The sequence below is a fragment of the Lissotriton helveticus genome, chromosome 6, assembly GCF_964261635.1.
Source record: "Lissotriton helveticus chromosome 6, aLisHel1.1, whole genome shotgun sequence".
Classification (NCBI taxonomy): domain Eukaryota; kingdom Metazoa; phylum Chordata; class Amphibia; order Caudata; family Salamandridae; genus Lissotriton; species Lissotriton helveticus.
This window is the reverse complement of record NC_136067.1, coordinates 1,553,518,022-1,553,662,200: the sequence shown is the minus strand read 5'-3', so window position 1 is coordinate 1,553,662,200 and position 144,179 is coordinate 1,553,518,022. Positions and strand designations below refer to the sequence as shown.

General features: G+C 45.5%; 1 protein-coding gene across 1 annotated transcript; it reads right to left on the bottom strand.

Moving 5' to 3' along the window:
* Positions 1–42,836: 42,836 nt before the first annotated feature.
* On the bottom strand, positions 42,837–118,709 carry LOC144763600 (uncharacterized). Its single transcript, XM_078649343.1, has 2 exons — positions 118,622–118,709; positions 42,837–45,355 (listed from the first exon to the last, which is right to left on the bottom strand). The coding sequence occupies exon 2, from the start codon at positions 45,030–45,032 to the stop codon at positions 42,837–42,839; it is 2,196 nt and encodes a 731-aa protein (XP_078505469.1). The 5' UTR covers positions 45,033–45,355; positions 118,622–118,709.
* Between the last annotated feature and the right edge of the window lie 25,470 nt (positions 118,710–144,179).

The following is a 144,179-nucleotide window of genomic DNA, read 5'->3' as shown; positions in this document are numbered from 1 at the left end:
TGTTTGAGGCTTAGGTGCCCTACACTATTCAATAATCATGTCAGACAGTATATCACAACGTCATGTTCTGCTGTTGTACATGTGTGGGTATAGTGATTGACATCTCCCATTGGACAGAGCACTTCATAGCTCACACTCCCATTATGAGCCAACCCTTATGTGCCCCAAACACTTTGTGAGTAACATCACAACAGTCAGTGACCACTTCACAGATCACCCTCCTAGATCTGGACACAGTCCCAGGGTGACATTGTATCATCACAGGTCACATACAGCCATAATAAATGCTTCAATGGCCTGTGTGTTTGATTGTGCATTGTCTGCAGTCATTTCTGAGTGAATCCACAATATCTGAGGCTTGGACAATGCACACACTCCATTGTTGATGTTGTTGAAGATATTCACTTGAGACATCAACTTTCATTTGGCATGTGAGTTGCTGTTGTGTCTTTGTGTCACAGACATACCTGTTTGTTCATGTAACAAAATGTGATGCACATCATGTGTGTTTATGTATATACTGATACATGTATGTCAGCCCTTACGTCATGACAGTGTCCAGGTGGCATTACATGATCCCTGTGTGTGTACCTTTCCACCACGTGTCAGTTGTTGCAGACATCTATCTTTGATAGTTGGTTAGGTGTGTGTTTAGTGTGTAATGTCAGATTAAATGGACTGTGACTGATAGCATTGATTATTCACAGCACAGCCTTGAAATTGTGCACTAACCATCATGAATTTGAATGTTGCCTGAGGGTCACATAGCTGGCCTTTGTGTCAATGCTCAACATTACACACCTGACTTTATTGAGTCTTGCTTTGATGTAGCAAGTGATATATTCCATGTTGCTTGCTACATTTGAAAATGGAAAGGCTAAACTTTCATTTTTGACCTATGTACCACAGGAGACCAGCTGTCCACAGACCCTTCCCCGACCTGGAGACCATGGTAGAACGTGACTGCATTAGACGTTACTGCTTCACCAGACCACTCATCAAGGATTTGGCAGGGCAGTTGGCCCCACATTTGCAGCCTGAACACCCATATCCATCTGCGCTGACCCCCAAGGTGAAGGTGATGGCAGCCCTACATTTCTTTGCCACGGGAACATTCCAGTATACTGTGGCTACTGCTGGTGGGATGTCAAAGACAAAGTTTAGCCATATGGCAAGAGATTTTTTGGAGGCAATGTTACATTTCCTGAACACGTACATAAAGTTCCCAACACCAGGACAGTTTGCCGACATCAGGAGTGATTTTTATGCTTTTGGCAGAATGCCACGTCATTGGCTCCATTGATTGTACACATGTGGCTTGGTCTCACCACATGCCAATGAACTAACATACAGGAATCATAAGCATTTCCACTCTATTAATGCCATGGTGGTATGTCTGCCTGACATGACAATCTCACATGTCTGTGCGCGTTTTCCCCAATCAGCACACAACACCTACATTATCAGAAACAGTAGGACACTGTTTTCAGATACATGAAGTCTTTTCTGTTCTAATTTAGGAGACTGTGGATACCCCAACATGCCGTGGTTGCTGACCCCACTCAGGAACCCTGTCACCCCTGCAGATTTCCGGTTTAATGGGGCACATGGGCAGACCAGGTGAATGATTGAGCGGACATTTGAGCTACTGAAAAGACGATTTCGCTGCCTGGACCGTACAGGAGGAGCCCACCAATAAGCACCAGTAAAGGTGTGTAAGATCATCATCGTGTTCTGCATGCTACACAACATGGCAGTAAGGAATGATCTACCTCTCATTCAAGATGACGTGGACCAGCAGCCTCCAGCAGGGGAGGATCCAGGCCTGGGGCATGTTGCCAGTGATGAGGAGGAGGAGGAGGAGGATGTCAGGACACGGCTCATCAATAACTTCTTCTCACGACCGTGAGTATGCAATAGTGATTTGATGAAGGAGTTTGTTAGCATGATATGTGTCTGTTGTACAATATTTTGAATACATGTGGATGTATGATACTTCAGATGATCCTTAGAGTTGTTATGTGTCTAATGTGTTGGTATGGTCACCAGTACAGTGGGGAGATGACTCCTAGCCAGTGTGCACATGTTCCCAATTTGAAGTACGACATGTCTCTTGGAGATATATGCAATTTTGTTGGTATATTAATACTATTGCATGTCTCCATTTAACAGGGTCCTTTGGCTGTTGTATGGGGACATGTGACCTCCCAGACACACAATGCAGTTGCAGATTGAAAGTTTTATTGGTATCCGAAATCTGTGCCACACACTCACTTCTGAATTATTTACAAGTTATAGTATGATTTGCACTTATGGTCACAGTGTGATTTGTTATTTAGTTTTTGTTGATGCAACATGTTGGGCCTGTGTAATAAAGCTGTGCTCCACATTGAGGTGTCTTTTTCCACACATGCCAACAATCATTGAGATTTTGTATATTTTCCCAGATGTGCAGTTCCTCGAACAATGAATATAGATTAGTGGAGGCTATGAGGAGCTATCCCATGTACTATGTGTGTTGTGATGGCAGTTGGATAGACTGATGTACTTGTATTTAAGCTAATGTCATTGTCATTCTATTCCTAGCTTTTTGTATCATCTTTTCAATCAGAGAACAGTTTAGCATTCAAGACAGAAGCAAGTGTTGTGTGAATATAGATTTATTACAGTGCCTGTGTGATTTAAAAAAAATGAAAGGTATAGTGCTGTACAAGGCTTAGAAGTCCAACGTTCACAGAGGATTTGGCAGTGCTAGTAGATGAAATTCTTGGAGTCAAGTCCACATTCATTTGAGTGATTGGTCCAACTTAGACCCTCCATCCCAGTTCGGAAAGTTCAGGGACTGTCAACTGAGTGAACGCTCAGCACACAATGGAGGATATCAGGAGCAGGTTGTCACTCCCTGCGGGGGGGGGGGGCATAGACATCTGTCTCTCATTTGCCCTCTGGAGGGCGACCCCTCTTTTCTTTTGAGGGGGATCCTCAGGTGCAGGCCAGAGTCCTCATCCCTCCCTGTGGCAGTTGCAGATGTAGAAGCAACTGATGTATTGGGCACACAGGGTAGTGGGGTCATGTTGTTTGCAATCTGACGGAGACAGGTGAATATGTCCCTGTACACCACCGTCAGGTCATTAATTTTGTCCATTTTAGTCTCCATCCTGGCCATGTGTTGTTCCATGTTGGAATGATGGGCAGCCTGCTGTTGTTTGATGTCTCTGAGGATCCCAACTACCTGGACAAAGTCTCCGGTGCAATCTCTGTAGGCATGGTGAAGGCTTGCCTAGTGTTGGTCAGCTTCTTCATCAGCACCAGCTGCCTGATGTGACCTCTCCCCATGACCCCTCCCACCACCCCCACATACACAAGCAGGACCGGTTGTTGCAGGCACAGACACCACGGTGTCTCCTTCATCGTTGGCAGTGGTGTTATTATCTGGCAACTCCAGAGTGCACTGTGACGCTGTGCTCTCTGTGTCTTGCTGTCATTGTGTGTCCATGTGGGTAGTGGTCATCTGGGTGTTTACATATGTTGCAGGAGTTGTCACAGGTGGTGCTGGTGGCACAGTTGCTGGTACTGCATGCTGACCCACGCCGGAGGGGCCAGGTAGTCCCTCGTCATCCGTTGAGGGCTGAGAGACGTCCACACCGGAAAGCACAGGGTCATCCAGAGTCTGGGACTGGGATTTGTGTTCTGTTCCTGCTGTGCCCCCTACAGTCCCTGTGGTAAGATGAGAGACACAAAGTTTGTAGTTTTTTTGCAAAGTTCCACGTATCATGCACATTACATTGGCTATTGTACATTATAACGTGTATAGGTACATTTAATAGTCCTGTATCGTCACAGATCCAGGGCTAGGTTTTCAGCAAACATTGTGATGTTGACAAGAAGTGTTTTGCTGAGCATGTCCAGCTCTGTGCATGAATGGGCATACGTTTTTTATTTTTACTGTCCATAGGTATTGACTGGCAATGATACCCTGTGCATGACACCGGTGTGTTGGTATTCCCCACATCAGTGTTTTTCAAATGATATAAGTACTCTTCTTCTTACGATATGTATAAAGATATGTGTATGTGTGCTGGCGTTTGTGCATGTAGTTTGCTGTCAAATTGGTGTGGCTACCTACACAGTCCGGAATGTATGTGGCATTTGGTTTATTGTATTTAGATGAATGTGTTCCTAGTTATTATCTCATTGCACACATGTGAATGGCTGTCAGTAGCAAATAGTTTGACTGCTTAGCTTTGTGGCTGATCACATCATGTATATTGTCCTTGTCCTCCATGGACAGATAAGTTAAACAAGGCTTCTTTGCTGCTTTTTCAGGCTCAGAGCTGTGTGGTACAGATGTTTGTGTTCTTGTGTTATGCTGCTGGAAGTTGTACCCCTCCTCCCACCAAGTCCAGATTACAATTCATGGACAAATTATCAATGACAGTGAGGGGAGTGTAGTGACACTGTTGCACGTTGTAGGAGATGAATGCAAGTCACAACAGTGCTTGGTGTACATGACACCATGCAACAGTGTCAGCCATCTTGTTGTGGCCCTTACATTCACTGTCAGGTATCCCTTGTCACTGATGGACATGTTGCTTGCTTTGTGTGTGGTTAGTGATGAGTGCTATGATCGCAGCTCACACCGTGTCCTGTATTACACACACATTCCCAGCCAGCCCAGGGAGCACACTGGGACAATGCATTCCCAGACAGTGAGTGGAAATGTATAGTGAAGATAGCTGAGAGTGGGGACTGGTGTGAGAGGCCCAGGGCCTAGTTGTGACTTGTAGACAATTCATTCATAAGGCCCATGTGTCAGCCATCTTGCCGGTACATATTCACTCCCTGTGAGATGGGCATGGTTGAAGGTGGGATTGTTGGGCCATGTGGGAGAGGGAACTGTTGGCTGTGACTACAACTCCCATCATGCTTTCAGCTACACCCACCTTCCCAGCAAACCCAACTTCCCTTCATGTCACCCTGCTTTCCTGGAAGTGAATGTGTGCAAACAAGTTGGCTGCTGCATTTGACAAGTGTTTGGGTCACATTGCGTTGGTGTGGGTAAGTGCTAAGTTAGTAAATTTTTGAGAATGGTGAACTTTCCAGTTACATTGCAGGTATGTTGCTGATAAAAATCTATTTTTGGTCACATATCTCATCAGGGACTTGTGCCTCCTACACCAGAGCATAGAGTCATCCATGTTGCCAGTACATTTGTCTTCATTCTCAGGTACAGCACGGTCCCAGGTGTGGTGCTGGTGGTAGGGGTGTGTGGCACAGGGCCTGGTGGTAGATGTAGTCAGAGCTAGCACTCCTCCTCCCCCATATCAGATAGGCCACCATGAACCATGCTTCCATGACAGAGAGTCAAACTTCATGTTCAAGATGTATGGCAGTGGGGCCTGGTGTTTTTTTGAGCACAACTCCCAACAGAGCCTTGTGCTCTCCTTTCCAGAGCCCAGAGTCAGCCATCTTGCTGGTACATTACCACTCCCTGTGAGATGGGCATGGTTCAAAGTGGGTTTATTGGGCCATGTGAGAGGAGGACTGTTAACTGCGACTACAACTCCTATCCTGCTTTCTGCTACACCCACCTTCCCAGCATACACAACCTTCCTTCCTTTGGACTCTGCTTCCCTGTGAGTGAGTGAAGCAGCGTTGGCAAGATGGCTGACAGTGTTGGCCTGGTGTTTGTTTGTGCACAATTCACAAAGGGCCTTGTGCTCCCCACACCAGATCCCAGTGTCAGGTGTCTTGGGAGTATATTTCCCCTCACTCTCACTCTCAAGGAGAGCATAGTGCCAGGTGTGTTGTTTGGTGTTGGTGGGAGGTATGTGTGTGTGACAGGGCCTGATGGTAGATGTAGTCAGAGCTAGCACTCCTCCTCCCCCCCAGACCAGATAGGCCACCATGAACCATGCTTCCATGACAGAGAGTCAAACTTTACTTTCAAGATGTCTGGCAGTGGGGCCTGGTGTTTGTTTGAGCACAACTCCCAACATGGCCTTGTGCTCCCCAATCCAGAGCCCAGAGTCAGCCATCTTGCCTGCATATTTCCACTCCCTCTAAGATGGGCATGGTTCAAGGTGGGATTGTTGGGCCATGTGGGAGGGGAACTGTTGGCTGTGACTACAACTACACCCACCTTCCCAGTAAATCCAACTTTCCTTTCTGTGACTCTGCTTTCCTGGGAGTGATAGTCTGCAAACAAGTTGGCTACCGCATGTGACCGGTGTTTGGGTCACATTGTGTTGGTGTGGGTAAGTGCTAATTTAGTACATTTTTGTGAATGGTGAACTTTCCAGTTACATGGCAGGTATGTTGTTATTACAAATCTATTTTTGATCACATATCCCATCAGGGACGTGTGCTCCCTACACCAGAGCCCAGAGTCAGCCGTCATGCCAGTACATTTGTCTTCACTCTCAGGTACAGCATGGTCCCAGGTGTGCTGTTTGGTGCTGGTGGTATGGGTGTGTGGGACAGGGCCTGGTGGTAGATGTAGTCGGAGCTAGCCCTCCTCCTCCCCCCATATCAGATAGGCCACCATGAACCATGCTTCCATGACAGAGAGGCAAACTTCACGTTCAAGATGTCTGGCAGTGGGGCCTGGTGTTTGTTTGAGCACAACTCCCAACAGGGCTTTGCGCTCCCCACTCCAGAGCCCAGAGTCAGCCATCTTGCCGGTACATTTCCACTCCCTGTGAGATGGGTATGGTTCAAGGTGGGATTGTTGAGCCATGTGGGAGAGGGACTGTTGGCTGCGACTACAATTCTCATCATGCTTTCAGCTACACCCACCTTCCCAGCAAACCCAACCTTCCTTCCTGTGACTATGCTTTCCTGTGAGTGAGGGATACAGTGGTGACAAGATTGCTGCCAGTGGGGGTTGCTGTTTTAAGCCCTAAGCCTTGGTGTGTTTTAGTAAGTTGTTACATATCATGAAATAGTTACATGTCACTCTGAGATTGCAGGAATGTTGTTTGTCTAACTGACATACACGTCACAGGCTCATTTGCTTAATGTTGTTATGGCTTTGCTGATACTGATTTCTATTGCTGTGTCCTTGACAGTGATGTCTGTGGCTGTGTATTTGCTATCAATATTGTCAATTTGAGTCTGTACTCACCAGGCTCTGGCACTCCTGATATTCCATGTATGCCCTCCTGTGGAAGGATGGCCCACACCTTCTCCTCCCAGGTAGTGAGTTGCACAGGTTTTGCAGGAGGGCCATCGCCTGTCCGCTGGTTCAGGGCATGGTCTCTGCCAATCAGGTTTTTGACCCTCCTCCGCACATCATAGTACCTGTTCCTGATATCTTCCACTGTGCGCAGGCTAGGTGCTTAAGCGTTCACCCTGTTGACAATCCTCTCCCACATCTTGGTATTCTGGGACAGGGGGGTCTGTTGGACCAAGGGACTAAATAAATGTGTCTCTACTCTGATAATTTCATCTATCATGACTTCCAACTCACTCTCTGTGAACTTTGGATTCTTCTTTGGGGACATGGTGATGGGTGATGGTGGAGATGGATGTGTGGGTCAGTGTGAAGGTGAGGGTGGGGTGGGTGAGTTTAGGTGAAGGTGTGTGTTTGTGAGTGTGGTATCTGAAAGGTGGTGTACAAGTTGTGTGCTGTGTTGGTTTGGAGTGTATGTATCAGTGTAGTGGTGGTATCTGCTGCCAGGTCAGTTGAATTTTTAAAGGATCATGGTAAGGATTTTGGCACTTTATATGGGCGGAGTTGTGGGTGTGTCTTCCATTTTTATAATTTTTTGCATTTGACAATGTTTGTTTGAAATATTTCTGTCTGTTTCTGTTGTATTTTGTTGAGGACGAAGGAAACATTCTGTTGACCATAACGGATGCATTTTCATGTATTTGCGGGGTAGTCCGAGTCTGTCCCAATCAGGCTATGCTATGTGGCATTGTTCACGTATGAGTCGGTCGCGTCTGGCTCTTTCTGGGAGATTTCGCTCTGACGGAATGATTCCTGTCCGAGTAGGTCGTCCGTATGGTGCGCCGTGTGAGTCGTTTGTATTTGGCACGCGTTGGATCGTACTACATCAGTCGGACAGCGCGCGTACGTGTCTGTCGGAAGCCATTCCAGGTTTGTGTCGTTTGGGAGGCTTTCCGAGCGGAATCAGAATCGGCCCCTTAGCGTCCAGCGCCTTCCCTGACTTTATATAAATTGGAGTGAGAATAGTAAATAATATATGTTTAGTGTCCAGCACCGTCCCTGACTATTTATTAATTGGAGTGAGAATAGTAATTTATATTTGTTTAGTGTCTAGTGCCTTCCTTAACTTTATATAAATTGGAGTGAGAATAGTAAATAATATGTGTTTAGTGTCCAGCACCTTCCCTGACTTTTTAATAATTGGAGTGAGAATAGTAAATTATATTTGTTTAGTGTCCAGCACTTTCCCTGACTTATTATTAATTATGGTGGGAATAGTAAATAATATATGTTTAGTATCCAGCATATTCTCTGAGTTTATATTAATTGTAGTGAGAATAGTAAATTGTTTTTGTTTAGTATCCAACACCTTCCCTGACTAATTATTAATTATGGTGGGAATAGTAATTTATTTATGGTTAGTGTCCAGCACCTTCCCTGCTTAAATGTAGTTTGCAGTGGAAATTGTAAATTATATAAAGTTAGTGTCCAGCATGTTCCCTGACTTACTATAAATTGAAGTGTGAGAAGTAAGTTAATATGTGTTAAAGTTAGGTTTGTCTCTGAATTAATTTAATTTATAGTGGGAGTAGTAAAGGAATATAAATATATTCTGGTCTAAGTATAAAGTTATAATAATAAATGTTTAAATACATTATTTTTTACAGTTAATCGATAGTAAATACATATGTTTGCATACATTTTATACTTTCTTAAATGTAAAAAAAGGAACAATTTTATTTTTCATTTTATTTATTAATAAACACTTATAATAAAAGATGAGAGCAAGTATTTTATTGAATTAAGTATATTACATTTATTTCCATGAAAATAGGAAAAAATATATCATGTTATTTGTTCACATTTTACATCATTTTTACATGTTTGTTAATAAAAAAATAAATTTTGCAAAAAACAGCATTAAGTATTTTTTCGTTATCACAGTATTTTGTTTATTTAAAAAAAGAAAATAAATAGATAATGCACACTTTGTGGTAACAGTAGATGTTTTTTTATTTTTATTATACATATTCATAACATTTATACATATAGTTGAAATTATTTTTTACATACGTTGTTCAATAATAAAAATATAGAGAACATTTTTATACGTTTTTATATTTTTTAACATATGCTTTTTCATTTTTGGTATTATTGTTCATATGTTTTATATAAATATTATAATTTAATACATGCGTTTATCTGTAAACAGGAACTTTTTTTTAACCTCATTACATTTTTGAAAAATAATACAACATTGCAATTTTTACATATACATTGTATATTATATGTGTATTTTTAAATTATTTTAATAAATATTATTATTGTCATACTATTTATTAATATAATTTTACAATGTAAATCATATGTTAAAGTTTTTGATCTGAGTTACAAATATTTGTAATATTTTTTAAAAATTAACAGTAATATATTTGTAAGACAGAACATTTTTAATAATTACAATAGTAAATGTACATTATTTAAGGTAGCCATTTTAATAATAAAGGTCTCTTTTGTAAGCTATTTGTTTTCTTTTGGGTCATTTGTAAGGAGAGAAGCTCGAGGTCGGAAGCTGTGTCGCATTGGTTAAGGTCATATTAATTTTCTTTACTTTAACTTTAATTTAAGTGTAATTTGGAGGTAGTGTAGTACTCTATAGTGTATGTAGTGTTAGGTTTTGTAACTTTAAGTTAGGTGTATATTTAAATTACATGTATTTGAAATATAGTTAGTTTGTTGTACCGTGTGTGTTAGAGTTTGCTGTACATGTGTAATTACATTTAAACTGTAATGTTAGTAGTGTATTGTTTGAGAATATGTTATGGTTTATATGCGTTTTAGCGCAGGGGGATTGTTTTATTTTCGAACAGGTTTTGTTGGAGCGGAAGTTTTGTCGTGGAGAAGATTGTCGATTTTCTCATGTGTGTATTAGTTTTAGTAAACTAATTATTATTTTACATTACCTTCATTTTTCGTGTTTTCCAGGAGCGTTTCTTCTTTTGGTACTCTTTTTCTGGATTTTTATTGTTATCGTTGGTGGACTCATTCCTGCAGGATTATTTTTGGAACGGTTGTATTTTTAAATTTTTGGGGTAAATATTTTGGGACATGCTGGATTTTAATGGAAGCCTGAATTTTTAAATGGATCTTTAACTACTCTTCTTCTGCAACTAAAACTGTAAGTTTATTTTATTTGTATTGGGTGGGAATGATTTACTATGTTATTGTAATCGTTATTTGAATTATATCAAATGTAATTATTATGTTAATTTAGTTTTAGTGTCCTAAATAAAATAATTGACATCATAAATATATTTTCAGTTGTGGAAATTAATTATTTATCCCCTGTTTGAATTTTAAAATTCAAATTACTTTAAGGTAGGCTTTTAGCAATTGTTTCTAGGTATTCTAATCCTTTTGTTGTTGGGTAGAGTATTACTTTAAATTGTAAGTACTCAAACATTTGTTTAGTTTGTTTAGTTAGTTGAGTTATAGATTGTTCCTTTCTTAGTTGTTGGTAGCTTTGTTCTTTTTGGATAGATTGTAATAGTTTTAGTAGAGTTGGTGTAGTTCTGCCTTTTGTGGCTTTGTACCATCCTTCCACAGCATTGTTAGTTTTGGCTTGTGTGGGAGAGGTGTGGCGCCGCGGCCAGGGCGACTGACGCTGGAATCTGGGGACCACGGTTCGATCCCCGGCTCCGGCGGCAGGTTAGCCCAGCACCATGTGACTCTGGGCAATAGCTCGCTTAATCTTCCCGACGGCCCCCCAGCGCCTAGAGACCCTTACGGGTGATTGTGCGCTTTACAAATGTGGACTTTACTTTTACTTTATTTAAGGTGCTGTTATATACAGTCCACCATGGAATGTGATATTTAGTCTGTCTTCTGTGTCCAGATCTGTGTAGCCTTTCCACCCAGTTATCCTCATGTAGTCTAGTAGGGGACTTCTTTTTTGTTCATTTTGTTGGTAGTCGGGACTTTCGATTATTGAATTGTAGTGCTCAGCTACGTCAGTAACAGGTACATATGCTAGTGCTAATAAGTTTTTTTATTTGGTATTCAAAGCTGCTGTTTGTTGCATATTCTACACATTGTAAACCGGGACCGTCCGCAATACATGTGGCGGTCCTGTGCACCAAATCAGGATGCGACTGCCACCATGGCGGTCACATTCTGCATTTTAACATTGCAGCGGGTGCTGCTGACAGCAGCACCTGCCGTGATGTTAAAACAGCATGTAGTGTATTTCACTGCACTACGTGGCAGGCACCACACGGTGCCTGCCACTTGGTGCAGTGAAATGTAGGGGGTACCCTCCCACCCAGTGCATAAACACCACCCCCCAACTCACTGGCGGCCCACATTGGGTCCCTGAAACCATTCTCCACCAGCCTTTCAATGGTGGTTTATCCTCCACTGAAAGGCTAGCAGAAAATATCATCGTAATTTGGAGGACGGTTCCTGTTAGACCCTGCCACCATTTTACTGATGAAGACCGCTCCGCCAGGCAATCCCAAAGATTGCCTGTGGTGGTTCCGTGGCAGACAGTCTTTGCGACCGCCACGTTCGTGGTGAGATTCCCCCGTCATCCTAATTTGGCTGGGGGAAAATTGTGGTCGGAGGATGGAAGAACTGCCACTACTTGGCTGGTGGTGGCAGTCCCTCCGCCATCCTAATAGACCCCTAAGAGGGAATTGCTACTTTTCGTTGGTACTTGCTGCGACATTTAATTTTTACATCCAACTAAATGTGACACTACCCACTCCTTTCTGGGTTTTGTTTCCATCTAATATCTTTATAATAAAAATAAAATGCTCTCCGAGGCCCATCACAAGGTTTGTGTAGACACCATGGGCAAATAACTAAGATGGCCAGTCTATTCTCTAAATTTAATGTATGCTCATATTGAGGGTATTGTCACATTTAGAGCGTATACCTTGGGCACATGGATAAATGGTCTAATAATATTTTGAAATGACTGTGTCTATTGCCATCGCTCTTTCTCGATCCAAGCAGCCTTTAGATAACCGGCTTTTCGCATTTATAACATGACCTGTATGCATATACGTGACTTTTATAAATAAGAAGCAATTTATAATGCTTTGTACACAATACACCTTTAAGAGTAGTTACGTGTCTTCTGGCAAGGTACGTCATGTCACGTGTCTGACAATATAGGCAATGGGGGGGGGGCCTTGAATTGGACATGGAAAAGAGGCGAAGCACCTTAGCAGTAACCGGTGTTTGTCAAGGTAGGAGCACTCACGAAGCGTGCCGGTTTCTCGTTGTAATCACTTTATTTTCATCCTTTTTCTCTGCTGCGCTCACTTTAATATAATAGTGGCGTTTTCTCTTTACGGGCCTATTCCACTGACAATTTTTAATTACAGCGACCTCTTACTTGGCATTTTTTTTATACGTTTCATTCTTCTCCTTTAATGCGCTCACGTTATCGGACAACGCCATCCTTTGCTTACAGTTTGACTTATTGAATGACGGGCACTTGCTGTGCTCGCTTTAATTATTCTCTTTTCTTTTTATGGGTTAATCCCACGAACAATGCTGAGGCCAAGCCCCTCCTGAAGAAACCCTCAGCAAACCCCAACAAACTCAAACTACAAAAATTAACTCCCAATCTCACTTCTCTCCTTCCTGGCCAAAGTGTTGGAGAAAGCCATTAACCTCCACTCACAAACTTCCCTGAAGAAACCAACCTGCTTGACCCTTATCAATCTGGCTTCCGATTCAACCACAGAACTGAGACCGCCCTCATTACAGCAACGGATGATATTGGACGCCTCCTCGACCCAGGTGGAACAGCTTACGTCATTCCCCTCGACATATCCGCTGCCTTAGACACCGCCTCCCATCACGCCCTTGTGACCAGACTCCACCTCTTCAGCATTTAAGATGACACAACTGGATCTCCTCCCTCTCTGGCCGGACGCATAGGATTCACCTCCCACCCTTCTCCTCCACACCCAAAAACATAATATGGGGCTTCCTCCAGGTCTCCTGTCTTAGCCTCACCCTCTTCAACACTTACATGACTCCACAGGCAGATGTCGCCCTCACCCATAGATTCAACATAGTATCCTACGCCGACGACACCCAGCTCGTCCTATCCCTTTCAGAAGATGCCGACGCACAAGAGCCAACTTAAAAATCACCATAGCTAACATCGCCTCCTGGATAAAGACCAACTGACAAGATAGAGGTCATCATCTTCGGGGAAGCCCTCTCTGTGGGACGACACTTGGTGGCCCTCTGCACTCACCTGCACCCACCCCCTCCAACCACGTGTGCAACCTCGGAATCATCCTGGACTCTCAGCTAATGATGAAGCAACAAACCAGCACCGTCTCCTCTTCCTGTTTCCGCACTTCAAACTTTTCACACCTGCCTACAGAGCAGTCCACAAGTCCAGACCTACCTACATAAACGACCGCCTGACATTCCATAAACTGACCAGAGAGACTGCCAAACAGGATTCCGTCTGGCATGAGGCACTGAAACTGCCCTCCTTGCCATCTGGGATGACCTGAAGAATACAGTTGACCGCAACGGGGTTGCTGCGCTACTCCTCTTGGACCTCTCAGCTGCCTTTGACATGGTTGACCATGACACTCTGAAACAAAGACTATGTGAAGCCAGCATAGAGGGAACTGCTCTAGACTGGATCGCGTCCTACCTTCGAAACAGAACTAATGTCATCCATACCCCACCTTTCTCGTCCAAACTGTACTCCACAAAAGCAGGGGTCCTTCAAGGTTCTATCATCTCGCCCATGCTTTTCAACATCTACTTGAAGTCATTACCAGTACTGAGCAATAAATGTCACCTCCCGTGCTATAACTATGCAGATGACACTCAAATACTCCTGCAACTGGAATGCCCCAAAGACATTGGAAAATCACCAATTTTCAGCTGTCTCAGAGAAGTGGATCCATGGATAACTTGGAGCCACCTCAAATTGAATGCTTCAAAAACTAAAATACTCACGTGTGGCGATTGGAAACATTACAACCCGCTTTCCGCATGGCCTAGTGACCTGGGATCACCGCCTAAAGTATCGAAGGAAGTAAGAAACCTCGGAATGACCATGGACTCAAAGCTGTCAATGAATGCCCAAGTGGACAAACTAGCAAGATCAAGCTTTGTCACTATAAAAACACTGCGACAAATTTCCCCTCATTTGGGATTTCCAGACAAGGTCCAAGCTACCAACTCCCTTGTTCTGTCCAAACTTGATTACGCTAATATCCTCTACCACGGATCACTTTTAACAACCATGAAAAGACTACAACGGATTCAGAACTAGGCTGCCAGACTACTCTTGCATATCAAACCGCGAGACCACTTCTCCCCTGCCTTGAAAGCCCTTCATTGGTTACCGGTTGCCAGAAGATCCACGTTCAAGCTGCTTTGTATCACCCACAAAGCAATACATGGAATGGGACTGCTCTTCATCAGGAATAAAATCACCAAACACAATCAACAAAGGAACCTCCGCTCTAAAGGAGCATCTCGCCTCAAAATCCAAAGATACAAGAAAAAAAACCACGGGTGGCACATCATTCTCTGTTCAAGCAGCCAAACTATGGAACTCTTTACCCCCCAACATAAGGTCCACCGACAACCACCTTATTTTCAGAAAACTACTCAAGAATTGGCTCTTCCCCACATAAGCACCATACGCAAACAGAAATTTACAGCATATCCCTCTGTATATAAGCATTTGTTTTCACTATAGATATGTACCTACTTTTTGTATTGCTTTGTATAAACATGTAAAATAATTAGGTTGTTGAGAGGAGAAAAAAGAAAAGAAAAAAAAAATATATATATATATATATATATATTTTTTTTTAAATATTAATAATGAATAAATAAATAAAATTCATCTTTGGTCTACATGTACATACTTCCATTGTGCATCTATGTACCTTCCATGTACTTGGATCTGTGTGTCTGTTACTTTTCTCCTGAAAAAGGATATCCAATGCACTACCCTATTTCTCATCCTGTGCCTCTATCAATATCTTTAATCTACATATAATTACCTCCTTTATGTATCTATATACTTTCAATGTACTTATGGATCTATCTATTTATCACTTTCTTCTAATTTAGCATTTCCAATGCACTGCCCTATTTCTCAGCCTATACGTCTCTCAATATATCTTCTAGCCCAACCTTCTGACTCATCTCAAACTTCTTTTTACTACTCTTTCCAATGCCTACCCTATCTCTCATCCTATACATCTATCAATATATCCTCTACATCCACTCACTCACTTATCCCAAACCCCATGCCACTACTATGATCCCCCAAAAAAACATTTTTAGACTCTTTCCTACTCTACCCCTCCTTGCATCATCTAACATCTTTTACTATACCAATCCCCTAAAACAAACCTTTCTAAACTCTTCCCTCTGACTCCTCCCCTCCAAAACTCCTTTTTACTCCTCCAAAAGCCTCCTCCTACTGCTAAGACCTAAAAAAAAAAAACAACCCTTCACTTTTTTATCCCAACTATCCTTTTCATTCAAAATTAACAGACTAACATGTTCACTTCTCAAATTCCGTATTCAAATATACTAATTCACCACTAATCCTTTATGGGTTCCAGAGTAGCGTGCTACTCGTCAATAAAGAGTCTCAACACCCCATCAGGGTTACAAGCGCTATATAAATGCAAACCTTTTCCCTTTTCTACCCCTCCCCAACCCTTCTCAATCTAAATAACTGACTAACCTATCCACCACTAAAATTACTTTCATGTTTCACCATACTAATTCAACACTAATCCTTATGGGTTCCAGAGTAGCGTGATACCTGCGCTTCAAAACCCCAACAGGGGAAGCAAGTGCTTTATAAATACAAACCTCTTTCCCTCTTCTATCCAGCCACCTACCCTTCTCTACCCAAATAACTGAATAACAGATCCACTACTCAAATTACTTCATATTTTACTATACTAATTTTCAACACTAATCCTTTATAGGTTCCGGAGTGGCATGCTACTCGCCAGAAAAGCGCTTCAACATCCATCAGGAGTAACAAGTGCTATATGAATGCAAACCGTTCTTCCCCTTTTTATCCCTCCGCTATCCTTCTCACTCCAAATAACTGATTAATATCTACCACTGAATTTACTTTCATATTTCGCCATATTAATTCACCACTAATCCTTTATGGGCTTCCTGAATAGCGGACCTCAACACCCCATCAGGGGTAAGAAGCCCTATATAAATACAAACCTTTCTTCCTCCTCTATCCTTCTGCTATCATTCCAAATCCAAATAACTGACTAACCTATTCACCACTTAAAATGTACTTGCATGTTTCACTATACTAATTCAACACTAATCCTCTATGGGTCTCAGAGTAGCGTGCTACTCGCCGAAAATGCGCTTCAACGCCTCGTCAGGGGTAGTAAGTGCTATATAAATGCAATTACAATACAATACAATACAGACTCCACATTGGGATTTTGTTTGACAATAAATGTTATTAGGATTTTACAACCAACGGGGCGTTTCCCCGGCAAATAACGTTCATGCAAATCACGTATTACGGATATAAAAGCTGCTGATGAGGGTAGCATTTAAGGAGCAATACCGCAGTTAAACCAACAACCCTCACCTCTCGCCACCCCCCTCCCTTGCACCGCATTTCCCACTAAGAACATTATACAGGCATACAAACACATAAGCATATCTCCAAGTTGGCCAATCCGCGTCTTGGATTGAGGATTCATTAAATAGTAAGTCTGTCTATAGGGTCGGAATCTGCTGACGGTGATAAGAGGGAAAGGTCAATGCCCCGATAGGTGGCCCATGCTTTCCAGATCTTCCCATGCTTCTGCGGGCGACCTGGGGCTTGAAACACTGACACTTCGGCTGTCATATATTTATCTAAAGCGGATTTCCAGGCCGCCACCTCCGGGGGGGAAGAGGACTTCTAATGTTGAGCTATGTCCCGCTTGGCCAAAGTAAGTCCCAGAAATAACAAATGTCGTTTGTATATGTCCCCCTAATATCATCCGTACTGTGGAGAAGAGTTAATCGAGGGCCTGCAGGGAGGTCCCATCCTAGCACTCGCCCCAGACAGGACAACACTCGCGACCAGAAATTTTGCAGTGCCGTGCAACCCCAGACCGTGTACAAAAAGGAACCGTCGTCAGATTGGCATCTGAGGCAAGTGGGGGACGGGATAGCTCCCATCTTCTAGAGCCGGAGACGGGTGTAGTACGCCCGATGAAGATATTTAAACTGGATTAATCGCTATCTGGAGGACATGCGGAGCATCTGGGACTGGCGAGGGCCTCAGTCCAGTCAACATCTGAGAGGGTCGATATATCTGCCTCCCATGCTGCTCTCATCCGATGTAGGTTTGTCTTAGAATGTGTGTTAGAGTTGGCAAATTTTATGTTCTCCTAGATCCCCCATCAACAGTCTACCGTCTAATGGGTGAAATTCTGGCAGAGTCGTAAGGTTCTTAATCAGGGGAGGCAGGGCGTGGCAAAGCTGAAGGTATTTATGGAACTGGGACTTGTGTAGGTCAAACTCCTCCTACAGCAGTTGGAAGGATTTAAGTGTGGGCCCACGCATTACATCACCCAGCGTTGAGATCCCTATATTGTCCCATCCACGGAACCCGGGCAGAGTCGTGACCAGTAGGAGGCACGTGCCCCGCCAGAGGGGGGTCTTGCACGTCAGCATGCACCACCAACCCAGGGTCCCAGAGACACGCCTCCATATATGTATCACCGTGCGACAGGCCGGGGGAAGGTCCACCAGTGTAGAGTTGCTATATAGGAGACAAGCAGGGGATATACCTCCAGAAAGAGTCTCTCCACCGCGTAAGTCGGATCATTTTGCGTGTTATACCACCAATCATTAATGACTAGCAGCTGGGACGCCCATTAGTAGGATCGCACGTCTGCCGCCGTGATGCCCCCACAGTAAGTAGATTGAACACATTTCGCCAGAGCCACCCGAACCGCCCCGCCTCCCCAAAGGAAGCTATTCAGGAGTGCATTCATTTGACGGAACCACGACGGTGGGATTGGATATGGGTAGTTTTGCAGTCTGTACAGCAAACGCGGCAGGGACACCATTTTAAAAATTGCTGAACTGCCGTATAAGGACAGTGGAAGATGGGACCATATTGTCTTCTCATCTCGGACCACCGGAAGTAGAGGCGCAGTTTTAAGCGACCATGCCACTGTAGGGCTTCTGGTAATGTGAACCCCGAGGTATTTAAACCCTTCATTTGCGATGACCAGTTGCGTGTCCCAATCTTGACAGCCCTGATCTCCGCAGATAGGAACAAGTATCGACTTGGACGGGTTGGCGTGTAGCCCTGTTGTTTCGCCAAACACCCGCAGAATTTGTAACACCCTCGGTTCGGTGACCCATGGGTCAGAGAAAAAGAAAAGTGTGTCGTCTGCATGTAGTGCAATTTTATTTGAATATTGCGGGGACCAAACCAAACCCTTATATGCCGCGTCCAGGCGCACCCACGCTGCTAACGGTTCGATCGCCAAAGCGAAAAGAAGCGGGGAAAGAGGGCATCCCTGCCGTGTTCCCCTCTGAATATGGAAGGGATCTGAGCGGTATCCAGCCACTCGCACAGAGGTCGTAAGGTCTGTGTGTAGTAGCTCTAAAGCGGGGCCCCAGATTACCAGCTTCTAGTAATTTAAAAAGATACGTCCAGCCCAGAGAATCAAAGGCCTTATTGATGTTGGCTAGTAGGACAGCCGCGGGCGTCCCATCCGGTGGGCTTCAGCTACCGCATTATGTGCCCGTCGTATGTTATGTCTGGTAGGAACGTTGCGGCATAAAGCCTGACTGGTCCGGATGGACGAGGTCCAGAATACAGGTGCGGAGACGATCCGCCAACACCTTTCCCAGCAACTTCGGCTCGAAGTTCAATAAAGATATGGGGCGATATGAGCCCAGGTCCTCAGGTGGGCGGCCCGGTTTGAGGAAAACGACGATTTCGGCGTGGCGTCAATCCAGGGGCAAGATCTCCTACTTGAGCACCTGATGTAATGCGCCGAGAAGATGGGGTCCAGCGGTCCCCATATGGGGGTGCAGGAAGTCACCAGGGAACCCGTTGGGGCCAGGTGCGTGGCCTGGGTGGATATTGGTGAGAGCGCCTGCAATTCGTCCAGAAAGATGGGCTGGTCGAGGGGCTCCCATTGCTCATCCGATAGATTTGAATGGAATATCCACTAGGAAGGCATCAATGAGGGAATCAGCGAGTTCCTCCTGGGCGCTGTACAGTGCGGCATAGAAATTGGCAAAGACCTGCACCACTGCCTCCGGGGAGGAGCACAAGGTGCCTGTAGATGACCGAAGTACCGGGACCTGTGTCGGGGAGGACCGCTCTTGGCAGAGCCTGTGGAGCATCTGACTGGATTTATCTCCCCACTGATATATCCGGTATTGGGTCGCCAACCAGGCCTCTTTGGCAGTGTCCGTGAGCAGCTGATGCAGCTGCTGTTGAACCTGGAGCAGATTGCGGTGAGCACCCACGTCAGTCCCTTCTACTACCGAGTCCTGGAGGGCACGTTGTCGCTCCTCCAGTTCAAGAATTTGCGCCAGGCGGCGCCTCTTTTTTCATGTGCGATAGGTAATATCAACCCCACGTATCGTGGGCTTAAAAGCTTCCCACAGTGTATTCCGGGATGGGACTGACCCTACACTCGAGGCAAAATAGCCCACCGTAGCACGGTGGAGTGCCTCTTGATACTCGGGATTGCGAAGCAACTAGGGTGACATGTGCCAGCGATAGGAAGGGCGACTAGTCTGCTGGCGGAGTTTGAGCTGGGTAGGCGAATGGTCAGATAAGCGGCATGGGAGGATGGAGTTGCTGACGACCCTGTGTGTGTAGCTATGTGGAAGAAACATGTAATCCAACCGCAACAGCGTGGGGTGTACTGAAGACACATATGTATACCCTGCCTTGTAGGGGTGAAAGACCCGCCATGTATCAGTCCAACCTAGAGCATGAGCCAGGATGTTAAGTTTAGATCTGGAGGGAGGGATCGTCGGAGGTTGTGCCCGCCATCTGTCCAGAGGGGCCATGACATCGTTCCAGTCTCCCCCGAGAATAGTCAAACCCACTGGAAGTTCTCCCCAGAGCTGCGTTAGTCTGTCCACAAACATCTGGCTATGGGGGGGTGGGGCGTATACGTTTCCCATAGATATCTGCTCCCCCGCCAAAGTACCAGACACGACCGTGAAACGGCCGCAGGGGTCTAACCACCGTTGAGTGACCTGGAAGGGGATTCTGCGATGAACAAGTATGGCCATTCCATGTGCCGCTCTGGAATAGCCAGAGTGGTATACCAGGTTGTAGCCAAATTTGGAGAGACACGGGCCTTATTACCCAATAAGTGAGTCTCTTGTAGAAACAGGACATCGGCGGAATGGGGCTTAGCTTGGGTCAGCACCGCCCCTCGCTTGACCTTATTTAGCAGGCCCGCACATTCCAGGACACAATGTTCAGGTCCCCCGGGGGAGTGTCCCTAGCTGTGTGTGCCATGAGCCCTAAGTGGAACAAAGTGCGGATGACCAGAGGAGCATGTGAGATGATGCAGTGCAACAAACATACAATATAACTGCAAAACAAACTGCCTAACACCCCCCACCCCGCCCGCCACCCCCCACCCCCCATACTTCCTGAAACTCAGAGTACCTGTCACGGCAGAATCTCGTCCTGGCCTTCCAACAGGAGGACCCTGGCAGACCCTCCAATGGATCCCCCACCCAACCCCCCACATGAACTTAAAACAAGAAAGCGAGTCGGGTTTACTACCACCAGAGATAGCGCAAAAGGTGCCCTAGACACAGTGCCCGGAGTCTTGGTGTGTCACCACAGCCGATACGGGAGGAACCCAAGGCACCAAATAATCACACAGCCCAATGTACCTCACTCCGCAGCGTCGGTCTGGTCTGGGAGCGCCAGTTGGAGCGGGAACGGTGTCGCCGGTGAGAGGCGTCCCCCCTGTCGGCCACTCCGATGTGAGCTCTGGAAAGAGTCGGAGTCGAAGGGCGGCGGAGTGTGTGGTTTCAAATGCTGGCGCCTGTCTGTCCATGCAAAAACCTTCTCCGGGGTGTCAAAGAAGTACGATTTGGAATTATAGAGTACTTTCATGCGCGCTGGAAACAGAAGAGCATCAGAGAGGTTTAAGTCACGCAGTCGCCGCTTTGCAGCTACAAAGGACTGACACTGTTGCTGGACAATCCGGGTGTACTCTGGAAAGGCCATGATGGGATGGGACTCGAAGACCATCTTTTCTTTATGCGTCCTGGCGAAGCGTAGTATAGCATCAGGGTTGGCGTAGTTAAGGAAGTGGGCTGTGACCGGGCGCGGGCGCTCACTTAGCGGTGGCTTTTTAACCAGGGCACGATGCGCTCTCTCGACCATGAAGCAAGATGAGATGTCCTCAGCGGGTAGCAGCGCCTGAAGCCAGTTGGAAAGGAAATGGCCCATCGAGGGCCCCTCGCAACCCTCTGGAAAGCCCCCCAGATGAATGTTATTGCGGCGGGCCCTCCCTTCCACGTCCTCAGCCCGAGCCGCAAGCTCCTTGGAGACCATGGCTAGCTTATCAACCTTCTTCTGGAGGGCCGACACAGTATCTTCAACAGTGGAAACCCTCGTCTCGGCCTCCGTGATGCAATCCACCGCCTTCCGGAGGTCTTGACAGAGAAACGCAACTTCAGACCCCACTGCACCGATTTGAGCCTCCAGGGCAGTGCGAGATTGCGTGATGGCCTCCAGAAGCATCGCCGTGTCCGAGGAGACACCCCCAGCAGCCTCCTTCCCGGCTGGGGTGGTCGTGGCATATTGGTCTGTAGTCGGCTGCTTAGGCACTGCAGCGCCGGTGTTATGCTTGCCCATGGCGGTGTGCGGGCCGACTCCCGGGCAGCCCGGGGAGGAGCGGGCCGTGGGGCCAAGGAGCAGGGGGAGGACAGCGAGACTCGACACCCACCGTGCAGCAAGGCAAAGCGCTCTCAGTTGTGTAGTCAGGCAGGTATATCCCCCCTGTGCCCCGGGCTCCCGCAAGCCTGGCCCACAGGCAGTGCAGGCCTCAGTGTGGCCCACAGGCCCCCGCAGCAGAAGTCAGGCCCAACAGTGACCGGCACCCCAGTGATGACGACGTTGATGCCGTCCTCAGGAGTAGATCTCGGACCCCACTCAGGTATCCTCAGCAGGCCCCGCAGCCTCGGGCCCCTTCACCCACCTGGAGCAGGCCCAAGTCCAGCAATCGTCACGAAGGGCTTCTTGATCCGGTGACCCTAGCAGCAGGGGGGCGCTGCGACAACAGACCAGGACCCACCTCTCCCCGATATCCGGAGCAGGCCAGCCGCAGCAGGGGTCGCGTTGACGCGTCGACGCATCGACGCGTTGGCGCCAATCTCAGCCTTCCACAGGCAAGCGTAGCTCAGATCCCCGGCACGAGTGTCCAGGTGAAGCCGGGGGAATGGGGCTCCACAGCCCCGGCATGTTCCTCGTTGGCCTCGGTCGGCCTAGCCCACGCAGTCACAGGACGGACACCTCACCAGGGCCACTCTGCTCAGGGCCAGGCAGGCCGCCACCACATGTACAGAGAGGAGGGGGGAAGGGCACCGCGGCTCCAAGATAGCGACCGCCGTCCCTGGGACCCCGGCCCTGCGGCAAGCGGGCGCCCCACAGCGAGGAATCGGCCCCTCCATCACAACGCACTCATTGCCCAGTCGCCGCCGTCTTCGTGGGAGCCCCGATGTCGGCCAGCCGGTGGCGATAAAGCACGGCCGCCGGAGCGGGCCCCCCAGACCCTTCAAGACACACCGGCAGGCTCCCAGCTCAACCGCCGTCAAAGTGCCACACAGCTTCGCCGTTAGGGACCAGGATCAGCGGCGGATAGTGTCTCTGGCAGGAGCGAACAGCGGAGCTCTACAAAGACGCGTCTGCCATGTTCGGCTCCCAAGCCACACCCCCACATTTGGGATTTTTGACTTACTCTTGCTTGTTTCCTTCAGCGCGCTTGTCTTATCATACAAGTGCTACTTTTGTTCACAAGTTAATTATTTGAACAACGCTTACTTATAGCGATTCTGTATTTGTCATTAGTGATTTTTTTCACCCATTCCGTCTATGTTCTTCCGGATGAAACTAGGCAGGGAATCCTTGGGTAACTTCATATGGCCTTCTAAACAGGTTTTTGATTAGCAATCTTGTCTTGATCTCAAAGCCACATATGAAGTATTTTAACCAATTGGGACTTCGATGTCCATTTCAACACTTAAGAGTTATGTGTTCTTACACATAAAATCGCATCAGTGAGTTAGAACTGTTTTAGGACCCTTGGGTCTGCACCATGCACTATAAAAGGGAGATTCTGCTAATTTTTTAAACGATACTGCGGTCTATGTATTTTTTGTTATATCTTGGAAAGGTATCCATAGTATAGTACATCCTAATTTTAGGATTGTTATTATCTGTAGGTACCAGTGCAACATTACCATACAAAGGGAATTGGAACCCTGGGGTCTCGTAAAGCCGCCATACCGCCGCACCGCAATCCGCGCCTCAGGCCTATTCACAACAAATTCCAACAACAATTTTTTAATTAAACACCCGGCTGCTGTGTCACTGCACCACAAACGGTGGGCAGTGACACAAAATGTCTGGTTATATACCTGACAAGCCCAAAGGCAGCCCAAAGGAAGCCCAACCAGCCCACCCAGCCCAAACCAGCCCAAAACTACGGCAAGCCCGCAGTGCTCTCCTGAGCCCCACCCCCTACTGCCCCAAACTTCCCCGGGGGACAAGCCTCCCGCTGGTCGGCTGCCCCCCCAAATCCCCATTGGCAACAAGGTGATTCAGAATGTACCTGGATCCAAAACAGCGTGACTAACAGCAAACTCTTGATGCACGGGTGACCAGGAGTACGTTCATAGTTAGCCGGTAAACTCGGTGGTGACAGAGACTCGCGTTAGCTGCCAATCCAAAAATATCACGTTTAAGAAGCTACTTCAACGGTGGCTATACAAAGGTAGTGGATGCACCACAAAAAGCGATAAACCCAAAGCTACCTTCGATCAAAGCAAATACAGTTCCCGGTCTGCGTTAGTTTAAATTCAATAATGAAGCTTTGTGTTAAACAAAACCGTCTCCCTGCAACCAAATTGTATCTGAATTAAAACACGGTCACAGTAGCCACATATCGATTTACTGCCCAACCCCCAAAGGGTCGACCCCAACAAGAACCTTAAATCTCTAGTTCTCCGCCACGTACTTCTTCCTCTCGTGTACGAAAACCTCGTTGTTTCACAGAAAAGATGCTGACGAATATGAGCCCACAATGAGTGCAATAGAAAGAGGACTAGACGGCTGCTATACTGGATTCCAGTATTAAACAAGCATTTGCAATGCAATAGGTCTCGCCTTTACGCGAGTTTAAGCTATTGGCATTGGATATGACAATGCATTTTATTTATGTTTTAAAAGCCAAAACTTCAATAAAAGGCATTGTCATTTACAATGCCATTAGCTCAAACTGGCTTAAATGTGAGACTATCGCATTGCAAATGCAAGGCACTGACGCCAGCGGGCTGGGTTTGGCTAAAGGCATGGACAACGGGAGGAGGGGCACCAGGCACCAAAGCACGTTCTGCATGCAGTAAAAGAAAGTGAAGAAAATAGTGCTCACAGTCAAAATAACAAGCACCCTTTAACAAACAAAGTATAGGGGCCAGTCGCAATGGGAGGTGACAAATGCAGAGGCGGCGTTACTAAGGAGACTAACAATCCTATTTTCGAATCAGAAGTCAGCATTTCAGACGGACTGACACAAACCAATGGCAACAAGATGAATGATGCTTTCACCTTCGAGGCTGAGACACAAAAGAGATGCAAGGAAGTGTGTATGAGAGTGGTATTTTTTTTAAAGATCACAACGAAACAGAGAGCGAACAGGGAAAAAGAAGATGAAATGAGGAGGTAGTAAACCTGTGGATTGTAGGAAGAATGACGAAAGAGGCGAACAAAGAGAGAAGGAGTGAGAAAGAGGGGAAGGGTGGGAGTGGAGACAGCAAGAAAGAAATGGAACAAGGAAGGGGTGAAGAGGAACAATGTAGGGAAATATGGCATAAAAGAGAGAAAAGTAACAACAAAGAAAGATAAATACATAAAGAATATTGGAAAGAAAGAACCACAGAAATATATAAAGATAAAGTACATGTAAAAGAAAGGACGAGACATAAAGATTGAAAAGCAAACTAAGGAAAAGGAAAGATAGAAGAAAGAATGGGAAGGCGACAGACAGGAAGAATGAGACGCAGGAAGAGCTGCCTTTTAGCATTTTATTGGTGGCGCTTTGTCTCGGCCCCCGTCAGTTCCTGCTTTCGCCTGGACAATGCGCCAGACTGAGGTGCGAAGTCCCTGGCAGGATGAAAGGAAAGGCCAGGGTGCCAATCAGGAGGAAATTGTCCCCGGAGCCCGACTCAGATACCAGGCATCCTCCCCGTCTCTGGAGGTGGAGGGGGCAGTGCATCGAAACACAAAATGAGGGCACTGAGCGCTACACCAAACCCCCTGTCCTGAAGCACGCAGATGATTGATTGCAACAACTTACGCCCACCTTAGAGGGCAGGGAACTCTGCCGTGCTATAGACCGGGAGGCAATGGACGATATAGCTCAAGCACTCTGTACGCAGAGTATAATGTATTCTATCAGCTCAGATCTAAGCAAAAAAAATTATATAGCACACATGACTAGCTGCTTTGTCTCTTGGCGCTTAAACAGTCAGAAAGTGTTCTTATTATGCAAATGTATTCTTCAGCTTTGGGAAGCTGGCCCAAGTCGGGCATACCCCGTTATGACCCAGAGGCTAGTTATTGACCACTGCAACAAGCATGAACATGAAGGTGTATGAACCAGCTCGGCTATCATGATGCGCTTCACAGAGTTGTGAAGCGCATCAACACAGAGGTTCACTCATGGCCTGGAATCGTTGCGCAATCGCCGACATAAATCATTGATCCACCTTACCTGTGTTCGCAGAGGTTAGGAGCAGCAGCACCGCCGTCGGCTACACCAGCCTTGCCGATGAGTGAACGTGGAGGGGCCGCAGCGCCTGTGCCAGGGAGCAGCCCCCTGAAGGTGTGCTGTGTCCGGTCCACGTGAGGTTTTCACCCCAATTGAGTTTCCGTTGTTCGAATGAAACATATAGGAAAAGGTGGTGGCCTAGAACTGAGGAGAGCATGGCTCATCTGCGTGGGTGTCTGCAGTGAGGTGTCTCTATGGCAGAGTCTGACGAGGCCACCGGGCTCAGAGAGCACATTGAGGGCAGCAGAGGGGTGCACACGGCAGGATACATATCAGCCTGTGCCGGCCACGGAAGCATAGCGCTGGAAGTAGGGGTGAAGTAGCAGTGGCGCTGGAACTAGGGGCGTGCATGTGATTCAGCGGGACTCAGATAACCCGAGAGGAATTCATCGGGCGATGAATGGGCAAGATGCAACCTTTTTTTCTTTTTGCAAACTACTGGTTTCCCTGTTTTTCAAGCATGTGAATATTTATTTCATGTATGTGCCTGCAAACCGAAAGATAACCGCTGGGGGTGGGCTCACGGAGCGCGGCATCAGAGAAGCGGGTGCCGTCCTGGTAACTGAGGGGGCTCATGGAGCACAGCATTGGAGAAGCGGGTGCCGTGCTAATAACCAAGCATGTGGGAGAAGTCAGAACGGGTGACTGTGGAGAGGGGGAGGGGCTCACAGAGCAGAGCGTGGCATATATGAAGTGAGGGGAAATAGGGAGGGGAAGCAAAACAAGTCGGCCTGGAGCGCGCCTTAGAAGAGACGCGGGTTGGCTGGAGCGTGACGCCGTGAGTGTGCACGTTGGCGTTCCCTGCGGCTCGCGCGTTCACCGACCGGTGTATGCTCGTGCACCGGTCTGTACCACTTGGGGAGGCAAGACAACGACAATAACGCTCGCCAGCGGCAGCGCGCTTCGCGCTTCAACGCAGGTGAGCCCTAAAAAGGAGTGCGCAGTACAACCCATTGTTTTATTACACCCCACTGTGTCATGTACAATTCAAACTCACCCGTTGCAAAGGCCCATTATCCGTTACCACTTCCTCAGGATATCATTCCCTTCCCCAGACTCTTCACAAAACTCCCTAACCACACAAGACTTCACTTCACCTACCACACTTATTTCTGGCCACATTGAATTGGTAATCCACCATTGCAATACAAACTTTTTTCCACATCCTTCAAATTTGAACAGTCCACATATGTCCATTGCTACATTTTGCCATGGTTTGTATTGAAACGAAATTGGTACAACTGGTGTCTCTTTTACCTCATGTGTTTTGCCACTACACACACTAGTCATGCAAATCCTCACATATCTTTCTGCTCCCTGCCACCAAAAGTCTTCTGTTACCTTTCTCTTCAATCCCGACATTCCACTATGACCTCATGCAAAGCCCCCAACAACCTCTCTCAACTCCAAAGGTGCAACAAATTTGAAAACTCTACCTACGATATCCTACTTGTATGACAATTCTTTCCAAACATTGTTATAATTCAATAAAATCCTTCATATTTTCTCCCAACTTTGAGAATTCTTTAGATATACTCTTTGTGAACTTTTGAATTTCTGTATCCTTCACCATCAGCATTCACATCTTAAATCCACAATCAGCATTCACATTTTAAATCCCTGGAACGCATGTCACTGTAAACGTGTATTCCTGTAACCTAACCACCCATTTTGCAATCCTTGTAGAAGGTCGGCCCGCACCATTTGTTGTAAACACATCAACCAGTGGTTTGTGATCGGTACCCAACTCAAGCTTTCTTCCCCTCACAAAACTCCTAAAATTCTGAACTCCTCACCACCAAGCACATGCCTCCTTTTCTACCATAGGATAACTCTCTTCTGCCATCTTTAACGTTCTTGATTCAAACGTCACAACTTTCGCTTTCCCATCTTTTACTTGCATCATTACTGCATCCAATCCATGCATACTGGCATCCATTGAAACAATGGTATGGTCATGTAAATCAAATGGTTTTAACTCAACAGCATTTACAATGCTTTACTTAAGCTTTCAAATGCCTGCAGGCATTTATTGCTCCATTCATATCTATGTCAGGTTCTCATTAGAATTCATTGAGTTTGTGCAATTTCCGCAAAATGTTTGCACATTTTGTGCAATATTCTGCCAGGCCTAAACATAACTTCAACTGGTGTTTATCAACTGGACATGGTGCTTTCTCTATGGCTTCCATCAATTTATGCTTTGGGTTTAACTTTATTCCCTCATAAGATATGGTGTGCCCCAAGTACTCTAATTCAGCAGTGAGCCCTGCTTTTTCTAATATTCTACACACCCTTATCAATAATTCATCATGCTCCATTTTGTTCTCAGCCCACACTAAGATATCATCTTGAAAAAATTGCACATTCTTCCACTCGCCTAGTAAATTCTGCATTATTCTTTTAAACACTGCTGCAGCAGAAGTCAGGCCAAATGGCATGCATAGAAATTGGAACACTTCTTCCGGTGTTTTAAATGAGGTGATATGCCTTGAATTGTGGTGCAACAATATCTGGTGGTATGCACTTGATAAATCAAGCATTGAATACACCCTTTCCCCTTTGACACCAGCTAACAACTCATTAATATTGGATATGGGATGGCGATCCACACACATCCTAATATTTCAGTTGGGTTTAAGGGAGATCACCACCGGACTTAACCATTTTGATGCTTCAATGTGTTCAATCGCACTCAACCTCAACCACCATAATCTTGCCAGCTATGCTTTCAATTCATCCTTCAATATCACAAACACCTTCCTCACTTTCCAACCTCTGCAATCGCACCCTCCTTTAACACAATTTTGTCTGCAAATTTCTTTAAACATACCAGTTTATCTCCCAAAAACTTTGAGGAATTCCCTTTTCCATTCTTCAGCTTCTTCATGCATTACTGATAACTCTTGTTCCTTGGTTTTGGGATCTAATACAATACCCAAGGCCGTTTAATCTCACCAATTTAGTAAACACCGCCCCTTTTCAACCACCGAGACCCAGCTTGTGGTTTCTCTTTGCTTTAAGGACAACTTGGTTTGGAAACATCCTATAAAGGCAACTTACTACCTCCGTACCTAAATAACTCCACCTCGGTTGTAGATAACTTCTTTCCCAAACCACCCCACGTTTCTTGATCAATGGGCATATATGGCGAACATGAATCCACCCACATTTGCACTTGAATTCCATTGATTGACACAATACACTTAAGGGGACTGTATTGCTCATGGTCTAATATATACACTCTGTTCCACACACTTTTTCAACCTGGAATTTCCCATCTTGTGACTCTTTGTGTTATCATAAAACATTAGTAGTTCAATATCTTTGTCAGATGCACTTTCTCTATCAACATTGGTATTATTTTGTACAAAATTCACAATACTTTTACTTTGAAATTTCCTTTGATTACACACCCTTGTAAAATATTCAATTCTATTACACTTAAAACATTTGGCCCTCATTGCCGGACAGTCTCCAGATGAGGCCACAAGCTTCAGTCTCCCACACCGGTAACAGGCCCTTTTTCGTCTTCATTGCTCTTAGTAAACCTACCATTCCCTTTTTTTGATCTTATCCTCCTTATTTATTAATTGTACAGTAGCCTCATCCACATCTTTCTTTTCCAACTCCTAAACATAACGAGAAGTATCTTCTGTTATGTTATGTTATGTTAAAATGAACTTATCAAGCGCTCGTTCACGAACATAACGTAAGATCTTGGACGAAATAAAAGTTGGACTCGTACCATAGAGAGCTTTAAAAATCATGCATCTCATCTTGAAAAGGCCACGGAAGGCCACAGGGAGCCAGTGAAGGCTTTTCATCAGGGGCCAGATATGGTGCCATCTAGGTTGCTGGAAGATCAATCTGGCAGCTTGATTCTGGACTAGCTGAAGGCGTCTAAGTTGGTAAGCCGGGATGCCTACATAGAGAGAGTTAGAATAGTCCAGTCGGGAGATGACCAAGGCCAGGATCACTAAGGTCAGAGCTTCCTGGGACAGAAATCTGCTAATCTTTTAGTAAAGATGATTTTAACATTCTGGGGCCCATTAGCATGTCGGGGGTTATGGCGGGTGGACAAAGTCCGCCCGCCATCCTTATGACCCCCTCTGTGTTTGAAAATACCACTTTTGGAAAGTAGGTATTTTCTTGCCTAACCATCCAGCCTGCCTCTGCTAGCTTGTGTATTGTGTCTATTTTTGTGAGTGACAAGGTCTGGGGGATTCCAGGAGAAAGGGTGAGTCAGCATAAGGCTGAATAGACCTATCTGCATGCAGATGGATGGGAGGAGTAGCACCTGAGTCTGAATAGGGCTGTGCCTGCTTTCCACAATGCTGGCTCCACCTCCTGTGGTGCGTCTGATGTCCCTGGCCAACACTGTCAAAGGTATGAAGGAGTCTTGTCAACAAAGTGCTCTAGGACTGCACATAACTGATTTGGACAGGGTACAGGACCCTCTGCCTTCAGAGGACAAAGGATTTGCTAGTATAAATATGGGGACCCAGGCCCCAAGACTTTAGATAACTTCTGGAACAACAAGACAAACCTCTGCCAAGGACAAGAACCAAGGAAGCTGTAGGAGTTGTACTGCCCCCCTGCCAGTGTGCTTTGGTGCTGCGTTGGCCTACAGTGGTGTCTTCAGTGCCAAGGAGAGAAGGAACTTTCAAAGGACTTTCATCATCTTGCAGAATATTACTCCAAGGGCTTGAACTTGTGCTTGCCTCCTGCTGAAGTCTCAGGGACAAAAGACTTCACCACCAGCTCCCCTCTGAATTTCCTTGCTGGGAATTCTGTCTGCAGAAGCCTGTGTGTTGCTGGGAGCTGGAAGCACCACGCATCGAGAAGAAGCATGTCACAGTCGCAGCTGTTGCCGTCGCATTGGCAGAGAAGCTCTTCGCCACCGCAGAGGTCGCTGCTGCATCACCAGAGAAGCAAGCCTTCGTCAAAACTATTACCTGACGCATCACAGGAGAAGCATGCCGCTGCTGCAGAGGTCGCCGTTCCATCACCGGAGAAGCATGTTGCAGGGCCTGTCGTCGCTCCAAAGTTACAGAGTCGCCGTACGGTCACAGGGCATGCATGCATCGTCTTCACGTCGCTGCATCAAGGGCGCCATCTTATCGCATCGCACCGGATTGTCGCATCGCAGTGCCATCTTGCCACATCGTAATCGGGCTGCAGTATGAGAATCTACGCATCACCTCCCCTCCGGTAAGGACCAAGACACATCCCCTACTCTGCACAAGCATTGAGGCGCGACGCATCGTCTCCCCTGAAGCAAGGAACCGACACATCTCCAACTCTGCGAGCCTTTTGTTTGTTTTGCGTTACGCATCCAGGTACTTTTTGGAGAACTGTGTTGCATTTATCATCAACTTGAATTAAGTGACTTCTACCATCTTTAAGTCTATTTGAAGTACAGTATTGTGGATTTTTGTCGTTTGTGGTCTTGTGTTAAGTCTATATAAAGAATACTTATTTTTTATAAAACCTGTGTTGTGTCCATCTGTAGAGTTTTCACTGTATTACTGTATGTTTTCACAAATTCTTAACACACTGCCTCTGAGATAAGCCTGTCTGCTTGTGCTAAGGTACCAAGGGGGTGAGCAGGGGTTAGCCAGTAGTGTAATCACCTTTCCCTGACTTAGAAGCAAAGGTCCCTATTTGGTCAAAGGTGTATACCATTGCCAACTACAGACCCCCAGGTCAAATGAAGTGGGACTCCCAGGTCCCCTGCAGTGGGACTTACTGACTGTTGCTGAGAGTGAGGACACTTCTGGATAACAGCGCAGTGGCATAACTCTCCTCAGCATGGCTTGAACTGGAAATCAATTAATTGTAACATTACATTATTCCATCTCCCACAACACGATTTCCTGCACAGCCCATTCAGCTATTATAGTACAACTGTACTTGACTGCACTCCGCACTGACTCGCACATGCGCTGGTGATATCTATGCTTCACACCAGCATGTGTAATCTATGTGTGCACTGCTTACACACCCGCTGTGACACGAACTCGCCGATGCCTCACCCGCTGCTTCAACTACCTGAACATGTCACCGTAGACATGAACTCAACTCTCACTACTCCGCTCTCGTGCTGCGTTGATCCACGCACTTTCCCTACAGTCGATAAGGTTATAAAACCCTTTCTTCTCTTAAAAACACGGAACCAAGGTGCCGCTGCTCACATGCCACTGCCACAAAACGCCGACATTGACTTCCTGGTTCACACACAGACACAGAACTGATCAGATGCGCTGAACGTTGCTGCTCCTAAAATCAGCTGTTTTCCCACCAAACTTCTCTTTGGGTTGATCCTTGCAGGGGTACATCGAATCTTTGTTGGCATTTGAGGAAGCACACTGCATGGATTTCTTCTTTTCTTATTTTTTAATACATTGTGTAAGTGTGCAACCAACTCTGGAAGATCCTCAGTCAGCAACTGCCAGCGCTGTCTTCAACCACTCACTAGTTCTACATTCCACAATCCATTAATTACATGTTGCTAAGCTACAGCTACATAACCTGCCATAGGCAATCATCTACTAACATATAACACCACCCACATCGAGTCCCAACATCTCAATGAGAATCACTGCATACCCCAAATAATGCTGGAACATGTAACACAGCATACCAAAGTATGCGTAATCTTAGAAGAGCATTACAGTCTAGCCTTCGGGTAGCCAGATTGGCATCAATCACATTGTTGCCCAGACTCATGTGATGCTTTGTAGTAATATATATAACACTAGTGTTAGAGTCCTGTCCTTGCATATTGATGAGAGATGTAACTTGTCTTGCGACTAAGAGTGGTTATTCAGGGATTAGTAGCTGGTGAATTTGGACAGGCCAGGAGACCTTTTCTAACTGTCTGTTTGAGTGCTTCCCTCTGTTACAATATTTAAATAATGAGAGCAAGCCTTGTTCACTGTGAAATTAACAACAGTTGCCCTTCCATAAACAGGTGAAGAGTAGCTTCCTGTTTTTAGGTCTCTCCTAGCGACACAGAGCATTCGCTGCTCGACTTGGCGAGATCTATTGTCGTCGGTTTCTGTTCGGAAGGGGGACAGGAGATGTGCACGCACGGCCGGACAGGCGTTGTGCACGTGTTCGGCTCCTGTTGTCTGAGCATAACACGCACATGGCCCGCTTTCACTTTCCCTCCCTTTTCCCATTGACTCCAGATAGTCTTTGACAGATGTGCACGCGCCTGACAGGACAGGTTGCACACGCCTGGACAGGACATGTGCACGGTATGGTGTGCGGAAACGGCGCGCCACGGCATCTCAGGCATTATATCAGTCCAGTCTTATAGCGTGCTTTCACTTTCCTATTTGGGACTTTGAGACTCAGCGTGGCGCCCGCTTAAGGGACGCTGCGCTTGGTATATTTATTTTTATATTTTGCTCCCGCGCTTTCACTTTCCTATTTGGCACTTTAAGACTCAGTGTGACGCCTGCGTCAGGGACGCCGCACTCTGTATTTTTTTTTGCTCCTGCGCTTTCACGTTCCTATTTTGGACTTTAAGACTCAGCGCGGCGCCTGCTTCAGGGACACCGCGCTTGGTATATTTATTTATATTTTTGCTTCCGCGAGTCCCAGTGCAAGTCCCAACAATGCGAGAGGGCCCCTTAGCCTCAGATAATCCCCAGGGGGTCGCAGCAGCAGCACATGCAGACGGCTCCTACCTTTCGCTAAGGTCCGCTTCACGGGACTCCTCCGTGGCCCCCTCCAGGGATCAAACACAGGTCACTCGCCATCCTCCACCAGGATTCTTCTTAGGAGGCTGAGGGGGGTGCAGCCGCTCACCCGGTCATCCCAGCTGTCCTCCTCATATGCCACAAACAGGCCCCCGCCACTACAGGCCGCACAATGGCATCACCCCAAGCCACAGCCAAGCGCAAGACACAGTCAGAGGTGTGCTGTAGAGCCACAAGCGATCCCGGCCAGCCACCTTGCCCAACAATTCAAGGGCCACGGCCGACCTTCAGCACCAGGTACCCGCCGGTCCTCAGCCTCCACCCCCAGGCCGAGAGGCAGCCGAAACACCACACCCCACCTCCGGAGTAAGGCAAGGCGACCAGGGCGCCAGGCTCCAGTACTCTGCAGCTTGTTTTATTGTTTTATTTACAACCGAGCCCAGGGACACGACGCTCGGTTTGGCAGCCTCCCTGCGTATATGTTAGCAGACCTGTTCAGCAAGAGGCCCACGAACAGTAAGGATGGCGCTCAGCAGGTCAGCACAACCACGGCACAGTGAGAACAGGCGAGAAGGGAGGACCTCGGTAGGGTGAGTGGGGGCCGATGTTACCACCGTGCACTGGGGGCGGGGCTAGTGTCATTGGCGCTCATGAGGCTCACTGTGTACAGGCGAGGGGGGCTAGTTTCACAAGTGCTCAGGACATCGACAGAGCAGGAGTACAATAGGTGAAGATGGGGGTACTCGCGAGGGGGGTGCAGATGTTACCACCGGGCAGAGGGGGCGAAGGAATAGTTTTATTAGGGCCAAGAAATTGCAGCACCCATCAAACTGGAGGAGTGATCTTGGGCAAGAACTCTTCGCAATCTGTTTCTCTTTCCACCCTCCACAGAGATCTGCAGGAGCGTGTTTCACTCTTACACAGGTGTGCATGTGTCATTTATACAGTACACACAGTTTACACATTTCTCTTTAACCCTCGCACAAATGTATGTGCCCTTGTGCTATATTAAAATGTCCCCCTCATATCCCTTTCCTTCACTATAACAGAAGGGTGGAGTGTGTTTTCTCCCTATGGCTGTCTCTTTGTCCCGCAGTTTTACTCCGGATGAGCTTTGCTTGGCATCCCTCTCTGTCTCTGTGAGCCTCTCTCTCTCACATGCCCATGTGTGCACATGGCTCTCTCGCAGAGCGCTAACCACGTCTCTTTCATCATGTCTGTCCTCTAACACAGCTCCCAAACACTAACACTCTCCCAATAAAAGTTCTGCCTCCATGCTAAGAAGTGCCAGGACTCTCCCACTAAAAATATTTCCCCCGTGGCGAGAAGTGCAAGTATTCTCCCTCTCCAATTAAAAAAGTGTGGGTATTCAGTACCTCTGGACACCTGCCCATTTAAATCACTACTTGTATTGCAACCCCTTCTATTGCTGCACCTGCACATTGGCCCTGAACCTTGCCCAGCGCCCTACTTTCGGCTCCTGCACTCTCTCTCGTACCGTTTTGTGTCTCGCCCAGAACATTCCCTGCTCATGACCTCTTTCTGCATCTGCAGTGCTCCATCTGTCCATCCACTCCTGTTTACCCTGCATCCTGATCACTCTGCCTCTCCACCCCCCATATCTTTGCTCCAACGGGTCCATCTATTGGCCCCTGCACACTCATTGCTGCAGTATCTTGTGCCACCGATTTCTTTCTTTGCATCTGCACTCCTAACTGTATGTCTGAGCTCTGCTCCCCCTTCCAACCCTTGTACCCATCTCTCCCTACACATGTCTCTTTCAAGTCTCGGTCTCCCTCCAGCCTTCCTTCCTTCTCTGTTCCTTCGCTCCTCCCTCACGGTTCAAGGCCCCTCCAGCTGCTCTCTACTGCACTCCTCTCGCAATGGATACCGTAGAGCTCCTTATTTATTGTTTGCAGTTTTATATAGTGCGACTTTTTGCCTGTGTGGAGTAGAGCGCATTACATGAGAATTCAGACCAGGACATATTGTATCCAGCGAGAGAGCCATTGTGCAGGGAAACAGTCAGGGCTTTGTGGCTTCTTGTTATTGTAGATGGTTCCTGGTCACCCTGCACACACACTGTGATACTGGGAACTCTGTTGGTCATACTATCCAAGTACCCTGGGAGTGTGACAGGCACGTGCTCCACAGTCTTCATGTACATGGGTGTGTGGCACTGCGAAAGTGAAGACTCTAAATACCACCCCATTGTTTTTATACTTGCTAATGAGCGTGCACACACTAAGTGCCACAAAGTGAGCAAACTATGTAAACCAGTGGATAATGTGATCTCAATCAGGGCAATACCTGTGGCTGGAACAATGCTACAGGTATCTCCTTTCATTCTAAACAAAACATGGAGGTCCTTGAACTACACTTGGACCAATTCCTAGTGACCAGTCCTGTCTCTTAGTCTCACCACCTTCACAGAGAGGCCTTCAGGTTCTGGCTAGAGTTGAGGTCCTACGTTGGTGTCCACTTGGACTCTGGAGTCCAGATGAACCTTTCAGGCACTTCTCTTGTGCTGTTGCCAAAAGATATAATCTCAGAATGACACAAGGGATTTCACCTACATTTTAGCTTATTCTCTACGTTCCGGTTGATGGTATGGTAATGTAAGGTATGCTATTTTGGTGCTATGTTGTCTTCCTGCACCCCACCTAGGCTAAGGGAAACGTCTTGGGTCCCAACTCTCTCCAAGTCAAACAAGCGTTTGCATTGCAATAGGTCTCACATTTGTGAGAGTTTGAGCTATTGGCATTGTAAACGACAATGCCTTTTAATTATGTTTTGAAAACCTGCAAGCGGTGCATAAACACCTTATGAGAAGAAATGCTGGCAGTAAAAGAGGATCGGTTACTGCCAGCCTGGCTTGTGATAAGCAATGACTAGAAGTACAAAGCAGGTGTTTATGCACCGCTTGCAGGTTTTCAAAACACATTAATAAAAGGGATTGTCATTTACAATGCCAATAGGTGATAACAGTCCAAGTATTCATTTCTTCAGGATCGTGAAACAATGATCTATCCATTGCTCCCTTCTGTCCATTCAAGGACTGTTCATATTCTTTCCACTGTGGCTCTTCGGTCACTAAATGAGCCCATTCAGTTCAGTAATGATCATTATTATCATTGGTACTGGGTAGGAGCCTAGTCGGAGACCAGGTCGGACGGGAGTGTGGTACAGTGCTGTTGCATTTGTCATGAAAGTTTATTATAGTAGGCTTTGGAACAGGAAACAGGAAAAGGGCGTTGTCAAGGTGCTTAGAGACCATGAGTTGACTTTGTAAAGAGGACACATCACAGGATGTCCTTTCCCATCACCACAACCAGCAGTTACATTGTAGACCACCTCAATCTAAGTATGCAGGCATAGAGTTGATTACATTGATCCAATGCCTCCCTACTGTTGTGTTGATGATTTAAAAGTAGTCTACCCTTGTATTTGTAACCAGCATCATCTTTCCCTATACACAGTGCTCAGATTCTTTTGGATCATGTTTGTGCTTTATAAAACCCCTCTAAATAAAAATAAACAAATAATTTTAGAAAAGATCGGGATTGAATGAATTATTGCCACCTCCACATCATTACAAAACACTAAGGGAGGGGTACTAGCCCACTTATTCACATTGGAAGAAACTAAGGGAGGTCCATCGACCAAGTGCTCACATTTCTAAGAGAATGAGTGGGGGGTACATATTGCTAACATTTCTAGGCCCTCTCCATGGCCTCTAAAAATAAATCCTCTGTTCGAATCTCCTCATTAATCCCCTCCCTTTTCCCCCAAAGGTTGCCACAGAGTTTATCCTTTTGGAACAAGTCTCATGAAGAGATAAGACCTTTACTTTGTCTTTCCCTATTTAGGCAAAGAGATGTATTAGTTTTTCTATTGCACGGTCATAGCCTAAAAGGACATTAGAGTGTTTTAGAAAAGTAAATAACTATGTAAACTGTACGGTAAAAGAATGTTTACAGTGTTCATACATCTAGCATTGTAATCAGTACTTTGGGTATATGTTAATTTTATTACAGCTCAGCATGTTAAAAAAATACAACATACAAAAGTAGAAAGAATAACATTTTTGCCTACGTGTGAGATAGAAGATTATAATCACTGCTGTAACTAGAGGCCTCTTATTCACAGGTTGTCCAGCAAACTGTCCTGCAATGTATGTTCAATGGTGGCAGCTCCTGTCCCACATCAAGCTATAAACTTGATGCACATATACTTTGGGGGCTACAAACCTCTAAAGCCAGGGGCATCTGACTTCCAACTGGCCCCAAAAACTCTACTTGCCAGCTCCTTGGCTGTACTGTTGATAAAAGAAACAAAATGCAATGATAAAGCAATGATAAACAGCATGAACATCAGATCCTAGATAACAAACTCTGAATTTTATTATTACAAATGTCCCCAAAACTGTGGATACGAGCCCTAGAAAACCTTGCAGAATACATCTCACGTAACTTAGTAAATAGGCAGCGCCAGGTCTTATAACTAGGTTTCCAATATAGTATTTTTACACCATTAGGCTGGGAACAGGGAACGAAATGTATCTGTTGCTTTCAGTAACATTTACAGTCTGGCAAAATTTGAGGCTCTCTGGAGTTTGCATAGTGTCACCTCTGTGGGAAATTGGTAAATTCGTCCTGGGACCTTTTCTTTACTAATCTTTAGGCACCTATGATGACTGCAATTATTTCTGTTCCTTTGTTCCACATTTTGTTCAGGTATTACATCCCCCTATATTTGTGTGAAGGTGTGGGTTTTTTGATGTAGCAACTTATTACTGTTTAAAATGAAAGACTTCACAATCAATGCATATTAAACCTGGATAGCCTTTCAGGGCACCTCATCAGAGAGCGTTTGGTGGGAAATGTTCTTTCACGTCTATAATATTCAAATGGCTTCTCACCAGTGTACAATTTCTGATCAAGCATTAGGTAGTCCTTTGTAATGAATGTCTTGTCACACTGAAGACAGATACAGTTTCTCCCTGGAATGCATGCTGACTCATTAGGTTCTCCCTTTGAAAATACACTTTGCAAGTAAAAGTTGTTCTGGCAATATGGAGTATCTGACCAGCACCTGGTCACATTTATTACTTCAGTTACTTCCCAGTGTGGATTGTTAGAAGTTGCATTAATAATCCCTTTGTAATGATTGCTGTGTCACATTCAGTATATTCCTATGGTGCCGCTCCAGTGTGGAGGACAGTAACAACTTTCTGATGCTGTATTAACTTTTTGCATTCGTAAATGATGCTTGCCACATTGAGTGCAGTGATATCAATTCTCCACTGTAATGACTTTCTCCTCTGTGTTGACTTACTATTATTGTATTAGCTGTGCCTGGCCAATAAATGAATTGTCACATTTAGTACATTTATATAGTTTCTTCCCATTGTAGACTTTTTGATGTTGTATTACATCTTTCGGTTTTGACAAATGCCTGGGCCCATTTGTTGTGATATGTGTTGATTGTGTCATGGCTTTCTTACCTTTGCGGAATGTGATAGCTCATTATATGTTGCTTTCTAATTAATGCTTTGTTGCAATCTGTACATTCATATCCTTTCTCTCCCATGTGAACTTTCTGATGTGTTAGATTGCTTTTTTAACAAATGCCTTGTCACAGTAAGTGTACTAGGATGGCTTCTCTCCTGTGTAGGCATTCTGATGGTACATTGGCTGTGCTGTGACCTTCTAATACGTGCCGTGTCGCTTTCTGTACATTCATATGGTTATTTCAACACTTAGTCACATTCTGTACATCCAGACAGACTTTCTTCAGTGGGACTTTCTGTTGCTGTTTTAACTATCCCTTGCTAATAAATGTCTTGCCACATTCTGTGCCGCCTTCAGTGTGGGCTTTTGATGTTGCATTGACTCTTCATTTATTATGAATACATTGTCATAATCAATACATTTATCTAGGTTCTCTCGTGTGTGAACATTCTGATGTCATATTAAATTTTGTTTTGTAATAAATCCCTGGTCCCATTCTATACATTAATATGGTTTCTCACTAGTGTAGATTTGTTGATGCTGCATTAGCTTATTCTTCCTGTGGAAGGTTTTATTACATTCTGTATGTATATAGGATTTCTCTCCATGTTGTCTTTCTGATGTTGCTTTAGTTCTCCATTTGTTATGAATGCTTTGTAACATTTAGTACATTGGTATTGTTTCTCTCCTGTAAAATTTTATTTTGTAATAAATCCCTTGACAAAGTCTGTACATGTATATGGGTTCTCCCCTATGTGGGCACTATGATGTCGTCTTAGGTGTGCTTTGGTGATAAAGGCTTTGTTACATTCAGTACATTGATACGGTTTCTCCCCAGTGTGGATTTTATGATGTCATTTAGAACTCCATTTGTTCTAAATGCCTTGTCACATTCTGTACATTGATATGGTTTCACCCCGGTGTGGATTATCTGATGAACTGTTAGCGCTTCATTTGTTAAAAATGCTTTGTCACATTCAGTACATTCATACAGTTTCTCACCAATGTGGATTTTGTGATGCCATTTTAAGCTGTCCTTCCTTTGGAACACTTTATTACATGCTGTACATTTATATTGTTTTACCCTATGTGGACACTCTGTTGTTGTGTTATGTGTCCTTGATAATAAATGCCTTTTCACATTCAGTACATTTATACGGTTTCTCCCCAGTGTGGACTTTGTCATGTAGTATTACATTTTACCTTGTAAAAATGCCTTGTTGCATTCTGTACATTAATATGGTTTGTCTCCTGTGTGAACTGTTAAAAGGAGTGTTAAATATCACTTTTTAATAAATCTCTTGTCACAATCAGTACACTCATTTGGTTTCTCCCCTGTGTGGACTCTCTGATGTTGTGTTAGAAGGGACTTTTTTAATAAATACCCTCTCACAATCAGTGCAGTTGAATGGTCCCTCTCCAGTGTGGATATTTTGACGTCCCTTCAGCTCTCCATTTGTTCTAAATGCTTTGTCACATTCAGTACATTCATACCGATTCTCCCCAGTGTGGATTATACAATGTCGTTTTAGATCTCCATTTGTTCTAAATGCTTTGTCACATTCTGTACATTGATATGGTTTCTCCCCAGTGTAGATTTGCTGATGTTGTTCTAGCCCTCCATTTGTTATATATGCTTTGTCACATTCACTACAATTATACGGTTTCTCCCCAGTGTGGACTTTCTGATGTAGTTGTAAACTTTGCCTTGTAATGAATGCCTTGTTGCATTCAGTAAATTCATACGGTTTCTCCCCAGTGTGGACTTTCTGATATAGTATTACACTTTGCCTTGTAATGAATGCCTTGTTGCATTCAGTACATTCATACAGTTTCTCCCCTGTGTGGACTCTCTGATGTTGTATTAGAAGTGACTTTTTAATAAATGCCTTCACACAATCAGTGTAGCGGAGTGGTTTCTTTCCAGTGTGAACATGTTGATGTACCTTCAGCTCTCCATTTGTTCTAAATGCTTTGTCACAGTCAGTACATTCCATACATTCGTACGGTTTCTCCCCAGTGTGGATTTTAAACTGTTGTTTTAGATCTCCAGTTGTTCTAAATGCTTTGTCTCATTCTGTACATTGATATGGTTTCTCCCCAGTGTGGATTTATTTTTGATGTTGTTCTGGCCCTCAGTTTGTTATTTATGCTTTGCCACATTCAGTACATTCATACGGTTTCTCCCCAGTGTGGAATTTCTGATGTAGTATTAAACTTTGCCTTTTAATGAATGCCTTGTTGCATACAATACATTCATACAGTTTCTCCTCAGTAGTATTAAACTTTGCCTTGTATTGAATGCCTTGTTGCATTCAGAACATTCATATGGTTTCTCTGTAGTGTGAACTTTCTGATGTAGTATTACATTTTGCCTTTTAATGAATGCCTTGTTGCATTCATAACATTCATACGGGTTCTCCCCAGTGTGGACTTTCTGATGTAGTATTAAACTTTACCTTGTAATGAATGCCTTGTTGCATTCAGTTCATTCATACGGTTTCTCCCCAGTGTGTATTTTCTGATGTTGTTTTAAGGCTCCATCTGTTGTAAAAGCCTTGTTGCATTCAGTACATTCATACGGTTTCTCCCCAGTGTGGACTCTCTGATGTAGTATTAAACTTTGCCTTCTAATGAATGCCTTAGTGCATTCCGTACATTCATACGGTTCTCCCCAGTGTGGATTTCCTGATGTTGCTTTAACGTAACATTTGTTATAAATGCCTTGTTGCATTCTGTACATTGATACGGTTTCTCCCCTGTGTGAACTTTCTGATGTAGTATTAACCTTGGCCTTGTAATAAATGCCTTGTTGCATTCAGTACATTCATACAGTTTCTCCCCAGTGTGGACATTTTGATGTCCCTTCAGCTCTCCATTTGTTCTAAATGCTTTGTCACAGTCAGTACATTTGTACGGTTTCTCTCCAGTGTGGATTTTAAAATGTTGTTTTAGATCTCCAGTTGTTCTAAATGCTTTGTCTCATTCTGTACATTGGTATGGTTTCTCCCCAGTGTGGATTTTCTGATGCTGTTTTAGCCCTTAGTTTTATACATGCTTTGCCACATTCAGTACATTCATACGCTTTCTGCCCAGTGTGGACTTTCTGATGTAGTATTAAACTTTGCCTTTTAATGAATGCCTTGTTGCATACAGTACATTCATACAGTTTCACCCCAGTGTGGACTTTCTGATGTAGTATTAAACTTTGCCTTGTAATGAATGCCTTGTTGCATTCAGAACATTCATACGGTTTCTCCCCAGTGTGGACTTTCTGATGTAGTATTAAACTTTGCCTTGTAGTGAATGCCTTGTTGCATTCAGTTCATTCATACGGTTTCTCTCCAGTGTGGACTCTCTGATGTAGTATTAAACTTTGCCTTCTAATGAATGCCTTAGTGCATTCTGTACATTCGTACGGTTTCTCCCCAGTGTGAACTTTCTGATGTTGTATTAACCAGTGCCTTGTAATAAATGCCTTGTTGCATTCAGTGCATTCATACGGTTTCTCCCCAGTGTGGACTCTCTGATGTAGTATTAAACTTTGCCTTCTAATGAATGCCTTAGTGCATTCTGTACATTCGTACGGTTTCTCCCCAGTGTGGATTTTCTGATGTTGCTTTAACGCTCCATTTGTTATAAATGCCTTGTTGCATTCTGTACATTGATACGGTTTCTCCCCTGTGTGAACTTTCTGATGTAGTATTAAACTTGGCCTTGTAATAAATGCCTTGTTGCATTCAGTACATTCGTACACTTTCTCCCCAGTGTGGACATTTTGATGTCCCTTCAGCTCTCCATTTGTTCTAAATGCTTTGCCACATTCAGTGCATTTGTGCGGTTTCTCCCCAGTGTGGACATTTTGATGTCCCTTCAGCTCTCCATTTGTTCTAAATGCTTTGTCACATTCAGTGCATTTGTACGATTTCTCCCCAGTGTGAATTTTATAATGTTGTTTTAGATATTCTTTTTGTCTAAATGCTTTGTCACATTCTGTACATTGATATGGTTTCTCCCCAGTGTGGGTTTTCTGATGTAGTTCTAGCCCTTTATTTGTTATATATGCTTTGTCACATTCAGTACATTCATACGGTTTCTCCCCAGTGTGGACTCTCTGATGTATTATTAAAGTTTGCCTTGTAATGAATGCCTTGTTGCATTCAGTACATTTATATGGTTTCTCCCCGGTATGGATTTTCTGATGTTGCTTTAAGGATCCATTTGTTGTAAAAGCCTTTTTGCATTCCGTACATTGATACGGTTTCTCCCCTGTGTGAACTTTCTGATGTAGTATTAAACTTGGCCTTGTAATAAATGCCTTGTTGCATTCAGTACATTTATATGGTTTCTCTCCAGTATGGATTTTCTGATGTTGCTTTAAGGATCCATTTGTTGCAAATGCCTTGTTGCATTCTGTACATTGATACGGTTTCTCCCCTGTGTGAACTTTCTGATGTTGTATTAAACTTTGCCGTGTAAGAAATGCCTTAGTGCATTCCATACATTCGTACGGTTTCTCCCCAGTGTGGATTTTCTGATGTTTCTTTAATGCTCCATTTGTTTTAAATGCCTTGTTGCATTCTGTACATTGATACGGTTTCTCCCCAGTGTGGATTTTCTGATGTTGATTTAAGAATCCATTTGTTATAAAAGCCTTGTTGCATTCTGTACAATGATACGGTTTCTCCCCTGTGTGGACTTTCTTATGTAGTATTAAACTTTTCCTTGAAATGAATGCATTGTTGCATTCAGTACATTGATGTGTTTTGTCTCCTGTGTGGATTTTCTGATGTTGATTTAAGAATCCATTTGTTATAAAAACCTTGTTGAATTCTGTACATTGATACGGTTTCTCCCCTGTGTGGACTTTCTGATGTAGTATTAAACTTTGCCTTGTAATAAATGCCCTGTTGCATTCCATACATTCATATGGTTTCTCCCCAGTGTGGATTTTCTGAGGTTGCTTTAATGCTCCATTTGTTATAAATGCCTTGTTGAATTCAGTACATTGATATGGTTTGTCTCCTGTGTGAAGTGCTAGATGGTGTGTTACATTTTCCTTTGCAATAAATCTCTTGTCACATTCACTACATTCATGGGGTTTCTCCCCTGTGTAGACTTTCTGATGTATTATTAATTTGTGTTTTTCAATAAATGCTTTGTCACATTCAGCACATTGATATTGTTTCTCTCCTGCATGAACTTTCAGATGGCATGTTAAATGTTCTTTTTGAGCAAATCCCTTGTTACATTGAGTACATTCATATGGTTTCTCCCCAGTGTGGACTTCCTGATGTTGCTTTAACTCTCCAATTTTAAAAAATGCTTTGTCATCTTCTATACACTCGTATAACTTCTCACCAGCGTGTAATAGTTGATGCTGGTTTAGATTCTTCTTCCTTCGAAACACTTTGTTACATTTATATGGTTTTTCCCCTATGTGGACACGCTGATGCTGCATTAGGTCTTTCATGGCAAACAACACTTTTCCATTCAGTCCATCAATATGTTTTTTCTCCATTATGACGTTTCTGATGTTGCACTTTCTCCTTTTCTGCCTGTGTGTTCTTTCTGATACCAGGTTAGCTCTTCCTTCGTAATGAGAGCCTCATCAGACTTGCTTCAGTATGTCAGTGTGTTATGTCTTCTATGTAACTCAGCTGGTGCCTAAGAACGTAGTATAGAGCTCATTGGGCAGTTTGGGTTTTCTGCTGTAGAAAGAGACTTTGTCGAGGCATTAGCCTTCAAGGAGAAAGATTTCGAGGTATACTGTTTTACATCGCTTCCAACATAAATGATGTTTAATGCGTTTAGCTTTTTTGTTTATTATTGCATTTATTCCACCTGTTAGATTAAGAAAAAGAAACACTGAATAATTTGAAATGCAGAGTCCATCACTAAAGTCTATTGTTATTCAATGGGAAATGTATTTGTCCATATAGATAAGTGCGCTTAAAAAATTCTACATTACCCTTTCAATGTAAAGATGCAATAGGAAGGGTAAGGCATACGATCCTTCTGTGATCCCCTTCTATATTTAGATGTGTGGATTCAAGAAGTAACCAAGACACCAGAGAAGGTTCCATGTTCAGTGAGTGAAACTCTCTTCCCATGGTGATGTTTAGTCCATATCGACAAGATGCCTCCTTTCTTATGCAGGGAATGTTTCCTATTTTCACATGGCCTAACAAATAATGCAAGATGGAGCCTTTTCAGTGAAAGGTCCACGCAACACAGATCATCACAATAACAGCAGGAAACATAGGCAAGTGCTGCAAAGGAGTCTCTTATGCTATCATAGAGCCTGGGATAGGACTAGGACATGTAATCTGAGCTTCTTACATATTGTGTAATTCGAGTGATCTGAGGCCCTGGCCAGAGCTACAAAAGGAACAGGAGGTTCAGAACCATTTCAAACACACATTGGCAAAGCCAATAAGTCGCACCTTTTACACGTATAGGCTTTCTCAATGCTGCACATCATCAGGGGAAAAAAGATGCAATGTCGTCGCTGCTATTGCCTCATTCTGTAGGCATGCAACATTTTCTCCACAAATGTGCACACCTACAGAATGACACATGCACCATTTTAGATCTGGTGTTCGCCAAGACCTTTTATTTCACAAAAATTACATGTATAATATACATACTTACGTGGGGGGGGGGTTCATCTCCACATCCATTGCTTTGTTGTTGTGACATTCAAAGTTTGCTTTTGCCCACTACAGAATAGAGGATGGGGCAGTGGGTATGCCTACTTCAGCCACAGGCTCACGTCACTCTGAGTGACTGCATTTTACTCTTTCACAAGGAGGTAGCTCCATTCAGTGCCAGTGTTTTTGTTTGTACTTAATAAATACTTTAGGGGTGCCTGTTTATTTGGAGCCTCATGTGATAGCAAAACACTTTCTACCAGCTCTTTAGAGCACAGTACCCATTCCAGCTTTATTAGTCCCTGATACTGCTAATTATGTAGTAAATTCCTTTTGGAGCTGCCTTTGTTTATCTGATTGCTGCTATATCAGAGTATATCAGATGGTGTCCATTTAGTGAAGTAATTCATTTTTTAGAATGCACACAATGAAGTTCATTTATAAATGCACTTCTGTATGTATTTTAATTGAGGACTACAGCAATGCTTGTAAACCATCTATTGTCTGTATGTCCTGGTTGTATGTCTTTCTAGTTTGCTTCCAGTGCTCTTGTTTGTCATAATTATATAGATATTCAACTATTATATTACTGACTGAATCTGTGCTGTGCCGTCTATCTTTGCAATCCTATCTATCTACCTGTGCGTATTGATCTACCTGTCTATCAACCTGTACGTCTATGTATATATCTACCTATCTATCAACCTATCTATTTTTCTACTGTCCCTCTAGCTACCTGCCTGCCCCTCTATCTATCTATGGGACATATATATTTGCATGCCTATCTATCTTTGCAAATCTAGCATTCTATCAATGTATCTATCTTTTCAAGTCTATCTATCTAACTCTACTTGTAAGGTTATCTCGGTCAATCTATCTATCCAATCCTGTCTGCCTGTCCATTTGTCAATCTTTTCTACCTTCTCTATCTATTTGTAATAAAGATTTACAAAACAAAACTTTACAAAAAGCATTACCAAAGACAAGAGGCTGGTAGCCAACTCCAGATCAATTGGCTTTTTTAGGTTGCGTTTATCCTTTTGATTTTACTAAATTTATATGTAAAACATAGTTACTGATGGTGGCTTCACCCATAAGTCCGCTGTGACATTCACATTTTAGTATTTTTGCCTTTACTCGATGTTTTTTTCAGATTGATGAGGGTCTGACAGCTTCCCCACCAATTTTTTTTACAAAAACCATGACAGAAAAATCAAGATTTGCGAAACTCAAAGGGCTAGCGGCGAACTCCAGATATGTTGGCTTGAACTGCAACATTTATAGTGCAATCCACTAAACTTACAACGAAACTCGGCTTTAGGCTGCCTATGTAGCCTGGTTGGGAGGGACAATGGAAAAGAAAAAGACAACAAAAAATAAAACACACAAATGGAGCCCACACGTTGGAACAGAAATCCCAGGGTGTATGGGGTGGGGAGGATGGGGGTCATTTTCTTTTTCAATAACTATATTTGGAGTTTGTTTTTGAAAAACACACAATATTATATGTTTGGTGAATGGCATTCAAAACCAATCACAGCTGGCTATAAAACTCTTTGTATAGTGAAGGAAACTGCTGTGATGGTGGTTCCTTTCAACCTACAGAGCTGACCGCTGGTCAGCTGTCATCTCTATATAGGATGAACTACTGTCTGTCAGGGTGGTGGGCGTTAAGCCCTCCGGTACCATGACGGAAGGTTTTCTATTTCAGTGAATTTCTGGGGTCCCTTAAAATTGTTTGAGGTTTTTGGATTATAGTGAAGCATTTGCAAACTCTTGCAGGGCCCTGGTTCCTTGTCCAACCTTCCATGGGGTTCGCATAACTGCAGGAGGTCCAGCAAAGGACGATCACCTCTTTCTACATGTTTGCATACTGGGGACTTGCGCTGTAGCATGCGATTCCAGCAGTGGGTTCTGCAAATTCCACAACAAAATATACTTTTTTTTAAAGTTTGTTCTTTGAAGGGGAAACCTTCAGGCCCCCAACCTGGCCTGGCCTAGGCAATTTCTTTTTTTTTCTTTTCTCCAGGATGTGGGGAGTGAGTGACTGATTCTTATGATGATTCCTATAATGATAGATGCAATATTTTTTCTCATGTTGCAGACAGTCAATCTGATTCACGCACAATTTCCGGAACCAGTTATGGACAACAAGAAAAATAGCTCCCTCATCCAATAGGATGAAGTTATTCTTTTAAACTGTGTGTCCATCAAAGTCTGCTAACACAGATTTGTGAATCTCAGTGTATTAACAGTTTAAATAATTACATTTGTTGACCATTTCAAACCCAACAAACTTGTTTTTAAACTCTAATTTCTCAAAAACTATTGAATTGATTTAAATCAATCCCGCTAAAGACAGTTACTTGAATAAAGTTCTATGTTTATGCCGCGTTTTCTGACAATCCTTCAGAGCTTTTTTACTGTATAGGTGAACAAAATTGTCTGTGGGAATTAAAATGGAAAAGACCACATGTGACCCCCACTTGGAGGATCTGAACAAAACTTGCAATGCAGAACTCAAACTGCATGAAGTTTAACTTTTATAGGAGTGTTTTGTGCAGATTCTTTGAAGGAATTACCCCTGCACTTGGGGCTCTGCACTGGAATCTAGTAGGAAGATGCCTGGGATTGGGAGCATTTCAAATGGAGCCTTCTGAGGGATGGACCAACCTCCTCACAATCTAAACTCAACCTGTGCACTCAAAGGTGGACCTTCATTTCAAGACCAATTCCACACCTCAATACTGCCCTCTATTCGGTTGTCTTGATTGACTTTTACATGGTTATATACCTGGGAATAACATTGTTAGCATGCGTTGTACATACTTGAATGTTCCTCACCCACTACGGTATCCACTCTACCCTTATGTGAAGCATTCTTTTACATACCCTAATAACATTATTCTGTGGTTAATAGTTGGGCTCGGGGGTCTTAGTCGGGTATGTCAAAGTCTTTGTAAGGTTTCTGCATCATCAATCCACACTGCAGGCCTTAGGGAACACAAGCATTGCATTTTTTTATTTTGGCTTTGGATGGGTATTATATTTTTATTATAAATGTGCTCCTGCAGCCCAGAATGACCTACAAATGTTTAGATTATCATTACAGTTTTACAATAACCTTAAAGAGTATATGGTGCAGAACGAACTACTCCAGTTTCACTGGGACAGTTCATTTGTAATCTTTCTAAAGTCTCACATCTCAGCTGACCCTTGACTGTGGTCGGTGTTTGAACGGTTTATGAATCTGGGCTATATTCACAGTGTGTCTAGGTGCTATGGAGAGCGGAGTGACACCAGGGATAACCTGAGCAGGGCAGAGTGTAGGTGCTATCTTAAGCACAGTAGGTCTGGGCGCTATCTCTCACAAAGCGAAAACAAGAATATCCAGAGCACAGGCAGTTAAAACTCCGAGCTGAGTGGGTGAGGGTCCTATGCAGAGCAAAAGAAATCTAGGTGCTATCTATAGCAGTGAGAGAGAGAACAGGAATGTTAACAGAACAATAGGGTAGGGACCAGAGCAGGTGTAGATGCTATTCAGAGCAGCAATCTAGGTGCTAATCCATGGTACAGCAAGTGTAGGTGATATGCACAGCAAGACAAGTTGGTGATGGCCAGTCAGCAGCACAATAGCGCAGCCTTCTCGGGTGTCATCAACTCGTCCCTGTTTCAGGAAGACCAGCATAACAAGCAGGCATGTACCATCCTATCTCAGGACTGGGTGGATCACTTCAGGACCATTTATGAACTTGATGATGAATTGGAGCCTGAAGAAGGCCCCCAGACAGAGTGTAATTTAACCTTTAACCTTTAGCCTCTCGGACATCAGAGCTGCCATTTCCCAGTTGCCTTCAAATAAGGCACCAGGGCCTGATGGGGTACCTGGTGACCTATACAAAGACTGTATAGACTTGTGGACCCCGATATTGACACTGCATATAAATTTTGCTGCTTCTAGTCATCTTCCTCTACATGGTCCCAGTCTATAATAGTTACTTCCTTTAAAAAGGGCAATAGATCAGACCCGGCCTGTTTCAGGCCCATTTCCCTTATAGACTCGGAGGTGAATCCTATTGGCGGGATTTTATTAAATCGCCTCACGGATTGGGCTGAGGTGCGAGGCTTTTTGTCCGACCTCCAGTATGGGTTTCGCCCTGGTTGGGGTACAATAGAACAGACCATGAACCTCTATCTTTTAACCTGCAAGCATACTAAGGCTAAGAAGGGGGCCATCCATCTGGACTTCATGGATCATAGCTCGGCCTTTGATATAGTTAAACAATCTAAACTCTGATCGATGATGGAACTGATGGATGTGGATATAGTTTTATTAATTTTTTGCGTGACTTGCACAATGGCCTCTCCGCTAGCGTTAGGTTTGGCACAAATAGGGAATGCACAGAGCATTTTAAACTGCAGCGAGGGTTGCAATTCATCTCCTTTTCAATTTATTTTTTACATTAACAGCTTAGACCAGATCTTGACTATTGCGGGTGTTGTTGTCCCCAGAGTTGGTGGCCGTCCCATTCCTTCCTTAGTATATGCGGACAACACATTTTTAATGGCTCATACAGCTAAAAGCCTAAATAAGCCTCTCTCCCTTTTTATAAATTTTATGAATAGCCTTGACCTATCCACTAATTTTTCTCAATCACATGTCATGAATTTTGGCACATGAAAAATTAAAACAATTAAATATGTATTAGATGGCCAGCACATTAGAAGGGTGGATACGTTCAAGTACCTGGGGATTCAACTGGATTCTGAGCTTAACTGGCACTTGCTCATTATTCAAAATGTTTCCTCTTTTAGCAGGGCTATTTTTGGTGTCAGGGATTTTTCCAGCCGATTGGGGCGCACCCACATCCAATCCGATCTGGAGATCTACAGGGCTAAATGTATCCCCTTTGTGTGCTATGGCTGCGGAATCTTGGGATACGGCCAGGTGTTTCCACTTCAAGTAGTAGAAAATACGTTTTTAAGGAGTCTCCTGGGCGTTTGCCAAAGCACGCCTTACGAAATTGTCCGCGAAGAACTAGGTATGGAATAACATAGCGGATCGGCTTCGACTTAGCCCACTAAAACGTTGGAATATGATCTGGACAAAGGAGGAGTTGAGTTTTAGTAGATTAATCCTGCAAGACAGCCTACAGCTAGACAAGCCTCTGCAGATCCCATGGCTGGCATATGTGGAAGGCAGCTCGTGTGCTATAGGGAGGCCAGATATGTTTGTTAACACGACAAACATAACTTTTGCCGATAGAAAATGGGTTGAATCGGCACTTATGGAAAAGCTCAGGTCAGTACGCGAAGATCCATGTGACACGCGCTGTTGGTGAAACCAGTCAGTAACATTGAACCTTATCTGACCTGGAACATACCTCACTATCAAGAGAGCCTGCAGCATTGATTGGTGTCTGTGAATGTTATGCAGTATTCGATCAGCGGGATTCTGCACAACCTGAAGTCTCTTTTCTGTGACCTTGGGTGCTCCCAGATAGGAAGAATTGCTGTAGTTCAGATGAGAAAGTATACCACCCTCTTAGAAGTAGGGGGATAATGGGGAGAATCTTCTGAAGCATCTTCAATATGCCAAAGCAGATGGCAGCAAGCTTCACTATTTAAGAATCAAATTTAAAATCTTCATGAAGACACATTCCCAAGCTCTTTATGGCAGGTTTAGGGACAGGAGGGGGCCTAAACAGTGATGCCAGCCAAAGTCTAAAGAAGGGTTTGGATTATTGCCCAGAACATTCAGCACAAGTTTGCCTCCATTTAATTTGGGACACAAGAAGATCATCCAATTATCAACTTGTTCTAAGCCGGGGCTTAAGGAGGGGAGGGAAAGTCCTCACTTTGATTAAGAGAGAAGACCAATTGCGAGCCGTCTGCTCAGGAAATTATAGTGATCCCAAAGGGACGTACAACATCCGCAAGTGGTCTCATATACACATTTTAAAAAGTAGAGCTCAACGAAGAGACGTGAGCTACTCCACATTTTAAAGGGAAGCTATCAGTCGTACATTGGCTGCCAAAGGCCTGGAAAGTCCTATCTTCCAGAAACGCTTGTGCCAAGCTTTGGCAGTTGCGGTAATTGCAATATTCTGTAATCTATTAACTAAAATGTTATCGCTTACGGTGTCAAAGGCTGCACTAATATTGAGGGGAACAATTGCAACTGACCCACCTCAGTCTAGCAGCCTTTTGGCTTCTTCAACCACCGCCAACAATGAAGTTTCAGTGGCATAATAAGGATAGAATCCAGTCTAAGTTGGATGCAGGCTATTGTGATTCTCAAGGAATTCCGAGAGCACAAAATTAACATGTTCTTTTAAAATGTTACTTATCCCAGGCAAAAGAGATATCGGGCGGTAGTTTCCTAAATCAAGTGGATCGAGATTAGATTTCTTCAAGTGTTTTCATCACGGCATATTTCCATGCCACGGATACACATCCTGTAGTGAGGGAGAGGTTCATCATTAAGTGCAAGGTGAGGAGAATCACCTCAGCTACTTTAGCTAAAATACGAGGAGGGTCGGGTCAGATGGGGTGCACGATTTGATTTTACTCAAGATAACTCGAAGACTATATAATGGCAGATTGGGAAAAGCACTCAGAGTGATTGAATTGGTAGCTACCAAGTCCACACTGTGGCTACCTATAACAGGTTGAAAGGTAGTTTGAAACATTTCATAAATGTTCTGGATTTTCTCTGAAAGAACTTGGCCAGGTCATTGCCCTGTGCAGGTGAGGATTCCATGATAGGACCAGTTACAGAGGGATCGAGAAGTGCTCTCACAAAGCGAAACATTTTGCAAGAGGATTTGGTGGCACCATTGATTTTTCCCTCAAAGTATACCCTTTGTGCTTTCTTAATTTCGGCATAATAGATTCTGATAGTATCACAGTATTTCTCCTTGGAATTCTCCTGGTAGTCACTTCTCCAGTACCTTTCTGCTTTTTGCATGCTTTTTTAAGTTTCTGGAGATAGGGAGTATACTAAGGTGCAGATTTATCTGTAGCTGGTTGTGTATAACATTTCTAGTGGATACCTAGCTCGAGCGTGGATTCAATCCAGTGATAAAGTCTGTCATATGCTAAGGTCTGGCTTTCCTAAGTGTTTGTTCCCAGACTTCAATAGGTAATTTAGACATAGGTGTTCTATTCTACTGAGCAATTTAGAATTTGAGGGCAGCTGAGAGGATTCTAAAGTGATCCCAACCAAATAACTATCAGACTAAATGACTAGAGATAGTGTTGAGACCTTCAGCCGGTTCTCCTTAGAAAAAATGGGTCCAATAATGGCCTTTCTCATTATTAGGTCCTGACACCTTTTCTAAAAGTTGAATAGCCAGCAAATCTTTTATCAGGCCTGAGCTTTCCCTGAATCTTCCAGGTGAAGATTGAAACTAAAAATAGAGGTATGACCCTGAACAAAACAGATGTAGATGCTATCTAGAGCAGCAGGTCTAGGTGCTAACTATAACTGAGAAAGTGCAGGGGCTATGAAGAACTCAGTGTGTCTAGGAGCTACCTACAGCAGAGTGAGTCTGGGAAGAGTTCAGACCAGAGAGAGTGTCAATGATATTAACAAGGCAGTGTGTGGACTGTATGGCTGAAATAGGTGTTGCTGTTATTAGAAGAAGAGCTGTGGCAGTGTTTAGGTTCTATTAATTATATATTGACTGGGTGTGATCATGAACTGAGTGACTTAAAATATCATTAGGAATGACATTAAGCAAGACATTGATTATCAAGGATGCAGAGTCATCTCACCATTATTAGTAATGGATGAGTAAAGTGGGGCTAATCAATAAATTGGTTGGCCTTACATTGATGGGCACCACAATTCTGAGCCACAAAGTAAAATGAGCTACTCTAACTACAAATGATAGGCATTTTTTGTCATTTAAGGAATGATATCAGATTATTGGGTGGTGTTGTGCTTTTATTTAATTAGAATATGGGTGAGGTGCCATGTAATATAATTTGCTATGATGCCACCCATTGTGGTATGTTTCTACTGAGAATGTGTCATAATGAAGTACGGGAACTTGGCTTTTTATAGCCGCGGCTTCACAGCAGAAAACGTTTTCTCAACTGCAGTGTATAATACGTGTGTCTGATATGCTTCTGAAGGTGGAGTGATCCCAGGTCTGATAGTGGTAGTCACAGCAGAGTACAACAAGGGGCCCTCAGAGGTGCCTGTGACGTCTGTCTATAGCCTCTCTCGTGCCTCAATCTCTTACAGCCACACCTCTCTCATGTCCGCATTACTTGCACCCAGGGGAATCTGTTGGCTGCCTGTCACTTACGTTCAGTGTCTACTTCTCTGTGCTCATTACTTACATCCCTGTGTTCATTACTTGAGATAAGTGTCTGTAGGAAAGTGCCCTTTTCGACAGGGTCACCCCCATTTTTTTTGCCTAGTATTTGATGTGATTTCGACTGGAAGTGCACTGGTTACCTAATAACCAGGTCCTCAGTGGCAGTTATGTTTCCTAAAACTGTGCAGTTGTTTAACCCAATTGGAAATACCTTTAGTGCCCTCTGTAAGTCCCTAGTAAATGGTACCCACAGTACCTAGGGCCTGAGGTGCTAAAGAGGGTCCCCAATAGCTGCAGCACAAACTGGGCCCCCTTAAGGGATCTCTCACCAAACTCATGCAAACTGCCTTTGCAGGCTGCGTGTCTTGGTACAGACAAAAGTGAAAACACGACATGGCACACAGACTGTGTGCCCTGCCTGCCGACACTGCATGCAGTATAAGTAAGTCACCCCTACTGCAGGCCTCACCACCCTAAGGCAGGGTGCACTATACTACATGTGAGGGCATAACTGCTTAACCACATTGGTGCTAAGGCAATTCCCGCTGGGTGCTGAAATTTAGATGATCCCATTGTTCATGACAAGGTCAGCTCGTCATAAGCACAGCTCCAGTGTACTGCATGACAAGCTGACCTTGTCATGAGCATGGAAGGGGTTAAACAGATATGCCCCGTACTGGACAGTTCCATTACTGCCAGTACAAGTGATCAGGGAAGCCATCTTAAAAGCATGTGCTGGACACTGGTGAAAATGAGTTCCCCAGCTACAGGATGGCTTCACTGAAAATAAGGGATGTTTGGTATCAAACATTTCATTTTCATGAACTCCAACCAATGACAGATTTAGTAATACATGCACCCAGAGGGAACCTTAGAGGTGTCCCCTGAAGCCCTACCAGCTACTGGTGTGCTGACTGACTGGTTTTCACCAGCCGGCCACCAGAGACGAGTTGCTGACCCCAAAGGGCGTGGACCTTTGCTCTCTGGGGCCCATAAACCATGTCTGCTCAGGCAGGGGGTGCTTTGCGCACACGCCCACAGGATGACCTGCGGATTAGCATTCAAAGGCTGGAGAGCTTCGAAGAGGCCCACTGTCTTTTGTATGCAAATCTGGCTTATCTCACAGGAGAGGACACCAACCCCGTGTCCAGAGCCTCCTTGCACTTGGATGGGTGGGAAAATTAGCTAGGTAAGACAGGCATTTCCACCCTCAGGCGAGTACCACCCCTGAACTGGGCTACCTGAAGTGGAGGCAACTTTTCAGATGTGACCATCTTGGGGATTGTCAAATTTGGGATCTCTGGGACAGGGTTATGCCTACTTCCCTAACAAAGTGGTTATATAGGGAGGTAGTGACTCCAGGGGTAGGTCGCCGTTTGCTACTACCCTACCCTCCCCTAACACCCCTAAATTCAGTATTTAGGAGTGCCCTGGCACTAGGAAATCAGATCCTGCTGACCAAAAGAAGAAGAGAAAAGGAGCCATGAAAGCAAGAACTGCAGAAGAAGCAACTGACTTGTCACCAACCCTGCCGGCTTTTCTGCTGTTCCCTGTCGAAACTGCCCCAAAGAGGTCTCGTCTTGCAGCTGTTGTGCTTCCAAAGATTGGGAGGACTGCCCACCTTCAATAAAGACTCAAGACCTGTTTCCTCGCATCCTACAGGCACCCCAAAGAAGATGGAGTGCTCTGGACTGAAAGAACCCAACACCACAAAACACCACTGTAACTGTGATTCCAATCCAGAGCTGAAGTGGGCAAATGGTGCCAGCATGGTCTCCCCGGCCCACCAGAGACAAATCACATCTTGGACTTGCCCAGTGTGGTCAATCTGATGCTTCCTGCAGCCTCTGTTTGCAAGCCCCCCTACCACTAGTCCTCTCGATGACGGAAATCCAACACCTAAAGACAACTCTGCACCCGTCGCCTCTGGCCCCTGTAGAAGAGTACCAAAGGTGTCCCCATGTCCCAAAGCCTTGAAAGAGTTGAGCTCCCCTGTGGGTTCAGCCCAACTGGTCCCACAGTCCGATCCTGCAATCTCTCTTCCGACGGACTGATCTCCATAGACTTGAAATGGGGTACCTGATGCTTTACGGCACCTCTGCACCTGGTCACCCCTTTGCTGCCCGAAGTGTCTGTCCATCAACTGTTGGTTTTGCATTTGTCACCCCGAGTGGGATGGGTATGCTCAGACGTGAGTCCCATGCTCTCCACACCACTGGAGTCAAGCTATCCTGGCTGAAGACGGCTGATAGCCAGAAACCGGTCCTAGGATGCTTGATTCCGGTCCAGTAAAGACATGGCTTGGCAGTTCAGGCTGGACTGTTCCCATGAGGCACAGGGTCAAGGCTGATTTGCATATGGCCATGTCTGAACTGGGGTGGTGTGGAGTGCAAAAAAACGATGGATTTAGGCCCAGATCTCTGTACTGGGGTGAATGTATGACATTGTTCTGCATTCTGTCCATCAACTGTTGGTTTTGCATTTGTCACCCCGAGTGGGATGGGTATGCTCAGACGTGAGTCCCATGCTCTCCACACCACTGGAGTCAAGCTATCCTGGCTGAAGACGGCTGATAGCCAGAAACCGGTCCTAGGATGCTTGATTCCGGTCCAGTAAAGACATGGCTTGGCAGTTCGGGCTGGACTGTTCCCATGAGGCACAGGGTCAAGGCTGATTTGCATATAGCTATGTCTGAACTGGGGTGGTGTGGAGTGCAAAAACACGATGGATTTAGGCCCAGATCTCTGTACTGGGGTGAATGTATGACATTGTTCTGCATTCTGTCCATCAACTGTTGGTTTTGCATCTGTTAGGGGACACAGCATTTACCACACAATCATTACATCGCAGTTCCTTTACAATGCGGTTGTGACAACGACCACGTTTTTAGAACGTGATGCCTTTACAACGCAAGTCATTAGATCGACTTGCTGTAGGGGGTGCTCTAACATAAGGAATTGTATGATTTATTATTCCAACACCTTCCCTACTGTTGCACAGGCTGGAATTGGAATAGTAAATTATACTATTATTTGGTCCAGCGACACCCTTACAGCAAGTCGATCTAATGACTTGCGCTGGGTGGCCAAGATGGCGAGTTAGGAGGACGCTTTCCTCGTGAGCTCCAGAAGCCCCGGAGCCTTTGCACCGCCAGTCGCCGCTGATCTCCCCCGGATCGAGCGGGAGATAGTGCCCAGCACCGGAGGATGAGCGGCGACGAGACCTGGGGATCCCCGGTGCCCTCCGGAGCGCAGCGGAGCCCGGTTGGAGCGGTCCCCGGAAAGGAGGCCTGTCGCCTAGCCGGAAGACGCCTGTGGGCCATCCTGCGAAGCCCGCCGGTGGAGCGACCGGAAGCCCTAGCGGAACTACGGGGACTGCCGGTGGGGAGGCGCCCCCCGGAGCGTGCCGCAGACGAGGCAGCAGAGACGCCACCCGCGGCGGGCCGTCGAATCACCGGCCGGGACCCTAAGAGGCGGACCCGGGGAGCTCCGACTACGCGACCCCGGGGATCCGGAGGGCCGAGGGGCCTACCCCGGGGAGCGGGCTTCTGGGGCCCTCCGCTGCACCCCAAACTATCTAGAGGGTCGGCGCAGTGACCGGGGGGCGCTCCAGGACACCCTAAGTAGCCCGGGCGAGATACGAGGACCCCGCCCCCACATCACTCTCAAGTGGGCCCCGGTGGGCCTCCAGAGCGGCGGTGACGCTCGGCTCGAGGGCCTTGACTGCAAAGGGGCCCTCCCTCCTTCACCGCGCCTCGCACCGGAGCCGGACTGTGGCGCTGCGACCCCCCGGAGAGGACCTTAAGGGTGACGGGCTACTTGCTTGGGCAGGACATTGTGTAGCACAGGAACTGCGGTGAGGAGCACCGTCCTCGAGGGGGAATAGACCTACGCCATTCCTACTGCGACACGGAGGGAGGCCACCCAGGCCCTCCCAGGCGGACTCCACTGCTACATCTTCTCCGGAGGTACAGAGGAGAGGCCGGGCGATGCGACACCTTGGCGTGGTCGCTCTTCTCCACGTGGCGGGGCAGAGGTGGTACCCCGCGGTCGGTGGCGGACAGCAGCACCCACCTTGGGGTGACGACGCGGAAGTCTGAGAGGCCCCGCAGCTGCGATCAACACGTGGAGTGCCGCAACGGGGAGTGCTGACACGTGCATCTCGGCCCCACGCTGCTCGGGACCTTGTCGGTGCCCGCTCCCGCTGCTACGATGTCTGGCAACCGAGGGGGTAAGAAAGGTGACCGCACCTTGCCTGATATGCTGAGCAGGGCTGCCCCCAGACAAGATAGGACCCAGCCTGCCCCGAGCCCTCCGTCCAGCTCTCGGGGGGCTGAGGGAGGGGAACCTCCAGTGACCCGATCGTTTTTGGAGTCGTTGTTCAGCACCCTCAGGGGACTTCCAAACACTGAAGCAGGAGGTGGCGGGGGAGGTCCGCGAGGTGCGAAGGGAGGTCGATTCCCTTGGTGAGCGTGTAACCACTATAGAAGAGGCTGGCCACACCCGCGACGACGAGATAACGCACCTGCAGCAGGAAGTTCTACGGCTCAGAGACCAGCAAATTGACCTCCAGACCCACGCAGAAGATCTCGAGAACAGGTCCAGGCGCAACAACATTAGAGTCCGAGGCGTCCCATCTGGAGAAGAAGGGGAGGACGTGGCTGCCTACCTGAGAGATATGTTCCGCGATATCCTGGGGGAACCTGGAGACTTCCCGGTGAGGATAGACAGAGGGCACAGAGTGGACCCGCCGCGCCGGGCTTCGGCACCAGCCCCAGACATCTTGGCCTTCCTGCCGGACTTCCCCTTGAAGGAACGGATCCTACGCGAGGCTCGACGTCGGCAGCCGCTAAGTTTCCGGAATCATCAGGTGGCGCTGTTTCAGGACTTATCTACGATTACCCTTCAAAAGCGCAAGTCCTTCAAGATCGCCACGGACTTCTTGAGAGAACACGGCACGCAGTACTCCTGGGGCCACCCTTTCCGGCTCATCTTCCGCTGGAACGGAACCTTGCATCAGCTCCGGTCCCTTCAGGACACTTGCGAGGTGCTGGGGATCACGGCAACGGACACCGACGTTCCTACGCCTTCCCGCCGACGCATCACCAGAGATGGGTGGCAGACTGTCCGACGGCAACGGTCCACTAACTTACCTTCGAGGCCGGACTCACCCACGGTCAGAGCTGAAATGGACGACGCAATATTGGTGGTATCCAGAGACACGTCGTCTGGTGATATCGCCCTGACGGCCTGAGCACACTCCGGGGGGAGATCTTGATGACCTCATCTTCAAAGCAGGTGCGGGGGTTCCGGGAGGGAGGGGGCAGCGGGGGGGTGCAGGAGGTGGCTGGACGTCCACTCGAATAACTTACCACAGACTTGTCCGATAAGGACCGGACTGGGACAATGATCCTCGTTCAAGGGAAGTTGGGGAGGGGAGGACGTTGGGGGAACGGGTGGGGTGCGGGAGGAGGGTGGTTGGGATCAGGGGGGGGATCGGGGGGACTACAGGTCTCGAAGTTCGGGGTGGGGTGGCCGGGTGTTGGGTTGGTTGGGGGATGTTTGGAGGGGACTTTGGGATTTGTGCTGGGCTGTCATGTTTTACTGCTGTTCTTGCTATGGCCTCGCACCGCGCACACTGAGTGGCGGGTATTGTGCTGTTAGGCTCCTGCGTTTGCTCGGCTTTACACCGTTGGTACTCACGGCGATCACTGCCGGCATAGCTTCATTGAACGCTTTTCCTGGGACGACTATTCATGGCCCTTAAGATAGTCACCCTCAACGTGAAAGGACTGAACAACCCGGTCAAGCGTAGGGCGATATTGTCCCTCCTTGAGAACACCCAGGCAGACATCTGTCTTTTACAGGAGACTCACCTCTTAGCCCGAGACAGCCTTAGGATGAGATCACCGAAATTCCCAATACAGCTTTTTTCCTCAGGGCCCACTAAGACAGCAGGGGTCGCTATCTTAATCTCTAGAATGTTTAAAGGAGAGGTCCTGCACAAAGTTGCGGAGCAGAAGGGGAGGCTCCTAGCTTACAGGGTCAAGCTGGGGGGTTTCTTGTTCACTGTGGGTTCCATTTATAGCCCGAATGACCGCCAGGACCTGTTCCTACACTCAGCCCTCGAAAACATAGCGACTACACCGGACAGACACATAATCATTGGGGGGGACTTGAATATGGTCTTTGATTCGCTCCTGGACAGATCTGCGCAGCGACGCCCACACACCTGGGAGTTCTCGCAGCTGAGTCACTCCTGCCTAGGTGATCTCGATATGCATGATTTATGGAGACGCCTGCACCCCACCACTTGGGCCTATTCCTATTACTCCCACGCGCACAGGACATACGCGAGATCAGATCATATCCTAGTTACGGAACCGATAGCTGCGCTGGCGACGGCTTCCGACATAGGGGTTCTCACGTTGTCGGATCACGCCCCGGTGTCGGGTTCCTTTCAACTACCGCCGGTATCACCCTCTCGGGGAGTCTGGCGCCTCAGAGACTCCCTGTTGCATAAGCAGGCGGTGGTGAAGCAGATACGCGACGCAATTACTGAATACAGGTCCCATAATGATAATGGGGACACCACCCGAGCGACACAGTGGGCCGCCTTGAAGGCGGTGCTCCGTGGGGAATTCATCGCCACCTCGTCGGCGGAGAATAGAGAACGACAACAAAAAAGGGATGAGCTTACGACCCAGGTGCGGGAGTTGGAACAGATGCATCAGAGAACGGGGGCCCCCAGAATTTGGAGGCAGCTTAAGGCAGCCCGGAAATTACTCTCCGCGCTGGACATGGACAGAGCGGAATATGCGGCGCTGCGCCTGAAACATGCGTATTACACTGGCGGCGATAGGTGCGGCCGCCTCCTCGCGAACAGACTCCGGATGAAACATCAGCGTCAGCGGGTTGCGGAACTGTTGATTCCCGGCGGAGCGACGGCTACGGAGGACAATCAGATTGCGGAGGGATTCCGCCGATATTACGCCGACTTATACGCAGGCGAACCTCCCTCGGCATTGGCTGAGGCTGATTACCTCGAATCGGTCATGCTCCCTGCCATCACCCCGGAACAGGCGGAATACCTGGAGCGGGACATTCGGCCAGAGGAGATGATTGTGGCTATCTCCCGGCTTAAGCATGGGAAGGCCCCGGGACCCGACGGTTACACCCCACTTTTCTACAAGACGTTCTGCCAAGAACTGGTCCCACTGTTGACGCGACTCTATAACTCCTTCGTGGAACCGGGAGCCATCCCTCCGGATTTGCTCCGGGTGACGGTATCGGTAATTCCCAAGCCAGGGAAAGACAAGACAGAGTGCGGCTCCTACCGGCCAATTTCGTTGTTGAACGTGGACCTCAAGCTCTACACGGGGATCCTGGCGACTCGTCTGGCACAATATCTGCCGGGACTTGTGGACCCGGATCAGGCGGGGTTTGTCCCTGGTCGGCAAACGGTGGACAACACTAAGAGAGTGGTACACATCCTGGAGAAGGCCTCCCGCATCCCTGGGGAACGCATGCTGTTGTTGGTCGACGCGGAAAAGGCGTTCGACCGTGTGCGTTGGTCTTACCTTGAAAGAGTGCTTTGCAAAATGGGTATAGGGGAGAAATTCCGCACCCTCGTATTTAACTGTTACAAACACCCAGGTGGTGCGGGTGAATGGGTGCAGCTCTGACCACTTTGCGATTGAACGGGGAACCAGACAGGGGTGCCCACTGTCCCCGCTTCTTTTCGCCCTTTACATGGAGCACATTGTCGTTGTTGGGACGGATCGCCGGGGTGAAGATGACTCTCCTGCCGCAGGTCCTGTATTTGTTTCGGGCCCTACCGCTTCAGCCACCGAAGGGTTGGATCCGACAGGCTCAGCCTGACATCGCCCGCTTTGTCTGGCAGGGTCGCAAACCCAGGCTTAAGAGAGCTTTGTCTACACTGGCTCCGGAATCCGGCGGCCTTGGCATTCCGGATCTCCAAAAGTACTTTCAAGCAGCGCTATTACGGTATTTCGTGGAGTGGAGCAAATGGGAATCTGACAGACATTGGCTGTTTCAGGACCAGGCGGTGGCGGGCAGGACCTTACAGGAGATACCCTTCATGCGCAGAGCTCATCGCCCCCCCAACCTTTACGCGTCTTTTGTCATGCAAGTTCCGCTTAGAGTGTGGGATGCCGTGAATGCTAACCAGGAACTTACCACCTTCCCGTCGCCGTTTACGCCGTTGGTCGGGAACCCTGACTTTCAGCCCGGGATGGAGCCTGGCGCGTTCTCGCTCTGGCGGGCTGCCAGATGCTGCGCTTTGTTTCACATGTATGGTTCGGAAGGGATTGTGTCGTTCCAGGACCTCAGACGAGCTTACCATCTGCCTGAGACTGAACGTATGCGATATCTACAGGTTCGCCACTGGGCGCTGCAGCCGCAGGTAAGGGACCTGGCTGACCGGAAACTTACGATTTTGGAAAAGGGGGTGGTGATGGACAGAGTTTCTGAATGATGCAGAATACTCTTACCAAGTCAAGAGATCATGGTTTTAATCCATCACCTGTTTTTTAGCTCATTGCACCATCCCAGCTCAGAACCTGGCTAAATGCAAATTAGTCTGTTCCTGTCCCAGTGCATGATGGGAACAGGACAAACCAAACTACCAAGCCAATTCTTATACTGGGAAGGAGACAAGCTTCCGGGGACCGGTTTCTGGCATCACAGCCTTCGTCGGCCCGGCTTGCTTGAATCCTGATGGTGCAATGAGCAAGGGACTCACGTCTGAGTATACCCTCCCACACATAGTGTGGATAAAATCGATTTTGGAAAAGGGGGTGGTGATGGACAGAGTTTCTGAATGATGCAGAATACTCTTACCAAGCCAAGAGATCATGGTTTTAATCCATCACCTGTTTTTTAGCTCATTGCACCATCCCAGCTCAGAACCTGGCTATATGCAAATTAGTCTGTTCCTGTCCCAGTGCATGATGGGAACAGGACAAACCAAACTACCAAGCCAATTCTTATACTGGGAAGGAGACAAGCTTCCGGGGACCGGTTTCTGGCATCACAGCCTTCGTCGGCCCGGCTTGCTTGAATCCTGATGGTGCAATGAGCAAGGGACTCACGTCTGAGTATACCCTCCCACACATAGTGTGGATAAAATCGATTTTGGAAAAGGGGGTGGTGATGGACAGAGTTTCTGAATGATGCAGAATACTCTTACCAAGTCAAGAGATCATGGTTTTAATCCATCACCTGTTTTTTAGCTCATTGCACCATCCCAGCTCAGAACCTGGCTATATGCAAATTAGTCTGTTCCTGTCCCAGTGCATGATGGGAACAGGACAAACCAAACTACCAAGCCAATTCTTATACTGGGAAGGAGACAAGCTTCCGGGGACCGGTTTCTGGCATCACAGCCTTCGTTGGCCCGGCTTGCTTGAATCCTGATGGTGCAATGAGCAAGGGACTCACGTCTGAGTATACCCTCCCACACATAGTGTGGATAAAATCGATTTTGGAAAAGGGGGTGGTGATGGACAGAGTTTCTGAATGATGCAGAATACTCTTACCAAGTCAATAGATCATGGTTTTAATCCATCACCTGTTTTTTAGCTCATTGCACCATCCCAGCTCAGAACCTGGCTATATGCAAATTAGTCTGTTCCTGTCCCAGTGCATGATGGGAACAGGACAAACCAAACTACCAAGCCAATTCTTATACTGGGAAGGAGACAAGCTTCCGGGGACCGGTTTCTGGCAACACAGCCTTCGTCGGCCCGGCTTGCTTGAATCCTGATGGTGCAATGAGCAAGGGACTCACGTCTGAGTATACCCTCCCACACATAGTGTGGATAAAATCGATTTTGGAAAAGGGGGTGGTGATGGACAGAGTTTCTGAATGATGCAGAATACTCTTACCAAGTCAAGAGATCATGGTTTTAATCCATCACCTGTTTTTTAGCTCATTGCACCATCCCAGCTCAGAACCTGGCTATATGCAAATTAGTCTACACCTTATGAGATGTGGCTGGCGACACGCTCCTCGGATGCCAAGCTCGTCTCGGACCTGTACAAACTTTTGCAGCCCCCCACCTTCCACATCCACAACCCCGGACGGGTGCGCTGGGAGCGGGAACTGGGGAGGGAATTAAGCCACAAAGAATGGGACGACATTTCCTACCGCGCGTGTCACTCGGCTTACCACACTGGGCTCACTGAGACTTTCACTAAACTAACTACATACTGGTACTACACGCCTCAACGACTGCATGAAATGAACCATAATCTCCCGGACACCTGTTGGCGCGAGTGCGGACAGACTGGCACACTAACACACATCCTGTGGGACTGTCCGTTGCTGGGTCCCTACTGGAAGGAGGTCTTAGATGAGGTTGACCAGTGTTTTGACATTGAACTGCCTCGCTTTCCCGCCTATGTCCTATTAGGGCTACCTAACGGGTTGATGTATCCTCTGAGGTCCAGGAGGGGTCGACAGATAGCAATTGCATTAGGTTCAGCGATACAGAACATACTCATATATTGGCGCACCACCACCACTCCCAACACTATAGGCTGGCCACACAGGTTATGGCACGTTCTAGGTATGGAGAAACTGTCCCTTACGGTGGCGGGAGAGGTAGATAAGTTTGAGGGATTATGGCAGCCTTTTCTCACCTTACTGCAGTCGGAATTTAAGGAAATGACTTGTCCCCGATACCTCAGGCTCATGCGACTGACATCCCTGACTACCCCGCAGGCTTCGTCGCCCTGAAAGATATCTATGGAGAGAGGTGCGGTCCTGCCGCAGAGGTGTAGAGGGCATGTGACATTTGCTCAGCACTACCCGGGGGGGGGGGCATAACGGGGAGGGGAAGGGGGTGGGAGGGAGTTCGGGGGGAGGGCAAGGGGAGGGCAGTTGAGGGGGGGTTGTTGGTTTTGGGGTCAGTCGTCATCGCCCTTACGCCTAGCATGTGGCTCTACAACATGTTCTGAGTGTAATGTCTGCAATTCTGATGACGCTCATGGTGTAGAGACTCTGAATAGCACCTCTTTGACGACAAGTTTACACTGTATGTATTGTTTTCCTCGTTTATAACCTTGCAATAAAATGCTTTAAACCTAATGACTTGCGCTGTAAAGGTATTACGTTCCAACAACGCGGTCATTGTAACAACCACATTGTAAATGAACGTGATGTAATAGCATGCAATGTAACATGCTATATTCTCTGTTGGTGTTGCTTTGGACTTTGCCCCATACACACCTTAAGTCTAGAAGATTGGTCTCAAAAGTCGCTGTTGAGTGGCTGGATGCAATACATGTTTTTCCTCCAGAGGTTAACATCACCCCAGAGTGTTTCAAAACCGGTTTAGAGTACCAAATCACCCGATGCTGAAAAACATACCTTTGCACCTGGATGCCCCAGTGACTCCTGGGGCGACCTGTTGGTGTTGCCTTGGGCCTTGCCCCATACTTACCGTAAGACCCGGGAATGGGTCCCGTATGTCATTATTAAGTGACAGTGTGCAGCGTATGTTTTCTTCCTAAGTTAACATTGCCGCAAAGTGATTCAATAATGATTTAAAGTATCAAACACCTGTTTTCTTCAAACCTGCTATTTTAAAAAGTACTCACCTGATTTTGATGATCTTGGTGCCTAAAGTTATATAAAGATAATTGTTATTTTTATTAATTGGTTTGGATATCCTTACTGAGGTGTGTGCATCATTTTGTGATGATTGTTTGCATGTGCAGATGTTTAACACTCCTCAAGTCTAAGGATGCTCGACCCACTACTCCCAAGAAAAGCACCTTGAGATTGCTAGAGCAAGCCCTCTACTCTTAAGGGAAACCCTGGATGCTTTGTATGATATATCTCATTTTGATATATCATACAAGACTTGACATCTGCTGTACCACATGTTTAATGTGGGATTTCACTAAGGAATCCAAAACTGTCTTTAGCCTAAAACATTTTTTCTGATTCAGATTTTTTCTAACTGTTTAAAACCTAGCTGTTAGAGCCTTGTGTTATGTCCCACAACAAAACTGTTAAGAACTTAACAAGTATTTAAGTTAGTTGAGCCTTGAGAAAGTACTTAGAATCTTTTGTAGTTTTCAACAAAAAAAAGGCCCCACTACTGTAATGCCATGTCTGAGGCAGGTCCTTCCCAGGAGCTCAACCTGGGACAATACAGGAACCTTAAGTTGTCTGAACTTAAGTCCCTCTGCCAAGCATGGAACCTCACTGTGAGACCTAGACACAAAGGCATATCTGCAAAGACTGCTCACAGAAAATGCTAGGGCCCTAGCCGAGGAAGAAACCCTCCACTTGGAGAAGGGGCAGAGGATGCTGAGGTGGATGACAATGATTCCAACAGCAATCCTAATGGAAGCAACAACGGGAGTACTGATGGTACCTCAGGAGACATAGACAGTGAAGATGCAGATCTTAAAAAACTAGCCAAGAGGACAGCCTTAGAGGCTAAACACCTAGCTATAGAGAAAGAAAGAGCGGAGATGGGCCTAGGACTCATCTCTGGTGGCTGTAAAGTAATAAATAGGGAGAAAGATGAAGCTTTCAAACCTAAAATCCCCAAAAGGATTGTCCCCAAATACACAGAGGGTGATAACTTCACCAAATGGTTTACAGCCTTTGAGAGGGCTGGTAAAATAATGAGGCAACTCAACCAAAAATATTGGGTCTTTCTTCTCCGGGAGCTGTTCTCAGGAAGGTGCAAGGATAGGCTCCTGACACTGAATGAGGCAGAGGCTGAGTCCTGTGACCTCATGAAGTATACCCTGATTGAGGGCTTTGGACTCACCACTGAGGAGTACAGGACCAGGTTCAGGGAGACTCAAAAAACCCAGAGTCAAACCTGGGTAGATTTTGTAGACTTTTCAGTGAAAGCACCAGTTGGCTGGTTGAAAGGTAACTATGTGCATGACTATTATGGGCTTTATAATCTTAATATGAAAGAGCATCTGCTGAGTAATTGTATTCTTGAGAGATAACATCAGTACCTGGTAGACCTAGATCCACTTTCTCCTCAAAAGTTGGGGAAGAAGGCAGACCCCTGGGTCAAGACAACTCATGGTGGGGGTGACCAAAAGAAAGGGGTTGCTAAACTAATCCCCAAGGGAAATATGGTAACCAGTCCAAAGACAAAAACAAAGAGTCTTCTCAAGGCCCCCAAAAACCTGTTCAGGAGGGTTGGCCCTGAGACAATAAATAGTCTAGGGGTGGGTATCAGGATAAGATCTAGGTTCCAAAAAGGCATGCTGCTTTAACTGCACGGCCAATGGGCTCCACACAAAAGACCCTAGCTGTACTAATACAAAGAGTCCCCCTAGTGCACCTGCAATAATACAATGGTAAGTCTCCAGATGGGATCCCAAAAGAGCCCTGACCGTGTCATAGAGCTCCCCAAAGCAACTTTAGGAAGGTGGGGTGGATGTAGCTGCTCTGGCTGTCTGGCCCATTAAACTGGAAAAATGCAGACAACTGCTGCATATAAATGGGATCAGAGTTGAAGCACTGAGGGATAAAGGTGCAAGTGTAATTATGGTGACTAAATGACTGATCTCCCCAGAACAATACTTGGCTGGTGAGACATTCACAGTCCTTGATGCTGATAATCAGGCAAAGGTCCATCCCATGGCGATGGTGTCCTTAGAATGGGGAGGGGTTACTAGCCAAATGAAGATGGAGGTACCCTCTGTAATTCCTGTACAATGTCTGCTAGGCAATCATCTAGAGTCGTCAGGATGGGCTGAGGTAGAAGGAAAAACCCATGCAGCAATGCTGGGTATACCTGAATGTGTGTGTGTGAAAACTAGAGCAAAGTGTAACACCCAGAATGAAAAAAAGGAGTTGGAGTCTGGAATAAGAGAAAAGGCATGAGATCTGGGAAGCCAGCTTCTGGACAGATCCCCAGGGAGAAGACCTGTGAGCCCCAGAGGGAACTGAGCCCCAGGAATTTGGACCGTACACGGCTGAGCTCTTGGGCACAAGGGACCCTGTAAGGAAGCTCTGTGCCAGGGACAGACGACCTGCTCTAGTCTTTAAAGTCTGAGACAGCAAGCTGCTGATCAGGAAACAGGAGATGTCAGTGGCTCCCACGGAACCTATTGGGAGGAAGGGCTCCTTTACACTGAGGCCAGAGACCCCAAAGCTGGTACTGCTAGGAAAGTGGTAGTGCCTCAGATGTATAGACAGTTCTTATTCACTTTGGCTCATGACACCCTCTTAGCTGGGCATCTTGTCCAGGCCAAAACTTGGAGTCGGTTAGTCACCCACTTCCACGGTCCAGGGATGTCCCAGAAGGTGAAGGAGTTTTGCAACTCCTTTGCTACTTGCCAAACCAACGGCAAACTAACCCTGGGCGGTGAACTCCGCTCCAATTGCAGAGTTTCCCGCACTCCGCTGAGTTCCGAAAAACTCTGCTTCGCGTAGCGGAGGAGTTTTTTTCCTCGCTTGTGTTCACCAATGTCAAGTTGGTGAGCACAAGCAAGGAAAATCCACCTCCCGGCGAGATTTTTCCTCGTTCACAATCGTCAACATCGAGTTGGCGAGCACGAGTGTTGAAAATTCAACCTCCCGGCGAGATGCGTGGGGGGGGTTCTGTCACGTTTCCCATTGCGAGTGATCGCGTATGCTCGCGACCGCTCGCGTTGGGTCTGTCACGTTTCCCATTGCGAGTGATCGCGTATGCTCGCGACCGCTCGCGTTGAGAAACTACCCGTTCGCGTTGAGAAAGCTACTGCTCGAGTAAAAATCTACTTGAGCCGCAGAAAAGGAAAGCTTGCGCTGTGAATGGTGCTGTTCAAAATGACTGCATAGTGCGGACAAGCGTCCAGCACTGTGCAGTCACTGCGAATGGTGTTTTTCTATTGTACTCTGCAGCTGGCGGAGCTTTGCGGAGTTGTTTTTGCACTTCACGGAGTTCCGCGTACCGCAACTCCACGAACTCCGCCCAGGGTTATGGCAAAGCAGATGGCCACCCAAACGCCCCCTTAATTCCACACCTAGTGTTTGGGGTACCCTTTGAAATGGTTGGGGCTGATATGGTTAGCCCCCTAGCAACCCCAACACCAGCAGGCAACAGTTTTATGCTAGTAGAGGTGTATCATGCTACCAGGTTCCCTGAAGCAATACCCCTTAGGACTACTACTGCTCCTGCAGTGGCTAGGACCTTCATTGGTATCTTTACCAGAGTGGGTTTCCCTAAGGTGGTGGTGTCAGACAGAGGTACAAACTTCATGTCTGGCTACCTGAAACATATGTGGCCTGAATATGGAGTGACTTACAAGTTCACCACCCCATATCACCCACAAACAAACAGTTTATTTGAGAGATTTAACAAAACCATAAAATGCATGATCATGGGAGGCTCTAAAAAAAATCAGAAGGTAATGGGATGTCTTACTGCCATGCCTGCTTTTTGCCTACAGAGAAGTGCCACAGAAGGGAGAAGGGTTCTCCCCCTTTGAACATCTCATAAGGGGACCATTGTGTGTAGTGAAGGAAGGCTAGGAGAGACCTCTCAAAGAGCCTAAGCAAGACATAGTGTACTATGTGATTGGCCTACATTCGAGGATGACTGAGTACATGGAAAAAGCATCTAAAAACCTCGAGTACAGTCAAGAGCTACAGTAGCTTCGGTATGACCTTAGCCCTTGCAGGATCCCTAAAAGAGTCATCCATATGAACAGCTTTAAACCCTATCATGATAAGACTGAGGTGACCTTGCTGATGGTCAGTGATGAGGATCGGGAGGAAGAGAGGGAACCGCTCCCTGACCTTTCCTCTCACAACCCTAAGGAGGGGTCAGTAGGAGTAGTCTTTTGAGACACCCCCTCTACCCAATAGCAGGCTGACTGCAGGCAAGTCCTGGAACAGTATGCTGAGCTCTTCTCTTTGACCCCTGGTTAGACAATCTGGCGTACACATGATGTGGGAACTGTGGGCAACCTACCTATCAAAAATAAAATCTACAGGCAGTTGGATCAAGTCAAAGAGAACATCAAAGCTGAAGTAAGAAAGATGCTGGGATTGGGAGTCATTGAATCCTCTGATAACCCCTGGACCAGCCCAGTTGTCTTATTCCCTGAAACTCATACCTAGGGTGCTAAGACAGCTCAGGTTTTGTGTGAACCATAAGGGCCTCAATGCAGTAACCAAGACAGATGCACACCTAATTCTTAGGGCTGATAAATGTATTGACAGGTTAGGGCAGCCAAGTTTCTCAGTACCTTTGATTTGACATCAGCAGATTGGTCTGACCCCAGGAGCAAAAGAGAGATCTGCATTCTCAACTCCAGATGGGCATTATCAGTTCACTGTTATGCCCTTTGGACTAAAGAATGCCCCGGCCACCTTCCAAAGGTTTGTGAACGATGTGTATGCTGGGTTGGAGGCTTTTAGTGCAGCATATATGGAAGATATTGTTGTCTATAGCTCCACTTGGCAGGATCACCTGGTCCACATTGGAAAGGCCCTTGGGGCTCTGCAGAGTGCAGGCCTCACTATCAAGGCAAGCAAGTACCAGATAGGGCAGAGTTTGATTGTATATTTCTGCCACCTTCTAGGAGGATGCAAAAACAACAATTGATGGACAGAATGCAGAACAATGTCATACATTCACCCCAGTACAGATATCTGGGCCTAAATCCATCGTTTTTTTACACTCCACACCACCCCAGGTCAGACATGGCCATATGCAAATCAGACTTGACCCTGTGCCTCATGGGAACAGTCCAGCCCGAACTGCCAAGCCATGTCTTTCCTGGACCGGAATCAAGCATCCAAGGACCGGTTTCTGGCTATCAGCCTTCATCAGCCTGGATAGCTTGACTCCAGTGGTGTGGAGAGCATGGGACTCACGTCTGAGCATACCCATCCCACTCGGGGTGACAAATGCAAAAACAACAATTGATGGACAGAATGCAGAACAATGTCATACATTCACCCCAGTACAGAGATCTGTGCCTAAATCCATCGTTTTTTTACACTCCACACCACCCCAGGTCAGACATGGCCATATGCAAATCAGACTTGACCCTGTGCCTCATGGGAACAGTCCAGCCCGAACTGCCAAGCCATGTCTTTCCTGGACCGGAATCAAGCATCCAAGGACCGGTTTCTGGCTATCAGCCTTCATCAGCCTGGATAGCTTGACTCCAGTGGTGTGGAGAGCATGGGACTCACGTCTGAGCATACCCATCCCACTCGGGGTGACAAATGCAAAAATAACAATTGATGGACAGAATGCAGAACAATGTCATACATTCACCCCAGTACAGAGATCTGGACCTAAATCCATCGTTTTTTTACACTCCACACCACCCCAGGTCAGACATGGCCATATGCAAATCAGACTTGACCCTGTGCCTCATGGGAACAGTCCAGCCCGAACTGCCAAGCCATGTCTTTCCTGGACCGGAATCAAGCATCCAAGGACCGGTTTCTGGCTATCAGCCTTCATCAGCCTGGATAGCTTGACTCCAGTGGTGTGGAGTCAATCTATCCAGGCTGATGAAGGCTGATAGCCAGAAACCGGTCCTTGGATGCTTGATTCTGGTCTGGGAAAGACATGGCTTGGTAGTTCAGACTGCACTGTTCCCATGAGGCACAGGGTCAGAGCTGATTTGCATATTGCCAGTGTCTAACCCAGGGTGGTGTGGAGTGCAAAAAAACGATGGATTTAGGCCCAGATCCTTGTACTGGGGTGAATGTATGACATTGTTCTACATTCTGTCCATCAACTGTGTTTTTTGCAATTTTCACCCCGAGTGGGCTGGGTATGCTCAGACGCGAGTCCCAGGCTCTCCACACCACTGGAGTCAAGCTATCCAGGCTGATGAAGGCTGATAGCCAGAAACCGGTCCTTGGATGCTTGATTCTGGTCTGGGAAAGACATGGCTTGGTAGTTCGGACTGCACTGTTCCCATGAGGCACAGGGTCAGAGCTGATTTGCATATAGCCAGTGTCTAACCCAGGGTGGTGTGGAGTGCAAAAAAACGATGGATTTAGGCCCAGATCCTTGTACTGGGGTGAATGTATGACATTGTTCTACATTCTGTCCATCAACTGTGTTTTTTGCAATTTTCACCCCGAGTGGGCTGGGTATGCTCAGACGTGAGTCCCAGGCTCTCCACACCACTGGAGTCAAGCTATCCAGGCTGATGAAGGCTGATAGCCAGAAACCGGTCCTTGGATGCTTGATTCTGGTCTGGGAAAGACATGGCTTGGTAGTTCGGACTGCACTGTTCCCATGAGGCACAGGGTCAGAGCTGATTTGCATATAGCCAGTGTCTAACCCAGGGTGGTGTGGAGTGCAAAAAAACGATGGATTTAGGCCCAGATCCTTGTACTGGGGTGAATGTATGACATTGTTCTACATTCTGTCCATCAACTGTGTTTTTTGCAATTTTCACCCCGAGTGGGCTGGGTATGCTCAGACGTGAGTCCCAGGCTCTCCACACCACTGGAGTCAAGCTATCCAGGCTGATGAAGGCTGATAGCCAGAAACCGGTCCTTGGATGCTTGATTCTGGTCTGGGAAAGACATGGCTTGGTAGTTCGGACTGCACTGTTCCCATGAGGCACAGGGTCAGAGCTGATTTGCATATAGCCAGTGTCTATCCCAGGGTGGTGTGGAGTGCAAAAAAACGATGGATTTAGGCCCAGATCCTTGTACTGGGGTGAATGTATGACATTGTTCTACATTCTGTCCATCAACTGTGTTTTTTGCAATTTTCACCCCGAGTGGGCTGGGTATGCTCAGACGTGAGTCCCAGGCTCTCCACACCACTGGAGTCAAGCTATCCAGGCTGATGAAGGCTGATAGCCAGAAACCGGTCCTTGGATGCTTGATTCTGGTCTGGGAAAGACATGGCTTGGTAGTTCGGACTGCACTGTTCCCATGAGGCACAGGGTCAGAGCTGATTTGCATATAGCCAGTGTCTAACCCAGGGTGGTGTGGAGTGCACAAAAACGATGGATTTAGGCCCAGATCCTTGTACTGGGGTGAATGTATGACATTGTTCTACATTCTGTCCATCAACTGTGTTTTTTGCAATTTTCACCCCGAGTGGGCTGGGTATGCTCAGACGTGAGTCCCAGGCTCTCCACACCACTGGAGTCAAGCTATCCAGGCTGATGAAGGCTGATAGCCAGAAACCGGTCCTTGGATGCTTGATTCTGGTCTGGGAAAGACATGGCTTGGTAGTTCGGACTGCACTGTTCCCATGAGGCACAGGGTCAGAGCTGATTTGCATATAGCCAGTGTCTAACCCAGGGTGGTGTGGAGTGCAAAAAAACGATGGATTTAGGCCTAGATCCTTGTACTGGGGTGAATGTATGACATTGTTCTACATTCTGTCCATCAACTGTGTTTTTTGCAATTTTCACCCCGAGTGGGCTGGGTATGCTCAGACGTGAGTCCCAGGCTCTCCACACCACTGGAGTCAAGCTATCCAGGCTGATGAAGGCTGATAGCCAGAAACCGGTCCTTGGATGCTTGATTCTGGTCTGGGAAAGACATGGCTTGGTAGTTCGGACTGCACTGTTCCCATGAGGCACAGGGTCAGAGCTGATTTGCATATAGCCAGTGTCTAACCCAGGGTGGTGTGGAGTGCAAAAAAAAAACGATGGATTTAGGCCCAGATCCTTGTACTGGGGTGAATGTATGACATTGTTCTACATTCTGTCCATCAACTGTGTTTTTTGCAATTTTCACCCCGAGTGGGCTGGGTATGCTCAGACGTGAGTCCCAGGCTCTCCACACCACTGGAGTCAAGCTATCCAGGCTGATGAAGGCTGATAGCCAGAAACCGGTCCTTGGATGCTTGATTCTGGTCTGGGAAAGACATGGCTTGGTAGTTCGGACTGCACTGTTCCCATGAGGCACAGGGTCAGAGCTGATTTGCATATAGCCAGTGTCTAACCCAGGGTGGTGTGGAGTGCCAAAAAATGATGGATTTAGGCCCAGATCCTTGTACTGGGGTGAATGTATGACATTGTTCTACATTCTGTCCATCAACTGTGTTTTTTGCAATTTTCACCCCGAGTGGGCTGGGTATGCTCAGACGTGAGTCCCAGGCTCTCCACACCACTGGAGTCAAGCTATCCAGGCTGATGAAGGCTGATAGCCAGAAACCGGTCCTTGGATGCTTGATTCTGGTCTGGGAAAGACATGGCTTGGTAGTTCGGACTGCACTGTTCCCATGAGGCACAGGGTCAGAGCTGATTTGCATATAGCCAGTGTCTATCCCAGGGTGGTGTGGAGTGCAAAAAAACGATGGATTTAGGCCCAGATCCTTGTACTGGGGTGAATGTATGACATTGTTCTACATTCTGTCCATCAACTGTGTTTTTTGCAATTTTCACCCCGAGTGGGCTGGGTATGCTCAGACGTGAGTCCCAGGCTCTCCACACCACTGGAGTCAAGCTATCCAGGCTGATGAAGGCTGATAGCCAGAAACCGGTCCTTGGATGCTTGATTCTGGTCTGGGAAAGACATGGCTTGGTAGTTCGGACTGCACTGTTCCCATGAGGCACAGGGTCAGAGCTGATTTGCATATAGCCAGTGTCTAACCCAGGGTGGTGTGGAGTGCACAAAAACGATGGATTTAGGCCCAGATCCTTGTACTGGGGTGAATGTATGACATTGTTCTACATTCTGTCCATCAACTGTGTTTTTTGCAATTTTCACCCCGAGTGGGCTGGGTATGCTCAGACGTGAGTCCCAGGCTCTCCACACCACTGGAGTCAAGCTATCCAGGCTGATGAAGGCTGATAGCCAGAAACCGGTCCTTGGATGCTTGATTCTGGTCTGGGAAAGACATGGCTTGGTAGTTCGGACTGCACTGTTCCCATGAGGCACAGGGTCAGAGCTGATTTGCATATAGCCAGTGTCTAACCCAGGGTGGTGTGGAGTGCAAAAAAACGATGGATTTAGGCCTAGATCCTTGTACTGGGGTGAATGTATGACATTGTTCTACATTCTGTCCATCAACTGTGTTTTTTGCAATTTTCACCCCGAGTGGGCTGGGTATGCTCAGACGTGAGTCCCAGGCTCTCCACACCACTGGAGTCAAGCTATCCAGGCTGATGAAGGCTGATAGCCAGAAACCGGTCCTTGGATGCTTGATTCTGGTCTGGGAAAGACATGGCTTGGTAGTTCGGACTGCACTGTTCCCATGAGGCACAGGGTCAGAGCTGATTTGCATATAGCCAGTGTCTAACCCAGGGTGGTGTGGAGTGCAAAAAAAAACCGATGGATTTAGGCCCAGATCCTTGTACTGGGGTGAATGTATGACATTGTTCTACATTCTGTCCATCAACTGTGTTTTTTGCAATTTTCACCCCGAGTGGGCTGGGTATGCTCAGACGTGAGTCCCAGGCTCTCCACACCACTGGAGTCAAGCTATCCAGGCTGATGAAGGCTGATAGCCAGAAACCGGTCCTTGGATGCTTGATTCTGGTCTGGGAAAGACATGGCTTGGTAGTTCGGACTGCACTGTTCCCATGAGGCACAGGGTCAGAGCTGATTTGCATATAGCCAGTGTCTAACCCAGGGTGGTGTGGAGTGCCAAAAAATGATGGATTTAGGCCCAGATCCTTGTACTGGGGTGAATGTATGACATTGTTCTACATTCTGTCCATCAACTGTGTTTTTTGCAATTTTCACCCCGAGTGGGCTGGGTATGCTCAGACGTGAGTCCCAGGCTCTCCACACCACTGGAGTCAAGCTATCCAGGCTGATGAAGGCTGATAGCCAGAAACCGGTCCTTGGATGCTTGATTCTGGTCTGGGAAAGACATGGCTTGGTAGTTCGGACTGCACTGTTCCCATGAGGCACAGGGTCAGAGCTGATTTGCATATAGCCAGTGTCTAACCCAGGGTGGTGTGGAGTGCAAAAAAACGATGGATTTAGGCCCAGATCCTTGTACTGGGGTGAATGTATGACATTGTTCTACATTCTGTCCATCAACTGTGTTTTTTGCAATTTTCACCCCGAGTGGGCTGGGTATGCTCAGACGTGAGTCCCAGGCTCTCCACACCACTGGAGTCAAGCTATCCAGGCTGATGAAGGCTGATAGCCAGAAACCGGTCCTTGGATGCTTGATTCTGGTCTGGGAAAGACATGGCTTGGTAGTTCGGACTGCACTGTTCCCATGAGGCACAGGGTCAGAGCTGATTTGCATATAGCCAGTGTCTAACCCAGGGTGGTGTGGAGTGCAAAAAAACGATGGATTTAGGCCCAGATCCTTGTACTGGGGTGAATGTATGACATTGTTCTACATTCTGTCCATCAACTATGTTTTTTGCAATTTTCACCCCGAGTGGGCTGGGTATGCTCAGACGTGAGTCCCAGGCTCTCCACACCACTGGAGTCAAGCTATCCAGGCTGATGAAGGCTGATAGCCAGAAACCGGTCCTTGGATGCTTGATTCTGGTCTGGGAAAGACATGGCTTGATAGTTCGGACTGCACTGTTCCCATGAGGCACAGGGTCAGAGCTGATTTGCATATAGCCAGTGTCTAACCCAGGGTGGTGTGGAGTGCAAAAAAACGATGGATTTAGGCCCAGATCCTTGTACTGGGGTGAATGTATGACATTGTTCTACATTCTGTCCATCAACTGTGTTTTTTGCAATTTTCACCCCGAGTGGGCTGGGTATGCTCAGACGTGAGTCCCAGGCTCTCCACACCACTGGAGTCAAGCTATCCAGGCTGATGAAGGCTGATAGCCAGAAACCGGTCCTTGGATGCTTGATTCTGGTCTGGGAAAGACATGGCTTGGTAGTTCGGACTGCACTGTTCCCATGAGGCACAGGGTCAGAGCTGATTTGCATATAGCCAGTGTCTAACCCAGGGTGGTGTGGAGTGCAAAAAAACGATGGGTTTAGGCCCAGATCCTTGTACTGGGGTGAATGTATGACATTGTTCTACATTCTGTCCATCAACTGTGTTTTTTGCAATTTTCACCCCGAGTGGGCTGGGTATGCTCAGACGTGAGTCCCAGGCTCTCCACACCACTGGAGTCAAGCTATCCAGGCTGATGAAGGCTGATAGCCAGAAACCGGTCCTTGGATGCTTGATTCTGGTCTGGGAAAGACATGGCTTGGTAGTTCGGACTGCACTGTTCCCATGAGGCACAGGGTCAGAGCTGATTTGCATATAGCCAGTGTCTAACCCAGGGTGGTGTGGAGTGCCAAAAAACGATGGATTTAGGCCCAGATCCTTGTACTGGGGTGAATGTATGACATTGTTCTACATTCTGTCCATCAACTGTGTTTTTTGCAATTTTCACCCCGAGTGGGCTGGGTATGCTCAGACGTGAGTCCCAGGCTCTCCACACCACTGGAGTCAAGCTATCCAGGCTGATGAAGGCTGATAGCCAGAAACCGGTCCTTGGATGCTTGATTCTGGTCTGGGAAAGACATGGCTTGGTAGTTCGGACTGCACTGTTCCCATGAGGCACAGGGTCAGAGCTGATTTGCATATAGCCAGTGTCTAACCCAGGGTGGTGTGGAGTGCAAAAAAACGATGGATTTAGGCCCAGATCCTTGTACTGGGGTGAATGTATGACATTGTTCTACATTCTGTCCATCAACTGTGTTTTTTGCAATTTTCACCCCGAGTGGGCTGGGTATGCTCAGACGTGAGTCCCAGGCTCTCCACACCACTGGAGTCAAGCTATCCAGGCTGATAAAGGCTGATAGCCAGAAACCGGTCCTTGGATGCTTGATTCTGGTCTGGGAAAGACATGGCTTGGTAGTTCGGACTGCACTGTTCCCATGAGGCACAGGGTCAGAGCTGATTTGCATATAGCCAGTGTCTAACCCAGGGTGGTGTGGAGTGCAAAAAAACGATGGATTTAGGCCCAGATCCTTGTACTGGGGTGAATGTATGACATTGTTCTACATTCTGTCCATCAACTGTGTTTTTTGCAATTTTCACCCCGAGTGGGCTGGGTATGCTCAGACGTGAGTCCCAGGCTCTCCACACCACTGGAGTCAAGCTATCCAGGCTGATGAAGGCTGATAGCCAGAAACCGGTCCTTGGATGCTTGATTCTGGTCTGGGAAAGACATGGCTTGGTAGTTCGGACTGCACTGTTCCCATGAGGCACAGGGTCAGAGCTGATTTGCATATAGCCAGTGTCTAACCCAGGGTGGTGTGGAGTGCAAAAAAACGATGGATTTAGGCCCAGATCCTTGTACTGGGGTGAATGTATGACATTGTTCTACATTCTGTCCATCAACTGTGTTTTTTGCAATTTTCACCCCGAGTGGGCTGGGTATGCTCAGACGTGAGTCCCAGGCTCTCCACACCACTGGAGTCAAGCTATCCAGGCTGATGAAGGCTGATAGCCGGAAACCGGTCCTTGGATGCTTGATTCTGGTCTGGGAAAGACATGGCTTGGTAGTTCGGACTGCACTGTTCCCATGAGGCACAGGGTCAGAGCTGATTTGCATATAGCCAGTGTCTAACCCAGGGTGGTGTGGAGTGCAAAAAAAAAACGAGGGATTTAGGCCCAGATCCTTGTACTGGGGTGAATGTATGACATTGTTCTACATTCTGTCCATCAACTGTGTTTTTTGCAATTTTCACCCCGAGTGGGCTGGGTATGCTCAGACGTGAGTCCCAGGCTCTCCACACCACTGGAGTCAAGCTATCCAGGCTGATGAAGGCTGATAGCCAGAAACCGGTCCTTGGATGCTTGATTCTGGTCTGGGAAAGACATGGCTTGGTAGTTCGGACTGCACTGTTCCCATGAGGCACAGGGTCAGAGCTGATTTGCATATAGCCAGTGTCTAACCCAGGGTGGTGTGGAGTGCCAAAAAACGATGGATTTAGGCCCAGATCCTTGTACTGGGGTGAATGTATGACATTGTTCTACATTCTGTCCATCAACTGTGTTTTTTGCAATTTTCACCCCGAGTGGGCTGGGTATGCTCAGACGTGAGTCCCAGGCTCTCCACACCACTGGAGTCAAGCTATCCAGGCTGATGAAGGCTGATAGCCAGAAACCGGTCCTTGGATGCTTGATTCTGGTCTGGGAAAGACATGGCTTGGTAGTTCGGACTGCACTGTTCCCATGAGGCACAGGGTCAGAGCTGATTTGCATATAGCCAGTGTCTAACCCAGGGTGGTGTGGAGTGCAAAAAAACGATGGATTTAGGCCCAGATCCTTGTACTGGGGTGAATGTATGACATTGTTCTACATTCTGTCCATCAACTGTGTTTTTTGCAATTTTCACCCCGAGTGGGCTGGGTATGCTCAGACGTGAGTCCCAGGCTCTCCACACCACTGGAGTCAAGCTATCCAGGCTGATGAAGGCTGATAGCCAGAAACCGGTCCTTGGATGCTTGATTCTGGTCTGGGAAAGACATGGCTTGGTAGTTCGGACTGCACTGTTCCCATGAGGCACAGGGTCAGAGCTGATTTGCATATAGCCAGTGTCTAACCCAGGGTGGTGTGGAGTGCAAAAAAACGATGGATTTAGGCCCAGATCCTTGTTTTGGGGTGAATGTATGACATTGTTCTACATTCTGTCCATCAACTGTGTTTTTTGCAATTTTCACCCCGAGTGGGCTGGGTATGCTCAGACGTGAGTCCCAGGCTTTCCACACCACTGGAGTCAAGCTATCCAGGCTGATGAAGGCTGATAGCCAGAAACCGGTCCTTGGATGCTTGATTCTGGTCTGGGAAAGACATGGCTTGGTAGTTCGGACTGCACTGTTCCCATGAGGCACAGGGTCAGAGCTGATTTGCATATAGCCAGTGTCTAACCCAGGGTGGTGTGGAGTGCAAAAAAACGATGGATTTAGGCCCAGATCCTTGTACTGGGGTGAATGTATGACATTGTTCTACATTCTGTCCATCAACTGTGTTTTTTGCAATTTTCACCCCGAGTGGGCTGGGTATGCTCAGACGTGAGTCCCAGGCTCTCCACACCACTGGAGTCAAGCTATCCAGGCTGATGAAGGCTGATAGCCAGAAACCGGTCCTTGGATGCTTGATTCTGGTCTGGGAAAGACATGGCTTGGTAGTTCGGACTGCACTGTTCCCATGAGGCACAGTGTCAGAGCTGATTTGCATATAGCCAGTGTCTAACCCAGGGTGGTGTGGAGTGCAAAAAAACGATGGGTTTAGGCCCAGATCCTTGTACTGGGGTGAATGTATGACATTGTTCTACATTCTGTCCATCAACTGTGTTTTTTGCAATTTTCACCCCGAGTGGGCTGGGTATGCTCAGACGTGAGTCCCAGGCTCCCCACACCACTGGAGTCAAGCTATCCAGGCTGATGAAGGCTGATAGCCAGAAACCGGTCCTTGGATGCTTGATTCTGGTCTGGGAAAGACATGGCTTGGTAGTTCGGACTGCACTGTTCCCATGAGGCACAGGGTCAGAGCTGATTTGCATATAGCCAGTGTCTAACCCAGGGTGGTGTGGAGTGCAAAAAAAAAACGAGGGATTTAGGCCCAGATCCTTGTACTGGGGTGAATGTATGACATTGTTCTACATTCTGTCCATCAACTGTGTTTTTTGCAATTTTCACCCCGAGTGGGCTGGGTATGCTCAGACGTGAGTCCCAGGCTCTCCACACCACTGGAGTCAAGCTATCCAGGCTGATGAAGGCTGATAGCCAGAAACCGGTCCTTGGATGCTTGATTCTGGTCTGGGAAAGACATGGCTTGGTAGTTCGGACTGCACTGTTCCCATGAGGCACAGGGTCAGAGCTGATTTGCATATAGCCAGTGTCTAACCCAGGGTGGTGTGGAGTGCAAAAAAACGATGGGTTTAGGCCCAGATCCTTGTACTGGGGTGAATGTATGACATTGTTCTACATTCTGTCCATCAACTGTGTTTTTTGCAATTTTCACCCCGAGTGGGCTGGGTATGCTCAGACGTGAGTCCCAGGCTCTCCACACCACTGGAGTCAAGCTTTCCAGGCTGATGAAGGCTGATAGCCAGAAACCGGTCCTTGGATGCTTGATTCTGGTCTGGGAAAGACATGGCTTGGTAGTTCGGACTGCACTGTTCCCATGAGGCACAGGGTCAGAGCTGATTTGCATATAGCCAGTGTCTAACCCAGGGTGGTGTGGAGTGCCAAAAAACGATGGATTTAGGCCCAGATCCTTGTACTGGGGTGAATGTATGACATTGTTCTACATTCTGTCCATCAACTGTGTTTTTTGCAATTTTCACCCCGAGTGGGCTGGGTATGCTCAGACGTGAGTCCCAGGCTCTCCACACCACTGGAGTCAAGCTATCCAGGCTGATGAAGGCTGATAGCCAGAAACCGGTCCTTGGATGCTTGATTCTGGTCTGGGAAAGACATGGCTTGGTAGTTCGGACTGCACTGTTCCCATGAGGCACAGGGTCAGAGCTGATTTGCATATAGCCAGTGTCTAACCCAGGGTGGTGTGGAGTGCAAAAAAACGATGGATTTAGGCCCAGATCCTTGTACTGGGGTGAATGTATGACATTGTTCTACATTCTGTCCATCAACTGTGTTTTTTGCAATTTTCACCCCGAGTGGGCTGGGTATGCTCAGACGTGAGTCCCAGGCTCTCCACACCACTGGAGTCAAGCTATCCAGGCTGATGAAGGCTGATAGCCAGAAACCGGTCCTTGGATGCTTGATTCTGGTCTGGGAAAGACATGGCTTGGTAGTTCGGACTGCACTGTTCCCATGAGGCACAGGGTCAGAGCTGATTTGCATATAGCCAGTGTCTAACCCAGGGTGGTGTGGAGTGCAAAAAAACGATGGATTTAGGCCCAGATCCTTGTACTGGGGTGAATGTATGACATTGTTCTACATTCTGTCCATCAACTGTGTTTTTTGCAATTTTCACCCCGAGTGGGCTGGGTATGCTCAGACGTGAGTCCCAGGCTCTCCACACCACTGGAGTCAAGCTATCCAGGCTGATGAAGGCTGATAGCCAGAAACCGGTCCTTGGATGCTTGATTCTGGTCTGGGAAAGACATGGCTTGGTAGTTCGGACTGCACTGTTCCCATGAGGCACAGGGTCAGAGCTGATTTGCATATAGCCAGTGTCTAACCCAGGGTGGTGTGGAGTGCAAAAAAACGATGGATTTAGGCCCAGATCCTTGTACTGGGGTGAATGTATGACATTGTTCTACATTCTGTCCATCAACTGTGTTTTTTGCAATTTTCACCCCGAGTGGGCTGGGTATGCTCAGACGTGAGTCCCAGGCTCTCCACACCACTGGAGTCAAGCTATCCAGGCTGATGAAGGCTGATAGCCAGAAACCGGTCCTTGGATGCTTGATTCTGGTCTGGGAAAGACATGGCTTGGTAGTTCGGACTGCACTGTTCCCATGAGGCACAGGGTCAGAGCTGATTTGCATATAGCCAGTGTCTAACCCAGGGTGGTGTGGAGTGCAAAAAAACGATGGGTTTAGGCCCAGATCCTTGTACTGGGGTGAATGTATGACATTGTTCTACATTCTGTCCATCAACTGTGTTTTTTGCAATTTTCACCCCGAGTGGGCTGGGTATGCTCAGACGTGAGTCCCAGGCTCTCCACACCACTGGAGTCAAGCTATCCAGGCTGATGAAGGCTGATAGCCAGAAACCGGTCCTTGGATGCTTGATTCTGGTCTGGGAAAGACATGGCTTGGTAGTTCGGACTGCACTGTTCCCATGAGGCACAGGGTCAGAGCTGATTTGCATATAGCCAGTGTCTAACCCAGGGTGGTGTGGAGTGCAAAAAAACGATGGATTTAGGCCCAGATCCTTGTACTGGGGTGAATGTATGACATTGTTCTACATTCTGTCCATCAACTGTGTTTTTTGCAATTTTCACCCCGAGTGGGCTGGGTATGCTCAGACGTGAGTCCCAGGCTCCCCACACCACTGGAGTCAAGCTATCCAGGCTGATGAAGGCTGATAGCCAGAAACCGGTCCTTGGATGCTTGATTCTGGTCTGGGAAAGACATGGCTTGGTAGTTCGGACTGCACTGTTCCCATGAGGCACAGGGTCAGAGCTGATTTGCATATAGCCAGTGTCTAACCCAGGGTGGTGTGGAGTGCAAAAAAAAAACGAGGGATTTAGGCCCAGATCCTTGTACTGGGGTGAATGTATGACATTGTTCTACATTCTGTCCATCAACTGTGTTTTTTGCAATTTTCACCCCGAGTGGGCTGGGTATGCTCAGACGTGAGTCCCAGGCTCTCCACACCACTGGAGTCAAGCTATCCAGGCTGATGAAGGCTGATAGCCAGAAACCGGTCCTTGGATGCTTGATTCTTGTCTGGGAAAGGCATGGCTTGGTAGTTCGGACTGCACTGTTCCCATGAGGCACAGGGTCAGAGCTGATTTGCATATAGCCAGTGTCTAACCCAGGGTGGTGTGGAGTGCAAAAAAAAACCCGATGGATTTAGGCCCAGATCCTTGTACTGGGGTGAATGTATGACATTGTTCTACATTCTGTCCATCAACTGTGTTTTTTGCAACCTTCTAGGAGGAGGCAGGTTCAACTGTTACAACCCAAGATCCAGACGATTGCAGACTGGGTAGCTCCAAGGCTTTCGACACTCTAAAGGAAGCAATGTGCTCAGCATCCATTCTAAAAGCTTCAGATTATTCAAATCAGTTAATCGTGCAAATAAATGCTTCTGAACCTGGGATTGGAGCAGCCTTGTCCCAAACCAATGATGATGGCCATGACCAGCGTGTTGCTTTCATTAGCAGGGGCTTACTCCCCAGAGAGCAGCGTTAGTGTGCCATTGAGAGGGAAGCCTTTACTGTGGTTTGGTCCTGAAGATGTTGAGGCAATACTTGTCTGGCTCTCACATCCTTATTCAAATGGACCACAGGGATCTCAGATGGGTAATGCAAATGAAATGTGAAAACCCCAAACTGTTGAGGTGGTCGATTTCCTACAAAGTATGGACATTTTATAGTGGACACAGACTTGGTCCTGATTACGCTAATGCAGATGGCCTTTCCAGGTTTTTCCACATTAGAAGATGAATACTCTCTTGGGAAAGGTTAGTCTCATTCTCGTTCGTTTAGGAGGGGTATGTAGGAAAGTGCCCTTTTTGACTTGTCATCCCAACTTTTTTTGCCTGGTATTTGATGTGATTTCGACTGGAAGTGCACTGGGTTCCTGCTAACCAGGTTCCCAGTGCCAGATCTCTTTCCCAAAACTATGCAATTGTCTTTTCCAATACCTTTATTGCCCTCTGTAAGCCCCTTGTAAATAGTACACCCCGTTATCTAGGTGCCAAAGAGGGCCCCCAAGGGCTACAGCACAAAGTGTGCCGCCCTAAGGGATTATAGGAACAAATGTCCCCAAACATAAATACAGTTGTTTATAGTTCTGATGGAAAAATAATCATTTCCACAGGAAGTTCCAATGTTTAAAATTTTATTTCAAAAGATAGATTTCAACAGAAAAACATATAAAGATTACCCCCACCGGAGTGAATTCAAAGTAGGTGTTAAAAACTAACAAAATAAGACATTTACAAAACATACAGGCAAGAGACAATGACCAATAAACATGTACAACACTTGGGTCACTTATTTAGACAAAACAGTACACTTCAGCACTCAAAAATTAAGATTTTTAATATAATCTAGCCGGTCAGAGTGTGTGTCAGCAGTGTTTCAATCCCGTTAAAATATGGGATCATTATCATGACTGTCAATAAGTTGCCTGGCATAAGACCAAATGGTATATTTTAGCAAACACCTGAATTTAACACCATTTATCAATATATGATCATAAACAGGCCTGTCAATAATCTGCCTGTTGCAATTGTATACATATGTAGACCACCTGGTGAAAGAAAATGGAGAGAAAAGAATTGAATTTCAGTGTCGAAAAAGAATTGCTTGAAAAAGAGCATATATGGACCATGCAACATTGTAAAGAAGGAACGTCTGCAAAGCAGAGTTATAGATTCCAAATCTTTCCAAAAATGCACTGGCCCAAAATTGTCCTAAGGGATCCTTCACCAATCTCATGCAAACTGCCACAGCAGGCTGCATGTCTTTGTGCAGACAAAAGTGAAAACACGGCATGGCACACAGCGTGTGTCCCTGCCTGCCAACATGGCATGCAGTATAAACAAGTCACCCCTACCACAGGCCTTACCGCCTTAAGGTAGGGTGCACTATACTACATGTGAGGGCATGACTTCTTGAGCAGATATACCTGCGCACTTGTCAGTTCTATTACTGCCAGTACAAGTGATCAGGGAAGCCATCTTAAAAGCATATGCTCAACACTGGTGAAAACGAGTTACCCAGCTTCAAATGGCTTCATTGAAAATAGGGATGTTTGGTATCAAACATTTCGAATTAATAGACCAGCACTGGTGGCAGTGTCCTAGAGCGCACCTTAGAGGTGGCCCCTGAAACCCTACCAGCCACTGGTGTGCTGAGTGACTGGTTTATGCCAGCAGGCCTCCAGAGTGAGTTGCTGACCCCCAAGGGTGAGGGTTCTTTCTTACTTGGGGACATAAACCACGCCTGTTCGAGCAAGGCGTGCTTTGCACCCATGCCAACAGAAGGACCTGCAGATTAGCATTCCAGGGCCGGGGAGCTTCAAAGATGCCCCTGCCTTTTGGATGCACATCTTGCTTTACCCACAGGCGAGGATACCGACCCCCTTTGCCCAGAATCCCTTGGCAACTGGACAGGCGAGAAAATTAGCTAGGCAAAACAGGTGTATCCACCCTCATGCGAGCACCACCCCTGAACTGGAGGTGACTTTTCAGAAGTGACCACCTTGGTAATGGCAAATTTAGGATGGATCTCGGGGGCAGGGTTATGCCCTCAGGAAGTGGTCATATAGGGGGTGTAGTAAATCTAGGGGTAAGTAGCCTATTGTCTACTACCCTACACTACCTTAACCCCTTCCATGCTCATGACAGAATGGTTCCGTCATGAGCACAAGTTCTAGTGTGCTCATGACGCCATTACGTCATGAGCACATGCTCAGGAAATTCCTCTTCTACAGACAGTGGAGGGATTTCCCTTTTTTTGCCTGGGGAGGTGGGGGAGAGTTTCCCCAACTTCCCCAGGCCTATATTTGTATTTTTTGTAATGATGATTGCGCGCATGGCGCTCTATCGTCATAGCAACAAAATTGAAACTGAAACTTAATTTCAGTTTCGGTGCTTGTGGGGCCATCTCAGCCCCCAACACCGAAAAAGATGGGAGAGGTAATGTTGGAAAGGGTAGAATCTCTCCTTTCCAATGGTACCCTTCCCTAGTGGATCCCTGCTTGGGGATTACCCCAGGGGGCGATCCCCAAACAGGGATCCACCTACTAGCACCAGGGAGGGGGAGCGGCCCCTTGGGCAAGGGCCTTTGCTCCCCCCATTTTCTTTTGGGCACAACAGTCTCTCTGTCCCCCCTGGGGTCAGACGGTGCAGTAGCCCCCAATCTGCCCCCCGGGTGGCAGAAAGCCCACAAGACACCAGGGATTTTTTACATTGGGTGGGGGCTGCCAAAAAAGGGCATGGCAATGCCCCCCACAGAAATGTCAGTCTTTCTACCCCCCGGGGGAGGCAGAAAGCCCACTAGACACCAGGGATTTTATTTTATTGATGTTGGGGTGGGGCTGCCCAAAAAGGGCATGACAATGCCCCCACCACCCCTCCAGAGAAATGTCAGTAGCCCCCAATCTGCCCCCTGGGTGGGCAGAAAGCCCACTAGAAACCAGGGATTTTTTTATTGATGTTGCGGTGGGGGCTGCCCAAAATGGCCATGACAATACCCACACCCCCAGTGAAATTCCAGTCTTTCTGCCCCCCTCCATCCCCCCCCCTGGGAGGCAGAAAGCCCAGAGGTGTGGAGAGGTGTGGCTCACTGGTTAGAGGTGGCAGACCTGTAAGCAGAGAACGGCCCGGGACCAGGGTTCAATTCCCGACGCGGCAGGGTCTTGGACCAGGGTCAACGGACTCGATAATTCTCGCCTCAGTGCCTACTCTAACCAGGGAACACACTCGGTAACTCTGGGCATTAAGCTTGCCTCATCTCTACAACGGCCCCCCACAGATCCGGGGATGCCTGGTTTCACCCTGGAGATACCCAGAAAGGGACCATCTCACAGGGAAAACCAGGACGGGTTCCCCAGCGGTCTACAGCGCCAGGACACTCGGGTAGAGTAACAGCGCTTTACAAGTATCCCACATTTACATTTACATTTACATTACAAACCAGGGATTTTTTTATTGATGTAGTGGTGGAGGCTGCCCAAGATGGGCAGGCCAATGCCCCCACCCACCAAAAAAATGCAACAGTCTTTCTGCTCCCCCCTTGGGCAGATGGGGGCAAAAGCCCTGATCTGCCTTCGGGGAGGAGCAGATAGCCCACTAGGCACCAGGGATTTTTTTTTATAATGTAGGGGTGGGGGCTGCCCAGAATGGGCATGCCAATTCCCACATCTCCCCCAGAAAATGCCTTGACCCACCCATACAAGTGAGGTACCATTTTTCTCTGAAAACTTTGGGGAACACAGGGTGGGTGAAATTTTGTAGATCTACGCAGATTCCAGAACTTTCCACCACAGAAATATGCGGAAAATGTGTTTTGTTTGACAAGTTTTTAGGTTTGCAAAGGATTCTGGGTAACAGAACCTGGTGAGAGCCAATCAAGACACCCCATCCTGGATTTCCCTTGGTGTCTAGTTTTCAAAGATGTATAGGTTTGCTATGTTTCCTGTTGTATAGTGCTTAGCCTTTCTTCTATGTTAATTCTCTAGATTGTCTGTGGGTTCTATCTATGATGTCTCTGGGTGTTCCATGGGATGGCAGTTAGAGCGCTGGCCAGATGGGTGATAGACCTGTTTATCTCTGTGCTGCATTAAACCATATATATATATATAATCTAGCTACGTGTTGGATCCTCCTTTCAACTTACATCATTTGGCGACTTGGCTTGTGGATGTTTCTGGCCACCGTTTGGGATTTAGGAGCTGCAACGGCGTCAAAATACCAGAGGAACAGTGTTCTAATCCGCCAACGAATCCTGCGTAACAAGCGTTTACAGTAAGAAACTTCCTACCAGTTATCTCGTTGAGCGGCACACAAAGGAAGAGAAAAGCGGAGTTTTAAAACGAAAATTTCCTCTCGGCGTTGTCGTTAGCCAAATGAGTGACGTCAGCAGAAAATCACCTTGACAACTTGGACAACAACTTTGCAGTGAGATTGTTGACGTTTATATCTCCTTGGCAACCTGGTAGGCCTTACGTATGACGCATTATGCAAAGAATTCTTCACGTTGCGTAGCGACCAAGCAAACACATTCCTTGTGCGTCTAGAGGCGTCACAAGTGTGAGATCAGACGTGTGACCTATGTGACGTGTGACGCTGACGGCCATTTTGCGGAAAGCATATCGGCTTTCGGAGGTCGCATTGAAGACACAAGTCGTTGTGATCTTAAACAAACTCAAGTATATACGGACACTCGTTGTTAGGAATATTAAGAAGTAAGCGTGCGTTCTAATTTGCGCAAATTTGGGGAAAGTTGACTCGTTGCTCCTCAGTGCAAAGAAAAATTACTACTTTGACAATAGCACTTTGAAAAAAAAAAAATGTCTGTACTGTACTGCAAGCGCTTAGGTAGTGTCATCTAATTAATTATCGAACTGCCCAGACTTGAGAGTGTGTTTTGAGCTATACACTTCGAATAAACTGAACAAACCTAACACTTGAAATTTGTAGTAAGCGATTAGAGCACTAATCTGGATTGGCATTCTACTCTCTGAGGTAAAATAGAGAGTTCAATGAGAAACTTGTCATTCAGAATTAAAAGGAGCAACTGTATTCTTTAGCCTAATCTTCCTACACTTGGACATTTGTGCTTAGTAGAATTGTAACTATGGCACAGCCAGTCAATGTAGCTCTTCCTCCGCAATTTCTAAGTGAACCAGGGAATCCATCCACAGCCTGGGAAGATTGGATTGTAATGTTCAACAACTATATAGAAGCTTTAGATGGGGAAGATTTTTCGCCAAAAAGGAAAAAGGCACTTCTAATGACAACTTTAGGAAAAGAAGGACAGCGTTTGTTTAAATTTTTACCGCAAGTTTTACCCTCTGGTTCTCAGTCTCCTCTGGATGAATTTAAGGAGGTGGTTACAAGACTTGAGACTAGATTCGGGAAGGAGGAGAATCTGGTTCTGCAAAGATACAAATTTTATAAGAAGGAACTGCAAAAGAGTGGTTTAGAACCAAAAGTTGCAGAGGTCTCACACAAGGTTATTAATAGCGATAATAGTGATAGTGAAGCGGCTGCTATTGCTATTGTGAGAAAAAAAGGCTATGTTCTACAAAAGAAAAATATTCCTCAACAGCCCTTTAGTAAATCACAGTCAAAGATGTGTTCAAGATGTGGTAGCTATTTGCATACGTCCGAAGCGAAGTTTTGTTTTGCGAATAATAAAGAGTGCTTGCGGTGTGGCAAATTGGGTCATTTTGCGAAGATGTGTAAAAACAAGGCTAACTCAAGAGTAACTGTTGTGAACGAGTATAGTGAGCTAAAACGGGATGTGAACAAAATTCTTGTTTTGTGTGATTCAGTGTGTTCCTGCCTTGAGAAAAGAGAGCGGATTCCTAAAGCTGATTTTGTGATTGATGACAAGTGTATCAAACTGATGGTTGACACTGGTTCGAAGTGGACCATCATCCCTGCGTCTTTGCTGAAGGATGTGTGGGGTGATAGGTGTCTAGAGGAGTGTGACTTTTTTCCCTCTGGTTACCAGGGTGAAAAAAATCGACCTTCTTGGATACTTCGAAGGACGAATTGTCTTTAAGAACAGGTCCACTTGTGGTAAAGTATATGTGTCTGTGGATGGTCCTGCAATTTTGGGTCGTTCACATCAATATGATCTACATATTGTTGTAAATCCAAGAGCAGAGGAACCTGTGTTGGTTGTAGATGATCTTACTATGGATGATATACTTACTAGTTATAATCATGTTTTCAGGGAACAGTTAGGCGAATTACAAGGGTATTCACATAGAATAGTGTTGAAAGAGGGTAGTATACCTATTCAACACAAGGCTAGAAGGGTGCCTTTTGCGTTGCGAAAAGAAGTAAAATCTGTTCTGGACGAAATGCTGCAAGGGGGTATTATAGAGCCTGTGGAGGCTTCTCCATGGATTTCCCCTGTGGTAATTTCACAGAAGCCTGATAATAAAATTAGGTTCTGTGTAGATCTGCGTTCTTTGAACAAGTGTGTGGTGGCTGACGTCTTTCCGTTGCCAAATATTAGTGAATTGATTTCCACACTCAAGGGAGCGAAATTTTTCAGCAAATTGGATTTGAAACATGCTTATCACCAGATTCGTCTGGAGGAAGGTTCAAAACATTTGACAGCCTTCATTACTGGTGAAGGGACATTTCAATTCACAAGATTACCGTTTGGGCTGATTTCAGCTGCAAGCGTGTTTCAGAGAATGGTTACGGAAGTGTTTAAGGGTTTAGACAAAGTAATATACTTTCAGGATGACATCCTTATTTTTGGTGATTCTCTGGAGGAGCACAACAGTGTTCTACAAAGTGTTTTGCGCAGGGTAGTTGATGCTGGACTCACTTTGCGGCGGGAGAAATGTGCATTTTTGGTTAAAGAAATTGAATACTTAGGCTTTTGTCTCTCTGCTGATGGCATCAAACCAAAAAAAAACTTGTTGGAAGCTATTGAGTTAGCTCCTCCTCCATCTGACAAAGAACAGCTGAGGTCTTTTATGGGACTGATCGAGTTCTATGCTAAATTTGTGAGGGATTTTTCAACAAAAACGGCTCCCTTGAGGTCTTTATTAAAAAAGGGGGTCAAATTTCTGTGGTCTGGTGAACAAGATTCTTGTTTTAATGGGATTAAGGCTGAACTCAAATCTGCGAATGTACTTACTCCGTTTGATACTAAGCGCTCCTCTATTCTGATGGTGGATGCTAGTGCGATTGGTCTTGGTGCAGTTCTTCTGCAAAAGCATGGTGGTGTGGAGAAAACTGCTGCTTTTGCGTCTAGACCGTTGACTGTGTCTGAGTCAAACTATTCTGTAATTGAGCGGGAGGCTCTCGCGGCTGCGTGGGGGGCGAGTTATTTTAGAACATATTTGTGGGGTTCGCAGTTTATTCTTCGTACCGACCACAAGCCTCTGCTCAATGTCCTGGCACCTGGGGGAACTGGGAAGGGGTCACCCAGGCTGGCCAGATTGGCATCTCGATTGCAGGACTATCAATTTGAAGTGGAGTTTGTACATGGTTGGAAGAATATCCAGGCGGATTGTTTATCTCGTCTTCCTGTGCGGTCCATTAAGGGGCAAGATTCATTGGGTGAAATACAAGATGACACTGCAGTTGCCTTTTTACAGGATGTTTTGTGTTTGGGGGAGGGTTCCTTTTCCGCGGAGGAGTGGTCAAAAGGTATGGAAGAGGATGCTGTCCTAAAGGCTGTTGTCGATCTTGTTGTTAAAGGATCAAGAAGGGAGAGTACTGTGGAACCTCCAGTTAGTTAGTTAAATGGTTAGTCATAGAGGCAAGTCCCAATTGCACAAAACAAAGTTTGTTTTTCAAAGAACAACGGTGGGTACATCGTCTGGCCACAGACAGGGAGGGACTCAACGAAGATATCCCATGGAGTACACTATAAAGGCAGGTGACAATTAAACCACCCCAGTAGTCAAACTCCCCTTTCTGGTCTAGGCTGGGATAACCCTAACATGAGTGAGCAATACCCTTAAAGAACAGCACATCTAAAACTTACTAGGCTTGTATACCCCCCTTTGGTTAACAAACTCACAATTCCCTCCCATCATTTGGAGCCAACCGCAGATTATGCCATATACCCACAAAGTTGTCCCCTTACTCGAACACCACCTTAAAATGGCCGCCGCAGTAGCTGCCCTAATCACATGACACGCTTTGCATTAGCCCACACCTCCGCCCTCCTCTCCCAAGGGACGTGGCCACGTCCCCAACAATTCGGCCCTAATACCGGAAGAGACAGGGTTTCTCTCACCAGACCGATCTCGGCGGTCAGAGGGGTAGGACACAAGCCTACCGCGCGGATTTACATAGGTGAGTGTATCTAGCAAGGCGCGCCGGCCGGAGGCACAAGCGAAGTAGAAGAGGGGCCGGTGAGATTTACTTTACTTTACTTTGATTAGCGTAATCCCTGCAGGCTGCCCTGTAATTTAAGAGTCAATACAACACACGGGCACCCTCAACCGGAGCCAAGGTTCTGCAAAATACAGCAGGACGCTCCTCAGAGAGCCGTTAATTAGCGAAATTGTACACATCATGCAGACAGCGCTACGACTTAGGCGACTAGTCCACAAACTGACAGATTATATATTTTTCAGTATGATCTTGTGACTCCTTGGTCTAAGCGCTCCATACCAAGCTTAGTATACATAGTTTACACCTTCTGTCTCCTGTACACTGCAGGTTTGGCTAAGACTCTGGAACAATATGGTTCACCCCACATATAGCTTCAACATAGGGCTCCCTATCTGTAGTGAAGATAGATCCACAATGAATAAATAAAGAGACTAAGACACTACGTATAATCATGATTGAATACTATTCTATACCAATCCTCATTTCTAATTCCCACCTCCTAGCCTCCTATGACAGAGGCATTTTCACGCGCTGTACAACCCGCCGAGTTTTGATGAGGCGGTTGATTCTTGACCTTTAGGTAAGTTGAGAATATCCGCTTTGAACCACAACAACTTGAATACTGCTGTATTAATGTTTTTATTATTTTTAACCACATGATCCACGAGCATGCAACCACACACCGGTATGCTATAAGATTTGTATTTCCACACTGCTCCACACCAAGCATGATATGTGGACCAGTTCACAAAGGGGTACATGCCTGGCATGCAATTACACGGTAGAGCATACCTTGATATCCACACCTGGTCACGGTTTTGATGTTACTTTCTCTTATAACCTCTTTTTGTCCCCTACTCCAGGCAAGGACAAATCACCAGCGAGGTAATACTTCTACCCATACGCTGATTAATGAGTAAACACTATTGATTTAGGTAATTCCTATGGTAGACAACAAATAATAGGTCCTGATGAATCGCAGTCAGTGTACATAGCGAGAAACATGTCGACCAACCTCTCCAACCTCTAGCCTAGTCTAGAATAAAGAAACATCATTTTTCTAGCTATTCTAGTCTAGATCCACGTTTTTAACTGTAACGAGGGACCACCCGAATAAAATAGTCTCAGGTACCCTACGCTACATTTTAACCACACATTTTCTGTCTACTAAACCTACTGGCCCCATACCCACACTTCACCAATAGGCAGTTGGACCCAAAAGATCTCCGATAAAGAGCCCCTCTATGAGGTGAGCCCGTTGGGAATTGCACCGCCTACCCGACGAGGAGCAACCGCCGATGATGAAGCATGACACCTGCAAGGGTGTGTGAGGCCAACATGTCCAACATAATGGATACCCAGTGGGAGGTCAATACCTTTTTACCACCACTGTTTCCTTGACCAGGACACCTGTACGACCCACCCCCTCCCCCACTTCCTTGCCCCCTTGAGGAACAGCCTCGTCAACTTTGTTTGCAGAACCTCCAGTTAGGCCTTTTCTTAGGGTTTTGAGCGAGTTGTCTCTGGATGGTAAGAATGTGTTGATGTGGGGTGATCGTTTTGTTCCTCCTAGTTCTTTAAGGGGTAGGATCCTTAATTTGGCTCACGAAGGTCATTTGGGGCAGACCCTCACCCAGAGACGTGTGAAGGAGAATTTCTGGTGGCCTTTGATTGATTCTGATGCTGTAGATTGTGTAGTTAAGTGTAGTTTTTGTAAGGAGGGAGAGAAGCGTCTGAAGGTTGTGGGTTCTCATTCGGTTGGGAGTATTTCTTTTAAAGACTTGCCTTGGCACAGTATTTGCTTAGACTTCATTGGTCCAATGAATGAATTACCCTTTAATCAGCGATTTGCCATTGTTGTAATTGATTGTTTTACTAAGTGGTTAACTGTTCACTTTGTGAGAGAAATTACTACTGATTCCACTATCAATTTTCTCAAGAGTGTCTTTGTAGATGAAGGTTTTCCGTCTGTGCTGATTACTGACAACGGCACTCAGTTGACTTCAGCTAAAATGGCTTCATTTGTGCGTGAGTGTGGTATTGAACATCATCGTACGTGTCTTTACAATCCACAGAGCAATGGTTTGTGTGAGAGAGTGAATCGATTAGTGAAGGGTGTGATCCAGATGTTTGTTGAAAGTGGGTGTTTTTCAAATGAGAGAGTTCAGGAGCTTGTGTGGGCCTATCGCTCAACTCCTCATAAACAAGGGGAGAAGTCTCCTTTCGAGTTGATGCGTGGTCGTCCTCCTGTGTCGAGGTTGACTCCTGCGTGGTTAAGGAGTTTGGATAGTCAATCTTCTTCACCTAACTTGGCTTCTTTACCAATCTCAGAAGGTGATCTTGTTAAAGTTAAGCCGGGTCGGTGTGCTAAAGGACTTACCAAATTTAGGGGTCCTTTTGGTGTAAAAAGAGCTTTTGCCCATTTTGTGCTCCTTGATAATGGGGAAAAGTGGAATTACAGGAGGGTGGCGCTTTATCAAAAGCGTGGTGTTGTTTCTGGGGAGGATTTTTCAAGTGTCAGTGACAAGAACTGTAATGGCTACATGTTATCTTCTCAGAGTGAATCAAATGTTTTTTCTCAGTCTGCTATACGGGGGGAGGTGGGTAGTGGTGATGCTTCCACTTCTTTTGGTGATGCTTCTACTTCTGTTTGTGCAGATGGTGGTTCTACCCTTGATCTTGTTCCTGTTCACTCTGTTCCTTCTGGGATCAGTCTGAGGAGTCCTCGTTCCCGTCGTCCTCCCGTTTATTTGGATGATTATATTAATTGAGGGTTTTTGGCCTTTTGTTTTCTTGTGTTTATGTTTTATTTCCTTTTATGATTTAAGGGGGGGAGATATGTTGTATAGTGCTTAGCCTTTCTTCTATGTTAATTCTCTAGATTGTCTGTGGGTTCTATCTATGATGTCTCTGGGTGTTCCATGGGATGGCAGTTAGAGCGCTGGCCAGATGGGTGATAGACCTGTTTATCTCTGTGCTGCATTAAACCATATATATATATATATATATAATCTAGCTACGTGTTGGATCCTCCTTTCAACTTACATCATTTCCCTTGGTGCTGGCAGAGTTAGGGTTCAAAATCTAGAGCTAGGCACTTTGCAAAAAATGGGCCTGTTTTCACTGTGAAAATGTAGTGTGTCCATGTTGCATTTTGGACCGTTTCCTGTTGAGGGCCCTATTTCTACCCACACAAGTGCGGTACCATTTTTCTCGGAAGACTTTGGGGAACGCGCGGTGGGTGGAATTTTGTGGATCCACGCAGATTCCAGAACTTTCCACCAAAGAAATGTGAGGAAAATGTGTTTTTTTTTAAAGTTTTAAGTTTGCATGGGATTCTGGGTAACAGAACCTGGTGAGAGCCAGTCAAATCACCCAATCCTCGATTTTGCTCGGTGTCTAGTTTTCAAAAATGTATACGATTGCTAGGTTTTCCTAGGTGCTGGCAGAGTTAGGGTTCAAAATCTAGAGCTAGGTACTTTGCACAATATCCTTGGTGCAACAACATCAGCTGCATGGCTAAACCTTGTACCTTATAAGTGTTTAGCCATGCAACAGTTGATGTTGTTGCACCAAGGATATTGAGGTGCATAACTAAATACGTATAGGGTCCCAAAAGCGAGACTATGCCAATGCTTGTTTACTCTGCAGCTCTTAAACTTGGGTTACTTTTTCACTGCGCAGTTTTTAAACGTGGGCCACTTTTACTTGGATGCCTGGGCCTATGCCCTGTCCCAGTCGGATCCTGGATGTGTGAACAGAGCGGGAGGGAGGGACACTCCTGCTGCTCTCGCTTCACCTTGCAGCGACCTTCAGGTACCACTTGCAGCCACAAGAGTTCCAGGCTACATTTGCAAGTGGGAATTTTGCAACCAATATTTTCTGAAATTTAGCAGAGATATTGTTAAAAAAATTATGGAGCATACAAGTTATGCCTATTCCCAATTCAAGTCTCTTTGGGAGAGTAAAAAGATATTTTCATCTGGAAACAGTATTTTTGTTGAAATACCTTCTTTTTTGTGATTAATGTTTCTTACAAGTACAAAGATGTGCTTGCATATTCAAGGCCTTTTCCAGGGTAAGGAACAGGAACAGCAGACATGCTCCGGAGCTGGAATTACCTTGCAGGAATTATGGGGAATAACTGCTGCTCACACTGGCACCGACTGTCACATCCCCACCTCCCCACTCGCTTGAAAACAACTTTCAAAGTTGTCCCGCGTGTTCAGTTTTACTATCACACTGAGGGGTTTGTAATACCTGAGGATGTAACACTACAGGTTGCAACAGCATACCTGGTTCCTGATTGTAAGGGATGAACAGGAACGTTGCGAGTGAAACACAGGGGCACGAGGGCAAGGTCCGACGGCGCTGGTACTGGGAGCAAGGCGGGCGTAGGAGGGAAAGACGGGAGAATCCGAAGGAGAGGCATAGAGGGGAGAAGCCAAGGTGCAGGAGAAAGGAGAGCACGAGTGTCACAGAGGAACTGTGGGAGGGGAACGAGGAGACAGATGGACGGAAGCGAAGAAGAGAAAGGGGAAGGAATAGAGACAGGCGGGAGGAGTAAAGAAGGTAAAGGGCGGGTTGTGGATGGGGAGAGGGAGGGGCACAAAGAAGGAGAACAGGACAGAGAGGCACATGGCGGGGTGGAGCGAGGCGTGCACGCTTGTGCTCGTAATCGCTAGCTGGTGGCAGGGGAAAAGCCTTTGGTTTGGTAGCACTTCGAAATGCCACTGTCTATATATCTCGTCCAGGGCAACGCCTGCGCTGGATCAGGTGAGACCTAAAAAGGGTCAGTTTTCACTGTGAAAATGTGGTGTGTCCACGTTGCATTTTGGGCCGTTTCCTGGCGTGGGCCCTATGCATACCCACACAAGTGAGGTACCATTTTTCTATGAAGACTTTGGGGGACGCTGGGTGGGGGGAATTTTATGGATCCACGCAGATTCCAGAACATTCCGCCACAGAAACGTGAGGAAAATGTGTTTTTTTCTACAAATTTTTAGGTTTGCAAGGGATTCTGAGTGATAGAACCTGGTAAGAGCCAGTCAAGTCACCCCATCCTGGATTCCCCTGGGTGTATAGTTTTCAAAAATATATAGGCGTGCTAGGTTTCCCTAGGTGATGGCAGAGCTAGGGTTCAAAATCTACAGCTAGGCACTTTACAAAAAAAAGGGTCAGTTTTCACTGTAAAAATATAGTGTGTCGACGTTGCGTTTTGAGCCGTTTCCTGTCGAAGGTACTAGGCCTACCCACACAAGTGAGGTACCATTTTGATCAGGAGACTTTGGGTAACACAGAATTGTAGAGCAACTGTTATTACCTTTTGTCTTTTGATGCATTTCTGCCTTCCAAATGAAAGACAATGTGTAAAAAAGAAGTCATTTTGTAAAATGACCTATAATTCTCATGCTAGTGTGTGTACTCACAATTTTGGAAATGTGCATATATCTTCTGTTTCTAAACTCTATATTTTGTTACAATTTCAGAAATACATAGGTGTGTTTCATACCGATTTTTCTATGTATATATTTTCCCAAATTAATTGCTATATACCCGGTACACATTAAAAAAAGATTGCAGAACTCTGCTCAGTTATTGGGTCTGGGTTTGTCGTGTTCTTGGTGTACCTACAAGTCCTATATATCCCCACAACCAGAAAAGTCAAACGGATGTAACAGTATATTCAAACAGTTACAGGTGAAAACGTTGACACAAATGGCTATTTTTTTCAACTCATTTTCAATTTTTCCTATATTCCACGGTTAGTTTCTATAAAGAAACCTTGAAGGATCTACACAAATGACCCCTTGCTGAATTCAGAATTTTGTCTACTTTTCTAAAATGTATAGCTTTCTCAGGATCCATTATTGATTTCATAGCCATTTCTACCATTAACTGGAAAGAGCACAAAAAATAGCAAAAATAGGCTATGTCCCAGAAAAATGCCAAAACTGCAGTGGCGGTTTCTGTGCGAGGGCGTGGGGCTACGCCCCCTTTACTTTCACAGTAAAAAAATAAAGAAATGTGCAAGGCTAAATCTGCATTTGAAAAAATAATAAACGTTGTATTTGCACATACAAACCCGAAACTTGAATGGAGTGGGGAGGGGAAGGGTTCTGTTCTGTAAAGCACTGTCTGCCAGCCTGACACTCACTTTTATGTTATGACCCCGATGGATCACGTGCGCCGCTTTTCTTAAACCTGCAAGTTGCTCCCCTGGTGGGCGGGCCCAAAATCTAGAGAGTATTTGGCGGGCTGACAACATCTCGGCCCTGAGGTCTGTGATGTCATCAGCTGATTTGCATATAGCCATGTCTGAACTGGGGTGGCTGAGTGAATTAAAGAATGGTGATGGATCAAACCCAGATCAGTTGACTGGGGGTGAGTGTTTGATTTGTTCAAACGCTCCGTCCATCATCCCCTTTTGTATCGCTTTGTTCGCCCAAAGTGTGGCAGGGTATACTCAGACGTGAGTCCCTTGTTCACTTGGCCACTGGATTCAAGATAGCCTGGCTGATGAGGATTATGAATCCGAAACCGGTCCCAGGATACTTGTTTCCGGTCCAGGGAAGACATGGCTTGGCAGTTCGGGCTGAACTGTTCCCATAAGGCACAGGGTCAGACTGATTTGCATATAGCCATGTCTGAACTGGGGTGGCTGAGTGAACTAAAGAATGGTGATGGATTAAACCCAGATCAGTTGACTGGGGGTGAGTGTTTGATTTGTTCAAACGCTCCGTCCATCATCCCCTTTTGTATCGCTAAAGTTATATAAAGATATGTGTTATTTTATAAATTGGTGTGGATATCCTTATTTGATCCTTATTGAGTTGTGTGCATCATTTATTGATTTGTGTGTACGTGCAGATGTCTAACACTCCTCTCTGATAAACCTAAGGCTGCTCGACCATACTGCCCCCTATAGGAGCACCTTGGGATTGCTAGAGCAAGCCCCTGTCTACTCATAAGGGTACCCCTGGACTCTTTGCACGCTATATCTCCTTTTGGCCGGATGCAGAGTGCTGTTTTGGAGTCTAGCGTCATGTAGCTTTCAAAGGGAAACCTCCGGTTTGAAAACACACTTCAGGCTCGGGGACGAAGGTCTTCTGGGTGCGACCACCACTAATTTGGGATGTTGGGGGTTGGTTAGGCACCGTCGGTTGGGCTTCCCAGGGCTGTGGGGCTTCGGGTGCACTGGTGCCTTTTAGGGTCGGATCTAATTACCAGCTCCTGGTCGCTTTTGGGGCGACCTTCCGGTTTGAGGCTGCAGGCGTCGGCTGGTCAGGGATCACTTGATCTCGAGTCAGGATCGCCGGGGAGATGTCCTCGTGGTGTTGAGCCACTTGAACTCGGGCCGTAGGATTCAGGTGCAGAGTGCTGCAGACCCGCGGATACTTGCGGAGCTGGAGTCTGTTGATGAACAAATCCGGTGTTCACGGGAGACAGAGCCTTTGGGATGGAAGGCAAGCAGGTCCTCCAGGTTTCTCGAGGTTTCTGGCTGCAGGACACACCAGGATTTCGCTGGAGCAGGTTCATGGTGGGGACAAGTCGGTAGGGATGGGGCCAATTAGGTGGGCGTCCTCCTCTTATTAGCTTCGGCACTGCTGTTCGGTCCTTCTTCTTCTTTTCTTCTGGTTTCTTGTCTGACAAAGCAAGGTTTGGGAGTGCCCGTAAATACTAGATTTTGGGACGTTACAGGCACCTGGAGGGTTGGGACCAATGGGTCCCTTCCTTGGGGTAGGTACTCCCCCTGTTATGCCACCCTCCAGTGGGAGGGGTCATATGCCTCACTCTGATTTGCTGGGTCCCCTCATCTGCAAGATTGCAGGGACTGAGAGTTGTGCTTCACCTCTCCTCCCCTACCTGAGAGGGGGGGTTGGCAAAAGTGGGAACACTTCTCTTCCTCCCTTATTTTTCCTGCCGGTTTTCCCACTCAAAGTGGGGGTCAGAACAAGTGGGGAACCGGTTGCTAAAAGAAGAAAGTGGCCTGTGGAAGCCCACAAAGGCGGCAAGCTTCCCCTTTGTGGACCCTGCCCATACTGGAGGAGGAGGCTTAGCACCTTGTCCCAGGATGTGCATTGTTTCAGGCCCCCAAGAGCGGCAGCCTCTCGACCTAGGGGTCCATAAACATGTCTGTGGTGGCAGCTGGGGAGCAGCCACTCAGCCCAGACACTAGTGTTGGTCGTTTTTCATATCTAAGATGCCCCCTGTGTGCATTTTTCATTAAAATCCCACACTGGCATCAGTGTGGATTTAATGTGCTAAGAAGTTTGGTACCAAACAGCTGAGTGGCTGCTCCTCAGTTTTCAGTGCAGCCATTATGGTGCTGTGGAGTTCGTAATGACAAACTCCTAGCACCATATACTCTTAATGGCAGCACTGCACATACAGTGTCTAAGAGTGGAGTTAGATACTGTATTGGTACAGGGCTCATGCATCTGTACCCTCACCACTGGTATAGTGCACTCAGATAGCGGGGTGGCTGATCTATGCCAGGGCAGTGGGTTGTAGGCATGGCACACAGCGATGTGTGCCATGTCAACTCTTCAATTTGTTCTTCATCAAGACATGCAGCCTGCAAAGGGAGTGTGTGAGTGTAAAGGTGCAGGGCCTCTAAGGGTGGCAAAATAAGTGCTGCGACTCTTAGAGGCCTTCTCTGGTCACAGTGCCCTGGGTACCTGTAGTACCATTTAACAGGGGGTGACCTGTGGCCAGAGATGCCAATTGGGTTTAGGCTTCAATGCAGTTTTAGGGAAAGAACATAGGCCCTGGGTACCTGATTAGCAGGGCCCAGGGCAAACTCAGTCAAAGTACATCAGCGGTTCCGCAAAAAGTGGGGGCAACCATGCAGAAAGAACGCACTTTCTCATACAGATCCTTTTGTTTCTCCCATTCTTGTGGTTTTTGGTGCTGCGCATGCGTAGTAAACACTGAAAAACAGTGGTGTGCATCTGTATGTTTGATATTTAAACAATGAGAAAAGGTGATTTCAAAGAGTTATAAAATCACCAGAAATACATCAAAAACATCAAAAAAATTAAATAAACACTGACAACTGGATCGCTATACCCACACCTCCACCTCAATGCCTGGATCCCATCCAAAGGGAAATATTACACTTACACCACTATGAGAGCAGATGCACGGACCCCCACCCACAATACCCCTACCACGTGCGCGTACCCACAACCGCAGACAAGCTAATACCAGAGAACGAAGATAACACATTTGTGGTAAACATGTGCCAAAGAAACCTCACATTACATCAAATCCACTGTGAGATGACATCACACCCACTACCTCATCAAGACAGCTACTAATATCCACTTCACAAGGATGAGAGGCTGTGAAAATCCTGCTCGGGTCAACGTCTGAGGACCTGATTATGAGTGGCCTCTTTTAGGTGCAACAGTTATTGCATCCGATTAAAATCAGGGACTGAGAGAACGGAGAGAAAGACAGTGGCAGCTGGGGACATCTGAAAGTGGTGAGGCATAAAAGTTGGATCACTGACTAAATATTGAGGGACAAAATATAGACTACCCAAAATATAGATTCCAAAATATCGACAGACAAAATATCGAATTCCTATCTACAAACAGGTAAGTACCAAAATATCGAACCCAAAATATCGTTTAAAAATATATACTTTGTAAAAATATCAAATTTCTTAAAAATAAAGTAAAATTAAAAATATATTAAAAATAAATAGCTAAAATATACTTAAAAATACTTAAATAACCTTACAATTATTAAATAATTAATTTAACTTATAAAAAAAACATACAATCACATATGTTAAAGCATATATATATATTAACATAATATTAATAAAAAATACACAATATTATTACCGTAGGATAGCGGAAGTGTAAAAATTACTATTCCCACTCCTGGAAGTGCAACAGTAGGGAATGCGTTGGATAGCGTAGGGGTAAAAATTACTATTCCCACTCCAAAGAGTGCAACCGTAGGGAAAGTGCTGGATAGCGTAGGGGTAAAAATTACTATTCCCACTCCAAAGAGTGCAACAGTAGGGAAAGCATTGGATAGCGTAGGGGTAAAAATTACTATTCCCACTCCAGTGAGTGCAACAGTAAGGAAAGCATTGGATAGCGTAGGGGTAACAATTACTATTCCCACTCCAGAGAGTGCAACAGTAGGGAAGGGGTTGGACATCGTAGGGGTAAAAATTACTATTCCCACTCCAGAGAGTGCAACAGTAGGGAAAGTGTTGGATAGTGTAGGGGTAAAATTACTATTCCCACTCAAGAGAGTGCAACAGTAGGGAAAGCGTTGGATAGCGTAGGGGTAAAAATTACTATTCCCACTCCAGAGAGTGCAACAGTAGGGAAAACGTTGGATAGCGTAGGGGTAAAAATTACTATTCCCACTCCAGAGAGTGCAACAGTAAGGAAAGCGTTGGATAGCGTAGGGGTAACAATTACTATTCCCACTCCAGAGAGTGCAACAGTAGGGAAGGGGTTGGATATCGTAGGGGTAAAATTACTATTCCCACTCCAGAGAGTGCAACAGTAGGGAAAGCGTTGGATAGCGTAGGGGTAAAAATTACTATTCCCACTCCAGAGATAGCAACAGTAGGGTAAACGTTGGATAGCGTAGGGGTAAAAATTACTATTCCCACTCCAGAGAGTGCAAAAGTAGGGAAAGCGTTGGATAGCGTAGGGGTAAAAATTACTATTCCCACTCCAGAGAGTGCAACAGTAGGGAAGGCGTTGGATAGCGTAGGGGTAAAAATTACTATTCCCACTCCAGAGAGTGCAACAGTAGGGAAAGCGTTGGAAAGCGTAGGGGTAAAAATTACTATTCCCACTCCAGAGAGTGCAACAGTAGGGAAAGCGTTGGATAGTGTAGGGGTAAAAATTACTATTCCCACTCCAGTGAGTGTAAAAGTAGGGAAAGCATTGGATAGCGTAGGGGTAACAATTACTATTCCCACTCCAGAGAGTGCAACAGTAGGGAAGGGGTTGGACATCGTAGGGGTAAAAATTACTATTCCCACTCCAGAGAGTGCAACAGTAGGGAAAGTGTTGGATAGTGTAGGGGTAAAATTACTATTCCCACTCAAGAGAGTGCAACAGTAGGGAAAGCATTGGATAGCGTAGGGGTAAAAATTACTATTCCCACTCCAGAGAGTGCAACAGTAGGGAAAACGTTGGATAGCGTGGGGGTAAAAATTACTATTCCCACTCCAGAGAGTGCAACAGTAAGGAAAGCGTTGGATAGCGTAGGGGTAACAATTACTATTCCCACTCCAGAGAGTGCAACAGGAGGGAAGGGGTTGGATATCGTAGGGGTAAAATTACTATTCCCACTCCAGAGAGTGCAACAGTAGGGAAAGCGTTGGATAGCGTAGGGGTAAAAATTACTATTCCCACTCCAGAGATAGCAACAATAGGGTAAACGTTGGATAGCGTAGGGGTAAAAATTACTATTCCCACTCCAGAGAGTGCAAAAGTAGGGAAAGCGTTGGATAGCGTAGGGGTAAAAATTACTATTCCCACTCCAGAGAGTGCAACAGTAGGGAAGGCGTTGGATAGCGTAGGGGTAAAAATTACTATTCCCACTCCAGAGAGTGCAACAGTAGGGAAAGCGTTGGATAGCGTAGGGGTAAAAATTACTATTCCCACTCCAGAGAGTGCAACAGTAGGGAAAGCGTTGGATAGTGTAGGGGTAAAAATTACTATTCCCACTCCAGTGAGTGCAAAAGTAGGGAAAGCATTGGATAGCATAGGGGTAGGGGTAAAAATTACTATTCCCACTCCAGAGAGTGCAACAGTAGGGAAAGCGTTGGATAGCGTAGGGGTAAAAATTACTATTCCCACTCCAGAGAGTGCAACAGTAGGGAAAAGCGTTGGATAGTGTAGGGGTAAAAATTACTATTCCCACTCCAGTGAGTGCAAAAGTAGGGAAAGCATTGGATAGCATAGGGGTAAATTTTACTATTCCCACTCTACTGAAAATAAATTATTATAATTATCAACCCTCAACCCGCTACAGAAAATAAATTAATATTATTCACATAATTATCAAGTAATCAATTAATAAAAATGAATTATCAATTAAGAATTAAGAATTAATAAATTACCATTTAAAAATTAATTAACAATTTATTCAAAACAAATACCAATAAATAAATTTACATATTTAATTATAATTACATTACTTCCCACCCTATTCCCCTATAAACCCACAACCCGCTACAGAAAATAAATGAATATTATTTACATAATTATCAGTTAGTAAAAATTAATTATCAATTAAGAATGAATGAATTACCAATTAAAAATGAATTAACAATTTATTCAAAATAAATACCAATAAATTAATTAACATGTTTAATTAATTATAATTAAATTACTTCCCACCCTATTCCCCTATAAACCCACAACCCGCTACAGAATTAAATTACACAAAAATTAAATAACATAAAATTAATTACTTCAAATAAATTACAAAAAATATACACTTTTCACACATATACTAACATACAAAACACTTTAAAAATGTTTATATTATTAAAAAATTCGATTTTTTTAATAACCTATATTATGTACTTCGATATTTTGACTTTCTATATTTTTAAAATCGATATTACATTACTTACCATAAAAAACGATATTTTTGATGTCTATATTCTGTCCATTCGATATTGTGTCCATTCTATATTTTGGAATCGATATTTTGACCATATACCATAAAAGTCATGGGTGAGTATTATGTTGCGAACGAAGTGAGCGAGCTTCACTATCATAAGGGAGGTTCAAGGGGAGTTATTTTTTGGAGGGAAAAAAAGTGGGAAAAACATTGCTTTATAATGTTAGCAGTAGAATTGCATGATTGTGAAAATGTAATGCCCATTTCAGTGGAAATGTGCTATCTATGAATGACAGTGTGCTACTGCGCCATCCTTTAGTAATATATATGCGACAGTGTGCCCCAAATTGATACTTGTGCTAACTTTGGATTTCTCACAATCCTTATGATTTCCCTTATGCATCATTGATGGCATCACCCACCATCTGACAATTGTTCCAACACCACTGCAGCGTTTAATTATGGCACACCAGATCCACAGAGCCTGAGCCGATGCACTTCCATTGTGAGCCTGGGGATGCTGATGGTAAGTGCCGCGCTTTCCAGCATCATTCTCAGGCCCAGGATGGGTGTTGGTAATGAGGATATATAGGTTCACCATCTGGAAAAAGCTGTACGTGCCCGGGGGAGGCCGTGTAAATCCGAGAATGCCACGCGCCCCCGGCTTGAGAAGTCAGGAATGCAAGCAGCCAGTACAACCTATTGCACTGAAACATGTGCTGTGCAGAGTGTATTAACGTCTGTGCAGCTACGTGCCTTGGAGGGCAGCTGTCATAGGAGCCTAAAGCTTTTGGAATATTTCAATTCAGTGCAAGAATCAGCATTTCCCAATAGCTATGCCGACCTACTTAATTTTTTTGCAAATTCATATAGCGCAAACTCGACCTGAAGGTACTGGATAAGCACTTGTTACATTACACAAGGTCAGATTCATTTTTCGGGCACGGAAAGATTTCGGGTCATATGTATCAAGCATTTTTCCCCTTTGCAAATGCGCAGATTCTCAGAATCGGCACGTTTGCGAATTGGAAAAAGCCTTTTGGGATGTATCATCCCAAAAGGCCATTGCAAAATAGAGAATTACAAAATGTGCGATTCTCTATTTTGCAAAAGCAATTAAGGAATTGCAAATTGCGATTCCTTGAATGCAATTCTGGAAACACCAGAAATTTGCTATTTGACCTTAAGGAATTGCAAATTACCATCAACTCCAAGTTGGTGGTAATTTGCGATTCCATTTAAAAAAATACTTTTTAGATTTTTTTAAAGTGCCATATGTCGCTCATACATGCCCTTAGGGCATGTATCTGAGCAAAATATGCACACATGCACATTTCTGGGGTGCAACAGGGTGTCCTTTTGGCACCCTTGCAACCTTGAAATTGCATTCTCAATTTACAATTCTCTAATTGGTAATCGCAAATTGAGAATGTCTTCCCATTCATTCCTATGGGCCTCCTAGCCCATTTGAATGAATGGGAAGGTATTCCTCATTTGCGAATCTCAAAGGAATATGTATGATTCGCAAAACGTTTAGCAAATCCAACATACATTGCATTTTGTGGTTCTCTAATTGCGATTCGCTAAAAATCGCAAATTGAGAATCCCAAAAACTCTTTTTTGATGCATATGGCCCTAACAGGCACATGCATCAAGAAAAGCTTTTGCGAGTCCTTAATTGCGATTATTAAGGAATCACAATTAAGGGATCTCAAAAACCTATGCATGTAGGAATCGCTATTAAAATAGAGATTCCTAAACATTCCTTAATTGCGACTTGCAAATTGCGAGTCGCAATTAAGGAATGCCTTTTTTTTTTCTTCAGAGTTTTATATAGCGCGAACTAGAACCGAACCGAATCAGTTATCAGAGCGCTTTACATAGCACCAGTTACGTTACATGAGGACACGCTTTCATTTTTTTTTTTAGGCACGGGGAGATTAAGTGATTTGCCCAGAATCACAGGGGGTTTTTGGCGTCGTTACCGAGACTCGAACCCAGATCCCCAGGTCCGAGGTCGAGCGCCTTAGCCTTAGGCCAACCCCTCTCCCCAAACTGGATTCATTCTTATTGATTATTGATCTTGCTTGGAAACTGGAATCACAGAATCACAAGGGGTTTTTGGCGTCGTTACCGAGACTCGAACCCAGATCCCCAGGTCCGAGGTCAAGCGCCTTAGCCGTTAGGCCAACCCCTCTGGGAACTGGATTCATTCTTATTGATTATTGATCTTGCTTGGAAACTGGAATTCTTTTTAATATTGATCAGGCCTGGGAACTGGATTCATTCTTATTGATTATTGATCTTGCTTGGAAACTGGAATCCTTTTTTGTTATTGATCAAGCCTGGGAACTGGATTCATTCTTATTGATTATTGATCTTGCTTGGAAACTGGAATCCTTTTTATTATTGATCTTGCCTGGAGCTGGATTTACCTGCTTTTGGTTCTCGCATAATTTTTAGATAAAGACATTCTTATTCTTATACAAAACTGGTGTGGTGTTCCTTTTGTGAGTGTTTTTACTGTGTCATCGTCGTTGTGTGTTGCACAAATACTTTACACATTGCCTCTGAAGTTACGCCTTTGCTGCTCTGCGCCAAGCTACCAGGTCGGAAGCGGTGGTCCCTACTTGGACTAGGGTGCATACCCCTGCCAACTAGAGACCCCGGTTCTAACATTCATTCCTATGGGCCTACAGGCCCATAGGAATGAATGGGAGATTGCATGCGCAATTTGCGAGTACCAATAGGTACTCGCAAATTGTGCTTGCAATTTCAAGGGTGCAAGGGTGTCCAAAGGACACCCTGTTGCAGCCCTGAAATTGCTCTGTGCACACATGTTGCGCATACACAGATGCCCCAAGGGCATGTGTGTGTGTAACCTACAACTTTGAAAAATGCACTTTAGTGCATTTTTCTTTTTTGCAAATTACCATCAAGTTCAACTTCATGGTAATTTGTGTCCCTTGGTAACCGAAATCGCTATTTTAAAGTGGTTCTTGCATTGCATTTAAGGAATCGCAAATTGCGATTCCTTACATGCAATTACAATTTGAGAAATCGCAATTAATTGCGAATTCTCAAATTGCGAGTGCCTTGAACCTTGATGCATCGCAAATGCCCTTTTTGCAGGTGCAAACGGCCGATTTTTGCGAATCGCACCGTTTGCGCTTGCAAAAATGCTTGATGCATGTGCCTGTAAGCAGCCACGGCCGGTGGTAGGTGTAACTGCAGGGCGGTGACGTAGGGAGGGGGAGGGGCAGGGTGGGGGGTTGTAATGTATGGCTTACGGACTTTAACAGGTAAGTAAACATATAAATTAATAAAACGAATTTCGTTGTGCACTGCATCACCAATTGCGATGCAGTGCGCGCAACGAAATTCGTTTTATATATTTATATGTTTACTTACCTGTTAAAGTCCAGTCGCTTACATCAGGAAAGCTTATTGATCTGTGTAGGATGCCCAGGTGAAAACGCATCAATAGAACTCTGTCATAATCACATGTTATCAAACCTAGGTACGGCTGTAATTTAAAAGTTGTTAGTGTGAGGTTATGTGCTTGCACTGTTATTTTATTCATTTCCACACACAACCTCTGTTCACTCAAAAAGCTTAAGCATTCATTTTTAAGGTCTTTCCTTGTTAACCTATTTATGGAGGGGGGAATCATCATAAAATTCTTGGTGGCCCAGATTATATAAAAAGGATTTGACATATAGCAGCCATCTAACTTGTTTCACCCCATCCAGGCCCATGCAGTCTGTTAATATCCAGCGATTGAACTTCATTTTCTCTGTTGTCATATGCCACAACAGGACCGGTAGAATCTTTATGATATCTTCCAGATATAACAACCCTAGTTCAGTGTGGCATATGAAAGAGGAGGTGCTGTTTGGGACCATCAGCAAAAATCTCAAGAACAAATTTTCAGCTACCTGAATACAGCCGACATCCGCATGCCCCCATATACCAGCTCCGTAGGTAGCGACGGTGACACATTTTGCTTTATAAATATTTATTAGTTCCACCGTCGGGCGTCTGCCTAATTTCCTACTAAAACTTGATAGGGCAGATAGAGTCCTTATATACAGTAATCTCCTTATTTGACTGCCTCCACTCATGATCCCGTTCGTTCAAATAAAATTCCAAGGTAGGAAAAAGTCTTAGTGGTTTCGATCCGCTTTTTATCAATAAATATTGTTCTAGACTTTAAACACCCTGACCCACAGTTCATTGTGAATGTTTTATATGAGTTAATAGTTAGGCCCCGCTCCGACATAAAATTTGCAAAACTGGTAACGACCCTTTGAAGTCCCAGTGGTGTACGAGCCATGAGAACCGCATCGTCTGCATATAGTAATGTGGGAATGGGTCGTTTACCAGCTTCCAGTAGAACCCTACATTCCTGTACTAAAACCTTACCCAGACTATTTATATACAGTGTAAAAAGAAAGGATGCAAGGATGCAGCCTTGTCTCACACCACGCCTCGCTTTAAAGTGTCTATTGCACTCCCACCTGCCCCGAATCGAAGCCGTGCCTTTGGTCCTAGATATAGCTGCGTTAGGAAAGAAATTAAAACCGCTTCCACATCCATCTCCTCTAAAATCATCCATAAATTGTTATGCACTACACAGTCAAACGCTGATAATAAGTCGACGAATGCGATGTATAGGGTTCCCTTTTTAGCTTTAATATACTTGTTCATTAAGATGTTAGGAGTAAGACCCTGCTCAATTGTACCTAACTTCTTACGGAAGCCATATTGCAGGTCACTTATCACTACTTGATCCTCCCCCCAATCCTGTAATCTGTTCAGTATTACTCGACCCACAATTTTCACGGTTGAATCCAGCAAGGATATTTGCCGATAACAAACCAGATCAGCCCTGTCACCTTTTTTGAAGATTGGTACCAAAATGGATTCATGCCATGTAGTTAAAAAACCAGCAGAGCCACAGGCATTGAAAACTTGTGTCAGCAGGGGGCCTCATAGTGCCATATTAGCTTTGAAGATATCAACAGGGACGCCGCCCGGCCCAGTGGCTTTTCCTCCCAGACTTTTAGCAATGGTCACGTTTACCTCGCTGAGGTCAAAAAAGAGTTGTTCCCCTTGAACCTTTGGAGGTTTTACTTGCTCAACCTCATCATCTACGATAATTTGCGGTACTAAGTGTGGGTCATTATACAAAGAGGAAAAGTGTTCTATCCACACCTGCTCAGTGATTGCTACCTCAATAGTGGCTAAGTCTCTATCTATCAGAAAAGGGGCGTTAGCTGCCTTCCAAAAGGCGCCAGAGTTTCTGATAACAGAGGCTTCGCGTAAAGCTATCCGTGCCTCCGCTTTTAACATGTTTCTCCTCTCTTTTAGGGCACAATTATAATATTTACAGGCCTCTCTGATCTTATCCTTGTTTTTATCTTCCAAATGCAGGGCACTCTTAAGGTTCCTATACGCCCTTGTGCAGTTGGAATCAAACCACCCTTCTTTCCTCAGGTTTCCCTTCTTATTGTTAATTTTAAGGGTGAGAGCCTTCTTAATATAGTCTGTAATGACAGTAAAACCGTGAATAATTTCCTTGCATGTAGATTACTCATTCAGACAATTTGTTTGGATCTATTTTGTCCCAACGTAATGCATATCCATTTTGCCTGGATAGAGAGATATCTCCCAATATGGGGTTGGGGCTATTAGCCCTCAATCCCTCTTGTCTAAACAAAAGAATACCCAGGCTCTGAGGAAAGTGATCGCTTATAGCCATCATATGAGTGCGGAAATTAGTCATTCTTGAACAGTGCCTGTTGGAAACCAGAATAAAATCTATTGTGGAAAACGTTCCACGGCAATTAAAGGTAGGGCCGAAGATGACAGGGGAAGAACATAGAGTATTAGCAAATCCTAAATCGAGTTGAAACACTGTTTCATTTAAGCTGTCACCATACCTTGAGTGGGGAAAATGAGGGAGAATTGTCTCCATATCATATGTAATACCACAATTCGCAGTTTCTGAATGTTGACATAATACAAAGTTGAAATCCCCCCCCCAAACTACCAATAAGTCCTTACATACAGACTCCTGTAACTTTTGAAGATGACAATTTATGGCTTTAATAATCCTCTCTATTTGGTCATGGGGAACGTTATTTATTTATTTATTTATCTTTAGAGTTTTCTATAGCGCGAACCGTTATGATAGTAGTTCACTAATATCACTGTACAGGTTTTATCCTCAGGTAAACTGATGATGTGATAAAAAGAATCCTCGACCACCATATTAATTTTGTCAAAATTTGCCAGGTTCTAAACATACGTACACATACCTCCTTTAGCTCTTCCATGCAATGAAGCTATTGCTGGTGTGTGTAGGGTTTTATTGCCATTTATATGTATAGACTCCACTGCCCATGTTTTATGTAAACTAATAGGTTCAAACTTCTGGATAAAATCGTTCCATACCATATTCCTCGCCTTAGATTTTAAACCGGCTACATTCCAAAACATGAAGTTAGTTACCAATGCCAATATCCTCCTCATAAGACTCTGGGCTTTCCCCTCTGTTAGTTATCAAATGATTATCCTCCGATGTAGGGCATAGTATTGGGGCAGCCACAATTATAGGTGGAGAGGGAGTAGGTCTTCTATCATAAACGGTTGGGGTGACCATTTCACATGTAGTATGCACTGAGGTTAAGTTGGATATGTCACGTTGCCCTGCGTAGCCATATAGACCAAATTTACCTATCCCCCAGTAGTATTCCTCACTACATCCTTCCTACAGCATATATACAGGGCTAATATGTCTATACTTTTTTCATGCACGCTGCTCCTATAGTTAGATTTAGCTATACTAATGCCAGGTCCCTTCAGTCAGTCCACTTCTTCCAAGATAGCTAGTGCATTGAAACGATTATGTGTAGGTACGCCAACCCTTGAATTCTGAATTGCCAGTGGCATCTCACTGCTTTGTCTACTATCTTCATAATGGCTGGGTTTGTAGAAAAATCCTAATGGGACAATATTAATATGTTGTGCTGAGATCCAACAGTTTCCAGCCCTATTCAGATTCAACTCGATTAATTGCAGGGTTTTGAAGTTTAATATAACACAATCGCCAGCCATGTCCTTGCTCCCCCTCCCTATCCAACTCACCCTTCTTGTCATTTTAAACTCTTGGAAGAGTCTATCAGTTAGGCCTATCTTGCTCCCAAGCCAGGATAGCGATTTGTTTCTCAGGCTCTCACAGGTTTCAGCCATCCCCTGTTGCAATCTGGGGACATTGTCTAGTATTACTGTGTCTGGGGTTGACACCAGTGGCAAGTCTATGTACGTATTCAGATTTTCAAACACGGGGTCAGCCAAAGATCTAATTTCTTTCATCATCTTAGACCCCTTCTCTTGATTAGTTATAATCCCACTCTGGGCAGTTGGTTTATGATGTATCCCCATAACAGATTAGCGGATGTTCACTGGGGGTATAGGTGTTTGACTGGGTACAGGAATTAATGCTCACTCTACCGGTGCTCTGGACATCATTAGAATCAGGTAAAATAAACTCACATATGTTATGACATTTAGATAATACATTTTTCATTGCCCCCAATCTTCCACTCAAATTATTTAAAGATTCCCTAAGAAAGTCATCTAGAGCATCCAATTTATTTTTCAGTTTTAATACTTCATTCTGCATTCGGGAGTCAGAGCTAGCTAACGCCTCCTCCCACCCGGTTATTTTATTTATTGCAGAAGCCTTGCCCTTTTTTGGTGCTCTTTTTTGTGTTGTACACGGGGTTACCATACCCTTTGTACTGGATTCCTTACTCAACTTAGATGCAATATCTGGATTTCTGGGGCGCTTTAAGGGTAGTTGAGGATCACTCTCAGGCTCACTATAAATAGTGTGATCAGAGACATTCACAACGCAACCATTACTTTTATCTATTCCGTTGTGCTTTTCAACCAATGGGTCAATTGACCCTTTATCATTAACAGGTAGAATAAGACCCTCAGCAGTACTATTTTTATCTGGATTCATTGCCTCTTCTACAGTTAAAATTTGCTTTTCTATTGCACCCATAGCGCCTGTCAAGTAATTTAATAATGTCAAGAAGGGTTCTTCCCCCTCTTTGCTCTGTTTCTTCTTATGTGGTAAAGTAGAGGTTTTCCTCTTCCCCATGATAACTCTGTTTTGTGTTCCTTTTGGGTGCCTGTAAATATAATTCAGCATAGACCTCTTATTTGCAAATTACTATAATCACAATGTTAATGTCTCACAGAGGGCACCAAACAATACCTCCAGAATGTACATGTAACTGTTAATATACCATAGACCCGTAATACTGTGATTCCAGTTGATCTACTGCAGATACGGATGTAGGACGGTGGATATCTGACTATATGGTAACCCCAACTTTTTGCCTAGTGTTTTGCTGGTTTTCAACTTAGTTGGCCTGGGATCCTGCTATTTAGGGCCCCAGGCTATCTGCTCTCACTATAAAATGGACTCGATGAACCTTAGGTACATACCAGATTGGTTATTGGGTCACCTCTGTGAGCCCCTGTATAGTGTACCATAGGTACCAAGGGCATAGGTGCACCCAAGGCCTACCAGGGGCCGCAGCATGTATTATGCCATCCCTGGCTGGCCCTCCAAACTGACACCACAGGCTGTTCACCCAGCTTGGGTAAGGTGGTGTAATCACCCCTTACTTAGATATAGTATATCTATATCTACCTTATATATAGACACATAGTAACCTATAAGTCACTCCTATGGCAGGCCTTATGAATCCTGGAGGCAGAGTGCTTGGTTTTATGTGAGAGGGTGCCCTAGCATGAGCTGAGTCACCTTGCAGCTTTCGGAACCATCTCCTTATAGCTGTTCCATGATATAGCCATACCATATACTCTTAAGTGCATTATAATCCTCGCAGTTAATGCTAAGTTTGGTTTTGCTTTATCGAAACATGTCATGTAAGGTGTCAAACACTTTGGAATACTACCCCCACCCCCGCCAGTCCTGGCGGCGGGGGTAGCATTCCACCCTTCTAGAGGGAGAAGACATGTAGTTACTGCTAACCCCGGTTAAAGTAAAACAGAGCCTCAGCATCACATAATGGATGCTGCTGCCACAGACACAAGTCTGACCTCCTGCTGCTGGACGAAACTCCGGCAGGGGAGGCCTGGACAATAGGTTTCCTGTCCAGGGAGTTGCCCGCACCTCCCCAGACAGGCTGATGTGTGTTGGGGCAGGGAGGGCTGCATCAGCAGATGCTTTTCCAGACAATGCCTGGGGCACACAAGGCGCTCCATGCATAGCCCAGTTCAAACCAGTTGCTGGGGCACTCCAGCCCCGCTCTGGTGCAAAACTAGACAAAGGGAAAGGGGTGTAACCACCCCTTCCCAAGTTCACCCAGAGGAGGGACCTAGCAGGTAATCCAACCCCTTAGCTAGTATAGGAGCTGTGTCCCTAGGACTTTGGATTATCCTGGAATGAAACTTTGATACAGAACTCCTGGACCTTCGACATTCCATTTTGACTGGAAAACGGAGGACATCTCCCTTGTGGTCAAGGAGTGACCACCCTGTGCAAACAGGCACCACCAGTAACTTGCCGGTCTGCATTGTCGAACCTCCCGTCAGAACTCGAAGACTCTGCAACACAAGACAGACTTCCAGATATCTCTGACCCTGCTCGACGACTCCAGCAAAGCTGAGACCCGTAGCGGACACGAGAGACGTGGGACCGCAACTCCTGGACATCCTACATTTTGCTAACTGCTCAACTCCCAAGGTACCCTCGCAGTTGTGCATTGGGGTACGAAAAGCCCCAGACCCAAGCACCATTTACACCGAAGCTCAGCCCTCCACAGTCCACGGCTGCCGCGTGGGGCCTGCTCTTGCATTTCAGCTTGGTGTGTTTTCCCGGTTACTAGCCTGTTGGCTAGTGAGCCCCCCAAAGACTTTATTTTGAACTTAAACTGCTTTCCTGGTTGCTCCAGGCTTGCTCCAGCTTCCCTGCAAAGGAGAAGCTCCCCAGAGCTTGCTGGTCTGCTCCGAAGCCAATCTTCACTTCCTGTGTGGATTCTGTTTGCCAAGGCTTGTTGGATCCAATCCGTATACCAACACCGCAGTCAACTAGATCCTTTGTGGGACAGCTTGAATCCAGCACCTGGTTATCATCAACACCTCCTAGTCCTCGTGGCTGCAGAGACAAGCTTCATCTCTTCAACGCCTGGTTCCTTCCTGGTACCTTCTTGGTCACTGGCTAGTGACCCAGACTCTGTCCCCTCTGCTTTCAGGTTCTTCAGATCTTCGATCACCCTTGGATCCACCCGGACACTTTTCCTCTGGTCGCCTGCAGCACTTCTTTGCAGATCTCCATAGAAAACATCGACGAAACCCGACACCAAAAGGCACCTATGCACCCGGCTTCCCTGGGTGAGGTAACACGAGTACTCCGGTGCTCCTGTGGGTCTTGACTCTCGAAGTGTTCTAGTCTAAAGGGGTTTTGTCGTAGTCCATCCGGAAGTGTCCTAAAACAGTAACTTTGTAACTTCTTCGTTTCCCATTATAAGTCAATGGTAACTCACGTCTGTGTCTAGACACTGCACGCGTCTCCCGTGGGTCTCCTACTTCCTAACCTTTGGTTGTTTAGTGTAGCCCCAGCGATTCCCTAGGCCCTAGGCCTACTTTCTATTTCAGACGTGGTTCTTATACCACTTTCTTAGTATATGGTTCGTGAGGCCCCGAGGGCATTGCTGTATATTGTGAAACTTATCGTATGCTAAGTGAGTAACTTGTGATGTACTTTTACCTCTGGCCTCATAAAGAGTGCAGAGGGGTTGTGTTTTGAATAAATACATATATATTTGATATATACCTTGTGTGGTGTCCTTTCATTTGGTATTCAAGGGATTATAATTGGTAAAACAGCTTGCTTCACATGCTCTCTGAAGTCTTAGCCTATTGACTGCTGGTCCATGCTACCACTAGGATAGCTTTCTATAAGGTGGACTTTACAACCACCATCAATAAGGGTCGATTAGACTGGTACAAGGTGCCCACTAGAACTAGTGGACCTCATATGACAGGCTAATTTCTCACATCAGCTACAAGCAAAACCCTTGCACTTTTGTAGGTAGAAATAGGGACACAGTACCTTCTTGTATGCAGGTTACAGTAAACAACCAAGAGCTGTGGCCCGCCCGGCCCCTTCTGGTCGATGACGGGCAAGGCCTGGCCCGCCTTGGCGTGTGGGAGCCCCGGACCCCTTTTAAGCGCCTCTTGGCACACTGAAATGCAGGACGCAGCGTTGAGTGCCGCACGGGGTGATGGGAAGTGTAGTGCTTCCATCCGGTCGGCCCAGATCAACAGCAGGCATCCCCATTTCTCCCCTGGTCACAGCGGCAAATACTGGTGGCAGTAAGCAAGATAGTGGGCTATAAGGATGGAATTAATTTTGTGAAATAATCCTATAGGGATGGATAAAGAGATATTAGAAATCGTGTAGAGCAGTAGCGGTCAGTGGTGGGAGTAGCTGCCGGGCAGTGACGTGGGGAGGGTCAGGGTGGGGGGGTAGTAATCTATGAATTATGGACGATTACAGGTGAGTGAACATATAAATAAATAAAATTAATTTTGTTGCGCGCACTGCATCCCCAAATGCGATGCAGTGCACGCAACGATATTCATTTTATTTATTTATATGTTTACTTACCTGTAATCCTCCATAATCCATAGATTACTGACATAAATCTTTGCCTTCTTTTGGAATAAGACAAATCGGGGCCTCCAAAAAAGTACCTTGAAGAGCTACCCATTTCAGTGAAAGAAGAAACAAGGGTTTGCAACTTTGGTAGGAGTATTTGGGCAAAATGGAAACAAAATACAACAATAAAACCATCTGGGCCTAGGGCTTTGTCCTTTTTGAATTCTCATAAAATATATGTCTCTGTGTTTTGGAGTGTTGTTGTTATCCAATATAGATTCAATATGAAGCTTGTTCTGTTTGGTCTTGAGATAATTGGCTAATAGTTTGCCTGATTTGTTTCGCCCTCCATAGAATTTCGCACTAGTTGTTAATAGACATAAAGAAGCACTGGCTGATGTATCTTTGTTGTACTTAATATTAGCATTTATAAGATCTGTGAAGCACGCTTTCAATTTTGAAGTATGATAAGAGTGTTCCAACCTCTTTATCTTATAAAGGAGCTCTGCGTTCGATGACCGGGCTATCCTTTGCTTATTAGACATGTATTTAATGATGAAATATCGTGCAGAAGCCTTATAGGCGTCCCAGATTGTATGGAAGGACAAAGTATCTGTGTTATTAAATTGACAATATTCCTGAGAGAAGGTTATAAAGGAAGCATTAATATTAGGGTCTAAAAGCAGGGAATTGTTGAAACACTATCTCCTGGGATGATCAGATTGAGGCAAAATGTCTCATTGTAGTGAGACAGAAGCATGATCAGAGATGAGTATGGGACCCTTATCTGCTGAAAGTAAGGACTGGGAAATATTGTGTGAGATAAAAACATAATCAATTCTTGAGTGGGTCTGGTGAGGTGAGGAGAAAAAGGTGTATTCCTGCGAAGCCGGGTTACATAGTCTCCAAGCGTCTGTTAGGTGTATATGCTTCACAGTTTGTACAAAGGTTTTATGTGCTTTGGTTGATGTAAAAGACGCTAGATTTCTGGTCAAGGAAAGGGTCAATTACTTGATTAGAATCACCAGCAAGAATGAAATTGTTTGCGGGGATTTGAGCAATCGGTAGATTTGGTACCAAACTGAAGCGTCCCCATGGTTGGGGCGTACACATTGAGTAAAGAAATTGGGACATCCCCAATCATTAAATTGGTAAACAACTATCTAACCTCTTAATCTGAATTTTCTAAAGGAGATTGACATGCAGTGATTTGTGGCATAAAGTTATGACACTATTTATTTTGCTGTCGCCAGGTGAAAAGAAGACTTCACCAACCCAATTTTTCTTCAGCTTTATTGATTCAGCTTCTGTGAGATGTATTTCTTGCAACAAAACTATAGAAGCATCTAATTTAGATAAATATGAGAATACTTGTTGTCTTTTAACAGGGGAATTTAAGACTTTACCATTCCACGTGACAATGTTTAAAGCCATAGAGTAAAGGAACAAACTAAAAAATAGAATGAATCAGCCTTATTGCAAACATTATTAAAAGAAACATATGATACATATACATAAAAAATGACAATGAAACTCTAAAGGTTTAGATAAAGAAAAGAAGAGATATATCTAAAGTATCGAAATTCAGTGTATTTAAAGAGGGTTGGGAAGGGGTAGGATGATGAATTAGAATAAGATGAAGGTACAGTAAAAATAAATACAAGAAATAGGAATATCATACCTACAAAAACTCTAAGGCATATGAAAGTTGGGGGGTGATAAGGTCACATGGACCAATGACACGCCTGAACTCGATGGGGGAAGGCAGGGAGTACCGCAGAGCAAACAACAGGTACAACAGATGAATCATACGACAAGGAGACGAAACCTGTAAGGAGAGAAAAAAGGATAATATAATTCAACGAAGTTTAGTGGAACAGTAACATCAGCTAATAATATGCAAGATTTCTTAAAACCGTTCATAAATGTGAAAACAGGGGATGCAACAGAACCAAATTGTTTAATATGCGGTGAGGAGGTGTACATTGTTTTGTGCGTTGAAAGAATAAAGAAAACTTTTCAGTCTTGTAGGATCTTCATAAGTAGATGTCTTGTTATTATAGGTCACTTTAAAAAGACACGGGAGAAAAAGACCAAAGAATACACTAATGGAGCAAAGATGTGGTCGCATAACCAGAAACCCTTTACGTCTGTCGGCCGTAGCCTTTGCATAATCCTGCGAGAGGAATAAAGGGTTGCCTGACCATGAAATTCATTTAAGAGACCTGACTGCTGATAAGACCCTAAGCAAATCGGTGTATTCCAGAAAATACAAAATGACCCCTCTTGGTTTCCTCACACTGGAAGAAGACATGGAAGATGCAGGTCCCATTCTGTGAGCGCATTAGATATTAAGAAGAGTACCGTCTGGCAAGTTGAGGATCAGTGAAAGAAATTATTTGAAGAAAGTAATAGCGTCTGTACCTTCCGATCCCTCTGGTAGACCATAAATACAAAGATTGTTCCGTCTAGTTCTGTTTTCAAGATTTTCGACCTGTTTCTGGAGAGATGCCACTTGAGATTGAAAAGCTTCTGCCTTGATACTGGAAGAACTCAGAGATTCAATGTTATGTTCCGCAGTGACAATTCTTTCCTCTAGTTGTGACCAACGGTCTGTTAACGTTTGTAGTTTAGAATTTGTTTCTTCAACAAATGGACTAAGGGCCCGGATCTCTTCTAGTAAGAGATCCATAGAGACTGTCAATGGCTCTAAGTGCAATATCCCAATACTACAGTAACTAGCTAAGTGGACTATGATCATAAGAAATACCATAAAGAGTTCGGCTTAAAGCTTCCAGCTTACTGAAAGCCATAAACTTTCTTTCACACTGCTAAGTGAGGTGTCCTATTACATGATAGCTGCACTTCGGTGGTCATCACACACTATATGGGAACATTTCCCATAAAACAAAGACACCACACCCTAAAAGATGTAGCCTACTCGTCTAGTAGGAAAGCGCATCTGGCCCCACATAGAAGTAGTAAGCGCTACAATATGTCACAATAATATACAATAGAACATTTGACTGACAAAAAACAAAACAGTTGCCGGTAGCACTAACAGGCGTAACTTGTCACAAGTACTACTCCTTACAAGTGCATTAATACCCTCACTGCGGTACTTACATATAATAACCAAATATATGCCAAACTCCAGAGATGCTTGCTACTGGGATAAGGGTACCAAATGACTCCATGTCCCCAATAACACAGTAGGTTAGTCCTAAACCGCAAAAGCAGAAGACTGAGGAAGAGAACCTGACTTGGCATCAGCCCTACCGGCCTGTCTCCTGTTCCCCATCGAAACTTCCCCGAAGACTTCGCGTCTTGCAGCTGTTGTGTTTCCAAAGCCTGTGAGGACTGCCTGCCTTCAATAAGGACTCAACAACTTCCGTGAAGCAGCGGAGCTGCTTCTCTACATTCTGCAGGCACCCCAAAGAAGACTGAGTGCTCTTGACCGAAAGAACTTTACACAAAAAAACACCATGGTATCCGTGCTTCCGATCCCAAGCTGTAGTGGGTCAACGGTGTCAGCGAGGCCCCCCTGCCCTCCAGAGACAAAGCCCACATTGGACTTGCCCACTGTGGACTTCCCTCCTCCACCTGCAGCCTCTGTTTGCAGACCCCCTCTAACGAGAGTGCTCCTGGTGACCAAAATCTAACACCTAAAGACACTTGCGCACCTGTTGCCCTTGGAGAAGAGGACCAAAGGTATCCCCACATCCCCAAGCCTTGCAAGAGTTGAGCGTCCCTGTGGGTTCAGACCGACTAGTCCCCCAGTCCCAGCCCACAGCCTCTTTTCCGATGGACCAATCTCCATAGACTTGAATGGGGCAACTGATGCTGATGGAGCAAGGGAAAGAAACAACATTTTGTATACCCCTTGTGAAGTCACACTTCAATAACGAATAATTTGACCTAATAGACTGGTGCATGAGAAATTAACCAACTTAGAATAAATTATCGCATACACCAACATGTGGGATTAACTTTTGCTTATGTCGCAATCATAACTAACTAACTATGTAATTTTGTCGTGTCCTGTCCTAACATGCTGCTTCAAGATAATGGAATGAAGCATAAATGTGCTTTTGTTTTGTATTTGTGGCTAGAGACTGGACCTAAAGTAAGTATATTATGCATATATGTGGCTTGTTTGCTAGGTAATTACTAATAGGGAAACCTTAGTAAGGGGGGAGGTAAACAGAATGGGCTAGTTTTCTTAAATTAACGTTTATTTGTGTTTGTTTCTATGATAGTGATAGTTCCCATTCTGACTCGAGAGGCCTATGACAAAATGGAGTCACTGGTTTATTGTGGTGACAAGAGGCCGAGCGCACCCTAAAGACTAATGGCTGGGATGTCGCGTTTCTAATTGAAACATGGCTGAGGGACAGCTCGACACCCTTAAAGGATTAAACCTGTCTCAAAAAGTATTATTACCTACGCATTTGGCTGGCCACACGCTTGATCTACTCTTTACTAATGATCATACATTACAGTTAGAGGATCCCTCACCTGTGACTTGGTCGGATCACTGGCTGGTCCCTTTTAAACTAACTTGGGATGCCCGCAGTAATCAGGTCAGATCAATATATGAGGATAGGAGAAATTGGAGGTAGATTTCACCTGAAGCCGTGGGTTGTGAGCTTAACCGCATCACTGCAGCGCATTTTCCCGCTGTGCGCTGAAGTTTTTAAAAACCCGCGGTTCATGACGAGCTCAGCTCGTCATTAGCGTACGAGAGGTGTACCTCATGACGAGCTGAGCTCGTCATCAGCATCGATGTGGTTAATAACACCCCCCTAAGCTTACAGGTGATCCGTGCCAGGATACCTCTGTCTTCAATGGGTGGGTAGATTCAGCTGTCATGTATTCCTATAGGTTCTGAATCGATCCCCCTATTCCTGACCCTATTCTAGTTAAACAAACCAACAAGTTAACTAGCAGCCAGCCCATGAGGCAGAAAACCCCCATGATGCAGATACCGTTATCTGACGCAGTCACACTACGGCACAGGAACGTGTTATCTGATTAGGTCATAACACTTGCGATCTAATTAGACAAGCGATATTCCTCCAGCCCCTGATAAGGCATACGGAGTTCTCATAACAAATCAAACCTATGACAACCTGGGCAAAACCCTGCGGCCATTGTTTTGATTTCACCGAGAACTTTAGTAAAAGAATGTGCTAACGAGCAAGTCGTATGACATCTTTATTGACGTATCTATGTCCATCCTTACGTCAATCTCGGCACCTTAAAGGTATAAATATTACCGATCTTGCCATATGCAAACACACGCGTGGTGACGAGACGGAGCAGCCATACTTGCCGAAGCGAAGAGCAGAGCAGACCCCGCTGGCGCAGCCCCGCCTTTCTGACGCGCTGAGAGACGCGCTGCTTTCTCCTGCCGAGAATCCAGCACCGGCGTTTCCGGGTAGCCCTCGCAGGCAGCCTGGAATATCGAGACCAGAGAGAGAGATACCATTCCTCATTCATCCTAAATTCCAGGTACAGAACTGAATAACCCCTCACAGAGAATTCTTTAGTTATTCACTTGGCAAAAACAAACTTAACTTAAACTGTAACTATCTATTCCCGCCCACGTATTAGACTTAGGTCAGGTACACGGGGTAGGCGTATCTAGAAACACCAGTTGAGTACGTTTAGTCAAATGTATATGTGTATGTAATATATTTTATTCGTTTTAAAACATCTTATGGCTTAGAAACCATATCAATGTTTTTACAGTATTATTTTATACTATTGCTTTTAATGTATGCACTTTACTTAACTATAAGTATTGCAATAATATCGATCCATTTCTCTTGTATGAGAAAAGAGACTGATCAATAAATAACACCTTTTTATTGAACACGCCCGTCTCTTCCTTTTCTCTACATTCTGATGAGACTAAGAATGCACGTACTGACTGAGTAAAATAATTTGCCTTTTGTTCACACGACTCTCGAGATTGACTCTTGATTAGGGGAGAGCAAAGTTGTCATGTTCTATGGTTGTCAGAAACTAAATCCCTTCTTGTCTAATCAGGGAAGTTAATTCCTCCTTGAACATTCGAGAAAGTTTCTAGTGAACTCTGAGCTACGCTGGCAAACCCAAAACTTTAAGTCTAGTATCGACAGTAGTAGACCTAGTTAACGTCTGGCCTAGGCCTTTACTGCTGTAGGTATTATTCCAATGCGCAGAGCCTATTGGGAAGATAGGAACTACACTACATGGCGCCCAACGTGTTTGGAAGGGCGATAAAACTAACGTAAGACATTTAGAGTAACTCAGTCGTGCTTTCTCACTCAGACCCCTTTTCCCATAATACTCCAAAGACGTCTGGAGTGGGTGAAAGGTTATATCCGCCAGACCTCGCAGGAGGGAACTCCTATGTATGGTTCTTGGTATAGTCAACGTTGAAGGATAAACAGTTCCAAAATATTGTGCATCTAATCTTTGTTTCCATAAGAAACCTGATCTGCAAACAAACAAAATAACCATCCTGTCAGTAAAATGACAGACAGTGATGAAGAAAGAGAGGCAGTTAGATTAGCAGCTGACATAGCAGAAGCTGATACTGCACTACAAAATGCAGACCCGGATATAATACTCATCCCGGTCATTAAAAGAAAATCTATAACCTTGAAACTTATAGAAAATGGACTGACACCTAGAGGTGGCACAGTCATATTCGTAATTGAGGCACACGAATATCGGCAGACAGAGGTATATTATTCATGGATACATTTTCCAGCAGCAAATGCTGTAACAAAGTACTTCCACTATTACAAAATAGAGGAACCTCCTAATGAGTACACTCCTTTCGAGGAGGTGGAAGTACCACTCAAATTCCAAGAGCATTTGCTCTTATTTGATGGCGCCCTAAAACATAATAATCACATCACCAGTCTCGGTCCTTTAGGTAGACCAGGAGCAACGTGGCCGGTCCTAGCCGGATACACACCACATCCAGACATCAATGGGATGTCTGCAGCAGAGCTGTTAACACAGCTAAAACAATTAATAAAAATTCATAGACAATTAGTTCAGTATGTGATGCGGACTTCAACAATTCAGCCAGCGATTAAACTTCCACAGCTGACCCCTCACCAGGGGAACACAAATAAAATTACACCACAGAACATCCAATCCTGCCTAGGTAAAGTACCGGCTAAACGGGAACAAATACCATTCTGGTTGGCACAGAAAATTACCCAAATAGAGGCGGTGTTTCCTGACACCACCCCGCTAGAAAAACACAGGATTCTGACTATCTGTCTCCCAATGGGAATCGCACCACACATAGAGGACTGTGACACTTGGGGTACAGTCTTTGCTTCCATCTACACAAAAACGCACGGTGTTCCATCCATTTCGGTGATACCAGATGTGCTAAAACAAATTCAAGACGAATACGGTCCAGAACCCGCTTTAACTCTTGGTATGAAATTACTGAAAGACTTCAAGCAGGTCTCTGCTATATTATTAGCCAACATAAAAGGTGAAGCAGCCAACGTGGCGATCCGCCAGAGGTTAAAAGAGACAGATATAGCAGACCAACCAGCTGAAATTGCCAGAATCATAGAAAAATCCTATGAGGAACTAGGTAGAGATAGTTTAGGTGGAATACCAGTAAAACCGCAACTGACTGAAAGTCCAGAAAAAATATTTTTTAATAATAATTCACCAAAAAAGAACTGGGATGGAAACAAACAATCCAATCCTAAAGAAAAGAAATTCCAGTCCAGAGGAAGGTCTCCTAGGCGAAGAGAGAAATCTCCGAACCAAAGACACAGGTCACCCCAGAGTGACCCCTCTGGGAAAAGATATAACCTTAGAAATAGGGATAATATAAAAAAAACCTGATAGATATCAAGACATTGATACGCGTCCCTCTCAATCTTTTCAGACTTCCTCGCAGAAATCGGAAAGAAGAGGACGATCAGAACAAAGAGAAGAGCACGCCAAGTCCAAAGACAAGGAACCTGCTCAACTAAAAAAGAAATTACAATTTCCAAAAAAGAAGGTAGCCAGTATCAAGGTAGTTAACAATGCCGAGAATACTGAGGACACAACTGAAAAACGGAGAGTGGGCTCAGACAATGCTAGACAGCGCAGCAGAAGTGAGCATAGCTCGCAAAGTCCTTATGAATCATCTGGAGACAGTGGACACGAATGAATATCTTCAAGTGGAAACTGCAGACACCAGGGTTAGCAAACCTCACAAGATATACGAGATAACATTACGTATAGAGGGAGATAAGACTAGGAAAATAAGGGGACTATTTTGGGATAACCTCTCCAAGGGTTATGACATCCTTCTAGCTGAAAAAGACTGGCCACCAGAGTTTGTCAGGGAGTGCCCTCATGGCGAAGAAGTAATTATGCCTGCCTTCTCAAATCAAATTCCAATTCATAAAAAATACACACTTGCTAGAAAGTGGGCAGTGGCTCTAGCACCTGCTTTATATAAAAATCATGTAGGATGGGATGAGGATTCTCCTCCTCACAAAATCCAGCTAAAATCACAACCTACTGCACAAAGGCAGTACCCAATTAAGCAAGAAGCTAAAAAACAGGTAAATGAAATACTAGATCAGCTAGAATACCAGGGGGTGATTGAAACTTGCACCTCACAAATGAACAATCCTTTGTTTCCGGTCTCCAAACCAGACAATTCATATCGTCTAGTTTTGGATTACCGACACCTTAACACATGTTGCAAAACTTTTGCAGTGCAAAACTCACACAGTGCTGCACTAATGAATAACATAGTGCGCAAAAAATACAAAACAACCTTAGACATCTCTAATGGATTCTTTTGTCAAAACATAGCACCAGAGAGCAGATATTTAACTGCATTCTCAGTAAATGGCACTCAAAAATAATTCTGTCGGTTAGCCCAGGGGTACAAGAACAGTCCGGGGGTATTCTCAGCGAGAGTAACAGAATTACTACAACTATATGATGATGAAGCATTATCTTATGTCGATGACATTTACTTAACAGATGATGACTCACTTGAAAAGAGTGAACACCATAATACTTGGGTTCGCTGCAGAGGGTTACAAATTCAACTTTAAAAAATCCAGAATTGCCCATCTGACAGTCCTATACGAAGGATATGAATTATCAAGTATAGCCTGGTTGACAATTTTCTAAGAACTAGAAGAATTGAAAAATCTAGAATATGAAAAAACATATCCTCTGCCAATCGACATTCTGCCTTTACGACATTACGCCTGTGTAATCTATACAGACGGACATGCTCAACCCTCCGTTTGGGGAGAACAAGCATACAACCCCACATGTGAGATTACAAAAGAAGTGTGGCGCGGAGGTAAACTAAAACCTCTATTAACAAAGACACACTCAGTAGAAAGTAATTCAGAACAACAAACTGAAATATTAGCTTTAAAAATGGCGCTAGATAATGCGGATCGCGAATTCCCGACACTTATAGTGTCAGATTCATATTACTGCGTCAAATCATATAACAGCGATTTGCAGACATGGATTCAAAAAGGTTACAAAGATGACACAGATGCACCAATAAAGCAGAAACTGCTCTGGGAACAAATAGCTCTTTTACAAAAAGAACTACCAAAGACTCACGTGACTCACTCACTGAGTCATCAGCGTGATGGCGTTCACGTTGTAGGGAATTCATTGGCTGAAACAGCCGCAGCGGCAGCCACTAAATCGGCTCCCGTAGTTCGAAAAAAGCGTACATTAAAATACATTGACGGTGAAACAGTGCTGGCAGTGAAAACGTCATCAAAAGGCGACTGCTCAGCGTTACCGATCAACTATCCACTCAATTATACATACATAATCGATGCAAACTCCGTCCCTTTTGCTCGAATCCCTGGAGTGGGGGATAGGGTGATTCCAAACATGGACAGGAGAAACTTGTTAATCGCAGACGCACATATGGGCGAGGGTCTCAGACACCTTAAACTAAAAGATTCTCTGGAAGAATTACAATCAAGGTACTGGTGGCCAGGCATGAGCCTGCGTCATACCATGTTTGTAAAAAACTGCCCAAACTGCAACAGAGATCGCAGTGGGGAAAGAAACAGTTTAATACCTCGTCGTTCTACTCCAGAAAAAATCAGGAGTAAAAAGGAAGGGTTGCGATTAACATATACATGCTAGTTCCACTTATAATGTAGATCACCAGCACTCGGCTGACGTCCGGACTGTTATACAAAGATTTGCGAGTCTAAATGGCATATACGCTAAGAGCATGCTACGTTTGACCATTGTCTCCACTCTAGCCCTCAAGCCTGAGGGGAAACATGACCAAATGAGCATAGCCCAGCGGGAATCTTCTCACTTCCTTCCTGAGGGTACGGGATGGTGTAAAGAAAAAACCAAGGCATAAAGCAATCTATAGCGGAAAGGATATTAGGTTCGGGAGCTGGGTGGGTCAAACATCTAATAAGTGTCCAACGTAGTCTCAATAACTTGCCAAGAAATTCTCTGAAGGGATTCAGTGCGTACGAATTATTATTTGGAACTAGGATGATGATCTCTGACATTGATAGTCAGACTTCAGTGGTGAAAGAAAAAACCTTTGATATCAAAGACCGTTTGGCTATTTTGCAGGACGTAAACAATACAAGAAAATACCTGAGCAACATAAAGTTGAAACAACAGCCAACAACCACTGAAGAACCACCACCTGTCCCAGCAAGACCTGTCTGGATTCCAAAAGTCGGGGATCTAGTCAGGGAAAAGATCGCGGTAAAGAAGGAATTTGGGCCTTCTTACAGAAAAGCAGTTCCTGTCTTGTCTGTCAACGGGACAAGATCAGTTGTACTACCGCCACTTGCTGGTAAAAAGGAGAACCGAGTTGTATCCATCGACCTGGTAAAACCACAACATGTGGCCGATAACAAACAGTAGGCCAAGTGGACTCCCAATAAGTAGCAGAACACCAAGGTTTGCTACCAGTACAGAGGTCCTAACGAAGAGGCTCATCACATTTGAAACGCCTACAGAAGAACAACAAGGACTATGCAACAATGCAATAGAACTAAGACCTCTGAATACCCAAATAAAAACATTTAGCAGAGACACACCAATCTATAATGAAGTACCAAGTGAAAATGCAAGAAACAGAAATCCTGAACCAATTGGAACAATTGACAGAACTGCATCCGGCTACTTCATAAACTTCGATGATTCCTCTGAAGGCTTCAGTGACTCAAAAACACAGCCATCATCAAAAACCTTTAAAGATAAAGCTAAAGAACTTTTGAAACAACTGAAAGAAACATATCTGATTTCTCCATGGATTGAATTTTGGGTGGGTTTTGGTACATTTATCCTCATACTTTGGCTCATCATGGTACTTACTTTGGGACGCTTCATTGAGGGAAAATATGCTAAAATGGACACAGCAAGTCAGAAAATCAACTTGATCCTCAAACCACACACATCTTCACACGTCGAGAAAAGAGAACTTTCTTCAGCCAACTTCACAGCCAATCCGATACCTGGTGGGGTAGCCTGGGACAACACTGACTATGAAATTTATGGTCCGGTCGAGATCCTGAAATATCCACACCAAATTAAGATCTCATTGAGTGACTTTGCAAAACCAAACTCATTTGCTGATGATTGGGACTTCGAAAGCATTAATAATATGATGTCTGACTTAGTAATGTCTGCTAAATTTACCAAACATGATTATTTGCAGGGTTCTACAAATTATGACAGTATGTATTGCTATAACCACTATGGTAACCACTTTTTACATAGATCTGCACAACCTAGAAACGTTTTAAATTATAATCAATGGGAACATTGTGCAACACCTCCAAAAGGGAGCTCAAGAACCGTTTACGACAAATATTCATATTTTTCAGGTTTTAACACAAGTAATGCTGAAACATTTTATTTTAAATTGTCGAACATGACAGGAACCAAAACCATGATAACCAACACAAAATTGTTATATTCAGACTCATTTTTTGAACAAATGAATACTTTTGGATTTGATTATTGGGACAAAAATGTTGAATTGAAAAGTGTTTGGGGTACAAAAGAATGGCAAGTACAGGGTATAGAAGCTTTGTTTAGAGCCTGCATGATCCCAGAACAAATGATATTTTTAAATGACACTGTTCAACAGACCACCTGTCTTGGCTTAGCCAAAATCAAAGATTTAAATAAACCGTCTATTCCAAAGCCAATAATGTTTAGCAATAACTCTGATACAGATGAAGAGATAGACGTAAACCATATATTAAACCAAAACAGAACACATCCTGATTGGAAACAGTGGTTGATCTGGCCCACAGATACTAATAACTGTCAAGACAGATTCCTGAACAAAACACAGGGGTTCAAAATGACCAGGCCACACCCTAGATATCCTCAAAGACATCACCCAGGGATAATAACCACCTACAGTGTGGGCAAATTATGCCTTCAATGGCTACAAACTTCCACACTAGCAGAAATTAAACAACACCTAACTTTACTTACTGATGGTGCTGACTTGCGTGATTTCACTTTGGGACCACGCAAACAGCGTCAAAAGCGTTTCATAGCAGCCTCTGTATATGCAGCATACAATGAGGCCTGGAAGGTTACTCAAATTGAAACAGCAGAGAGAATACGGGAAATTGACCGTATTAATTTGGAAAAATCACTTTCTGTAGTGGACAATGGGTTAATGACTCTGTCCTCCAGAATTTTTTCTTTGGACAGCATTGTGTCGTCAGCAATCGATATATTATCGCAAGACTTACTGCTATTACAACACGGTCAGTCACAATTGCGTTCTATTGTACAGCTTGGCTGGACGTTACAAAATCTGCGTTCAGGCTATGTGCCTTGGCGTTTAATCAACACAACGTCACTATTCCAAATCTTTAACCTTACTGATAGACAAATCAGTATGGCGCAAAAGGGTGCTGATTATACAATCTTGAGCATTGAAAAACTAGAAAGATTACCAATGACAATGTCAGAACGACCTGTCAATGAATGGATAATACATGGGATAATAAATATTCCAATCTCAACCTTCAGGTTTCAATACTGCCAAAAATATATACAGGCTGGCATGTACGAGAAATTGGGAAAGGGGTACCTTAAAACAACATGGAACCTGCCCTATTCACATGCATGTGTCAGTAATAAAGGACAGAAAGTGTTTCCTATTGGCAACAATTGTGCGATGTCACTGAGTGGCACACTTCTGTGTAACGGAATTAGTTTGCATGGAGCCTGTGAAGGGAATTCATACAACCTTTCATGTCACCAGCAAGGCGCACCTGCAACAGAAATAGAACCATTCTTTCAAAGACTCTATAATGGGAGTTACATTCTTATTGTAGACCGCAGATGTTGTAGTCTTATGCCCGGGACTCCTTATCTAGTAACTACTACTGCGAAGGTCAAGTGCTGTGGACGCACATTGTTCCCCAGCTCCTTCCCAGACAGGGAGGCAAGGGCATGGCCCGATTTGAAAATTACTTCTATTCGAATAGATACTTTAAGCAGAATGAAAACAGTCCTTCTTCAGACGCCTACCAGGCTCTCGTCATCAAAAGAAACGTATGATCTACAAGTCGCAAGGACGACTGCAGAGATACATACATTATTATCAACTAATTCCCCCGTACATTTCGCGGAAATCCTGAATGAAATCTTAAATATTTCTGATACCAATGGGGTCTCAAAGGTATTTAAGACAGTATTTTCGATGGCATTTTCACCATTCAAAACCATACTGGGTATTTTTCCAGATTTCGTCCATTCGATTTTTGGCGGACTTCCCCTGATCCTGGGACTAATTGCAGGAATCCTATTCTTAGTCCTTATTTTTCGTTATGGCAACCCATGTCACAGACAAAACTCTTGCGACAAGGGAAGAAACAATCCTAGCCATTGGATACCGGGACCGGATATCAAAAATCCTGGGACTCTCCCGGCTTAGAGACCTGAACATGACTTGGTTTCTATCATTTCGACCAATGTGGCAAAGATGTGTTTTACCTGTATTGAGGTGTCTGCTATGCGGAGAAGAATGCGTGTTAGACACCTGTCTGACGCTACAATCGGATGCGCCGATGGATGCAGAAACATTGTTGAGCCCGATCAAGGTTCATGCTTTGTGCTGCCCTCAAAGGCTACCAATCCTGATGACGGCATTCGTGGAAGCTTCACCACTACGATTGATGGGTAGTGAAGTTCAAGATGAAAGCAGCATCGAACAGGTACGACCTTCTGTCAGTAATGCAAATCAGAATGTCAATGGAGACAATCATGCGCAAGAATGCATGATTACACCTATTTCCGAGTTAGTGGAACTTTCCCAGGAAGCTGTTGACAGTTTTTTCGAAAGCCTAAATGATATGATGTTCTCACCCGAACAGAAATAGAGACTTTTGAGCAAGCTCGCACACGGCGTTCCCTGAATTCGGCCTTCAACTTTAAAAATAAAGTCACATGAACATTTTCGCTCCAGTTCACGGACAGCAGTTTTTCCAGCAGCCCCAAATATTTTTGCATATTTTTCAGGACACTATCTTCTGCTTAAAGTAAGAACTATTCTTAGAGAACTAAGGTTTCTAAATTTTAGATAGCTTATAGACATTAGCTGCCCGCTGGCATGTTCATAAAGATATTTTATTCTGTGATGGAATGGTCTCGAAACTTTTTTCTGTAAGAAACCATTTCATGTGTAATTCTCATATACCAAATAAGCAATAATGTATACAAATGCGATTACTTTGGCATTTTTCTACAGCTTGAGTGCATACCATATATATATGTCTGCAATTTTTTTTTCAGTATATTTGAAAATTTCAAAATGCATTTATGTATTTTGGGGTGGTAAGGTATACACACTACTCTATAGTATGTTGTACTATGTTATACTATGCCTAGATTAGTAAATATGTCCATAGTTAGCGTGGAGTGGGTGTCATGTATTCCTATAGGTTCTGAATCGATCCCCCTATTCCTGACCCTATTCTAGTTAAACAAACCAACAAGTTAACTAGCAGCCAGCCCATGAGGCAGAAAACCCCCATGATGCAGATACCGTTATCTGACGCAGTCACACTACGGCACAGGAACGTGTTATCTGATTAGGTCATAACACTTGCGATCTAATTAGACAAGCGATATTCCTCCAGCCCCTGATAAGGCATACGGAGTTCTCATAACAAATCAAACCTATGACAACCTGGGCAAAACCCTGCGGCCATTGTTTTGATTTCACCGAGAACTTTAGTAAAAGAATGTGCTAACGAGCAAGTCGTATGACATCTTTATTGACGTATCTATGTCCATCCTTACGTCAATCTCGGCACCTTAAAGGTATAAATATTACCGATCTTGCCATATGCAAACACACCCGTGGTGACGAGACGGAGCAGCCATACTTGCCGAAGCGAAGAGCAGAGCAGACCCCGCTGGCGCAGCCCCGCCTTTCTGACGCGCTGAGAGACGCGCTGCTTTCTCCTGCCGAGAATCCAGCACCGGCGTTTCCGGGTAGCCCTCGCAGGCAGCCTGGAATATCGAGACCAGAGAGAGAGATACCATTCCTCATTCATCCTAAATTCCAGGTACAGAACTGAATAACCCCTCACAGAGAATTCTTTAGTTATTCACTTGGCAAAAACAAACTTAACTTAAACTGTAACTATCTATTCCCGCCCACGTATTAGACTTAGGTCAGGTACACGGGGTAGGCGTATCTAGAAACACCAGTTGAGTACGTTTAGTCAAATGTATATGTGTATGTAATATATTTTATTCATTTTAAAACATCTTATGGCTTAGAAACCATATCAATGTTTTTACAGTATTATTTTATACTATTGCTTTTAATGTATGCACTTTACTTAACTATAAGTATTGCAATAATATCGATCCATTTCTCTTGTATGAGAAAAGAGACTGATCAATAAATAACACCTTTTTATTGAACACGCCCGTCTCTTCCTTTTCTCTACATTCTGATGAGACTAAGAATGCACGTACTGACTGAGTAAAATAATTTGCCTTTTGTTCACACGACTCTCGAGATTGACTCTTGATTAGGGGAGAGCAAAGTTGTCATGTTCTATGGTTGTCAGAAACTAAATCCCTTCTTGTCTAATCAGGGAAGTTAATTCCTCCTTGAACATTCGAGAAAGTTTCTAGTGAACTCTGAGCTACGCTGGCAAACCCAAAACTTTAAGTCTAGTATCGACAGTAGTAGACCTAGTTAACGTCTGGCCTAGGCCTTTACTGCTGTAGGTATTATTCCAATGCGCAGAGCCTATTGGGAAGATAGGAACTACACTACACAGCCCTTGACAAAATAGCCCCAATTAAGACCATGAAACTGGTCACGAATAAGCCTTCGGCCCCTTGGTTTTCTATGGAGCTCCACAAGGAGAAAAGCCTATGTAAGAGGCTAGAGCGTGCCTGGTGAAAAAATTATGAACCATTGGCCAGGTACGCATATAAAACAGCATTGAGGAAATTTCATAGCCTAAAATGTAAGCTCATCAGGGACAACGTCGCACAGCAGATCAAGTCCACTGACAATTCTGCAAAAGAAAATGTTAAGATAGTTCAAGGTTTTTTTTAAACCACAAGCCCTGAAGAGTACTAAACCCCCCCGCCCCCCTCAATGATTCTCTGTGAAAATCTAGCCACTTTCTTCCAGAACAAAAATCTAGCTATCTATTCCTACTTTCCATCCTTGGTATTATCTGATCTGGTAACACATACCCCACATTATCTGGCCATATGGTCAGCTTTCTGCTCCTTTTGTCCGGAAGCGTCCCTGGCAGAATTAAATAAAACAAAATCAGGCTCTCCGCTGGACCCCTGTCTGGACAGATTCTTTAAGCTATTAGCCCCCTGGTTCAATCCTATACTGAACTCTATCTGGAACGCCTTGTTAGAGACTGGGATCTACCCAACCAGCTGGAAAAAAGCATATGTCCAGGCAATCATCAAGAAAGAACAGCAGAGCTAAAGAAATTAGGCCAATATCTCTTCTTCCGGTCCTGGCCAAAATTCTGGAAAAGGAAGTCCAGGACAACTTTCGGACTTACTGGAGTCAAACAAGTTTTTGCATGACTCCCAGTCTGGATTTAAATCAGGCTACAGTACAGATACTGCTCTGCTTGAAGTCGCGGAGGCGATTCGTGAAACCCTAGATCAGGGCAGCTGCGCGATGCTGGTGCTGCAAGACTTGCCCACAGCCTTTGATACAGTGTCACACAGGATTTTCCTACATAGGCTTAACTATCTAGGAGTGACGGGAACTGTTCTGGTAGGGTTCCGATCATTTCTTGAAGGTCGCTCTCAACAAGTGATTCTCCACCCTCATGTCTCCAGTTCCAGTCCTCCCCTCACGTGTGGTGTCCGTCAGGGCTCGGCTCTGAGCCCAACGCTTTTTAATATTTATCTCACTCCCCTAGCAGCAATTGTTGAGCAATGTGGGGGGAAAGTTGTCTCGTATGCCGATGAGAACACAACGAGGCAGCTTTCGCCAATTTTAAGCAGTGTCTTCTAAGTAGCTCGTCATGGATGACGGATAGTTGCTTAAAACTAAACACTGACAAAACGGAGGTCCTGTTTTTCAATCAACCCATGCCCCCTCGGACGGGACTCTGGTGGCTGACTAAGCTAAACCCACCTCTGCTGCCAGTTGCCTCGCCCAGGAACCTAGGGTTTAAATTTGATTCTCAACTTCCTGGCAAGGCACAAATTGCTCATGTTTCCTCACTGTGTTTTTGGAAATTGAAGGCTCTGCGGAGGTTCCTTCACTTCCTGCCTATGGACTGTATGAAGACAGTGGTGCATGCATTAGTCACCTCTCAACACGACTATGCTCATAGCCTCTACCTTGGTCTCCCTGAGTATTTGATCAGGAGGCTACAGATAATTTAAAACGAGGCAGCCATACTAATTAGGACTGTGCCACTGCGACACCACATTACCCCCACTTGCGCAGTTTACACTGGCTTCCGGTAAAATGATGAATAGAATACAAGGCACTGACCTTGGCGTACAGAGCAGTCCCCAATACCTGAAGCGGAGACTTCAGAAATACAGCCAGGCCAGAGTACTCAGATCAAACGACCAGAACCTTCTGGTGATTCTGTGTTTTTCAAAGGCCAGGATCGGCGGTCGTGCTTACACGTTGAATACCGCTATATTATGGAACTCTATGCCTGAGCATCTGAGGAAGACTATTCAGAAACCATATTTAGGAAAGCTTTAAAAACTTGGCTTTTCGGCCTGGCCTAATGCTCACTGTCTAACGGTTCACTTTTTACAGGTTGGACGTGCTGCTAGCGCCGGGACCCTTCCGTTAGAGGTAGCCGTGCACTCTACAAGCTAAAATAATAATAATAAAAACAATAAAGGTAAGTGTTCGATTGTGGGAGTTGGTATTCTGGGGGTAGACTCAGGGGTCACCTAGGGTCAAGGATGCACTCTTATACCCTCAGCGGCACTAGGGCGGACGGGTGCAGAGTGTTGAGGCCCAAAGTTATCCAATGGAAGATAGGGGGCCTCCGGTTGGTGGCTGCTCATGAGCAGGCCACTGGGTTGTTGAAGCAAAGCTCCTGGACTTAAGCTCAGTGAAAATGGGTGTTCAAGGCAGCCCTAAAGGTGCACCCTCAGCTGCACTGGGGCGGCCGGATGCAGAGTACTGTTTTGGAGTCGGGCGCCCTGTAGCTTTCAATGGTTAACCTAAACACACTGCAGGATCGGGACGAATGTCTTCTGGGTGCGACCACCACTAATTTGGGATGTTGAGGGTTGATTAGGCACCGTTGGTTGGGCCACCCAGGGCTGTGGGGTTTGGGTGCACTGGTGCCTTTTAGGGTAGGATTTTATTACCAGCTACTGGTCGCGGTTGGGGGGACCATACGGTTTGCGGCACCAGGCATCAGCTCGAGGCTTGAGGCTGGTCAGGGATCACTGGAACTCGGGTCAGGATCTCAGGGTAGACCTCCTCATGGTGTTGGACCATATGAACTCGGGCCATAGGTATTGGGTTGAGAGTGGTGCAGACCTGCGGATCCTTACGCAGCTGGAGTCTGTTGATGAACAAATCCAGTGTTCATGGGAGACAGAGTCTTTGGGATGAATGGCAGGCAGGGCCTCCAGGTTTCTCGAGGTTGCTGGCTGAAGGACAGACCGGGATTTTGCTGTAGCAGGTTCGAGGTGGGGACAGGCCGGTCGGGCTGGGGCCAAGTCAGTGGGTGTCCTCCTCTTATTAGCTTTGGCACGGCTGTTCGGACCTCCTTCTTCTTTTCTTCTTCTGGTTTCTAGTCTGAGAAAGCAAGGTTTGGGGGTGCCCCTAAATACTAGATTTAGGGGTGTTAGCGATACCTGGAATTTTGGGACCAATGGGTCCCTTCCTTGGGGTGGGTACACTCCCTATTATGCCACATTCCAGTGGGAGTGGGGCATATGCCTCACTCTGGTTGGCTGGGTCCCCCATCTGCAAGACGGCGGGGACTGAGAGTTGGGCTTCACCTCGCCTCCTTCACCTGAGGGGGGTGGTTGGCAAAGGTGGGAACATCTCTCTTCCTCACTTATTTTTCCTGCCGGTTCTCCCACCCAAAGTGGGGGTCTGAACCAGTGAGGAACGGTTGATGAAGGAAGCAAGTGGCCTGGGGAAGCTCACAAAGGCTGCAAGCCTTTGAAGCTTCCCCTTCGTGGACCCTGCCCATATTGGGGGAGGAGGCTTGGCACCTTGTCCCAGGATGTGCATTGTTTCAGGCTCCCAAGAGCGGCAGGCTCTCGACCCAGGGGTCCAGAAACATGTCTGGTGGTGGCAGCTGGGGAGCAGCCACTCAGCCCAGACACTAGTGTTGGTCGTTTTTCAGGGGGCATCTCTAAGATGCCCTATGTGTGCATTTTTCATTAAATCTCACACTGACATCAGTGTGGGTTTAATGTGCAGAGAAGTTTGGTACCAAACTTCTCAGTTTTCAGTGTAGCCATTATGGTGCTGTGGAGTTCGTAATGACAAAGTCCAAGCACCATATACTCTTAATGGCAGCACTGCACTTACAGTGTCTAAGAATGGACTTAGATACTGTAGGGGTACAGGGCTCATGCATCTGTACCATAGTGCACTCAGCTAGAGGGGTAGCTGTTCTATGCCAGGGCAGTGGACTTTAGGCATGGCACACAGGGATGTATGCCATGTCGACTCTTCACTTTGTTCTCCATCAAGACACGCAGCCTGCAAATGGAGTGTGTGAGTGTAAACGTGCAGGGCCTCTAAGGATGGCACAATAAGTGCTGCAGCTCGTAGAGGCCTTCTCTGGTCACAGTGCCCTAGGTACCCTTGGTACCATTTAACAGGGGCTGACCTGTGGCCAGAGATGACAATTGGGTTTAGACTTCAATCAGTTTTAGGGAAAGAACATAGGCCTTGGGTACCTGATTAGCAGGAGCCCAGGACACACTCAGTCAAAGTACATCAGCGGTTCAGCAAAAAGTGGGGGAAACCATGCAGAAAGAGGGCACTTTCTCACACCAATCCTTTGATTTCTCCCATTCTTGTGTTTTTGGTGCTGCATGTGCAAAGTAAACACTGAAAAACAGTGTTGTGCATCTGTATGTTTGATATTTAAACAATGAGAAAAGGTGATTTCAAAGAGTTATGAAATCACCAGAAATACATAACAAGCATTTACAATGCAATGGTTTCGCCTTTGGAAAAGTTAGAGCTATTGACATTGTAAATGACAAAATTTGTATTTATGTGTTGGTTTTGAAAACAGATAAATAAATGGCATTGTCATTTACATTGCCATTAGCTTAATCTCTCGCAAATGTGAGACCTATTGTACCCTACGGACGAGCTCAGCAGACAGCAATTACTACCACACACACACACCCAGAGCCACACACACCCAGAGCCACACACACCCAGAGCCAGCCACACACACCCAGAGCCAGACACACACACACAACCAGAGCCACACACACACCCAGAGCCACACACACACACACACACACAGAGCCACACACACACACACATACATACACCCAGAGCCACACACACACCCAGAGCCACACACACACCCAGAGACACACACACACACACACACACACACACACAGAGCCACACACACACCCAGAGCCACACACACAAGAGTTTTATTGTGCAGGATGGGGTCCACCTAGGTTCTATTTATCAAAATTAGGTACCATAATGTTGCAGGAAATATGCTGGCATGGTTGACCCTTGGGTGAAATAGGGTATGACCTTCTTGGGGGGAGGGGGCAGATAGGAGGGGGAACTATGCAGGCCTGAGGTGGTGAGGCCATTATTGGTGGTGCATTTACGGTCCTTAGAAGGCATCCTTTTTAGTTGAGACAGATGGGGGTCAGCATTCTCTCCGGCCCTCCAGGGGGTACTTCTGGCAAGTCGGCTAGAGGGTGCGGTGTGTGGGAGTGGACGCTGCCAACAGGCCTTTACGGCCAATCCGGGCATGTGGGTGCCAAGATTGCAGCACAGGCCCTTGGGAGGGATATTTGAAGGTGTAGGGGGTGCCCAAGGTAGGTAACCTTGTGGGCCGACAGGCCCCCTGCGCAAGATCACTACGGGGGGACCTCACAGGTGGACCAGTCATGATCTCACTCGTAGGCTCAACGAAGGATACGCAGGGACAATGACTAGTTATGGTAGGAATGGCAATGTATTAGAGTCTATGTTAAGGTTAGCCACCCAAAATTGAAAAAAATACTGTGTAGGGTGCTATTAATTAATTAATTGTGGGTTTCTAAAGCGCTAGAATCGACTCCCGAAGGAGTATCTCTGCGCTGTAGACCGCTGGGGAACCCGTCCTGGCTTTCCCTGTGAGATGGTCCCTACTGGGTATCTCCAAGGTGAAACCAGGCATCCCCGGCGTATGTGGGGGGCCGTTGTGGAGATGAGGCAAGCTAATGCCCAGAGTTGCCGAGTGTGATCCCTGGTTAGAGTAGGCACCGAGGCGAGAATTATCGAGACCGCTGACCCTGGTCCACAACCCTGCCGCATCGTGAATAGAACCCTGGTCCCTGGCCGTCCTCTTCTTCCGGGTCTGCAGCCTCTAACCAGTGAGCCACACCACCCCACTAGGTGTTTCTGCGTATTAATGTGCAAAAAAGATATTTAAAATGTAATGTTTGATGTGTTGTATGTAATAAATACGGTTGGGGTTTACGACGCCCAAACGAAAACATTTCTAAGGCTATGTTTGTGTTTAAAATGTGCCAAATCGTCGGGATGTGGGTGGTGTGTTCCCAGGTCAAGGTCTAGGGGCTGGGATTTAGCAATACCAGACCATAAAGGTTGGCACTGACACACATCCTATTCAACACATTGGTAGAAAGAGATCACATAAAAGAAACTAAGGGAACTACGACCACAACCTAGACCCCTTTTTCCTATATCAGCACACTCGATGGCAATGTCCTAAAAAACGGAAATGTAGGGCATGGCTATTGCACCAGCAGAGACACTGCCAGTCTCCCTGCCAGTATTACATTTTCAGTACAGTTAATTTGAGGAACATGTCTGAATTCCAGACATCAGGTAAGGAGGAGGAGCCCTTTGCACCAAACCGATCATGTGGAGCAATGAGGTCTCTTCCAGGATACAACTACACAAGTCAACTCTACAGGTAGAAGCGAGTCCACCTAAACCTACTTCCAGAATGTTGTGGCTTTCATTTCATTGCCCAATCCATAGGTGGTAGTCAGAAAGTTCATAAGGCAGCTGAAATCAGGATTCCAAAGATAACACCATTAGCAATCAAACACTGAGTTTCTATCAAAGCTAAACACGCCACAAGCATTTAAAAGAGGCTGGCACTAGAAATGTTCCATCATATTTAAGGAGGATGAGGAGGAAGGGTAGCCCCTTGACTTCCGGGGACCCAAAGTAGATTGCCAATGGACCTGATGTAGGCCAGGAGCTTGAGCAGGGGGTGTATGCAGCTTGACTTGTCCTCATGCAACAGCTAGAGGCTAAACGTGGCAGGCTCCCAGCCAAAACATAATGTGTGCCTTTAAAGCCACAAACTTCTATTTCACCCAAATGAGTATTACATAAACCTTCAAATAATTCATTCATATCAGCCCTAATGTCACAGTTTCTAGCAACAATACACTTGCACATCACAACAACGCAAACCATCATTTTAATTGACCGGTGTCTTGGAAGGTTGCAGTAGCACAGCCGCCTCGGGGGGGGGGCTAAAAAATATTTTGGGGGGGGGCACCAGACAATGGAGCCGCAAATTATGTGACAAGGCTAACCAAAAATAAAAAGCAAATTATGCAGCACACTGCAGCATTTTATGGCAGTATTTCTTTCACTTTGTATCATTTCAACACTCGAACGATAATCCTCGCATGCATACATTTACACAAACGCCACATCTTGGCGCATTCTCAGATGAAAAAGGCCCGGATTCGGGTCAATCTTTCACTAATCCATCACAACTTTAAGACAGGGAGCAGCAGCGTCGAGGAGCAACAAACCCCCAAGTTCTGATTCCGAGAACGAGAATACAAACGAGACGATTTGCTGCGGTACTGAGATGTAAACAATGCTTGATGACAAATTGAAGTAAAGATGCATTTTTCACCGACGCCCAAGGATGAGCTGCAGTACAAGACGCCAGCCTCGCTTCATTTAGAGTAGCATGTTCTGCTCTCAGCCTAACATGGGAATTCACTGTGCGCGCGTCGGGTGCCGTCATGGCGCCCGCCCAGGGGTGGCAGGGGTAAACATCAGTCTCTTCTTGAAGAGGAAATGAGTGGCTATGAGGCAATCATAGGCAGCACGTCCAAGAAATAGCCAGGGAGTTGTCTCGAGCGTGCCGGAAGATTGCTTTCCTGTAGCTTTAATCAGGCGCGTAGGACGAGGTCGACGGAAGTAGATTCACATCGAGAGCGAATACCCTCAAATGAGCAGCTGCACGGGGACGGACTGGGGGAAACTCGGAGGCAGTAATATACAAGCATTTACAAGTGGGGCCGGGGCCGGAGACACGGACAGCGGTAGGGGGGCGGGGACGGGCACACGGACAGCGGGAGGGGAGGGGAGCACTCACCAGGACTTCTTCCAGCGGCGGTCGGCCTGGAGGAATGGCCCAAAAAAACCTAAAATAAATAAACCACCGCAATGACGTTCTACAAGGGGCGGAGAGGGAAAAAATCGCCGGAATGCCCACGAATCGCCTCGGACAATGACGGACGCCTCTCTCTTCCAATGGCTAGCCTCCATTTATGGAGCTAGCCAATGGAAAAGAGAGGCGGAACAAAGCCACATACTTGTTCTCAAAAGATTTCGCCTGCGCGAACGCTGCCGCGCAGCGGATCGCCAGGCAAAACCTAAAAACCATCTAAAAAATTAAATAAACACTGACAACTGGACCCCTATACCCACACCACCACCTCAATGCCTGGATCCAATCCAAAGGGAAATATTACACTTACACCACATTTGCTCACTGGATGAGAGCAGATGCATGGACCCTCACCCACAATACCCCTGCCACTTGGGCGAACCCACAACCGCAGGCAAGCTAATACCAAAGAACGAAGATAACACATAAGTGGTAAACATGTGCCAAAGAATCCTCACATTACATGAAATCCACTGAAAGATGACATCACACCCAATACCTCATCGAGACCGCTCCTAATATCTACTTCACAAGGATGAGAGGCTCAGTCAGCCCTGCTTGGGTCAGAGCCTGAGGACCTGTTTATGAGTGGCCTCTTTTAGGTGCAACAGTTATTGCATCCGATTAAAATCAAGAGACTGAGAGAACGGAGAGAAAGACAGTGGCGGCTGGGGACATTCGAAAGTGGTGAGGCATAAAAGTCATGGGTGAGTATTATGTTGCGAACGAAGTGAGCGAGCCTGACTATCATAAGGGAGGTTCAAGGGGAGTTATTTTTGGGAGAAAAAAAAAGAGTGGGGAAAATCATTGCTTTATATCAGCAGTAGAATTGCATAATTGTGAAAACGTAATGCCCATTGCAGTGGAAATGTGCTATCTATGAATGACAGTGTGCTACTGCGCCATCCTTTAGTAATATTATATGCGACAGTGTGCCCCAAACTGATGCTTGTGCTACATTTGGATTTTTCACAATCCGTATGATTTCCTTTATGCATCATTGATGACATCACCCACCATCTGACAAGTGTTCCAACCCCACTGCAGCGTTTAATTATGGCACACCAGATCCACAGACCCTGAGCCGATGCACTTCCATTGTGAGCCTGGGGATGCTGATGGGAAGTGCCGCGCTTCCCAGCATCACCCTCAGGCCCGGGGTGGGGGTGGAGGTGGGTAATGAGGATATATAGACTCAGCATCTGGAAAAAGCTATAAGTGCCCGTGGGAGGTCGTGTGAATGCCACGCGCCACCGGCTTGAAAAGTCAGGAATAAAAACAGCGAGTACCACCTGTTGCACTGAAACACGTGCAGAGTGTATTAACGTCTGTGCAGCTATGTGCCTTGGAGGGCAGCTGTCATAGGGGCCTAAAGCTTTTGGAATTTACCAATTCAGTGCAAGAATCAGCATTTTACCAATCGTTATGGCGACCACTGCAGTTTATATAGCACAACCTCGACCTGAAGGTTTTGGAGCGCTTTACATGAACACTCTTTACATTTACATGAGGTCAGATTCAAATTTCAGTTACAGAAAGATAAAGTGGTGTCCCCAGTTCCAAAGTCGGCAGCTCTGGCCCCTATCTCTGCTCTTTAATGTAGAGTTTGTTATTTTCGTTAAACACGAGATCATAAGGAAGAAGTGACCAAAAACCTTACATAAAACGTGTTGGTAATCTGGGTCTGATTTAGATGAGAAGACATTGCTTTAAAGTTAGCAACCTAGCCTGGTTTTCTTTTTTGTGTTGAAATTTTTTATTAAAAGATTTTTAGATGAAGATACAGAGATACACACATATGTAAATAGATAATAAAATAAAATATGAAAATGAGATAATTATACATAGGATATTTTAAATGTGGAAAAGCAAAAATAGCAATTATTCTATAAGCTATAAAGCAAAAAAGAGCAGAAAAGAAGAAAGCGAAAGAATGAAAGGAAAAGAGAAAGGAAAAGAAAAGAAAAAGTAACAAAGAATCCCAGAGTAACAAAAGAAAGAAGAGAAGAAGAGGAGACCACGACAAATGAAAAGGATTAAGGAGCAGGATAAAACCAGGAGGTGTACACAAACGTAAAGGAAAAATGAAAATAATTAAGAAGGGATAGCAGACGTTGGGGAGGAAGGAATGGAAACAGAGTCACTATTCACCGTGGCTTCTATGAATGGGGACCATGTTTGAAGGAAAACAGAACCCTGATCTTGCAAATTATAAATTACACGTTCATAAGAGGCTGTTTGTATCATGGCCACCAGCCACTCTTCCTGAGAAGGAGATGAGGAAGACTTCCAATGGCGTAATATACAGATTTTGGCCGTAGCCAAAGCAGTATGAAGAAGACGAGTCTGTGGTTTTGATAGTGACGGGAGACCTCGGAAATCATGTAAAATAATATTTGCAGAAGTAAAGGGTAAAGGTAATGACATGATAGATGCCAGAGTCTTTCAAATAAAAAGCCAAAATGATCTAGTACGGGGGCATTCACAAATAATGTGTGTAATATCACAGCCAGAAGCAGAACATCTCCAGCACAAAGAGTGTGTTATCAATTTAGCATGATGTCGTTTAGATGGAGACCAGTGCCATTCATGGATGATTTTGAAAATGCAAAATTTGAGACGAGCCTCTCGGACACCTTTATGTAAACCTTCCAGGATTTGATCCCATTGAGTAATGGAATATGTAACTGATAAGCGAGATTGCCACTTTAATTGAAGAGCGTTCGAGAGGGGTTGCGAAAAGAGAGGATGCAGGAAAGTTTTGTAAAGACCAGAAGTCACACCTTTAAGATTTCCCCACAAATGTAAATAAGATAAAATAGGAGATGCAGCCAACAAATCGGGTGGAGAACCTAAATGTTTTGTGATGGCTTGTTGAAGTTGAGTATATTGACGGGATTGTCTAGCCTGGTTTTCAATGTGCTAGTAACACTAAAACGAACTCTACTCGAGAGAAGTGCATTTGCCACTAATATTGTGCATAATTCTGCCTGCATGGACTTGAAAATATAGGCCAGGTCGAGCCCGGTACGAACCGTCCAGAGTGCAACGCTA

Excerpts from the sequence above, each read along its gene's own strand:
- LOC144763600 (XM_078649343.1), bottom strand. The coding sequence starts at position 45,032 with ATGGAGAAAAAACATATTGATGGACTGAATGGAAAAGTGTTGTTTGCC.